Source organism: Aquarana catesbeiana, linkage group LG06 (assembly GCF_042186555.1).
Source record: "Aquarana catesbeiana isolate 2022-GZ linkage group LG06, ASM4218655v1, whole genome shotgun sequence".
Classification (NCBI taxonomy): Eukaryota; Metazoa; Chordata; class Amphibia; order Anura; family Ranidae; genus Aquarana; species Aquarana catesbeiana.
Window position 1 is genome coordinate 178,169,635 of NC_133329.1, and position 144,179 is coordinate 178,313,813.

Consider the following 144,179-nt stretch of genomic DNA (forward strand, 5'->3'; position numbering starts at 1 on the left):
CTCAGAACAAACACCAGGCAGGTTGTATGTAGGTTCAAACAGGAATATCACTTTTATTGGATGCACACAACACACTTTTTTTACACAGCAGTTTGATCACCCCGCCCCAACAACCACTTTCCTATTGGTCAATTGTAAAGTACATTTTTGTCCTCAATTAGGTCCTCTTGGCCATGCAAATGAGGACTTGAAACAGGGTCAGCAGGGATTGGTCCGATAGCTTGAATAGGAGGACTGATATGTGTAATGACACAGAGAAGCCCCGGGTGGTAATTAAAGTACATAAACAGTCAAACACAGAACAATGCATTCCTACCAGACCATGGAGCCGTCTGGAGGGGGTTAGCCTTAAAACAGGGCAGAAGACCCTCCCACTGTGTAATAGAATCAAAGGAGAAAAACTTCAGTATTCCAAGCTTCATGACAACTGAACATTCAATAAAAAAAAAAAAAATTCTTTGTTTCTGTTAAAATTTATTGCAGAGTATTGGCAGAGTATTGGTGAGTATTGGTGAGTATTGGTGAGTATTGGTGAGTATTGGCAGAGTATTGGTGAGTATTGGTGAGTATTGGTAGAGTATTGGTGAGTATTGGTGAGTATTGGTGAGTATTGGCAGAGTATTGGTGAGTATTGGCAGAGTATTGGTGAGTATTGGTGAGTATTGGTGAGTATTGGTAGAGTATTGGTGAGTATTGGTGAGTATTGGTAGAGTATTGGTGAGTATTGGCAGAGTATTGGTGAGTATTGGCAGAGTATTGGTGAGTATTGGCAGAGTATTGGCAGAGTATTGGTGAGTATTGGTGAGTATTGGCAGAGTATTGGTGAGTATTGGCAGAGTATTGGTGAGTATTGGCAGAGTATTGGTGAGTATTGCAGTGTTGCAGAGTATTGCACAATATTACAGAGCTTTGCACAGTGTTGCAGAGTATTGACACTGAGCAGCACTGTGGGCACTAAACATCCAGTCCACAGCGCTGCTGCAATCTCTCCCCCTCTCCCCTCACACTGTACCCATCAGTACAGAGAGGGGAGGAAGGAACCGGTGTCATGACGTGATGCCGTTTTTTTTACAAGTGATCGCTCCGTCATTTGACGAAACGATCACGTGGTAAACGGCCATGATCAGCGGCTATTTACCATGACCTGTGATGCGCCGGGTCCTCTGGACACGGATGTTCCCGGGTGCATGCTCCAGGGGGCGCACGGGAGCAACATTCTGGAATGACGTCCCACGGACGTGCACCCAGAATAAGCCGACCGTGCTGTAGCCGTCTTTCAGCTATGGCCCTGTCAGCAAGAGGTTAATAAAGGACTTGTCCAATCCTGTGTGTGTGTTTTTTTACAAATTTTGACACTTTTTTGTGAAATAGTAGGAGTACAATGTACCCATTACCATTTAACACGGGGGGCGGGATTTCGGGTCCCGTTGTTAAAGGGGGCTTCCAGATTCCGATAAGCCCCCCGCTCGCAGACCCCCACAACCAAGGGTTGTGGGGATGAGGCCCTTGTCCCCATCAACATGGGGTCATCCTCCCCATGTTGAGGGCTTGTGGCCTGGTACAGTTCAGGGGGGGCGCTCTCTCATCCCCCCCCTCTTTTCCTGTGGCCTGCCAGGTTGCATGCTTGGATAAGGGTATGGATTTTGAGGAGGACCCCAACGCCATTTTTTTTTAAATTGGTGCAGGGTTCCCCTTAATATCCATACCAGACCAGAAGGGCCTGGTATGGAATTTGGGGGGACCCCCACCCAATTTTTTTTTTTTTTAATTTTGGTTTGGGGTTCCCCTTAATATTCATACCAGACCCAAAGGGCCTGGTAATGGACTGTGGGGGAATCCCAGGCCGTTTTTATCAATGAACTTTTATGTATATTGTCGGGACCGTCAATTCATTAATAGCCGGTGTCTTGCCAAAAAAGTTCCCCCGGCGCATAAGGACCCCCCTGTACTGCGCATGCGCTGCTCTTGTGCAGTACAAACGACTACGGAGCCTCCAAAGTCTCCAAAGTTGAACAGCTGATCGTCAGCTCTACACGGCGCCTGTGCACTATATTCTGACTTGAGTCCAAGTTCAAGCCCCACCATCCAAGTGGACATAAAGTAAGAATAAAAATATGCCGAGCGAAGCGAGGCTGTGCCTGAAGCGCAGCGAGAGAAGCGCGAGGGGCCCTGTTACAGGCGCCTTGTACAGCTGACTCACAGGTGTTCAGCTTCAGCTATTTTTGGCGGCTCGTACTGCGCAAGCACTGCACCTGCGCAGTACAGGAGAGTCTTTATCCGCTGGGGGGGAACTTTCTTGGCAGAACACGGGCACTAGCACTTTTAAATAACTTTTTTCTTCCTTTAGAAATGTCATTTTGCTGTCAGACTGTTCTAAACACAGGAAACACGCGCCACTTTACAGGCATACTATAGACACCCCCCAGGTATGAAATTTAAAGGAATATTACACTTTTATTGTTTCACTTTAAGCATTATTAAAATCACTGCTCCCGAGAAAATAGCCATTTTTAAAACTTTTTTTGCATTGATACATGTCCCCTGGGGCAGGACCCGGGTCCCCAAACACTTTATGACAATAACTTGCATATTAACCTTTAAAATTAGCACTTTTGATTATTCATGTTCGTGTCCCATAGACTTTAACAGTGTTCACACAAATTTTTTGTCTGTTCGCATGTTCTGCTGCAAACCGAACAGTGGGGATGTTCGGCCCATCCCTAGTTATCATTGAGAATCATGAGGTACAACTTGTCAAGCAACTCGGAGGTCCAAAGTCGCCCAACTGTAAAACAAGTCATATATTTTAATAAAAAAGGAGCTCTCATTTATACTCGCATTTACATCAGCAAAACAAATGCAGGAAGTGATGTGTGCACATGGGCCAGAAGCAAATGTGTGGGGATGCCAAACAAACCAATGAACCCCACCCACACCAAATCTAACTACCACATCCACCCCACATTGATTAAGCACAAGTACATATCATACCCTTATCCGGAAAATGAGCAGCACCTCCTCTTTGCTAAAGAGGGACCTTGCCATGTCCACCTAGATGGAGATCCTGACCAGCACAGAAACTTCCGGGTCAGAAGGCGAAACCACACTCTTTTGATCGCAACCACAATTATAATTTTATTATTTTTGTTTATTTGCAGATATGCAATTTTGTATTTCTACTTATGATATTTAAAGGCGTTCGATAAGAAATGGTGTCCCTGGGTTAGCAGCAGATGAATGACAAAAATAAAGGGCCCAGTTTGAGCCCTCGTTCACACAGACAGAGGGAGGAAATAGTTCAGCTGAAATCACACGATTTCATTCCCGCATGTCAGTCCCGACTGTAGGGAGAATTTCAGAAACATTTGTGCAGGTTTCTGCACTGATATCAATACAAATTGCACCCCAAAGTCGCACCAATTAAAACAGTGCAATTGCTACCACTTTGACATGTCAAATCACACCAATGTGAACTAAAGCTGACACATACAACACTGCCTATCCACCAGCTGAATTAATTACCTGCAATTCTCCACAGCTGTTATATATAAAGATTCCACCTTTATCATTTACTTGCAGGTGTGCAGAAGCCTAGGTTTACATTGGAACGATTTGTCATGCGATTTGAGAGATCAAATCGCATGACTATTGGCAGCAATGGCACTGTTCCAATCAATGCAACACCGATTTTGTGGCGCCGCACCAATTTGCTAAAGTATTTCCTGCACTACTTTTGCCGATTTCAGGTGCAACTTCAATAGACATTTGTGTATGCCACACAGATGTTTATCAAGTAGCACCTGAAATCACGCTGACCTTGCTACTTTGAAATCGTGCTACTTCAGGGCGAAGAGATTTGTTTTTTGGTGCACAAATACATACTGAAATAAGATATAAGAGATATTGCACTTTCCCAAAACCACCACCACTCACAAAAACTAAAGAGAAAGAAAAGTAGAGAAAAAAAAAAAAAAAAAAAAAAATTTGGACAGGATATATGGTGCTACATTTAGCAATGGGATTTTAAGGGCCTGCTTATAGGAGCTTACAATCTAAAATTTGACAAATCCTTAGAGTTGACACAGCTTTAATTTCAGTGTATAATGGGCAACACTTCACATTTTTATCTGCAAGATTATAGAAATATACTTAACAGTCATTCTTACAAAGCATTCCACCATAATATTAAAAAAGACTTATTCAAAACACCCACCACCATCCCACAATCCACACATACATACATACATTGGTGACCATGTTCTGCTGGAAGCTGCATTGCGGTGTACACGATTAAATGAGATCCAAAAGTGTAGAAGGTCAGCAGATGCTTCCAAACGATGTTTACATGATCAGACAGGAACAATTCACACACAACATTGACAGCATGGCCACATAAACCCACTTTTGATTGAAAAAATGCACAAGAATTTCAGCAAATATCCCTAATTGGGCATTTGTCAATATGCGCAATAGCATTCCTTCTCCCCCACAAATCACAGCAAAAAACCTGACCTTCTCAGGCCAAGCAACCCCCCCTCCTGCAGGCTTTTATATAAGTCAGGTTGTATTGTTAGTACACTGACACACCCAATAGAAGTACACGCCCACCAGTATCTTTCAATCTATCTCTTCATGTGTGTCTAAAGTGATTGCACCTGATGAACAGGAACACATAATACTATTCACAACTGTGTTAGCTCTTGGCTATGTACATCAAATCTCCAACTACAGGCTAAAGATCGAAGTCCATTTGCATCCACATAAACAAAGCAACAGTTTTCTAAGCATATGTACCTGTGCAGTGTAAACCCTAAAATTTTAAATGTCCAAGTCCCTGGGCATGATTAGTGCTAATAAACATTAACATCAGTCCCTGGCTGCAATGGGCTTCCAATATAAAGTCCAAAATTAACTTTCTTACATTAGAACCTATTTCGACAGGAGACAAATCAAATGCCAGCATGTCTTTGGATTGTAGTGAGAACAAATAAACTTCAACACAAGCATTAGCATGTTGGGGAATTGATCAACATCCCAGGTGCTGCTAGAAAGAACTGCTACCCACTTAGCCACCAGGCAGCCTCACACATGTTCTCTGCATCTCTGTGGTGTGAACCAGCCCTAAGTCCATAGCCATGCTCAGTGTCACAAGCAATATACAATATTTTGGCCTAAGTATTGGGACGCCTGCCTTTAAATGTACATGAACTGTAATGGCATCCCAGTATTAGTATTGGGTTCAAAACTCATTTGGCCCACCCTTTGCAGCTATAACAGCTTCAACTTTTCTGGGAAGGCTGTCCACAAGGTTTAAAAGTGTGTCTATGGGAATGTTTGATCATTCTTCCAAGTGCATTTGTGAGGTCAGGCACTAATGTTGGATGAGAAGGCCGGACCTACAGTCTCCTCTCTAATTCATCCTCAAGGTTTTCTATTGTGTTGAGGTCAGGACTCTGTCCAGGCCAGTCAAGTTCCTCCACCCCAAAATCACTCATCCATGTCTTTATGGACCTTGCTTTGTGCACTGGTCCAGATGATTTGGTGGAGGGGGGATTATGATGCAAGGTTGTTTTTCAGGGGTTGGGCTTGGCCTCTTAGTTCCAGTTAAGGGAACTCTTAAGGCGTCGGCATACCAAGACATTTTGGACAATTTCATGCTCCCAACTTTGTAGGAACAGTTTGGGGAAAGCCCCTTCCTGTTCCAACATGACTGCACACTAGTGCACAAAGCAAGGTCCATAAAGACATAGATGAGCAAGTTTGGGGTGGATAAACTTGACTGGCCTGCACAGAGTCCTGGCCTCAACCCGACAGAACACCCTTTGGCTGAATTAGAGCAGAGACTGCGAGCCAGGCCTTCTCATCCAACATCAGTGCCTGGCCTCACAAACGTACTTCTGGAAGAATGATCAAACATTCCCATAGACACACTAAACCTTGTGGACAGCCTTCCCAGAAGCTGTTCTAGCTGCAAAGGATGGGCCAAATCAAATTTTAACCCTACAGACTAAGACTGGGCTGCCATTAAAGTTCATGTGTGTGTAAAGGCAAGGGTCCCAATGCTTTTGGCTAAATAGTGTATCTGGAAAAGATTTACAATGATGGTGGAACCCTCCTACACATAAATACTACATTTAGACATGGTTATAGGACCTGGGAGATGAGACAACTTCTCTACATGAAGTAGCATGTTGGGGATTTGAACCCAGATGCTCAGGGATACTAAGCAGAAGTACTAATCTCTAAGCCACAGAGCTACAGAGGAAATAGGGAGTCCGCGCTAATGGGTGTAATTAGAAGCCTAGGTGGGAAGTATATTCCTAAATTGATAGACTGCTGCCCTCACATACGCTGACTCCACAGGGGGTGGAATGAGCGGAAAAAGTGAAAAAAGAAAAGTGTGTGAGTGTGGCGCTGTCCCAAAGTTGCAGAAGAAATGTCTGCATATATACAGTTTTATCAAAAGTGTCACGTGTGTATTCCTTTAAGTGAAATATGTATGGCAGTTATTACCACTCCTGTGGGTTAAAGTGACTGGTGATTTAAACATGAGAAGCATAATGAGTGCAATAAATCGCATCCAAGGTGTCTAGTGCTATATTCCCTCAAAAGGAAAAAACAGTATTAACCACTGCTAAGAGCATGAAGCGGTCTGTGTCTAAACACTAGAAAACACAAAGTTGCAATAAATACATCACACGTGACATGCAAAAAATTCTAAAGTGTCTAGTGCTAAATAAATAAATATTAAAATGTTGTTCTACAAACGTTGCAAATAACAAAGTGACAAGTGCCCTATGAAGAGGTCACTCTGAAAAGTGCTAAACACACGTGCCATGCAAATGGTTCTATGATAGTAAACAGTTCATATGGGTAAGTCCCCGGTGCACTATAAGTGAAAAAAGGCGTCCTTTGTGGGATTCCTCAAAGCATACAACAGGTGTTAATCCAGTGCTGGTGTCTCGCGTTATGATTGTGCAGAGACTCACCAGCTGTATATCCCCTGCAGGGGTAACGAGTAGTCACAGTATGTGCCACTGTGCAGCAGTGCTTGGCAAGACCAGGACCAGGATGATATCATAAGGACATAAGAAGAAAGGATTCCATAGTGTGAAACCGTTTAAAACCACTATTTATTAGGTCAGATAAAAAGGGTACTCACATTGTAATGGAAAAAATGAGCGGTGTACAATGCTTACAAAGATGTTCCTAAGCGTCAGCTTTGCAGGGAGATGTCAGCAAGGCATTCAGTCAAAGGCCACGCCCAATTTTAGCGTGGCCTTTGACTGAATGCCTTGCTGACATCTCCCTGCAAAGCTGACGCTTAGGAACATCTTTGTAAGCATTGTACACCGCTCATTTTTTCCATTACAATGTGAGTACCCTTTTTATCTGACCTAATAAATAGTGGTTTTAAACGGTTTCACACTATGGAATCCTTTCTTCTTATGTCCTTATGATATCATCCTGGTCCTGGTCTTGCCAAGCACTGCTGCACAGTGGCACATACTGTGACTACTCGTTACCCCTGCAGGGGATATACAGCTGGTGAGTCTCTGCACAATCATAACGCGAGACACCAGCACTGGATTAACACCTGTTGTATGCTTTGAGGAATCCCACAAAGGACGCCTTTTTTCACTTATAGTGCACCGGGGACTTACCCATATGAACTGTTTACTATCATAGAACCATTTGCATGGCACGTGTGTTTAGCACTTTTCAGAGTGACCTCTTCATAGGGCACTTGTCACTTTGTTATTTGCAACGTTTGTAGAACAACATTTTAATATTTATTTATTTAGCACTAGACACTTTAGAATTTTTTGCATGTCACGTGTGATGTATTTATTGCAACTTTGTGTTTTCTAGTGTTTAGACACAGACCGCTTCATGCTCTTAGCAGTGGTTAATACTGTTTTTTCCTTTTGAGGGAATATAGCACTAGACACCTTGGATGCGATTTATTGCACTCATTATGCTTCTCATGTTTAAATCACCAGTCACTTTAACCCACAGGAGTGGTAATAACTGCCATACATATTTCACTTAAAGGAATACACACGTGACACTTTTGATAAAACTGTATATATGCAGACATTTCTTCTGCAACTTTGGGACAGCGCCACACTCACACACTTTTCTTTTTTCACTTAAGCCACAGAGCTGCCATGTGTGAGACCCTCCTACACATAACTACACATAAATACACATAAAAACACATAAATACTGCATTTTTTTTGGACATACAGATGATGGAATTACATTACTCAAGAGTTATTCTTCTTGATTTATTCTGTGATATTAGGTGTTTTTTGTGGGTGAGAGTAGAATATTACCCTCAAATTTTTGGGAATTACATTTTGATTTCTGATGTTGGTACACATATCACATTTTTGGGCTCAAATTATGAATATTTGGAAATAATAAAAATCATTTTAAATTTGCATCAGCAGTGGTATTTGTAACGAGCCCCTTGCTCGCTCAGTTCCACTCTCCCGACACTCCTCTGCAGCTATTGAATCAGATTGCAACGTCTGATGGTTTGGTCATCCAATGCTCTGGGATTAGAACTTCAGCTATGTGCCATTCTAACCCAGTTGTGTAGCTCAGAACAAACACCAGTCAGGCTGTATGTAAGTTCAACCAGGAATCTATCTTTATTGAAAAAATACAGGCTTTTATACACTCAACGTGGAGGTGCAGACCTCCTGCTCATATTACTCTAACATTACAGCTGTAACCTAATTAACCTAATTAACATGAGCTAATTAACTAATCCCTTTAGACAGTCTAGATGACTCAGACATGACCGTTAGGCCAGACTGGCCATCTTCAGAAAGTCCAATCAACATTATCACAATCAACATAGACTCTTCTTCACACATTAGCAGAGTTAATTAACACAAATAACAATGGGGATCTAATGACTCTTAGATCCCATAGTAGACTTATTTACAATATACATTTTAGCAGACAATAGACAGACAGGTGTTGGAATTTACATCAGCATCTCCTAACAGTATCTGTCCCAGCATTATGAATCAGCCACTATTCCAATATGGCAAACCCAGGGTCCCCAGACATACAGCTCACAAAGAGCACCGTTCCCCCAAATGCAAGGGCCCCTGATCGATCGGCAAGAGGCTAGCATACAGTCCCCTCCAAAAGTCTCTTTCCCGGCTAGGTCTGTCACATTTCTCCCCTTTCGGCAGGAGACTAACACAGGAGGAGACCCCAGACGGTTTGAACCCCGAGTTAGTCAGTAGTTCCAGTCCTCTAATGCCTGTACCCACACAGTACCCCAAACAAATTGTTCCAAACAAAGTATTACTCACCCAGCCAACCTCTGTCTCTCTCAGAGAACATATCTGCCGCTGGGGAGAGGCCTGGACTGGCTCTTCTCCCTGGAGTCCTTTCTGCCGCTGGAGAGAAGACAGGGTGTCTGGGCTCACTCCGTCATGCTGTTGTGGATCTGGGCCGACTGCCCAGCATCCCTGGGGTATACAGGTGGAGATTGAAGTCCCATCCACCTTCACAGGACATCTATCCTCTGTTAGTTGAGGGCAGAGTCCAGCAGTACTTGGCCCTGTTGCCAGCCCTTCTGCTGGAAACCCCACACCATCTGCTCCGGCTAACTGTTGGGGAGGGACGACGAACACCTCCTCTCCCTTCTCCCCCTGTATCCTGATCTGCTGCTGGGAAGTGACCACCTCCTTCTCACCCTGAGCCTCCGGAACCACCGCAGGTGTAGGGCAGAGATCTTTAACCCTCTGTCTGCTTGCCAGTGCTTCAGCTGGGGTAGTTCCTTGTGACTTCACAGATACTTCTGTTGGTGCTGGGCAGAGCATAGTGAAGTTTAGCCCTAATAACAGCTCCTCTTCCGCTGGAGGCTCACCAGGTTGTTCTTCCTCAGCAGAAAAGTCTATCAAATCCCCTGTCTCTGCAACAGGTGTCTGGGGATAAAGGTTCACCATCTCCTCTCCGTGGAACCCAGAAGATGCTATCAGTGCTGGGCAGAGCACAGTAAAGTTTGGCCCTAATAACAGCTCTTCTTCTGCTGCAGGCTCACCAGGTTGTTCTTCCTCAGCAGAAAAGTCTATCAAATCCCCTGTCTCTGCAACAGGTGTCTGGGGATAAAGGTTCACCATCTCCTCTCCGTGGAACCCAGAAGATGCTATCAGTGCTGGGCAGAGCACAGTAAAGTTTGGCCCTAATAACAGCTCTTCTTCTGCTGCAGGCTCACCAGGTTGTTCTTCCTCAGCAGAAAAGTCTATCAAATCCCCTGTCTCTGCAACAGGTGTCTGGGGATAAAGGTTCACCATCTCCTCTCCATGGAACCCAGAAGATGCTATCAGTGCTGGGCAGAGCACAGTAAAGTTTGGCCCTAATAACAGCTCTTCTTCTGCTGCAGGCTCACCAGGTTGTTCAGGTTATGAATCAGCCACTATTCCAATATGGCAAACCCAGGGTCCCCAGACATACAGCTCACAAAGAGCACCGTTCCCCCAAATGCAAGGGCCCCCGATCGATCGGCAAGAGGCTAGCATACAGTCCCCTCCAAAAGTCTCTTTCCTGGCTAGGTCTGTCACAGTATTGTTTGTGGATTGTAAAGACACCTGTGTGAGTTTGGGTAAAGATTGTTGTGAGATGGAGAGTAACAAGTGAAAGTGACAGAGAAAAATATATTTTACCAAAACATCAAAACATTCCACATTCTAGCATTCTTAAAAAACTAAATATTTTAAGTAGAAGCAACAATGTTGCAAAGGAAAATTTATTTCAGAGAAAGATACCTTTCATCTCAACATTAAGCCCGCGTTCACACTATACCGGGCTGTGGATCAAACAGGAGCGCTGTGTGTCCCTGTTCCCCATTTCAGGGATGAATCAGGACCGATTCTATGCCTGAATTCGGCTCTGAAACAGAGCCAAAGACACACAGCGTTTTTGTGCAGTGCGCTCCGCAGCTGCCCCGGAGATATGTGATCCGGCTCCATAGGGAGCCAGTCACATTCTCCTACTATGCGAATTAGATGTGGGGAAACGCACATCTAATTCGCATAAGTGTGAACTAGGGATGAGCTTCGAGTTCGAGTCTAACTCATGTTCGACTCGAACATTGGCTGTTCGCAAGTTCGCCGAACAAGGAACAATTTGGGGTGTTTGTGGCAAATTCGAATGCCGCAGAACACCCTTTAAAAGTCTATGGGAGAAATCAAAAGTGCTAATTTTAAAGGCTTATATGCAAGTTATTGTCATAAAAAGTGTTTGGGGACCTGGGTCCTGCCCCAGGGGACATGGATCAATGCAAAAAAAAGTTTTAAAAACGGCCGTTTTTTCAGGAGCAGTGATTTTAATAATGCTTATAGTCAAACAATAAAAGTGTAATATCCCTTTAAATTTCGTACCTGGGGGTGTCTATAGTATGCCTGTAAAGGGACGCATGTTTCCCGTGTTTAGAACAGTCTGACAGCAAAATGACATTTCGAAGGAAAAATTCCATTTAAAACTACCCGCGGCTATTGCATTGCCGACAATACACATAGAAGTTCATTGATAAAAACGGCATGGGAATTCAACACAGGGAAACCCCGAACCAAAATTAAAAAAAAAAAATGACGTGGGAGTCCCCCTAAATTCCATACCAGGCCCTTCAGGTCTGGTATGGATATTAAGGGGAACCCCGGCCAAAATTTAAAAAAAAAATGACGTGGAGTTCCCCCTAAATTCCATACCAGACCCTTCAGATCTGGTATGGATTTTAAGGTGAACCCCGCACCAAAAAAAAAAAAAAAAACGGTGTGGGGTCCCCCCGAAAATCCATACCAGACCCTTATCCGAGCACACAACCTGGCAGGCCGCAGGAAAAGAGGGGGGGACGAGAATGCGCCCCCCCCTCCTGAACCGTATCAGGCCACATGCCCTCAACATTGGGAGGGTGCTTTGGGGTAGCCCCCCAAAACACCTTGTCCCCATGTTGATGAGGACAAGGGCCTCATCCCCACAACCCGCGCCGGTGGTTGTGGGGGTCTGTGGGCAGGGGGCTTATCGGAATCTGGAAGCCCCCTTTAACAAGGGAACCCCCAGATCCCACCCCTCCCCTGTGTGAAATGGTAAGGGGGTACTTACCCCTACCATTTCACTAAAAAACTGTCAAAAATGTTAAAAATGACAAGAGACAGTTTTTGACAATTCCTTTATTTAAATGCTTCTTATTTCTTCTATCTTCCTTCATCTTCCTTCATCTTCTTCTGGCTCTTCTGGCTCTTCTGGTTCTTCCTCCGGCGTTCTCGTCCAGCATCTCCTCCGCGGCGTCTTCTATCTTCTTCTCCTCGGGCCGCTCCGCACCCATGGCATGGGGGGAGGATAAGGGTCTGGTATGGATTTTTGGGGGGACCCCACGCCGTTTTTTTTTTTTTTTTTGGCGCGGGGTTCCCCTTAAAATCCATACCAGACCTGAAGGGCCTGGTATGGAATTTAGGGGGAACTCCATGTCATTTTTCCCTGTGTTGAATTCCCATGCCGTTTTTATCAATGAACTTCTATGTGTATTGTCGGCAATGCAATAGCCGTGGGTAGTTATAATGGAATTTTTCCTTCGAAATGTCATTTTGCTGTCAGACTGTTCTAAACACGGGAAACATGCGCCCCTTTACAAGCATACTATAGACACCCCCCAGGTACGAAATTTAAAGGGATATTACACTTTTATTGTTTGACTTTCAGCATTATTAAAATCACTGCTCCTGAAAAAACGGACGTTTTTGAAACTTTTTTTGCATTGATCCATGTCCCCTGGGGCAGGACCCAGGTCCCCAAACACTTTTTATGGCAATAACTTGCATATAAGCCTTTAAAATTAGCACTTTTGATTATTCATGTTCGTGTCCTATAGACTTTAACAGTGTTCGCGTGTTCGAGCGAACTTTTTTCCTGTTCGCATTTTCTTGTGCGAACCGAACAGGGGGGTGTTCGGCTCATCCCTAGTGTGAACCCGGGCTAAAAGTTTTTTTTTGTGAAAGTTACAATTGTTCCCTTAGAATCAATGGCTGAAACTCGATTTGGACTAGAATAGAGCAGATTTTCTCTTCCAAAAAATGCTCTCTAATTAGCTCTCATTTTGGTATTTACTTTAGCGCCAGGTAAAAAAAGACACTTGAGTTAAAATGAGAGCTATTTTCAGGTCTGAGCATGCTCAGTTGTGTTGGCACCTAGTTGTCCAAAACTGGTAATTTTTCACTTCTCAGACTTTTAAAGATATTTTAGTTTAGAAATCACTTTTTTCACACAGTTTAAAAGCAGATTATCTTTAAATAATATACCACATATTTCAGTACCATTTAGGCAATTATATCATGCTCTAAACATTATTTCCATGTGTACTACTCCAGGTTTTAGCAGAATTAGGCCTCATACACATGGGCGTTTTAACAGCAGATTTTTTTATCTTTTTTGCTGCTCCATGTTATTCAATGGGCTCATACACACCATGGTGTTTTTGAGCTGTAACAGGTATGGTCATTTTTAAGTTCCAAAAAAAACCAAGGACCAGCACATTCTGAGGCTCCAGCGCTAGAGCTGTTTTGACGCTGACGCTGAAAAAAGCTCAAAAAAGCTCAAAAACGCGCATTAGCGCTATACCGATGTTTTTTAGCATCTGCGTTTTTAAGCTGTAAAAATGTTTATGTGGGTAATTTGGGGTGGAAAATAGCAGAGAGATGTTTTTTTTTAAAACGCACCTTAGCGTTAACGCTTACAAACAACATTAAACGCGTATCGACGCCAAATCAAAACACTAATAAAATCAAGTTTTTAACGCTGTTTTTTTTCCAGGTGTTGTTACTAGCTTTACAGCCCATTTTTTAAAACGTCCGTGTGCATGAGGCCTAAGGGTTTGGGCGCTATTTGGTTTCAGGGAACTATAGTAAATTCGATTTTGGGAGTATTTTCTCACCAGCGCTATAGTGAATAACGTTTCAGCTCTAATTACTGGTAACTACTGCCAATTAGCGCTAAATAGCGCTAATTAGTGAAAAATTGCAGCAAATTAGTGATAAATTGATACGAATTAGCGCTAATTAGCGGCAATTAGCGCTAATTAGGGCCACAGCTCTATAGTAAATGACCCCCACTGTGTGCATCTTTAAAATTTGGCTTTTAAAATGCATAAAACATTTGAAAAAAATGATCCCCAAAAATAGAAAATGGTGTAATTTTGTTGTTATTTAGATTCTTCCTAGTACATCAATCATGCTATGTCATTTGTTTTTTGCTTGATGATGTCTAAATCCTGACTACAAAATATTAAGTCCCGGATTAGCCTTTGTGCACTGTCACTCGTGAAATGAGGAGAAAAAATACACACCATGTATTATAAATATGCAGGCATACATCTATTACCTGAATCTGTGGTCTCCTCTGGTTGTGGTGTGCTGTTCCCCTTCTTCAGGAGAAGGGGGGTTCCTGGTGTCCTCAGACATCCGGAGTCTTTTCTCCCCTATGAGAATGAAACAAAAGGTATACTTAGCACACAGATATTTGAGGCCAGAAATAGGAATATGAAACATTGCTTGGAAGTGGGGTACAATTGTCTGTTTTGGCAGAGGTCCAAGCTGAAGACATGATTTTTTCCCTTACCACAGCTGGAATACTTACCTTTTTTGGACAAGTTTTACACATGGAGACACCCCACGTATCCACTGGAGTACCTGTGTGGGACACCCTAAAAAGTTTGTTCTTATGTCCCACACTAGTGCTCCTGAGTCCAGATGTGTAAACAGCTGCTGAGTGTCCTCTCCTTACATTACACTGAATCAAGTTTGCAATTCTTTCTAGTTTCAAACACACTTCTTTTAATACAAATTAGCATGACCAAATGTAGTTAACCCTGTATCTGCCCAAAAGATCGTATTTAGTTGGTAAACGAACACTGTTTCCTACGACCGATTACTGTACAAAAACTGTACAACAGTAAAGAAAAGCACATGGAGCAGCATGCAAGTAATAATAATAATAGGAACACATGACAAGTACTTACTTTTTAGAAGCACTTTCTTGATCTTCTGTAATGATCCTGCTCCCTTAATCTCAGGTCTGACCAACGTTTCCTCAATTACTCCTTTGATCGTCGTACCCCAAAATTCCTGTGTAGACTCTTCACAACTTTAGACATGATCTTGGCCTTTCTCACATTTGGGTTTAGGTAAGGTCCATACTTCCCATCATAGTCGGCCCTTTTCAAGATGTCCACCATCTCCACCATCTCTATAAAGGCCATATTTGAGGCCTTAAATCTTCTGCGGGATTGGGACGTTTCTGGCTTCGGGCTTTCCTCCTTGTTACTGCTATTATGCACCTGCTGTGTCTCCACCATGTTCCTCTCCCACTGCGACGAAAGAGAAGGGGTGGGAATATTCTAGAAAGAACGTCACGGGCAGGCAACGCGGTCGGTGTTTCACGCATGCGCAGTGTATATAAAGCTAACACGCATGTGTCGTACGTACGATCTGTGGGTGGATGAAGTCCCGATTGTGAGAACGAAGGTAACATTTGAACTTGGGACTTCAGTGGCCTATACTGATTTGAGATCGAGGCCTATATTGGGATAAGATTAAGGGAGTTTAGCCTGATATTAGTGTTTTTGTCTTGTGTTTTGTCTTGCAGAAAATATGAAATAATTCAAATACTCTGAATTCATGAGCCAGTTGATAGACAGATACAGGGATATGAGAAATTTGTGGGAGGTTAAAAACCCCTTATATCAAAATAAACCAGCTAGGAAGCCATCGCTAGAGAAACTGGTGCAATTTGTGAAGACACATGTCCCCAATGCAGACATCGAGTTTGTGGATAAGAAAATAGGTAGCTTGAGAAGAACGTATAGGAAGGAGCTTAATAAGGTCCAGGCTTCCATGAAATCATGAGCAGCAGCAAAGGATGTGTATGTACCCAGTCTGTGGTACTACGACAGGATGCAGTTTCTGGAAGACCAAATTGAAGCCAGGGAATCACTTTCTACATTTCCATCCACCCTTCCCTCAACCCCAGCTGAGGCTTCCGAGGACCAACCTGGGCCTTCCATCCTGGAAAAAGTTGAGGAGCCCAGCTGGAGCCAGGTATAGTATTTTTGAACATATTTATTGTCCGAAAATTATTGTTGTTAACTAGATGTTATTATTGATAACAAAAAAGTAGGGCATCCATGGGCGCTGAGAAAAGAATATAAAAACTATAAAGAAAGTGTACAGAAAAAGGCCTACAGTACACTACTCAGTGCCAAATTATCCCAACAGTCGTGAGTCCCCTGCTCAATATATACAGGTGGAGCAGTTTAAAACCAATGTACTACTGATGATAAGTAAATAGTTTGATCTATCAAAGATCAAATAGCAGCTGCTTGAAGTATAATAAAAGAAATTCTCTTAAAATACAGTGATAAAAACTTCCAGAAATAACATATATAATAGATAAACAGTCTAATTAATAAACAGTCCAAATGTTATAGCAACGCTGATGATGGATAAGTATCCAACTCCACAAACATGTGACATATACACTCTGATGATGTAGCAAACTGAGTCTGTAAAGGTGGGTGATCCTAGGCAGTGGATTATATGTGCAACCTACACCAACTCCCAGTTTTCACCACGTGAGGCACTCTTTCCCCCGATGGGTTTTAAACTCACCAAACAGATGAATAAAGATAGCCTTAATCAAGCATTTCTTTCAACCAGACTCCGATCATCATCATAGAAAGCAGGCAAATGTTGTGCTCCAAAATGGTTCATAAAAACACAGAAATGCAGACATAAGATGGTGAAGTGCACTCATGTGGGTATTAAGGTTTACTTGCATGTTGGACATATTTCTATGTAAGAGTATATGGTTGGTATTTTTATTATAGAATCTTGATGTTTACAATGAGCAGTATCAGCACAGATTTTCTCGCTCCCGTATGAACATGGAAAATCAGCGTGTGTTAACACTGCTCTGAGGTGCACCAATTGGAGTAAGAGTGACACACTGAGTTGCCCAATCAGTTGGGAGGTGTTACTTTAAATTCCCTGCTGACACGTCGTCTAGCCACGCCCCCTGTTGAAGTCAGGAAGTGACAAAACGCATCAGAGCGTGGCTACAACAATTTAAACAGAAGTGACGAGTGCGCTTCACTGTCAGCTGTTCCCAACTAGGAATTGATAGTGAACGCCGTGTATGCCACACGGGAGCTCTTGGGACCAGGAGATTTGGTGATTACACACTCTTTTTCAATGTTCTATTAACAGTGTTTAAATGTACGTAGATTTGAAGCTGGGTTGGCTGTATTTGGGTGATGTAACCTGTGCAATATTACACAATCTATTATAGCCTATATAACTATTGCATACATGTATTAATTGCCTATCCCTATAAATTAGATAGTCTTTAAGAGTCTGATAAGCACAATGATATAACAAACACATCTGCTTAGTAAACAAGTTACATTTATTTCCCTTGAAAACAGGAACATACTAAACAGCAGATATCTACAACATAAAACAACAATCAAACATACAATACAAGAATATACTTATCACTAGGGATGAGCTGAACACCCTCCAGTTTGGTTCGCACCAGAACCTGCGAACGGACTGAAAATTCGCACGAACGTTAGAACCCCATTGATGTCTATGGGACTCGAACGTTCGAAATCAAAAGTGCTCATTTTAAAAGCTAATTTGCATGGTATTGTCCTAAAAAGGGTTTGGGGACCTGGGTCCTGCCCCAGGGGAGCAGTGATTTTAATGATGCTTAAAGTAAAAAAAAGTGAAATATTCCTTTAAATATCGTACCTGGGGGGTGTCTATAGTATGCCTGTAAAGTGGCGCGTGTTTCCCGTGTTTAGAACAGTCCCTGCACAAAATGCCATTTTTAAAGGAATAAAAGTCATTTAAAACTGCTTGCGGCTTTAATGTAATATCGGGTCCTGGCAATATGTATGAAAATCAGTGAGAGAAACGGCATGGGTACCCCCCAGTCCATTACCAGGCCCTTTGGGTCTTGTATGGATATTAAGGGGAACCCCGCACCTAAATTAAAAAGGGAAAGGTGTGGGGCCCCCAGGCCCTATATACTCTGAACAGCAGTATACAGGCAGTGCAAACAAGACAGGGACTGTAGGTTTGTTGTTAAGTAGAATCTGTTTGTAATTTTAAACTGGTACATTTTTAACGTGTTTAGCTCCAGCCCAAAAATCTATTTTAAGCTTTTTGGAAAACATAGGGAAGGGTTATCACCCCTGTGACATTTGTTTTGCTGTCTTCTTCAGAAGATTTCACCTCACTTTTTTGTCCCAATGACAAATGTTTTTTGAAAATTTGGGTTTTTTAGTGAAACAAGGATTGGTGATAAATCATCAGTGTAAAGGAGAAAAGTTTTTCCCGTATTAACTCTTACAGGAGAGAATTTCCCTTCCTAGGGGTAGATTTCATCTCACTTCCTGTTGTCTACTTCCGTTTGCAAGTAGGAATCGTTTGTAAGTTGGATGTTTGAAAGAAGGGGCCTGCCCTATATACTCAGCAGAAATTTGAGCCTTAGGTGTGTAAGCTCTCACAGGGCCCTGCTGTGAAATATTAGATCAAGAATTGTAATATTAGAGCAGGGCCCTGCTGTGAAATATTAGATCAAGAATTGTAATTACATGCCCCTGTTGAAGAACAGGGGCTGAAAAATTGGGCCTTAGGCACTGGTGCTGGTGCCACAACACTGCAAGCCCTCACAGATACTCTAGTTGGAGCGCAGGAACGAGCCCTGCTGCAAAGAATTGCATCAAAAATTGTATTTACACGCCCCTGTTAAACAGGGGCTGAAAAATTGGGCCTTAGGCACTGGTGCTGGTGCCACAACACTGCAACCCCTCACAGATACTCCAGTTGGAGTGCAGTAACTAGCCCTGCTGCAAAGAATTGCATAAAAATTCTAATTACACGCCCCTGTTAAACAGGGGCTGAAAAATTGGGCCTTAGGCACTGGTGCTGGTGCCACAATACTACAACCCCTCACAGATACCCTAGTTGGAGTGCAGGAACTAGCCCTGCTGCAAAGAATTGCATCAAAAATTCTAATTACACGCCCCTGTTAAACAGGGGCTGAAAAATTGGGCCTTAGGCACTGGTGGCGGCGCCCAGAACCAAAAATGTTCTTACAAGCTATCAGCATTATCATTGAGGAGGAAGAGCATAACAGCATAACAGGATAGTCACTCAGCCTCGCATAAGTAGTCTTTGAAGGGATCTGACATTTCAAAAAAAATTATTCGGTTACATCAGCATCAGGTGCTTGGTAGCTGGTGATGATCCAAGACTGATTCATTTTTATGAAGGTCAGTCAATCGACCGAGTCGGTGGACAGATGCACCCTGTGATCGGTTACAAAGCCTCCAGCAGCACTGAATGTGTGTTCCGAAAGAACACTGGATGCAGGACAGGCCAGTAGCTCAATTGCATACCGTGCAAGCTCTGGCCACTGATCCATCCTCAAGACCCAGTAACCCAGAGGATTTTCGGTGGGAAATGTGTCCAAGTCAGATCTTGCCCCTAGGTATTCTTGCACCATGTAAAACAGACGCTGGCGATGGTTGCTGGAACCGATCATACCTTGGGGCTGCGGACTAAAAAATTGTCTGAACGCATCGGTCAGACGGCCACCTTCTCCACCGCTCCTTCTTTGACTGAAAGAAGCCTCAGCAACACTTTGTCAAGAAACAGGAGTTTGTAACCTCCCAGTCTCTGGGAACACATTGCACAGACCTTTCTGCAAGACCTCCCGAAGATGTTTCATCCTCTGCTCCCTTTGCGATGGCAAGATAAGGTCCGCAACCTTACCCTTGTAACGTGGATCAAGGAGGGTTGCCAGCCAGTTATTGTTCCTTCTCCTTGATACCACGAATACAAGGATCCTTCCGCAGGCTTTGCAGGTTTAGGGAGGCCATGCAGCGTAGGTTTGCTAAGGCATTCTGGGTCACTAAGGATGACATGATCTACAGCCACCTCCTCCCAGCCACGTACAAGTCTATGTGTTTCTTGGGACTGTAAATGATCCCTTAAAGATATCTGCTGATCCTGAGTGCCAGGCTCCACCTCCGTACTCACACAATGCTCCTCCTCCTCGTCCTCTTCCTGTGTGATCGGCAGGAATGCAGGAACACTGTCTGGATAAAGCGGGCCTTGAGAGCTAAGGAAGTCCTCCTCTTCCTGCCTCTGTTCTGCCTCAAGAGCTCTGTCCATTATTCCACACAGCGTGTGCTCCAACAGGTGGACAAGGGGGATAGTGTCACTGATGCATGCACTCTCACTACTCACCATCCTCGTGGCCTCCTCAAATGGTGACAGGACAGTGCATGCATCCCTGATCATGGCCCACTGGCGTGGGGAAAAAAAAAACAAGCTCCCCTGACCCTATCCTGCTGCCATAGTCACACAGGTACTCATTGATGGCCCTCTGCTGCATGTGCAGGCGCTGCAGCATGGCCAATGTTGAGTTCCACCTGGTGGGCATGTCACAGATTAGGCGGTTCTTGGGCAGGTTAAATTCCTTTTGGAGGTCTGCCAGCCGAGCACTGGCATTATATGACTGGCGGAAATGCACATAGACTTTTCTGGCCTGCCTCAGGACATCCTGTAAGCCCGGGTATCTGCCCAAGTTAAGGACGTGAGCCAAACAGGACACATGGGTCATTTGTCCCTGTCGGAGGGTGGAGAGGAGGTTGGTGCCATTGTCACAAACCACCATTCCTGCCTTAAGTTGGCGTGGCGTCAACCACCTCTGAACTTGCCCCTGCAGAACTGACAGAACCTCTGCCCCAGTGTGGCTTCTTTCACAATGCGCTGTGAAACTTAGGTAATGTCCCTGTCCATGCCTGCAGGACCATGAGTCAGCGGTAATATGCACCTTACCGCTGACCACCCTGTCCAGCGAGCCCAAGACATTGCCTTCCACATGCCGGTAGAGAGCCGGAATCGCCTTCCATTAGAAAAAGTGGCATTTGGGAACCTGCCACTGAGGAACCGCGCATTCCACAAACGCACGGAAGGGGGCAGAGTCTACCAACTGAAAAGGTAGCAGTTGAAGTGCTAGCAATTTTACCAAGCTAGCATTCAACCACTGGGCATGTGGATGGCTGGGAGCAAACTTCTTTTTGTGGTGCAAAAGCTGGGGCAGGGAAATTTGCCTGGTACAATCTGACGTCGGTGTACCGATAGCAGATTGCCCACAAGTACTTGGCTGTGACACACCTGATTCTACACCTTCATTCCTCTCAGTGCAGGTCTCAGAGAGGACTGAATTTATAGTGGGGATGGAGATCCCAGCTGATGAGGAGTAAGGAGAGGTCCTCTTTGTTTTTTGGTGTGGGTCTTTTAATTACGCTTGCCAACGAACTGCATGGCAGGTCAACATATGTCTGGTCAAGCATGTGGTACCCAAGCGGGAGATGTTTTGGCCACGCGAGATACGCTTGAGACATAAGTTGCAAATAGCAGCGGTGCCATCTGCTGCACTCGTCTCAAAAAAGGCCCACACCAAAGAACTTTTGGAAAAACGCGCAGAGACAGTAGTGCTCTGCACATGCGATGCTCTGAGGTGTGATGCAGTCAGTGTGCTGCCCTTAGGCTGGCCCCTGGAGGGCATCCTGCCTTGTTGGTGATGTGCCTCCTCCTCCTCCTCCTCTCTCCTATCAGGCACCCACGTTGAGTCAGTGACCTCATCATCCCCTCCCTCCTTATCACTGGAGCAAACCTGGTAGTATGCTGCTGCAGGGGGAACATGACTGCCAGATTGCTGTCCTTCTCGGGCACCCCCTCTGTCCGTGCTCACGTTACTGGCTTCATCTAGCTCTGTATCATCATCAGAGCCTTCTAAACGCTGGGCATCCTCCTAGAGCATGTACCCAACACTGTTGTAAAAAAGGTTCGAGGGACTCCTCAGGAGGACATGGTGGGGCTAGGGAAGGAGTCACTGATGCCATTGAGCCGAGGGAAGTGGCCATGTTGGCAGCTGCTTTGCCAGACAAAGTGCCCTGAGCATGGGTGAGAGAGGATGAGGAGGATGAGGATGGCTTGGTCATCCACTCGACCAAGTCTTCCACATGTTGCGGCTCAACACGGCCACATGCTAATGAGGATGCACCATGTCCACGACCAGAACTGTTGCCTCTAGACACAAAGCCTGCTTGCCCTCTTTTATTGGCTTGTGACTGTCTGCCTCTCCTTGTTGGCCTTCCAGACATACTAATGGCCTGCAGTGAGATGTAGCTGCACTAAGCTGGGATATATAGATATATATATATATATATATCTATATATATATATATCTATATATATATAGATATATATATATATAGATATATATATATATATATATATTGATACTGCAGATAGCAAAATCAACTGCCTGCCTGTAGTATTATTAGTATAACACCACCAATCTTCTACGGGTAGCTTTAGCTGAACACCATGCAGAAGTCGCACTACACTAACGTGTAAATAATGTGGCTGCCTGCGGTAGTGATAGGATCAGGAAAACAACACCAACCTTCTACAGGTAGCTTTAGCTGAACACTGTGCAGAGGTCGTACTACACTAACGTGTAAATAATGTAGCTGCCTGCGGTAGTGATATGATCAGGAAAACAACACCAACCTTCTACAGGTAGCTTTAGCTGAACACTGTGCAGAGGTCGCACTACACTAACTTGTAGCTTTAGCTGAACACTGTGCAGAGGTCGCAATACTTTAACTCGTAGCTTTAGCTGAACACTGTGCAGAGGTTCCACTACACTAACGTGTAAATAATGTAGCTGCCTGCGGTAGTGATAGGATCAGGAAAACAACACCAACCTTCTACAGGTAGCTTTAGCTGAACACTGTGCAGAGGTTGCACTACACTAACATGTAAATAATGTAGCTGCTTGTGGTAGTGATAGGATCAGGAAAACAACATCAACCTTCTACAGGTAGCTTTAGCTGAACACTGTGCAGAGGTCGCACTACACTAACGTGTAAATAATGTAGCTGCCTGCGGTAGTGATAGGATCAGGAAAACAACACCAACCTTCTACAGGTAGCTTTAGCTGAACACGGTGCAGAGGTCGAACTACACTAACGTGTAAATAATGTAGCTGCCTGCGGTAGTGATAGGATCAGGAAAACAACACCTACCTTCTACAGGTAGCTTTAGCTGAACACTGTGCAGAGGTCGCACTACACTAACTTGTAGCTTTAGCTGAACACTGTGCAGAGGTTGCACTACACTAACTTGTAGCTTTAGCTGAAGACTGTGCAGAGGTCGCACTACACTAACTTGTAGCTTTAGCTGAACACTATGCAGAGATCGCACTACACTAGCTTGTAGCTTTAGCTGAACACTGTGCAGAGGTCGCACTACACTAACTTGTAGCTTTAGCTGAACACTGTGCAGAGGTCGCACTACACTAACTTGTAGCTTTAGCTGAACACTGTGCAGAGGTCGCACTACACTAACTTGTAGCTTTAGCTGAACACTATGCAGAGTCGTACTACACTAATGTGTAAATAATGTAGCTGCCTGCGATAGTAATAGGATCAGGAAAACACCACCAACCTTCTACAGGTAGCTTTAGCTGAACACTGTGCAGTGGTCGCACTACACTAACTTGTAGCTTTAGCTGAACACTGTGCAGAGATCGCACTACACTAACTTGTAGCTTTAGCTGAACACTGTGCAGAGGTCGCACTACACTAACTTGTAACTTTAGCTGAACACTGTGCAGAGGTCACACTACACTAACTTGTAGCTTTAGCTGAACACTGTGCAGAGTCGCACTACACTAATGTGTAAATAATGTAGCTGCCTGCGGTAGTGATAGGATCAGGAAAACACCACCAACCTTCTACAGGTAGCTTTAGCTAAACACTGTGCAGGGGTCGCACTACACCAATGTGTAAATAATGTAACTGCCTGCAGTAGTGATAGGATCAGGAAAACAACACCAACCTTCTACAGGTAGCTTTAGCTGAACACTGTGCAGAGGTCGCACTACACTAATGTGTAAATAATGTACCTGCCTGCGGTAGTGATAAGAGCAGGAAAACAACACCAACCTTCTACAGGTAGCTTTAGCTGAACACTGTGCAGAGGTCGCACTACACTAATGTGTAAATAATGTAGCTGCCTGCAGTAGTAATAGGATCAGGAAAACAACACCAACCTTCTACAGGTAACTTTAGCTGAACACTGAGCAGAGGTCGCACTACACTAACTTGTAAATAATGTAGCTGCCTGCGGTAGTGATAGGATCAGAAAAACAACACCTACCTTCTACAGGTAGCTTTAGCTGAACACTGTGCAGAGGTCGCACTACACTAACTTGTAGCTTTAGCTTAAAACTGTGCAGAGGTTGCACTACACTAACTTGTAGCTTTAGCTGAACACTGTGCAGAGGTCGCACTACACTAACGTGTAGCTTTAGCTGAACACTGTGCAGAGATCGCACTATACTAACTTGTAGCTTTAGCTGAACACTTTGCAGAAGTCGCACTACACTAACTTGTAGCTTTAGCTGAACACTGTGCAGAGGTCGCATTACACCAACGTGTAAATAATGTAGCTGCATGCGGTAGTGATAGGATCAGGAAAACAACACCAACCTTCTACAGTTAGCTTTAGCTGAACACTGTGCAGAGGTTGCACCACAGTAACTTGTAGCTTTAGCGGAACACTATGCAGAGGTCGCACTAAACTAACTTGTAGCTTTAGCTGAACCTTGTGCAGAGGTCGCACTACACTAACTTGTTGCTTTAGCTGAACACTGTTCAGAGGTCGCACTACACTAACTTGTAGCTTTACCTTAACACTGTGCAGAGGTCGCACTACACTAACTTGTAGCTTTAGCTGAATACTGTGCAAAGGTCGCACTACACTAACTTGTAGCTTTAGCTGAACACTGTGCAGAGGTCGCACTACACTAACTTGTAGCTTTAGCTGAACACTGTGCAGAGGTCGCACTACACTAACTTGTAGCTTTAGCTGAATACTGTGCAGAGGTCGCACTACACTAACTTGTAGCTTTAGCTGAACACTGTGCAGAGGTCGCACTACACTAACTTGTAGCTTTAGCTGAACACTGTGCAAAGGTCACAAGACACTAACTTGTAGCTTTAGCTGAACACTGTGCAGAGTCGCACAACACTAATGTGTAAATAATTGTAGCTGCCTGCGGTAGTGATAGGATCAGGAAAACACCACCAACCTTCTACAGGTAGCTTTAGCTAAACACTGTGCAGGGGTTGCATCACAGTAACTTGTAGCTTTAGCTAAACACTGTGCAGAGGTCGCACTACAATAACGTGTAAATAATGAAGCTGCCTGCGGTAGTGATAGGATCATGAAAACAACACCAACCATCTACAGGTAGCTTTAGCTGAACAATGTGCAGAGGTAACACTACACTAACGTGTAAATAATGTAGCTGCCTGCGGTAGTGATAGGATCAGGAAAACAACACCTACCTTCTACAGGTAGCTTTAGCTGAACACTGTGCAGAGGTCGCACTACACTAACTTGTAGCTTTAGCTGAAAACTGTGAAGAGGTTGCACTACACTAACTTGTAGCTTTAGCTGAACACTGTGCAGAGGTTGCACTACACTAACTTGTAGCTTTAGCTGAAAACTGTGCAGAGATCGCACTACACTAACTTGTAGCTTTAGCTGAACACTGTGCAGAAGTCGCACTACACTAACTTGTAGCTTTAGCTGAACACTGTGCAGAGGTCGCATTACACCAACGTGTAAATAATGTAGCTGCATGCGGTAGTGATAGGATCAGGAAAACAACACCAACCTTCTACAGTTAGCTTTAGCTGAACACTGTGCAGAGGTTGCACCACAGTAACTTGTAGCTTTAGCGGAACACTATGCAGAGGTTGCACTACACTAACTTGTAGCTTTAGCTGAACCTTGTGCAGAGGTCGCACTACACTAACTTGTTGCTTTAGCTGAACACTGTGCAGAGGTCGCACTACACTAACTTGTAGCTTTAGCTGAATACTGTGCAGAGGTCGCACTACACTAACTTGTAGCTTTAGCTGAACACTGTGCAGAGGTCGCACTACACTAACTTGTAGCTTTAGCTGAATACTGTGCAGAGGTCGCACTACACTAACTTGTAGCTTTAGCTGAACACTGTGCAGAGGTCGCACTACACTAACTTGTAGCTTTAGCTGAACACTGTGCAGAGGTCACAAGACACTAACTTGTAGCTTTAGCTGAACACTGTGCAGAGGTCGCATTACACTAACTTGTAGCTTTAGCTGAACATTGTGCAGAGGTTGCACTACACTAACTTGTTGCTTTAGCTGAACACTGTGCAGAGGTCGCACTACACTAACTTGTAGCTTTAGCTGAATACTGTGCAGAGGTCGCACTACACTAACTTGTAGCTTTAGCTGAACACTGTGCAGAGGTCGCACTACACTGACTTGTAGCTTTAGCTGAACACTGTGCAGAGGTCACAAGACACTAACTTGTAGCTTTAGCTGAACACTGTGCAGAGGTCGCATTACACTAACTTGTAGCTTTAGCTGAACATTGTGCAGAGGTTGCACTACACTAACGTGTAAATAAAGTAGCTGCCTGCGGTAGTGATAGGATCAAGAAAACACCACCAACATTCTACAGGTAGCTTTAGCTGAACACTGTGCAGAGGTCGCACTACACTAACGTGTAAATAATGTAGCTGCCTGCGGTAGTGATAGGATCAAGAAAACACCACCAACATTCTACAGGTAGCTTTAACTGAACACTGTGCAGAGGTCGCATTACACCAACGTGTAAATAATGTAGTTGCCTGCGGTAGTGATAGGATCAGGAAAACAACACCAACCTTCTACAGGTAGCTTTAGCTGAACACTGTGCAGATGTCGCACTACACTAACTTGTAGCTTTAGCTGAACACTGTGCACAGGACGCACTACACTAACTTGTAGCTTTAGCTGAACACTGTGCAGAGGTCGCACTACACTAACTTGTAGCTTTAGCGAACGCTGTGCAGAGGTCGCACTACACTAACATGTAGCTTTAGCTGAACACTGTGCAGAGGTCGCACTGCACTAACTTTTAGCTTTAGCTGAACACTGTGCAGAGTCGGACTACACTAATGTGTAAATAATGTATCTGCCTGCGATAGTGATAGGATCAGGAAAACAACACCAACCTTCTACAGTTAGCTTTAGCTGAACACTGTGCAGAGGTTACACCACAGTAACTTGTAGCTTTAGCTGAACACTGTGCAGAGGTCGCACTACACTAACTTGTAGCTTTAGCTGAACACCATATAGAGGTCGCACTACACTAACTTGTAGCTTTAGCTGAACACTGTGCAGAGGTCGCATTACACTAACGTGTAAATAATGTAGCTGCATGCGGTAGTGATAGGATCAGGAAAAGAACACCAACCTTCTACAGGTAGCTTTAGCTGAACACTGTGCAGAGGTTGCACCACAGTAACTTGTAGCTTTAGCGGAACACTATGCAGAGGTCGCACTAAACTAACTTGTAGCTTTATCTGAACCTTGTGCAGAGGTCGCACTACACTAACTTGTTGCTTTAGCTGAACACTGTTCAGAGGTCGCACTACACTAACTTGTAGCTTTAGCTTAACACTGTGCAGAGGTCGCACTACACTAACTTTGTAGCTTTAGCTGAATACTGTGCAAAGGTCGCACTACACTAACTTGTAGCTTTAGCTGAACACTGTGCAGAGGTCGCACTACACTAACTTGTAGCTTTAGCTGAACACTGTGCAGAGGTCGCACTACACTAACTTGTAGCTTTAGCTGAATACTGTGCAGAGGTCGCACTACACTAACTTGTAGCTTTAGCTGAACACTGTGCAGAGGTCGCACTACACTAACTTGTAGCTTTAGCTGAACACTGTGCAAAGGTCACAAGACACTAACTTGTAGCTTTAGCTGAACACTGTGCAGAGTCGCACAACACTAATGTGTAAATAATTGTAGCTGCCTGCGGTAGTGATAGGATCAGGAAAACACCACCAACCTTCTACAGGTAGCTTTAGCTAAACACTGTGCAGGGGTTGCATCACAGTAACTTGTAGCTTTAGCTAAACACTGTGCAGAGGTCGCACTACAATAACGTGTAAATAATGAAGCTGCCTGCGGTAGTGATAGGATCATGAAAACAACACCAACCATCTACAGGTAGCTTTAGCTGAACAATGTGCAGAGGTCACACTACACTAACGTGTAAATAATGTAGCTGCCTGCGGTAGTGATAGGATCAGGAAAACAACACCTACCTTCTACAGGTAGCTTTAGCTGAACACTGTGCAGAGGTCGCACTACACTAACTTGTAGCTTTAGCTGAAAACTGTGAAGAGGTTGCACTACACTAACTTGTAGCTTTAGCTGAACACTGTGCAGAGGTTGCACTACACTAACTTGTAGCTTTAGCTGAACACCGTACAGAGGTCGCACTACACTAACTTGTAGCTTTAGCTGAACACTGTGCAGAGGTCGCATAACACTAATGTGTAAATAATGTAGCTGCCTGCGATAGTGATAGGATCAGGAAAACAACACCAACCTTCTACAGTTAGCTTTAGCTGAACACTGTGCAGAGGTTACACCACAGTAACTTGTAGCTTTAGCTGAACACTGTGCAGAGGTCGCACTACACTAACTTGTAGCTTTAGCTGAACACCGTACAGAGGTCGCACTACACTAACTTGTAGCTTTAGCTGAACACTGTGCAGAGGTCGCATAACACTAATGTGTAAATAATGTAGCTGCATGCGGTAGTGATAGGATCAGGAAAAGAACACCAACCTTCTACAGGTAGCTTTAGCTGAACACTGTGCAGATGTCGCACTACACTAACTTGTAGCTTTAGCTGAACACTGTGCAGAGGTCACACTACACTAACATGTAGCTTTAGCTGAACACTGTGCAGAGGTCACACTACTCTAACTCGTAGCTTTAGCTGAACACTGTGCAGAGGTTCCACTACACTAACATGTAAATAATGTAACTGCCTGTGGTAGTGATAGGATCAGGAAATCAACACCAACCTTCTACAGGTAGCTTTAGCTGAACACTGTGCAGATGTCGCAGTACACTAACTTGTTGCTTTAGCTGAACACTGTGCACAGGTCGCACTACACTAACATGTAGCTTTAGCTGAACACTGTGCAGAGGTCGCACTACACTAACTTTTAGCTTTAGCTGAACACTGTGCAGAGTCGCACTACACTAATGTGTAAATAATGTAGCTGCCTGCGGTAGTGATAGGATCAGGAAAACAACACCAACCTTCTACAGGTAGCTTTAGCTGAACACCGTGCAGAGGTCGCACTACACTAACTTGTAGCTTTAGCTGAACACTGTGCAGAGGTCGCATTACACCAACGTGTAAATAATGTAGTTGCCTGCGGTAGTGATAGGATCAGGAAAACAACACCAACCTTCTACAGGTAGCTTTAGCTGAACACTGTGCACAGGTCACACTACACTAACTTGTAGCTTTAGCTGAACACTGTGCAGAGGTCACACTACACTAACATGTAGCTTTAGCTGAACACTGTGCAGAGGTCGCACTACACTAACTTTTAGCTTTAGCTGAACACTGTGCAGAGTCGCACTACACTAATGTGTAAATAATGTAGCTGCCTGCGGTAGTGATATGATCAGAAAAACAACACCAACCTTCTACAGGTAGCTTTAGCTGAATAATTTGCAGAGGTTGCACCATAGTAACTTGTAGCTTTAGATGAACACTGTGCAGAGGTTGCACTACACTAACGTGTAAATAATGTAGTTGCCTGGGGTAGTGATAGGATCAGGAAAACAAAACAAACCTTCTACAGGTAGCTTTAGCTGAACACTGTACAGATGTCGCACTACACTAACTTGTTGCTTTAGCTGAACACTGTGCACAAGTCGCACTACACTAACTTGTAGCTTTAGCTGAACACTGTGCAGACGTCGCACTACACTAACTTGTAGCTTTAGCTGAACACTGTGCTGAGGTCGCACTACACTAACATGTAGCTTTAGCTGATCACTGTGCAGAGGTCGCACTGCACTAACTTTTAGCTTTAGCTGAACACTGTGCAGAGTCTCACTACACTAATGTGTAAATAATGTAGCTGCCTGCGGTAGTGATAGGATCAGGAAAACAACACCAACCTTCTACAGGTAGCTTTAGCTGAACACTGTGCAGAGGTTGCACCACAGTAACTTGTAGCTTTAGCTGAACACTGTGCAGAGGTCGCACTACACTAACTTGTAACTTTAGCTGAACACCGTGCAGAGGTCGCATTACACTAACGTGTAAATAATGTAGCTGCATGCGGTAGTGATAGGATCAGGAAAACAACACCATCCTTCTACAGGTAGCTTTAGGTGAACACTGTGCAGATGTCACACTACACTAACTTGTAGCTTTAGCTGAACACTGTGCAGAGGTCGCACTACACTAACTTGTAACTTTAGCTGAACACCGTGCAGAGGTCGCATTACACTAACGTGTAAACAATGTAGCTGCATGCGGTAGTGATAGGATCAGAAAAACAACACCAACCTTCTACAGGTAGCTTTAGCTGAATAATGTGCAGAGGTTGCACCACAGTAACTTGTAGCTTTAGCTGAACACTGTGCAGAGGTCGCACTACACTAACTTGTAGCTTTAGCTGAACACCGTGCAAAGGTCGCACTACACTAACTTGTAGCTTTAGCTGAAAACTGTGCAGAGGTCGCATTACACTAACGTGTAAATAATGTAGCTGCATGTGGTAGTGATAGGATCAGGAAAACAACACCAACCTTCTATAGGTAGCTTTAGCTGAACACCGTGCAGAGGTCGCACTACACTAACTTGTAGCTTTAGCTGAAAACTGTGCAGAGGTTGCATTACTCTAACGTGTAAATAATGTAACTGCCTTTGGTAGTGAAAGGATCAGGAAACCAACACCAACCTTCTACAGTTAGCTTTAGCGGAACACTGTGCAGAGGTCGCACTATACTAACTTGTAGCTTTAGCTGAACCTTGTGCAGAGGTCGCACTACACTAACTTGTTGCTTTAGCTGAACACTGTTCAGAGGTTGCACTACACTAACTTGTAGCTTTAGCTGAACACTGTGCAGAGGTCGCACTACACTAACTTGTAGCTTTAGCTGAATACTGTGCAGAGGTCGCACTACACTAACTTGTAGCTTTAGCTGAACACTGTGCAGAGGTCGCACTACACTAACTTGTAGCTTTAGCTGAACACTGTGTAGAGGTCACAAGACACTAACTTGTAGCTTTAGCTGAATACTGTGCAGAGGTTGCATTACACTAACTTGTAGCTTTAGCTGAACATTGTGCAGAGGTTGCACTACACTAACGTGTAAATAAAGTAGCTGCCTGCGGTAGTGATGGGATCAAGAAAACACCACCAACATTCTACTATACGCTGTGTAGAGGTCACAAGACAGTAACTTGTAGCTTTAGCTGAACACTGTGCAGAGTTCGCATTACACTAACTTGTATCTTTAGCTGAACATTGTGCAGAGGTTCCACTACACTAACGTGTAAACAATGTAGCTGCATGCGGTAGTGATAGGATCAGAAAAACAACACCAACCTTCTACAGGTAGCTTTAGCTGAATAATGTGCAGAGGTTGCACCACAGTAACTTGTAGCTTTAGCTGAACACTGTGCAGAGGTCGCACTACACTAACTTGTAGCTTTAGCTGAACACCGTGCAAAGGTCGCACTACACTAACTTGTAGCTTTAGCTGAAAACTGTGCAGAGGTCGCATTACACTAACGTGTAAATAATGTAGCTGCATGTGGTAGTGATAGGATCAGGAAAACAACACCAACCTTCTATAGGTAGCTTTAGCTGAACACCGTGCAGAGGTCGCACTACACTAACTTGTAGCTTTAGCTGAAAACTGTGCAGAGGTTGCATTACTCTAACGTGTAAATAATGTAACTGCCTTTGGTAGTGAAAGGATCAGGAAACCAACACCAACCTTCTACAGTTAGCTTTAGCGGAACACTGTGCAGAGGTCGCACTATACTAACTTGTAGCTTTAGCTGAACCTTGTGCAGAGGTCGCACTACACTAACTTGTTGCTTTAGCTGAACACTGTTCAGAGGTTGCACTACACTAACTTGTAGCTTTAGCTGAACACTGTGCAGAGGTCGCACTACACTAACTTGTAGCTTTAGCTGAATACTGTGCAGAGGTCGCACTACACTAACTTGTAGCTTTAGCTGAACACTGTGCAGAGGTCGCACTACACTAACTTGTAGCTTTAGCTGAACACTGTGTAGAGGTCACAAGACACTAACTTGTAGCTTTAGCTGAATACTGTGCAGAGGTTGCATTACACTAACTTGTAGCTTTAGCTGAACATTGTGCAGAGGTTGCACTACACTAACGTGTAAATAAAGTAGCTGCCTGCGGTAGTGATAGGATCAAGAAAACACCACCAACATTCTACAGATAGCTTTAGCTGAACACTTTGCAGAGGTTGCACTACACTAACGTGTAAATAATGTAGCTGCCTGCGGTAGTGATGGGATCAAGAAAACACCACCAACATTCTACTATACGCTGTGTAGAGGTCACAAGACAGTAACTTGTAGCTTTAGCTGAACACTGTGCAGAGTTCGCATTACACTAACTTGTATCTTTAGCTGAACATTGTGCAGAGGTTCCACTACACTAACGTGTAAATAATGTAGTTGCCTGGGGTAGTGATAGGATCAGGAAAACAAAACAAACCTTCTACAGGTAGCTTTAGCTGAACACTGTGCAGATGTAGCACTACACTAACTTGTGGCTTTAGCTGAACACTGTGCACAAGTCGCACTACACTAACTTGTAGCTTTAGCTGAACACTGTGCAGACGTCGCACTACACTAACTTGAAGCTTTAGCTGAACACTGTGCTGAGGTCGCACTACACTAACATGTAGCTTTAGCTGAACACTGTGCAGAGGTCGCACTACACTAACTTTTAGCTTTAGCTGAACACTGTGCAGAGTCTCACTACACTAATGTGTAAATAATGTAGCTGCCTGCGGTAATGATAGGATCAGGAAAACAACACCAACCTTCTACAGGTAGCTTTAGCTGAACACCGTGCAGAGGTCGCACTACACTAACTTGTAGCTTTAGCTGAACACTGTGCAGAGGTCACATTACACCAACGTGTAAATAATGTAGTTGCCTGCGGTAGTGATAGGATCAGGAAAACAACACCAACCTTCTACAGGTAGCTTTAGCTGAACACTGTGCACAGGTCACACTACACTAACTTTTAGCTTTAGCTGAACACTTTGCAGAGGTCGCACTACACTAACTTGTAGCTTTAGCTGAACACTGTGCAGAGGTCACACTACACTAACATGTAGCTTTAGCTGAACACTGTGCAGAGGTCGCACTACACTAACTTTTAGCTTTAGCTGAACACTGTGCGGAGTCGCACTACACTAATGTGTAAATAATGTAGCTGCCTGCGGTAGTGATATGATCAGAAAAACAACACCAACCTTCTACAGGTATCTTTAGCTGAATAATTTGCAGAGGTTGCACCATAGTAACTTGTAGCTTTAGCTGAACACTGTGCAGAGGTTGCACTACACTAACGTGTAAATAATGTAGTTGCCTGGGGTAGAGATAGGATCAGGAAAACAAAACAAACCTTCTACAGGTAGCTTTAGCTGAACACTGTGCAGATGTCGCACTACACTAACTTGTTGCTTTAGCTGAACACTGTGCACAAGTCGCACTACACTAACTTGTAGCTTTAGCTGAACACTGTGCAGACGTCGCACTACACTAACTTGTAGCTTTAGCTGAACACTGTGCTGAGGTCGCACTACACTAACATGTAGCTTTAGCTGATCACTGTGCAGAGGTCGCACTACACTAACTTTTAGCTTTAGCTGAACACTGTGCAGAGTCGCACTACACTAATGTGTAAATAATGTAGCTGCCTGCGGTAGTGATAGGATCAGGAAAACAACACCAACCTTCTACAGGTAGCTTTAGCTGAACACTGTGCAGAGGTTGCACCACAGTAACTTGTAGCTTTAGCTGAACACTGTGCAGAGGTCGCACTACACTAACTTGTAGCTTTAGCTGAACACTGTGCAGAGGTCGCATTACACTAACGTGTAAATAATGTAGCTGCATGCGGTAGTGATAGGATCATGAAAACAACACCAACCTTCTACAGGTAGCTTTAGGTGAACACTGTGCAGATGTTACACTACACTAACTTGTAGCTTTAGCGGAACACTGTGCAGAGGTCGCACTACACTAACTTGTAGCTTTAGCTGAACCTTGTGCAGAGGTCACACTACACTAACTTGTTGCTTTAGCTGAACACTGTTCAGAGGTCACACTATACTAACTTGTAGTTTTAGCTGAACACTGTGCAGAGGTCGCACTACACTAACTTGTAGCTTTAGCTGAATACTGTGCAGAGGTCGCACTACACTAACTTGTAGCTTTAGCTGAACACTGTGCAGAGGTCACACTACACTAACTTGTACCTTTAGCTTAACACTGTGCAGAGGTCGCACTACACTAACTTGCAGCTTTGGCTGAACACTGTGCAGAGGTCGCACTACACTAACATGTAAATAATGTAACTGCATGCGGTAGTGATAGGATCAGGAAAACACCACCAACCTTCTACATGTAGATTTACTGAACACTGTGCTGTGGTCGCACTACACTAACTTGTAGGTTTAGCTGAACATTGTGCAAAGGTCGCACTACACTAACTTCTAGCTTTAGCTGAACACTGTGCAGAGGTCGCACTACACTAACTTGTAGCTTTAGCTGAACCTTGTGCAGAGGTCGCACTACACTAACTTGTTGCTTTAGCTGAACACTGTTCAGAGGTCGCACTATACTAACTTGTAGTTTTAGCTGAACACTGTGCAGAGGTCGCAATACACTAACTTGTAGCTTTAGCTGAATACTGTGCAGAGGTCGCACTACACTAACTTGTAGCTTTAGCTGAACACTGTGCAGAGGTCGCACTACACTAACTTGTAGCTTTAGCTGAACACTGTGTAGAGGTCACAAGACACTAACTTGTAGCTTTAGCTGAATACTGTGCAGAGGTCTCATTACACTAACTTGTAGCTTTAGCTGAACATTGTGCAGAGGTTGCACTACACTAACGTGTAAATAAAGTAGCTGCCTGCGGTAGTGATAAGATCAAGAAAACACCACCAACATTCTACAGATAGCTTTAGCTGAACACTGTGCAGAGGTTGCACTACACAAACGTGTAAATAATGTAGCTGCCTGCGCTAGTGATGGGATCAAGAAAACAACATCAACATTCTACTGAACACTGTGTAGAGGTCACAAGACAGTAACTTGTAGCTTTAGCTGAACACTGTGCAGAGTTCGCATTACACTAACTTGTAGCTTTAGCTGAACATTGTGCAGAGGTTGCACTACACTAACGTGTAAATAATGTAGTTGCCTGGGGTAGTGATAGGATCAGGAAAACAAAACAAACCTTCTGCAGGTAGCTTTAGCTGAACACTGTGCAGATGTCGCACTACACTAACTTGTGGCTTTAGCTGAACACTGTGCACAAGTCGCACTACACTAACTTGTAGCTTTAGCTGAACACTGTGCAGACGTCGCACTACACTAACTTGTAGCTTTAGCTGAACACGGTGCTGAGGTCGCACTACACTAACATGTAGCTTTAGCTGAACACTGTGCAGAGGTCGCACTACACTAACTTTTAGCTTTAGCTGAACACTGTGCAGAGTCTCACTACACTAATGTGTAAATAATGTAGCTGCCTGCGGTAGTGATAGGATCAGGAAAACAACACCAACCTTCTACAGGTAGCTTTAGCTGAAAACTGTGCAGAGGTTGCACCACAGTAACTTGTAGCTTTAGCTGAACACTGTGCAGAGGTCGCACTACACTAACTTGTAACTTTAGCTGAACACCGTGCAGAGGTCGCATTACACTAACGTGTAAATAATGTAGCTGTATGCGGTAGTGATAGGATCAGGAAAACAACACCAACCTTCTACAGGTAGCTTTAGGTGAACAATGTGCAGATGTCACACTACACTAACTTGTAGCTTTAGCTGAACACTGTGCAGAGGTCACACTACACTAACTTGTAGCTTTAGCTGAACACTGTGCAGAGGTCGCACTACACTAACATGTAGCTTTAGCTGAACACTGTGCAGAGGTCGCACTACACTAACATGTATCTTTAGCTGAACACTGTGCAGAGGTCGCACTACACTAACTTGTAGCTTTAGCTGAACACTGTGCAGAGGTTGCACTACATTAACATGTAGCTTTAGCTGAACACTGTGCAGAAGTCGCACTACACTAACTTGTAGCTTTAGCTGAACACTGTGCAGAGGTCGCACTATACTAACTTGTAGCTTTAGCTGAACACTGTGCAGAGGTCACACCACAATAACATGTAAATAATGCAGCTGCCAGCAGTAGTGATAGGATCAGGAAAACAACACCAACCTTCTACAGGTAGCTTTAGCTGAACACTGTGCAGAGGTTGCATTACAGTAACTTGTAGCTTTAGCTGAACACTGTGCAGAGGTCGCATTACAGTAACTTGTAGCTTTAGCTGAACACTGTGCAGGGGTCGCACTACACTAACTTGTAGCTTTAGCTGAACACTGTGCAGAGGTCGCACTACACTAACGTGTAAATAATGTAGCTGCCTGCGGTAGTGATAGGATCAGGAAAACACCACCATCCATTTAAATGTAGATTTACTGAATACTGTGCAGAGGTCGCACTACACTAACTTGTAGCTTTAGCTGAACAATGTGCAAAGGTCACACTACACTAACTTGTAGCTTTAGCTGAACACTGTGCAGAGGTCACACTACACTAATTTGTAGCATTAGCTGAACACTGTGCAGAGGTCACACTACACAAACTTGTAGCTTTAGCTGAACACTGTTCAGAGGTCGCACTACATTAACTCTTAGCTTTAGCTGAAAACTGTGCAGAGGTCGCACTACACTAACTTGTAGCTTTAGCTGAATACTGTGCAGAGTTCGCACTACACTAACGTGTAAATAATGTAGTTGCCTGCGGTAGTGATAGGATTAGGAAAACAACACCAAGCTTCTACAGGTAGCTTTAGCTGAACACTGTGCAGAGGTCGCACTACACTAATGTGTAAATAATGTAGTTGCCTGCGGTAGTGATAGGATCAGGAAAATAACACCAACCTTCTACAGGTAGCTTTAGCTGAACACTGTGCAGAGGTCGCACTACACTAACTTGTAGCTTTAGCTGAACACTGTGCAGAGGTCGCACTAAACTAAATTGTAACTTTAGCTGAACACTGTGTAGATGTAGCTCTACAGTAACTTGTAGCTTTAACTGAACACTGTGCAGAGGTCGCACTACACTAGCGTGTAAATAATGTAGTTGCCTGCGGTAGAGATAGGATCAGGAAAATAACACCAACCTTCTACAGTTAGCTTTACTTTAATACTGTGCAGAGGTCACACTACACTAACTTGTAGATTTAGCTGAACACTGTGCAGAGATCGCACAACACTAACCTGTAGCTTTAGCTGAACACTGAACAGAGATCGCACTACACTAACTTGTAGCTTTAGCTGAACACTGTGCAGAGGTCGCACTACACTAACTTGTAGCTTTAGCTGAACACTGTGCAGAGTTCGCACTACACTAACTTGTAGCTTTAACTGAACACTGTACAGAGGTCGCACTACATTAACTTGTAGCTTTAGCTGAACACTGTGCAGAGGTCGCACTACACTAACATGTAAATAATGTAGCTGCCTACGGTAGTGATAGGATCAGGAAAACACCACCAACCTTCTACAGGTAGCTTTACCTGAACACTGTGCTGAGGTCGTACTACACTAACGTGTAAATAATGTAGCTGCCTGCGGTAGTGATAGGATCAGGAAAACACCACCAACCTTCTACAGGTAGCTTTACTACACTAACGTGTAAATAATGTAGCTGCCTGCGGTAGTGATAGGATCAGGAAAACAAAACCAACCTTCTACAGGTAGCTTTACCTGAACACTGTGCAGAGATCGCACTACACTAACCTGTAGCTTTAGCTGAACACTGTGCAGAGATTGCACCATTCTAACTTGTAGCTTTAGCTGAACACTGTGCAGAGGTCGCACTACACTAACTTGTAGCTTTAGCTGAACACTGTGCAGAGGTCTCACTACACTAACTTGTAGCTTTAGCTGAACACTGTGCAGAGTTCACACTACACTAACTTGTAGCTTTAGCTGAACACTGTGCAGAGGTCGCACTACACTAACGTGTAAATAATGTAGCTGCCTGCGGTAGTGATAGGATCAGGAAAACACCACCAACCTTCTACAGGTAGCTTTAGCTGAACACTGTGCAGAGGTCGCACTACACTAATGTGTAAATTATGTAGCTGTCTGCGGTTGTGTTAGGTTCAGGAAATCAACACCAACCTTCTACTTTTAGCTTTACCTGAACACAGTGCAGAGGTCGCACTACACTAACTTGTAGCTTTAGCTGAACACTGTGCAGAGGTCACACTACACTAACTTGAAGCTTTCAGTGAACACTGTGCAGAGGTCACACTACACTAACTTGTAGCTTTAGCTGAACACTGTGCAGAGGTCGCACTACACTAACGTTTAAATAATGTAGCTGCCTTCGGTAATGATATGATCAGGAAAACACCACCAACCTTCTACAGGTAGCTTTACCTGAACACTGTGCTGAGGTCCTACTACACTTATGTGTAAATATGAACACTGTGCAGAGGTCTCACTACTCTAACTTGTAGCTTTAGCTGAACACTGTGTAAAGGTCGCTATACACTGACTTGTAGCTTTAGCTGAACACTATGCAGAGATCGCACTACACTAACTTGTACCTTTAGCTTAACACTGTGCAGAGGTCGCACTACACTAACTTGTAGCTTTAGCTGAACACTGTGCAGAGGTTGCACTACACTAACGTGTAAATATTGTAGCTGCCTGCGGTAGTGATAGGATCAGGAAAATAACACACAACCTTCTACAGGTAGCTTTACCTGAACACTGTGCAGAGATCGCACTGCTCTAACTTTTAGCTTTCGCTGAACACTGTGCAGAGATCGCACTACACTAACTTGTAGCTTTAGCTGAACACTGTGCAGAGGTCGCACTACACTAACATGTAAATAATGTAGCTGCCTTGCGGTAGTGATAGGATCAGGAAAACAACAACAACATTCTACATGTAGCTTTACCTGAACACTGTGCAGAGGTCGTACTAAACTAACTTTTAGCTTTAGCTAATCACTGTGCAGAGATTGCACTACACTAACTTGTAGCTTTAGCTGAACACTGTGCAGAGGTTGTACACTAACTTGTAGCTTTAGCTGAACACTGTGCAGAGGTCGCACTACACTAACTTCTAGCTTTAGCTGAACACTATGCAGGGGTTGCACTACACTAACTTGTACCTTTAGCTGAACACTGTGCAGCAGTCACACTACACTAACTTGTACCTTTAGCTGAACACTGTGCAGAGGAAGCACTACACTAACATGTAAATAATGTAGCTGCATGCGGTAGTGATAGGATCAGGAAAACAACACCAACCTTCTACAGGTAGCTTTAGGTGAACACTGTGCAGATGTCACACTACACTAACTTGTAGCTTTAGCTGAACACTGTGCAGAGGTCACACTACACTAACTTGTAGCTTTAGCTGAACACTGTGCAGAGGTCGCACTACACTAATATGTAGCTTTAGCTGAACACTGTGCAGAGTTCGCACTACTCTAACTCATAGCTTTAGCTGAACACTGTGCAGAGGTCGCACTACACTAACATGTAGCTTTAGCTGAACACTGTGCAGAGGTCGCACTACACTAACTTGTAGCTTTAGCTGAACACTGTGCAGAGGTTGCACTACATTAACATGTAGCTTTAGCTGAACACTGTGCAGAGGTCGCAGTACACTAACTTGTAGCTTTAGCTGAACACTGTGCAGAGGTCGCACTATACTAACTTGTAGCTTTAGCTGAACACTGTGCAGAGGTCGCACCACAATAACATGTAAATAATGCAGCTGCCAGCAGTAGTGATAGGATCAGGAAAACAACACCAACCTTCTACAGGTAGCTTTAGGTGAACACTGTGCAGATGTCACACTACACTAACTTGTAGCTTTAGCTGAACACTGTGCAGAGGTCACACTACACTAACTTGTAGCTTTAGCTGAACACTGTGCAGAGGTCGCACTACACTAACATGTAGCTTTAGCTGAACACTGGTCAGAGTTCGCACTACTCTAACTCATAGCTTTAGCTGAACACTGTGCAGAGGTCGCACTACACTAACATGTAGCTTTAGCTGAACACTGTGCAGAGGTCGCACTACACTAACTTGTAGCTTTAGCTGAACACTGTGCAGAGGTTTCACTACATTAACATGTAGCTTTAGCTGAACACTGTGCAGAGGTCGCAGTACACTAACTTGTAGCTTTAGCTGAACACTGTGCAGAGGTCGCACTATACTAACTTGTAGCTTTACCTGAACACTGTGCAGAGGTCGCACCACAATAACATGTAAATAATGCAGCTGCCAGCAGTAGTGATAGGATCAGGAAAACAACACCAACCTTCTACAGGTAGCTTTAGCTGAACACTGTGCAGTGGTTGCATTACTGTAACTTGTAGCTTTAGCTGAACACTGTGCAGAGGTCGCACTACAGTAACTTGTAGCTTTAGCTGAACACTGTGCAGGGGTCGCACTACACTAACTTGTAGCTTTAGCTGAACACTGTGCAGAGGTCGCACTACACTAACGTGTAAATAATGTAGCTGCCTGCGGTAGTGATAGGATCAGGAAAACACCACCATTCTTCTAAATGTAGATTTACTGAATACTGTGCAGAGGTCGCACTACACTAACTTGTAGCTTTAGCTGAACAATGTGCAAAGGTCACACTACACTAACTTGTAGCTTTAGCTGAACACTGTGCAGAGGTCACACTACACTAATTTGTAGCTTTAGCTGAACACTGTGCAGAGGTCACACTACACCAACTTGTAGCTTTAGCTGAACACTGTTCAGAGGTCGCACTACATTAACTCTTAGCTTTACCTGAAAACTGTGCAGAGGTCGCACTACACTAACTTGTAGCTTTAGCTGAATACTGTGCAGAGTTCGCACTACACTAACGTGTAAATAATGTAGTTGCCTGCGGTAGTGATAGGATCAGGAAAATAACACCAACCTTCTACAGGTAGCTTTAGCTGAACACTGTGCAGAGGTCGCACTACACTAACTTGTAGCTTTAGCTGAACACTGTGTAGATGTAGCTCTTCAGTAACTTGTAGCTTTAACTGAACACTGTGCAGAGGTCGCACTAAACTAACTTGTAACTTTAGCTGAACACTGTGCAGAGGTCGCACTATACAAACTTGTAGCTTTACCTGAAAACTGTGCAGAGGTCGCACTACACTAACTTGTAGCTTTAGCTGAATACTGTGCAGAGTTCGCACTACACTAACGTGTAAATAATGTAGTTGCCTGCGGTAGTGATAGGATCAGGAAAACAACACCAAGCTTCTACAGGTAGCTTTAGCTGAACACTGTGCAGAGGTCACACTACACTAATGTGTAAATAATGTAGTTGCCTGCGGTAGTGATAGGATCAGGAAAATAACACCAACCTTCTACAGGTAGCTTTAGCTGAACACTGTGCAGAGGTCGCACTACACTAACTTGTAGCTTTAGCTGAACACTGTGCAGAGGTCGCACTAAACTAACTTGTAACTTTAGCTGAACACTGTGTAGATGTAGCTCTTCAGTAACTTGTAGCTTTAACTGAACACTGTGCAGAGGTCGCACTACACTAGTGTGTAAATAATGTAGTTGCCTGCGGTAGAGATAGGATCAGGAAAATAACACCAACCTTCTACAGGTAGCTTTACTTTAACACTGTGCAGAGGTCACACTACACTAACTTGTAGATTTAGCTGAACACTGTGCAGAGATCGCACAACACTAACCTGTAGCTTTAACTGAACACTGAACAGAGATCGCACTACACTAACTTGTAGCTTTAGCTGAACACTGTGCAGAGGTCGCAATACACTAACTTGTAGCTTTAGCTGAACACTGTGCAGAGTTCGCACTACACTAACTTGTAGCTTTAACTGAACAATGTACAGAGGTTGCACTACATTAACTTGTAGCTTTAGCTGAACACTGTGCAGAGGTCGCACTACACTAACATGTAAATAATGTAGCTGCCTTCGGTAGTGATAGGATCAGGAAAACACCACCAACCTTCTACAGGTAGCTTTACCTGAACACTGTGCTGAGGTTGTACTACACTAACGTGTAAATAATGTAGCTGCCTGCGGTAGTGATAGGATCAGGAAAACACCACCAACCTTCTACAGGTAGCTTTACCTGAACACTGTGCTGAGGTCGTACTACACTAACGTGTAAAAAATGTAGCTGCCTGCGGTAGTGATAGGATCAGGAAAACAACACCAACCTTCTACAGGTAGCTTTACCTGAACACTGTGCAGAGATCGCACTACACTAACCTGTAGCTTTAGCTGAACACTGTGCAGAGATTGCACTATTCTAACTTGTAGCTTTAGCTGAACACTGTGCAGAGGTCGCACTACACTAACTTGTAGCTTTAGCTGAAAACTGTGCAGAGGTCTCACTACACTAACTTGTAGCTTTAGCTGAACACTGTGCAGAGTTCACACTACACTAACTTGTAGCTTTAGCTGAACACTGTGCAGAGGTCGCACTACACTAACGTGTAAATAATGTAGCTGCCTGCGGTAGTGATAGGATCAGGAAAACACCACCAACCTTCTACAGATAGCTTTAGCTGAACACTGTGCAGAGGTCGCACTACACTAATGTGTAAATTATGTAGCTGTCTGCGGTTGTTTTAGGTTCAGGAAATCAACACCAACCTTCTACTTTTAGCTTTACCTGAACACAGTGCAGAGGTCGCACTACACTAACTTGTAGCTTTAGCTGAACACTGTGCAGAGGTCACACTACACTAACTTGTAGCTTTAGCTGAACACTGTGCAGAGGTCGCACTACACTAACGTTTAAATAATGTAGCTGCCTTTAGTAATGATATGATCAGGAAAACACCACCAACCTTCTACAGGTAGCTTTACCTGAACACTGTGCTGAGGTCCTACTACACTTACGTGTAAATATGAAAACTGTGCAGAGGTCTCACTACTCTAACTTGTAGCTTTAGCTGAACACTGTGTAGAGGTCGCATTACACTGACTTGTAGCTTTAGCTGAACACTATGCAGAGATCGCACTACACTAACTTGTACTTTTAGCTTAACACTGTGCAGAGGTCGCACTACACTAACTTGTAGCTTTAGCTGAACACTGTGCAGAGGTTGCACTACACTAACGTGTAAATATTGTAGCTGCCTGCGGTAGTGATAGGATCAGGAAAACCCCACCAACCTTCTACAGGTAGCTTTAGCTGAACACTGTGCAGAGGTCACACTACACTAACGTGTAAATAATGTAGCTGCCTGTGGTAATGATAGGATCAGGAAAATAACACACAACCTTCTACAGGTAGCTTTACCTGAACACTGTGCAGAGATCGCACTGCTCTAACTTTTAGCTTTCGCTGAACACTGTGCAGAGGTCGCACTACACTAACATGTAAATAATGTAGCTGCCTTGCGGTAGTGATAGGATCAGGAAAACAACAACAACATTCTACATGTAGCTTTACCTGAACACTCTGCAGAGGTCGTACTAAACTAACTTTTAGCTTTAGCTAATCACTGTGCAGAGATTGCACTACACTAACTTGTAGCTTTAGCTGAACACTGTGCAGAGGTTGTACACTAACTTGTAGCTTTAGCTGAACACTGTGCAGAGGTCGCACTACACTAACTTCTAGCTTTAGCTGAACACTATGCAGGGGTTGCACTACACTAACTTGTACCTTTAGCTGAACACTGTGCAGCAGTCACACTACACTAACTTGTACCTTTAGCTGAACACTGTGCAGAGGAAGCACTACACTAACGTGTAAAGAATGTAGCTGCCTGCAGTAGTGATAAGATCAGGAAAACAGCACCAACCTTCAACCGGTAGCTTTAGATGAACACTGTGCAGAAGTTGCACTACACTAATGTGTAAATAATGTAGCTGGCTGCAGTAGTGATAGGATCAGAAAAACAACACCAACCTTCTACAGGTAGCTTTACCTGAACATTGTGCAGAGGTCACACTACACTAACTTGTAGCTTTAGCTGAACACTGTGCAGAGATCGCACTACACTAACTTGTAGCTTTAGCTGAACACTGTGCAGAGGTCGCACTACACTAACTTGTTAGATTTAGCTGAACACTGTGCAGAGGTCGCACTACACTAACTTGTAGCTTTAGATTAACACTGTGCAGTGTTCACACTACACTAGCTTGTAGCTGAACACTCTGCAGAGGTCGCACTACACTAACGTGTAAATAATGTAGCTGCCTGCGGTAGTGATAGGATCAGGAAAACACCACCAACCTTCTACAGGTAGCTTTAGCTGAACACTGTGCAGAGGTCGCTCTACACTAATGCGTAAATTATGTAGCTGCCGGCGGTTGTGTTAGGTTCAGGAAAACAACACCAACCTTCTACTTTTAGCTTTTCCTGAACACTGTGCATAGGCTGCACTACACTAGCTTGTAGCTTTAACTGAACACTGTGCAGAGGTCGCACTACACTAACTTGTAGCTTTAGCTGAACAATGTGCAGAGGTCGCACTACACTAATGTGTAAATAATGTAGCTGCCTTCGGTAATGATAGGGTCAGGAAAACACCACCAACCTTCTACAGGTAGCTTTACCTGAACACTGTGCAGAGGTTGCAGTACACTAATGTGTAAATAATGTAGCTGCCTGCGGTAGTGATAGGATCAGAAAAACAACACCAACCTTCTACAGGTAGCCCTTACCTGAACACTGTGCAGAGGTCGCACTGCACTAACTTGTAGCTTTAGCTGAACACTGTGCAGAGATTGCACTACACTAACTTGTAGCTTTAGCTGAACGCTGTGCAGAGGTCGCACTACACTAACTTGTAGCTTTAGCTGAACACTGTGCAGAGGTCGCACAACACTAACTTGTAGCTTTAGCTGAACACTATGCAGAGGTTGCAATGCACTAACGTGTAAATAATGTAGCTGCCTGCGGTAGTGATAGGATCAGGAAAACACCACCAACCTTCTACAGGTAGCTTTACCTGAACACTGTGCAGAGGTCGTACTACACTAACGTGTAAATAATGTAGCTGCCTGTGGTAGTGATAGGATCAGGAAAACAACACCAACCTTCTACAGATAGCTTTAGCTGAACACTGTGCAGAGGTCGCACTACACTAACTTGTAGCTTTAGCTGAACACTGTGCAGTGGTTGCACTACACTAACTTGTAGCTTTAGCTGAACACTGTGCAGAGGTCGCACTACACTAACTTGTAGCTTTAGCTGAACACTATGCAGAGATCGCACTACACTAGCTTGTAGCTTTAGCTGAACACTGTGCAGAGGTCACACTACACTAACTTGTAGCTTTAGCTGAACACTGTGCAGAGGTCACACTACTCTACCTTGTAGCTTTAGCTGAACACTGTGAAGAGGTCGCACTACACTAATGTGTAAATAATGTAGCTGCCTGTGGTAGTGATAGGATCAGGAAAACAACACCAACCTTCTACAGGTAGTTTTACCTGAACACTGTGCAGAGGTCGCACTACACTAACTTGTAGCTTTATCTGAACACTGTGCAGAGGTCGCACTACACTAATGTGTAAATAATGTAGCTGCCTGTGGTAGTGATAGGATCAGGAAAACAACACCAACCTTCTACAGGTAGCTTTACCTGAACACTGTGCAGAGGTCACACTACACTAACTTGTAGCTTTAGCTGAACACTGTGCAGAGATCGCACAACACTAACCTGTAGCTTTAGCTGAACACTGAACAGAGGTCACACTACACTAACTTGTAGCTTTAGCTGAACACTGTGCAGAGATCGCACTACACTAACTTGTAGCTTTAGCTGAACACTGTGCAGAGGTCGCACTACACTAACTTGAAGCTTTAGCTGAACACTGTGAAGAGGTCGCATTACACTAACTTGTAGCTTTAGCTGAACACTATGCTGAGGTCGCACTACACTAACTTGTAACTTTAGCTGAACACTGTGCAGGGTCGCAGTACACTAATGTGTAAATAATGTAGCTGCCTGCGGTAGTGATAGGATCAGGAAAACACCACCAACCTTCTACAGGCAGCTTTCACTGAACACTGTGCAAATGTCGCACTACACTAACATGTAAATAATGTAACTGCCTGCGGTAGTGATAGGATCAGGAAAACACCACCAACCTTCTACATGTAGATTTACTGAACACTGTGCTGTGGTCGCACTACACTAACTTGTAGGTTTAGCTGAACATTGTGCAAAGGTCGCACTACACTAACTTCTAGCTTTAGCTGAACACTGTGCAGAGGTCACACTACACTAACTTGTAGCTTTAGCCGAACACTGTGCAGAGGTCTCACTACACTAACTTGTAGCTTTAGCTGAACACTGTGCAGAGGTCGCACTACACTAACATTTAACTTTAGCTGAACACTGTGCAGAGGTCGCACTACACTAACGTGTAAATAATGTAGCTGCCTTTGATAGTGATAGGATCAGGAAAACACCACCAACCTTCTACAGGTAGCTTTTCCTGAACACTGTGCAGAGGTCACACTACACTAACTTGTAGCTTTAGCTGAACACTGTGCAGAGATCGCACTACACTAATGTTATGGAAATTTGGTTGTACGCAAAGCACACAGCCAAATCTCCTGTTTCTAATCATAATAATAATTTCATCTAATGAAATAAGTGCATCTCACCTTTTGATTATATGTCTCTCCTTCTGATGTAGCCCCTCCTTTGGTGTGTGTGCCCCATGCTCACAAATAGAAACAACCTCACGCTTCCTGTTCCAAGATCACATGGCCTCCTCAGCCGTGTGCTCACTCTTTATTAGCATAACAGGAAGTCCCAAAGCTTGAGGGTTTGGCCTCCAACAGCCAAGCACCTCTTACAAAGCTTGTGACCTCACAGGATGTGAATGACCTTATAAGGAAAATGCAACAACCAATGAACAATGACTACAGGAGTCTTATGGGTGTGTCTGAGCAGAAACAGGGTGCATGCAAGCTTTTAGAAGCCACATGGCTTTCAAACATTAACTCTGTCTCCAACCAGAACAACCCAAAAGACTCCCGTATTTCCATTGATAGAAATCCCTATTATACATTGTTCCAGAGAACAATGTATACCTGGATTATTCTACTGTCTTTGTGGACGAGAGATTATCGGCAGGCGTACACTCATCGGGCCACAAATGTGTTGATCCGGCACACAGGGGCAACATGAGAGCACACTCGTTAAACCGATAATGTCTTTGCAGAGCGAACACACCCCCACTAGACGATCGTTCTGTGCATCGCACAGGGGCCCTTAGCTGGCGGACACGTCCCCACTCCGCAAACATTTCTCTACATCCCCAACAAGCTTTTCACTACCAAATGGATCTCAACCAGTGTCAGTCTACCCCAGTCAGCTCTTTAGAGCGGGCTGCAAGAGGACAGACACTGGGAGACTCTTATGACAATACATTAATATAAAATTTTCCACAACAGTTCCCACCTCTTGTCATATGATCCCATGTGTCCCTCGATGAATCCTGATCTTACATAGTTACATAGTTACATAGTAGGTGAGGTTGAAAAAAGACACAAGTCCATCAAGTCCAACCTATTTACAAAAGCGATAAACTTTCCTTCCTCCACTATGGTCACTTCACAGAGCCTGGATATGGACAGGTGGGACAGACGGCTCCTCTATTGCAGAATTCTTCATTTTAGTCTGATTAACTTGGGCTTGAGGTTTTCAATTTCCAAGTATGAGATCTCCTCTATGGGAAAGCGGACTGGAAAGGAGAGAGGATTTCCGGTATATAAAAAGTAAAACACGGCTTGACATGTAGACTCTGTTGGAGATGACGTGGTGAGCTGTAGTAGTCGCCGGTCGGTCTGGGATCCTCTGTGTCTTGTACGTGGGTCGGGCTTCGGGGCATCTCATCAGGGAAGATGTAGTCATCTGCTTAGGCTCTGGTCACGCGTCCAATCAGGCAACAGGAGCACCTCATCATGGCATATAGAAGGAATAGAAACAAAAACAACATGAGTATATATACCCCTACTTCCTTCACTATGATCCGCTGCAAGATAAAAATTAAATCCCCAATGATTCCCAAACCCTTAAAAAGTATTCAAACCTTCACTAGCTATAGCTCTGGCTTTGCCTTGTAGGGACCTAAACCTTATCCATATGGGCCTGAACTTTGTCACTACTATCCCCGATCCAGATATAACAATCTTTACTTATGAATTCCCAGAAACCCCCTTGGACTGTGGCAACATCCTTGTAGCTTCAACAGTTACATGAAAACATCTCATCCTCTATGGATGAGAAATTGTTCAAGCGTTTCATAAGCTCAAGCCCCCACCGTGTACAGGCAATTCCCTTCCAGCTGTCCCTGCTATTCTTACCTTCTCTCGCGCCATCAGATCCTCACGATCGGCCGTGACATAAGATGCTGGGACGAGTTTCATCAGCACACATGAGCCTCTTGCCTTACGGGAAATTACCTTATAAGCTGTAGATCCGCATTAATACCAAACTACAGTTGAGGCACACTTGTGGACTACCTAGTTATCCCGATACCAAAGCTGTCAAGAACCAGAGCTATTGTTAAAATTATAATTAATTTTACCCTCTAGAAATGTTTTGATGTTAAGTTCTATTGACAGGTGTCTGTTTGGATTTTACTAGTCTGTCAAAACTCCTCACACCAATATGAACGTCACATATAGCATGTACCGCCGTCATCGCTGGGGCACTAATACCTGACCATGTGTCCTGTTCTCTTTCTTAGCTAGTTGGGATGCTTTTCATCGTTACCCTTGCCAAAATTTATTAAACAAAAAAATATAAATTAACGAAGATACTCCTCTACTCTTTGTGGTTGATCAGCTTCTTGCGGTGGCTGGCATGGTCTCATCCCTCAAGCTTCTTTACAATGACCCAGTTACCTGTTGAAAGAATGTAAACTGGTTATTGTGTCAGGGTCCAGGATGGACTCGTGAACCCTGTGGTGGACCTTTTGAAGTTCATGTTACAGTGATTGCACCCACCCCATCAACTGAGAATGTACGTGACAGCTAATGAGGAAAGTACAACTCTGTTTTTGGTTGACCTCCAAACAAACCTCATATGACAATAACCCAGACATCGGGACTGTGGTCACTGCATAACCTGTGCGTGGCTTACCATCTGGGGTGTAATACCTGGAACCAGTGACAAAAAGGTTCTTAGCATCTGGGATGGGAGCCTCTTTCACCAGAATGCTGTTTGCTGATTCAAATTCCATCAAAGAAAGACAGTCTTGGCACAAACTTGGTTAGAATTAGAGCGGTTAGTATTGTTAGTTTTAAAATGTGTCATTCTCACCACTCATCCCCCCTTTTCTTCCCTCTTCATTACAAACTGGAGGAAGACATGTAGTGTTTAGAATGGTGCAGAATAAAACAGTGAAATAGCCTATGATACTTTTACCTTCTTACTTTCAAAAATCTTTTATTGGTTTTGTACAAAAACAAAAGAATATAATAAAAGAAAACACAAGTACAGGGTTGGACATCGCATGTCATGTAAAATCCGCTGATACATAAGAAACGCCTGCTGGGACTAGAGCATTAGCATTTATAAGGCACATTAAATATAATTGACTATGGCGTATAGGAACCTATGTCTGGAACCTTGTGGCTTGTGTAAACATAGAAAAAGATCCCTAAGGGGATTGTCTGACGACTAGAGAGGCATTAGGGGATCATGCCGGCACCCCTAACGGGCTCATGCTGTGCACAGCGCGAGCCCCCCTCCTAACCTGGGATTGATTTTGGACCCTAGGGTCTCGTGGATCTATACAATATAATTACTGGGGAATACAACATGTCAGATAGATACATGCTATGAAAAGGGTAATGTTTGACTCAAACTGAAGGAATTCTGGTGAGATAAACCCAATACAGCCATTACTCGCTGTTCTGTCCTAGTTTCCCCCAGCAGAGGGACATGATCAACAAAAAAAAAAAAAAAAAAACAAAACAACTATAAAAGCAGAAAGGGGAAAGAGGAGAAAGGATAAGAGATAAAGGGTGGTTAGCTGACCGTCTGGAGGGGCCCCCGCCTCGTAAGTTGGTCCCTTGTAGTTTTGCGGTGGGGCTCCCGGAAGGAGAGAAATGCCGACGAGCCTTGCCCAAGGCTCCCATATGGCTTCAAATTGCTTAGTTTTATCGTCTAAGATGCTGGCCAGTTTCTCTTGGGCCATGATCCAAGAGATTTTGTGGATTGTCGCTTTCACCGAGACTTTGGGCTGTTTCCATGCCTTAGCAATGGTGAGTTTTGCACCTAAGAGAATGAAGTGTGTCAGTTTACGTGAGTTCTTCGGCATCCTGGGGAAGTTATTAAGAAGAGCTATAGTCGGGGATTTCGGGATTTGGGTCTGTGTCGTTTTCCTTATCAGGGAGAATATTTTATTCCAGTAGGGCCTTAGTCTGGGGCATTCCCACCAGATATGGGCCATTGTGCCCACCAGCTGGCACCCTCGAAAGCACTTGGGGTCAGCTGATGGGAACATTCTGGAGAGCTTTACAGGCGTGAGGTACCACCTTGTCATAACCTTAACACCTCCTTCAATTAAGGAAATGTTTTTGATGCCTTTAAAGGCTCTGTCAAAGGAGCTTCTCCATTTGGAGATCTCCCATTCAAAAGCTAGATCCCTCTCCCAGTCAAGCATGTAGGGGGTTTTTTGGGGGTGCAAGGCTAGTGACTGATAGATGACGGAAATCCCCCCCCTCTGTTCAAAGGAGCGACCACACCATAATTCGTATGGCGTAAAGACGTTGTGTGAGGGGACACCTCCTCTCCAACGTTGACAGAGGAAATGTCTTATTTGGTGGAATCTGAAGTGTTCAGAGTTCGGGATTTCCAGTTGCCTTACACCTTGCTCCAAGGAGATAGGGCCCTCATTTGTGAAAAAATGTCCGATCCGATACAGTCCCCTGTCCAACCACCAACGAAAAGCCTTAATATCCAACCCAGGGGCAAAGTCAGGGTTGTTGAAGATGTGCGCTAGGGGAAGACAACTTGAGATTAAGGCTGAATTTTTCCTTAGATTATCCCATATGTGAAATGATTGGGATAAGGATGGGGAAAGAATTGGGGGTCTCTGTTTGTGAGGAGTCCAGAGGAGATAGTCCAGGGTGTATGTGGGAACAGCCTGTCTCTCTATCTGAATCCAATCTGGCTTCTCTGCCTTGGAGTATACCGTGGACAGCTGGGCCAGCCTGGCCGCTTGAAAGTACCAGTGAAGCTGAGGAGCCCCCATGCCACCCTGGTCTCTCGGAAGGAATAGGGTTTTTTGCTGAAATCTATGTCCTCTGCCCCCCCAGATAAATTTGGTGATCTTTTTTTGAAAATTGGAGAGGTGTTCTTTGTTTATATTTATCGGGATGGCCCTGAAAAGGTATAATAGTCTGGGCAGGAGAGTCATCTTCACTGCATGAATTCTGCCCAGCCAGGAAATCTCACCCTTGGACCAAGTTCCCAGATCCGCTGTAAGTTTCCAGTACATTGGCGGAAAGTTTAGAGGGTACAGTTGTTCTGTTCTAGCTGGAAGTTTGATTCCTAAATAATCTATCCATTGGTCATTCCATTTAAAATCAAAGGAGCTTTGTAGAGCGGATACCGTATCCGACTGCAGGGAGATATTTAAAGCTGAAGACTTAGAATAGTTCACCTTGAGGCCTGAGGTGCTAGAGAAGTCTTTCAATAATTTACATAGGTTAGGGAGTGAAGTGATAGGGGACGTTATGAAAAGGAGCATATCATCGGCGAAGAGCCCACACTTGTGGACTTGTTCCCCACAGGAAATGCCGTGAATATTGGGGTTTGCTCTAATCGCAATTGCTAGTGTTTCGATGGCCATAGCGAAAATGAGAGGGGAGAGAGGGCAGCCCTGTCTCGTCCCCCTCGCTATTTGAAGGGGTTTGGAGTATTGTCCCTGCAGTCGGATTATTGCTGCCGGGTTTGAGTAGAGGGATCGTAGTACCCCTAGGAAGCTAGCCCCGAACCCCCATCTCTCCAGGAGGGAGAAGAGATAAGGCCATTCGATCGTGTCGAAGGCCTTATGTAAATCTAGTGACAGCAACATACCTGCTTGTTTAGGGCCCCCTTCCCAATTTGATTGGAGAATGGAGACAATGTCCACCGCTCTCCTAATTTGATCTGGACCCTGCCTCCCTGGGATGAAGCCTACCTGGTCTTTGTCTACGTACTGCTTGATAAAAGAGGCTAGTCGATTGGCTAAAATTTTAGTGAGTATTTTGAGGTCGTTATTGATGAGGGAAATGGGCCTATAGTTCTCTACTTCTTCGTGGTTTTTATTAGGTTTGGGGATTACTGTTATGAAAGCCGTATTCAGGTGGGGGTCCAATGGGGAACCCGTTCTCTTTGAGTTGAAAAATTTAGCCATGTGTGGGGCCAGTATTTCCCCGAACTTTTTGTAGTAAGGGACTGACAAGCCGTCCGGCCCTGGGGCTGAGCCTGTCTTGAGGTTTTTGATAACTTCCTTTATCTCGTCTGAGGAGAAGGGTTCCTCCATCAGGTCTCTGTGGTCTTTAGAAAGAGATGGCAGTGTAATATTCTCGAGGAAGGAGATGGTCGAACTGTCGCTCTGTGTTTGCGTGGCTTTGTATAAGCCTGAGTAAAATTCATGGAAAGCTGACATGATTTTGGATGGATTGGCCGTGGGAGGTTGACCCGCAATGCGCACTTTAGGGAAAGTGTGCGATTGGAACTTGGGGGAGAGTTTCGCGGCTAGCATTGTCCCGACTCTGTCTTTGTGGCAGTAAAATTTAGCACCGCTCCATCTAATATGTTTTTCAGCTTTTGCCGTTAAAGCTAGGTTGAGTTCCAATCTAACCGTGTCTAATTGATCATTAAGGTCTTTAGACGGGGATTTTTTGTGTTCTATTTTTAAAGCTATAAATTTTTGTTCCAGTCTAAGAATGTCTATCAGCCTTTCCTTTTTAACTTTAGTGGCTAGTCTGATGAGCTCGCCACGGACCGAGGCCTTGTGGGCTGCCCACAGTGTTTCAGGGGAGATGTTACCGACATCATTTAACCGGAAATATTCCTTAATCGCATCTGCTACTAGTTTGGCATGAACTGGATCCCCCAGCAGAGACTCGTTCAGTCTCTAGTAAGAGCTCCTACTACGCGATAGCACATTTTTCAAAGTCAGGAGGACCAATGAGTGGTCCGACCAGACTATGTCTAAGATTTTGGCTTTGGAGGAAAGAGGGATGAGATTAGTCTGAATAAGTATGTGATCTATCCTTGCGTAGGTCTGGTGGGGAGAGGAGAAGTGAGTAATGTCCCTGGACGTGGGATTCAGCTCCCTCCAAATATCTGCTAGCCCCTGGGAGTGAATCATTTTAGCTATTCTGGTGCTTAATTTGGTGGGGCGTGTTAGTTTTCCTTTGAGAGGGTTGGTTTTGTCCAGACCCTGGTCAAATGCTACATTTGAATCCCCACCCCATATGACTTTCCCCTCCAAGAGGGGGCTAAGAGTTGTGAAGAGGTTCTGGAAGAAAGATGCTTGACCCTTATTAGGGGCGTAATAAGAAATTATGGAGTATAGTACTCCTTCCAGAGTGCCCTTCACAAGGATGAACCTACCCTCTGGGTCTTTAAGATCAGAGATATGGTTAAATTTACTATTTTTAGAAAAAAGTACTGCTACGCCTTTGGTTTTGTTTGGTGCGTAGGCCATGAAGAAAGATGGGTAGAAGGGGTGTAAGAACTTGGGACTGTATCGAATCGGGAAATGCATCTCCTGTAGGAGTACTACATCCAGTTTGAGGGATTTATAATGGTCTAAGGCAACCCTTCTTTTCTTAGGTGAGTTGAGCCCCTGAACGTTGTGGGAGGCGACCCTGAGGTCGAGACCCTTGGAGACTTGATCAGTCATGAGAACAGAGAGGGGAGTGATCACCGGCACTGCAGCCGCCTACCTTGTGTTGGAGAGTTTTCCTTGAGTACGCAAGGGTGGACGGGTCCATGCTATAATAGCGAGCTGGAGGAACCGGGGGGTCTCCAGACGGCCAGCTAGGAGAAAAAGAAGAGGTGAGAGGAAGAGGGGGGAAGAAGGAGAGACACGTAGACAAAAAAACCAACAACAGTAATAACAAAAAGGTTAGCGAGAAGGGTCTTCTAAAAGGACCCGTGGAGGGTAGCGGTGTGTGTGACCGCTTAAACTCCATTTTAAGTCTTCCCTCATCCATATTGGGCGAGAGAAGTCTCACTCTACTGGGGGCACAGTAGTTGCCCTTGAGGTGAGAGGAGGCGCATGGGTACCACCCCGGACCCATGCTTCTAAGGTATCGTAACTAAAAACTATTTGCATAACGTGGTGTAAGAACTTCGTCTCAATAAGTGCTATTTGTTACTGCTATCTCAGTACAGTATAAACTTTCACGGAGACTATAAAAAGGATTCAAGCAGAGCTATGAACCCATGAAAAATGCTAATAAAAAGGAAACAACAGTGAGAATCTTATTAAATGACATGGAAGAAGTGTGACCATCTGCTTTGGGTGACCGGTGACCTTATGCCTGGATCTGGAAAGAAAATTGGTTACTGAGGTTTCAGTGTTCTAAAAATCAGATTAGGATGGAAAGCGATCCCTTTTCCGCTTCGAAAAGGCAAAGTGATCACTGGAACTGTTCTCCATAGGATAGTCACTTCAGGGGATTTCAGCCGTAAACGTTGTCCCAACAGTGAAAAACAAATTCGTTAACTTGTGTCCAAGGCCCCGTTGGAGTCTTGGGGTTGGAAAGAGGAGCTTTAGCTCATTCGAAGGAGGGGGGACGTCCCCCGCATGAAAGACCGTGGGAGGTCTAGGTGCGTAAGAAGGGGGCCTTCAAGCTCCGTTAAGGGGGTTTGCCGTCTTTGCTCCTCTTAGAGGGGCCCTTGTTCCAGAGAGGGGAGACTGGGCTGCCTGGGGGGGGCGTTTGGATGAGCCCGTGGCAGATGAGGAGAGTTCCATGGGGGCCTCCTGGGAGATCAGCTTGAGGAAGAGGAGAAGTTTTTCACCTTCCGGTAGATTGGAGAAAGTGTGGGTCTTGCCTTGTATAGAAAACTTTACTGCAAAGGGAATGTCCAGCGGTATTTGATGTCTCGTTCCATCAACACTGACAGGAGGGGTTTGAGGGTGCGTCTTCTTTGGATGGTGGATTGAGCGAGGTCCGCAAAGACCTGGATTTGATGGCCCTGATGTTGGAGCTTGGGCTTCAGGCGAGATTGTCTCATTACCTCCTCTTTGACCGCGTAGAAGTGCGGTTTTACTATTACGTCCCTCGGGGACCCGTCCTTCCTCCGGGGACCCAGGGCTCTGTGCGCCCTATCCAGCTCCAGCCTGTGCGGCGGGATGTTGGGGATGAGGTCCGAGATAAAGTCCTGCACCGTGAGGGGGATATCCGTGAAGGATTCAGGGAGGCCTCTGATTCGGAAGTTGTACCTCCTAGACCTGTTCTCAAGTTCATCAATTCTTGATAGGGCCGTTTCCAGTTGTTCTTGGACTGACTGAAGGTGTGCGGCATTCTGGTTGGTTCTGGCGACTGTATGGTCAATTTTGTCTTCCATCGCCTCTATCCTAGAGCCCAGGTTAGAGAGGTCTGATTTGATAGCATTTGTGATCTGGGAGGCTGTGTTGGCCAGGCCCTTTTCTAAGAGGGTGGAGAATTTGGTGAAAAGCTCTTCTTGCATGATAGATATGTCCTTAAATGTGTATCCAGGTGGGGTGCCTGCATAGGATAAGAAGTGAGGGGATATGCCTGAGGGAGAGGCGCCATCTTCCCCCTGTTCACTACTGTGAGTCTCTCTGTGAGCACCCTATGGGGCTAGGTGCATGCCCTGCTGCGCATTCTGGAGCGTGTTGTGGCCTCCCTGTGTTGCTTGGGCATAGGTCAGGGTCGGTGGGGTAAGGATGGGACGTTGCTCAGTCCCCTTATGAAGTGAGGCTGGGTTAGGCCTAGCGGTTTCCCCGTCGGCGGCCATCTTGGAGCTCCCGTCCGCCGCCACCGCTGCAAATTGCGGGCCCAAGTCTCGGCGGGCTTGTGTGCCGGCCATCTCACCGTGATCCCCCGCTGTTCCGCTAGCGGGGGGAGTGCTTGAGAGAGTCCTCCGCCTGCTGGGGCCTGTGTTATGCCGCTCGTCGGACCGGGGTGGTGCGGAGCTCCAGGCTTAAGCGGCCATTACGGAGCTCTCGCGCATGCGCACTGGTACTTTTACCTTCTTATACACCTGTACACACACTTCCAGAAACTCTTTGGACCTGAAAAGATACTTATAATCAAAAGTTATTACTCTATCCTTCAAAGAATGCTAAACAATACAACATTCATGTACATTGGTAAATTGTCACTGACATTCCACAAAACCGATAATAACTAAACCCTCTGTAAATCTTACTTTCACGTTTGTTTTTTTTACTAAAATACAACAGCCACGACACGCAAGAGGGCTGTCGCGGTAGGTTCAAACATCTTGTTACCACATACAAACAATGAAACAAAGACTAACATTTAGATACAAATGTGGGGGAGATATTTCATAGTTCCCAAAAACGAAAAATGAAAAAAAAAAAAAAAAACGACCAGATGGAATGCTGCCTCCACTCTTTTAGCGATAGAAAAAGAATACAATTTAAAAAGCACGAGAGCATTTCAAAATCTTTGCATGGACCAGCCACACAAAGTTCAAAAACAGGCCTGTGTATTTTTAAATCACACAAACGCGTACTACGCATCCATCAACTCACTCAACATTACAGATTTCTGAAGCCACAGTCACGCTACATCAACTCCAGAGGGATACCCAAAATAGTATCCTTGGACCACCTATGTCAATCTTTCTGGGATTTAATGGCCTTTTTCCTCAGAACTAGACTCCATTCTCTTGTGCATCCGTTTGACTGTGGGAAGCCTCGCATTCCTTCCCTTGAACGGACTGCCATTGTCCATGGCGATTCAAATTGGCTTATCGTCTTATCCCTGCGTCCAGGGAAAACCCTTGCACCCATTTCGGAGACCACCACCCGGTGTCTTCTTACACGGTGGATTGACAGACTACAAATTAGTCACTCAACTAGAAACACTAAAACGAGGCATCAGCTCTATGACTTGTTGTCCCAACACCTTTGGCACAGAACTACAGAGTACCACTCTTTTAACAACCAACTATTAAATATGCCAGATGATTCACCAACAACCACAGATCAACCCCCGAATTATGTCTCAACCCCTCACAGTGTATGCATACACAAGCGCATTGCACTGTACGGCCATACACTGCGTCGCCAGACGAATATACACAGAGCACTTTTGCCTGTTTTTTTTTTACAAAACACTGCAGCTTCTCTATGTACCTCGATATTACAACAATAACATGGATGCCTCCTGTTTGCTCTCTACCCAAAACTGTATTACAGTATAAAACCTAATATAATTTAAAAATAAAATTGGAATTAAACACTTTCAAACGCCAGTATTTTCCCATTGTCCTTCCGAGCACAAATCTCATTTGCTTGTGTGATACTCCAAGCTCCCCCCCCATCAACTTCCTGTTGATACATAAAATGCTGTGTGCCCAGCTCTAAAATGCCTCAAACTGGTTTATTTACATATCAATGTACAGGAAAAGGGAGGGGAGGGATACTGCAGGCTAGCAAACCTTAGCTAAAGCGATACAAGCCTCAAAACCATGAATTGTCCTCTGAGAAACTCCCAAACATTAAAAAATTAAAATAACACACACCACTCTGTACAAAAATTCAGTTAAAGCTAGTTTTGTTATCCATTGAAATTCAGTGCAAAGTAGAGATTTCACTCAAAACCAATATTCAATACAGAAAACGCAATAGTTTCCTTGAAAAGTATGTAAACAGTACAAAAATAGAATTCACAAAATGGTGCCTAGAAGCCAGATTGTAGCCTAAAGCACGTGGCTTTGCACACACAAAGCAATACACAATGGAGCAGCTCCCCCTGTAGGAAGGCTCACAGGTCTTCAAAATGGCCGCCAATGCACCTGGTGACCACAACAAAAGCCAGATCACAAGAAAATGGCGCATTTTCCCACCAAAACTGAAATTCAATACCAAGATGGATAAATATTTCAAAGTTCACACACAAAGGAATAAAAAATGGCTGACCATAGTCACATGGCAGACAACAAAAGAACAAAAGGAAGTAGCAGACAAAAAACATTTTCCTGCCAAAACCAAAAATTTCTCCCCAAAAAATTACACATTTGAGATACTAAATGAACACTTAGACAAACATTTAAAAGTGTTAAAGTTATGAAAAAGAACAACTTAGGAACACATTGTAGTTGAAATCTGGACCACAGCAAGATGGCCGATGACAAAAAGACCACATTAAAAAGCACACGACTACCACAAACCCTCTCCTCTCAAACTCAGTTCACATCAGCTTTCAAAGGAACAAGACATTGAGAGATATAGAGAGTGAATGCTTGTATGTCTGTTCGGAACATTATAGTTCCCTTCCCCCAGAGCGTAGCCCCTTTCAACACAAAAACAACAATGCCTGCCCCTTCACTAAACTCATGGCATCTTTACAAACAGGTTCAGCTACTTACAAAACTACTCAGCCACACACACACATTGCAGGCTGCAAATAATCCCAATTCATACATTTCTATTTCTCATATGCATTTCAAACTTGTTACACAGCATCAGTCACACGCACACACACGCAGGCACACACCAGACATACGATCAAACTTCCAGCATTATTTCAAAAGACGAAAAATGTGTTCTTTTGCAGAGCAGAGGCTCCCCAACACATCGGAAAGAAATGTCCTAAACTGGGATCCGTTCTCTCCCCTTTTCTCACCGATGTGGAGGGGGGTTTTGTATGCTCCATAAAGTACCTGGCCCGCCATTTTGTTATGGAAATGTGGTTGTACGCAAAACACACAGCAAAATCTCCTGTTTCTAATCATAATAATAATTTTGTCTAATGATATAAATGCATCTCACCTTTTGATCATATGTCTCTCCTTCTGATGTAGCCCCTCCTCTGGTGTGTGTGCCCCATGTTCACAAATAGAAACAACCTCACGCTTCTAGTTCCAAGATCACACTGCCTCCTCAGCCGTGTGCTCACTCTTTATTAGCATAACAGGAAGTCCCAAAGCTCGAGGGTTGGGCCTCCAACAGCCAAACACCTCTTACAAAGCTTGTGACCTCACAGGATGTGAATGACCATATAAGAATTTAACACAGGAAAATGCAACAACCAATGAACAATGACTACAGGAGACTTATGGGTGTGTCTGAGCAGAGACAGGGTGCATGCAAGCTTTTAGAAGCCACATGGCTTTCAAACATTAACTCTGTCTCCAACCAGAACAACCCAAAAGACTCCCATATTTCCGTTGATAGAAATCCCTATTATACATTGTTCCAGAGAATAATGTATACCTGGATTATTCTACTGTCTTTGTGGACAAGAGATTATCTGCAGGCGTACACTCATCGGGCCAAAAATGTGTTGATCAGGCACACAGGGGCAACATGAGAGCACACTCGTTAAACCGATAATGTCTTTGCAGAGCGAACACACCCCCACCAGACAATCGTTCTGTGCATTGCACAGGGGCCCTTGGCTGGCGGAAACGTCCCCACTCCGCAAACATTTCTCTACATCCCCAAAGAGCTTTTCACTACCAAACGGATCTCAACCAGCGTCAGTCTACCCCAGTCAGCTCTTTAGAGCGGGCTGCAAGAGGACAGACACTGGGAGACTCTTAAGACAATACATTAATATAACATTTTCCACAACACTATCTTGTAGCTTTTGCTGAACACTGTGCAGAGGTCGCACTACACTAACTTGTAGCTTTAGCTGAACACTGTCAAGAGGTCGCACTACACTAACTTGTAGCTTTAGCTGAACACTATGCAGAAGTCGCACTACACTAACTTGTAGCTTTAGCTAAACACTGTGCAGAGATCGCACTACACTAACGTGTAAATAATGTAGCTGCCTGCGGTAGTGATAGGATCAGGATAACACCACCAACCTTCTACAGGAAGCTTTAGCTGAACACTGTGCAGAGGTCGCACTACACTAACGTGTAAGTTATGTAGCTGTCTGCGGTAATGATAGGATCAGGAAAACAACACCAACCTTCTACATGTAGCTTTACCTGAACACTGTGCAGAGGTTGCACTACACTAACTTGTAGCTTTAGCTGAACACAGTGCAGAGGTCGCACTACATTAACTTGTAGCTTTAACTGAACACTGTGCAGAGGTCGCACTACACTAACTTGTAGCTTTAGCTGAACACTGTGCAGAGGTTGCACTACACTAACGTGTAAATAATGTAGCTGCCTTCGGTAGTGATAGGATCAGGAAAACACCACCAACCTTCTACAGGTAGCTTTAGCTGAACACTGCAGAGGTCGAACTGCACTAACGTGTAAATAATGTAGCTACCTGCGGTAGTGATAGGATCAGGAAAACAACACCAACCTTCTACAGGTAGCTTTAGCTGAACACTGTGCAGAGGTCGCACTACAATAACTTGTAGTTTTAGCTGAACACTGTGAAGAGTTCGCACTACACTAACTTGTAGCTTTAGCTGAACACTATGCAGAGGTCGCACTACACTAAATTGTACCCTTAGCTGAACACTGTGCAGAGGTCGCACTACACTAACTTGCAGCTTTGGCTGAACACTGTGCAGAGGTCACACTACACTAACGTGTAAATAATATAGCTGCCTGCGGTAGTAATAGGATCAGGAAAACACCACCAACCTTCTACAGGTAGCTTTACCTGAACACTGTGCTGAGGTCATACTATATTAATGTGTAAATATTGTAGCTGCCTGCAGTAGTGATAGGATCAGGAAAACAACACCAACCTTCTACAGGTAGCTTTAGCTGAACACAATGCACAGGTTGCACTACAATAACTTGTAGCTTTAGCTGAACACTGTGCAGAGGTCACACTACACTAACTTGTAGCTTTGCTAAATACTGTGCAGAGGTTGCACTACACTAACTTGAGGCTTTAGCTGAACACAATGCAGAGGTCGCACTACACTAACGTGTAAATAATGTAGCTGCCTGCGGTAGTGATAGGATCAGGAAAACAACACCAACCTTCTACAGGTAGCTTTGCCTGAACAGGGTGCAGAGGTCGCACTACACTAACTTGTAGCTTTAGCTAAACACTGTGCAGAGATCACACTACACTAACTTGTAGATTTAGCTGAACACTGTGCAGAGGTCGCACTACACTAACTTGTAGCTTTAGCTGAACACTAAGCAGAGGTCACACTACACTAACATGTAAATAATATAGCTGCCTGCGGTAGTGATAGGATCAGGATAACACAACCAACCTTCTACAGGAAGCTTTAGCTGAACACTGTGCAGAGGTCGCACTACACTAACGTGTAAATTATGTAGCTGTCTGCAGTAGTGATAGGATCAGGAAAACAACACCAACCTTCTACATGTAGCTTTACCTGAACACTGTGCAGTGGTTGCACTACACTAACTTGTAGCTTTAGCTGAACACTGTGCAGAGGTCGCACTACAGTAACTTGTAGCTTTAACTGAACACTGTGCAGAGGACGCACTACACTAACTTGTAGCTTTAGCTGAACACTGTGCAGAGGTCGCACTACACTAACGTGTAAATAATGTAGCTGCCTTCGGTAGTGATAGGTTCAGGAAAACACCACCAACCTTCTACAAGTAGCTTTAGCTGAACACTGTGCAGAGGTCGAACTGCACTAACGTGTAAATAATGTAGCTACCTGCGGTAGTGATAGGATCAGGAAAACAACACCAACCTTCTACAAGTAGCTTTAGCTGAACACTGTGCAGAGGTCACACAACACTAACTTGTAGCTTTAGCTGAACACTGTGCAGAGGTCGCACTACACTAACTTGTAGCTTTAGCTGAAAACTGTGCAGAGGTCACACTGCAACGTACTTGTAGCTTTAGCTGAACAATGTGCAGAGGTCGCACTGCACTAACTTGCAGCTTTGGCTGAACACTGTGCAGAGGTCGCACCACACTAACGTGCAAATAATGTAGCTGCCTACAGTAGCAATAGGATCAGGAAAACACCACCAACCTTCTAGAGGTAGCTTTACCTGAACACTGTGCTGAGGAGATACTACACTACTGAACACTCTGCAGAGATCGCACAACACTAACTTGTAGCTTTAGCTGAACACTGTGCAGAGGTCGCACTACACTAACTTGTAGCTTTAGCTGAACACTGTGCAGAGGTCACACTGCAACGTACTTGTAGCTTTAGCTGAACAATGTGCAGAGGTCGCACTGCACTAACTTGCAGCTTTGGCTGAACACTGTGCAGAGGTCGCACTACACTAACGTGCAAATATTGTAGCTGCCTACAGTAGCAATAGGATCAGGAAAACACCACCAACCTTCTAGAGGTAGCTTTACCTGAACACTGTGCTGAGGAGATACTACACTAACGTGTAAATATTGTAGCTGCCTGCAGTAGTGATAGGATCAGGAAAACAACACCAATCTTCTACAGGTAGGTTTACCTAAACACTGTGCAGAGGTCGCACTACACTAACTTGTAGCTTTAGCTGAACACTGTGCAGCAGTCGCACTACACTAACTTGTAGCTTTAGCTGAACACTGTGCAGAGGTCACACTGCAACATACTTGTAGCTTTAGCTGAACAATGTGCAGAGGTGGAACTACACAAACTTGTAGCTTTAGCTGAACACTGTGCAGAGGTCGCAGTTCACTAACATGTAGATAATGTAGCTGCCTGTGGTAGTGATAGGATCAGGAAAACCCCATCAACCTTCTACAGGTAGGTTTAGCTGAACACTGTTCAGAGGTCACACTACACTAACGTGTAAATAATGTAGCTGCTTGTGGTAGTGATAGGATCAGGAAAACAACACCAACCTTCTACAGGTAGCTTTAGCTGAACACTATGCACAGGTTGCACTACAGTAACTTGTAGCTTTAGCTGAACACTGTGCAGAGGTCACACTACACTAACTTGTAGCTTTAGCTGAACACTGTGCAGAGATAGCACTACACTAACTTGTAGCTTTAGCTGAACACTGTGCAGAGGTCGCACTACATCAATTTGTAGCTTTAGCTGAACACTGTGCAGAGATCACACTACACTAACTTGTAGCTTTAGCTGAGCACTATGCAGAGGTCGAACTACACTAACTTGTACCCTTAGCTGAACACTGTGCAGAGGTCGCACTACACTAACTTGCAGCTTTGGCTGAACACTGTGCAGAGGTCGCACTAAACTAACGTGTAAATAATGTAGCTGCCTGCGGTAGTATAAAGATCAGGAAAACACCACCAACCTTCTACAGGTAGCTTTACCTGAACACTGTGCTGAGGTCATACTACATTAACGTGTAAATATTGTAGCTGCCTGCAGTAGTGATAGGATCAGGAAAATAACACCAACCTTCTACAGGTAGCTTTACCTAAACACTATGCAGAGGTCTCACTACACTAACTTGTAGCTTTAGCTGAACACTGTGCAGAGATCGCACTACACTAACTTGTAGCTTTAGCTGAACACTGTGTAGAGGTCACACTGCAACATACTTGTAGCTTTAGCTGAACAATGTGCAGAGGTCGCACTGCACTAACTTGTAGCTTTAGCTGAACACTGTGCAGAGGTCACACTACACTAACTTGTAGCTTTCGCTGAACACTGTGCAGAGGTCGCAGTACACTAACGTGTTAATAATGTAGCTGCCTGCGGTAGTGATAGGATCAGGAAAACCCCATCAACCTTCTACAGGTAGGTTTAGCTGAACACTGTTCAGAGGTCACACTACACTAAGGTGTAAATAATGTAGCTGCTTGCGGTAGTGATAGGATCAGGAAAACAACAATAACCTTCTACAGGTAGCTTTAGCTGAACACAATGCACAGGTTGCACTACAGTAACTTGTAGCTTTAGCTGAAAACTGTGCAGAGGTCACACTACACTAACTTGTAGCTTTGCTAAATACTGTGCAGAGGTCGCACTACACTAACTTGTAGCTTTAGCTGAACACTGTGCAGAGATAACACTACACTAACTTGTAGCTTTAGCTGAACACTGTGCAGAGGTCCCACTACACTAACATGTAAATAATATAGCTGCCTGCGGTAGTGATAGGATCAGGATAACACCACCAACCTTCTACAGGAAGCTATAGCTGAACACTGTGCAGAGGTCGCACTACACTAACGTGTAAATTATGTAGCTGCCTGCGGTAGTGAAAGGATCAGGAAAACAACACCAACCTTCTATAGGTAGCTTTACCTGAACACTTTGCAGAGGCCGCACTACACTAACTTGTAGCTTTAGCTGAACACTGTGCAGAGATCACACTACACTAACTTGTAGCTTTAGCTGAACACTATGCAGAGGTCGCACTACACTAACTTGCAGCTTTGGCTGAACACTGTGTAGAGGTCGCACTACACTAACGTGTAAATTATGTAGCTGTCTGCGGTTGTGATAGGATCAGGAAAACAACACCAACTTTCTACATGTAGCTTTACCTGAACACTGTGCAGAGGTTGCACTACACTAACTTGTAGCTTTAGCTGAACACTGTGCAGAGGTCGCACTACAGTAACTTGTAGCTTTAACTGAACACTGTGCAGAGGTCGCGCTACATTAACTTGTAGCTTTAGCTGAACACTGTGCAGAGGTTGCACTACACTAATGTGTAAATAATGTAGCTGCCTTCGGTAGTGATAGGATCGGGAAAACACCACCAACCTTCTACAGGTAGCTTTAGCTGAACACTGTGCAGAGGTCGAACTGCACTAAAGTGTAAATAATGTAGCTACCTGCGGTAGTGATAGGATCAGGAAAACAACACAAACCTTCTACAGGTAGCTTTAGCTGAACACTGTGCAGAGGTCGCACTACACTAACTTGTAGTTTTAGCTGAACACTGTGCAGAGGTCGCACTACACTAACTTGTAGTTTTAGCTGAACACTGTGCACAGGTCGCACTACACTAACTTGTAGCTTTAGCTGAACACTGTGCAGAGGTCGCACTACACTAACTTGTACCTTTAGCTGAACACTGTGCAGAGGTCGCACTGCACTAACTTGCAGCTTTGGCTGAACACTGTGCAGAGGTCGCACTACACTAACTTGTAGCTTTAGCTGAACACTATGCAGAGTTCGCACTACACTAACTTGTAGCTTTAGCTGAACACTGTGCAGAGATCGCACTACACTAACTTGTAGCTTTAGTTGAACACTGTGAAGAGGTCACACTACACTAACTTGTAGCTTTAGCTGAAGACTATGCAGAGGTCGCACTACACTAACTTGTACCTTTAGCTGAACACTGTGCAGATGTAGCACTACACTAACTTTTAGCTTTAGCTGAACACTGTGCTGAGATCACACTACACTAACTTGTAGCTTTAGCTGAACACTGTGCAGAGGTCACACTACACTAACTTGTAGCTTTAACTGAGCACTGTGCAGAGGTCACACTACACTAACTTGCAGCTTTGGCTGAACACTATGCAGAGGTCGCACTACACTAACTTGCAGCTTTGGCTGAACACTGTGTAGAGGTCGCACTACACTAACGTGTAAATTATGTAGCTGTCTACGGTTGTGATAGGATCAGGAAAACAACACCAACCTTCTACATGTAGCTTTACCTGAACACTGTGCAGAGGTTGCACTACACTAACTTGTAGCTTTAGCTGAACACTGTGCAGAGGTCGCACTACAGTAACTTGTAGCTTTAACTGAACACTGTGCAGAGGTCGCGCTACATTAACTTGTAGCTTTAGCTGAACACTGTGCAGAGGTTGCACTACACTAATGTGTAAATAATGTAGCTGCCTTCGGTAGTGATAGGATCGGGAAAACACCACCAACCTTCTACAGGTAGCTTTAGCTGAACACTGTGCAGAGGTCGAACTGCACTAAAGTGTAAATAATGTAGCTACCTGCGGTAGTGATAGGATCAGGAAAACAACACAAACCTTCTACAGGTAGCTTTAGCTGAACACTGTGCAGAGGTCGCACTACACTAACTTGTAGTTTTAGCTGAACACTGTGCAGAGGTCGCACTACACTAACTTGTAGTTTTAGCTGAACACTGTGCAGAGGTCGCACTACACTAACTTGTAGCTTTAGCTGAACACTGTGAAGAGGTCGCACTACACTAACTTGTAGCTTTAGCTGAACACTATGCAGAGGTCGCACTACACTAACTTGTACCTTTAGCTGAACACTGTGCAGAGGTCGCACTGCACTAACTTGCAGCTTTGGCTGAACACTGTGCAGAGGTCGCACTACACTAACTTGTAGCTTTAGCTGAACACTATGCAGAGTTCGCACTACACTAACTTGTAGCTTTAGCTGAACACTGTGCAGAGATCGCACTACACTAACTTGTAGCTTTAGTTGAACACTGTGAAGAGGTCACACTACACTAACTTGTAGCTTTAGCTGAAGACTATGCAGAGGTCGCACTACACTAACTTGTACCTTTAGCTGAACACTGTGCAGATGTCGCACTACACTAACTTTTAGCTTTAGCTGAACACTGTGCTGAGATCACACTACACTAACTTGTAGCTTTAGCTGAACACTGTGCAGAGGTCACACTACACTAACTTGTAGCTTTAACTGAGCACTGTGCAGAGGTCACACTACACTAACATGTAAATAATATAGCTGCCTGCGGTAGTGATAGGATCAGGAAAACACCACCAACCTTCTACAAGTAGCTTTACCTGAACACTGTGCTGAGGTCATACTACACTAACGCGTAAATATTTTAGCTGCCTGCAGTAGTGATAGGATCAGGAAAACAACACCAACCTTCTACAGGTAGCTTTACCTAAACACTGTGCAGAGGTCGCACTACACTAACTTGTAGCTTTAGCTGAACAATGTGCAGAGATCGCACACCACTAACTTGTAGCTTTAGCTGAACACTGTGCAGAGGTCGCACTACACTAACTTGTAGCTTTAGCTGAACACTGTGCAGAGGTCACACTACAACGTACTTGTAGCTTTAGCTGAACAATGTGCAGAGGTTGCACTGCACTAACTTGTAGCTTTAGCTGAACACTGTGCAGAGGTCGCACTACACTAACTTGTAGCTTTAGCTGAACACTGTGCAGAGATCGCACTACACTAACTTGTAGCTTTAGCTGAAAACTATGCAGAGGTCACACTACACTAACTTGTACCTTTAGCTTAACACTGTGCAGAGGTCGCACTACACTAACTTGCAGCTTTGGCTGAACACTGTGCAGAGGTCAAACTACACTAACGTGTAAATAATGTAGCTGCCTGCGGTAGTAATAGGATCAGGAAAACATCACCAACCTTCTACAAGTAGCTTTACCTGAACACTGTGCTGAGGTCATACTACACTAACGTGTAAATATTTTAGCTGCCTGCAGTAGTGATAGGATCAGGAAAACAACACCAACCTTCTACAGGTAGCTTTACCTAAACACTGTGCAGAGGTCGCACTACACTAACTTGTAGCTTTAGCTGAACACTGTGCAGAGATCGCACACCACTAACTTGTAGCTTTAGCTGAACACTGTGCAGAGGTCGCACTACACTAACTTGTAGCTTTAGCTGAACACTGTGCAGAGGTCACACTGCAACGTACTTGTAGCTTTAGCTGAACAATGTGCAGAGGTTGCACTGCACTAACTTGTAGCTTTAGCTTAACACTGTGCAGAGGTTGCACTACACTAACTTGTAGCTTTAGCTGAACACTGTGCAGAGGTCGCAGTACACTAACATGTAAACAATGTAGCTGCCTGCGGTAGTGATAGGATCAGGAAAACCCCATCAACCTTCTACAGATAGGTTTAGCTGAACACTGTTCAGAGGTCACACTACACTAATGTGTAAATAATGTAGCTGCTTGCGGTAGTGACAGTATCAGGAAAACAACACCAACCTTCTACAGGTAGCTTTAGCTGAGCACTATGCACAGGTTGCACTACAGTAACTTGTAGCTTTAGCTGAACACTGTGCAGAGGTCGCACTACACTAACTTGTAGCTTTAACTGAACACTGTGCAGAGGTCGCACTACACTAACGTGTAAATAATGTAGCTGCCTTCGGTAGTGATAGGATCAGGAAAACAACACCAACCTTCTACAGGTAGCTTTACCTAAACACTGTGCAGAGGTCGCACTACACTAACTTGTAGCTTTAGCTGAACACTGTGCTGAGATCACACTACACTAACTTGTAGCTTTAGCTGAACACTGTGCAGAGGTCACACTACACTAACTTGTAGCTTTAACTGAGCACTGTGCAGAGGTCACACTACACTAACATGTAAATAATATAGCTGCCTGCGGTAGTGATAGGATCAGGAAAACACCACCAACCTTCGACAGGTAGCTTTAGCTGAACACTATGCAGAAGTCACACTGCACCAACTTGTAGCTTTAGCTGAACACTGTGCAGAGATTGCACTACACTAACTTGTAGCTTTAGCTGAACACTGTGCAGAGGTCACACTACACTAACTTGTAAATAATGTAGCTGCCTGCGGTAGTGATAGGATCAGGAAAACAACAACAACCTTCTACATGTAGCTTTACCTAAACACTGTGCAGAGGTTGCACTACACTAACGTGTAAATAATGTAGCTGCCTGCGGTAGTAATAGGATCGGGAAAACAACACCAACCTTCTACAGGTAGCTTTACCTGAACACTGTGCTGAGGTCAAACTACACTAACGTGTAAATAATGTAGCTGCCTGCGGAAGTAATAGGATCAGGAAAACACCACCAACCTTCTACAAGTAGCTTTACCTGAACACTGTGCTGAGGTCATACTACACTAACGTGTAAATATTTTAGCTGCCTGCAGTAGTGATAGGATCAGGAAAACAACACCAACCTTCTACAGGTAGCTTTACCTAAACACTGTGCAGAGGTCGCACTACACTAACTTGTAGCTTTAGCTGAACACTGCGCAGAGATCGCACACCACTAACTTGTAGCTTTAGCTGAACACTGTGCAGAGGTCGCACTACACTAACTTGTAGCTTTAGCTGAACACTGTGCAGAGGTCACACTGCAACGTACTTGTAGCTTTAGCTGAACAATGTGCAGAGGTTGCACTACACTAACTTGTAGCTTTAGCTGAACACTGTGCAGAGGTCGCACTACACTAACTTATAGCTTTAGCTGAACACTGTGCAGAGGTCACAGTACACTAGCATGTAAACAATGTAGCTGCCTGCGGTAGTGATAGGATCAGGAAAACCCCATCAACCTTCTACAGATATGTTTAGCTGAACACTGTTCAGAGGTCACACTACACTAATGTGTAAATAATGTAGCTGCTTGCGGTAGTGATAGTATCAGGAAAACAACACCAACCTTCTACAGGTAGCTTTAGCTGAACACTATGCACAGGTTGCACTACAGTAACTTGTAGCTTTAGCTGAACACTGTGCAGAGGTCGCACTACACTAACTTGTAGCTTTAGCTGAACACTGTGCAGAGGTCGCACTACACTAACGTGTAAATAATGTAGCTGCCTTCGGTAGTGATAGGATCAGGAAAACACCACCAACCTTCTACAGGTAGCTTTACCTAAACACTGTGCAGAGGTCGCACTACACTAACTTGTAGCTTTAGCTGAAAACTGTGCTGAGATCACACTACACTAACTTGTAGCTTTAGCTGAACACTGTGCAGAGGTCACACTACACTAACTTGTAGCCTTAACTGAGCACTGTGCAGAGGTCACACTACACTAACATGTAAATAATATAGCTGCCTGCGGTAGTGATAGGATCAGGAAAACACCACCAACCTTCGACAGGTAGCTTTAGCTGAACACTATGCAGAAGTCACACTGCACCAACTTGTAGCTTTAGCTGAACACTGTGCAGAGATTGCACTACACTAAGTTGTAGCTTTAGCTGAACACTGTGCAGAGGTCACACTACACTAACTTGTAAATAATGTAGCTGCCTGCGGTAGTGATAGGATCAGGAAAACAACAACAACCTTCTACATGTAGCTTTACCTAAACACTGTGCAGAAGTTGCACTACACTAACGTGTAAATAATGTAGCTGCCTGCGGTAGTAATAGGATCGGGAAAACAACACCAACCTTCTACAGGTAGCTTTACCTGAACACTGTGCTGAGGTCATACTACACTAACGTGTAAATATTGTAGCTGCCTGCAGTAGTGATATTATCAGGAAAACAACAACAACCTTCTACAGGTAGCTTTACCTAAACACTGTGCAGAGGTCGCACTACACTAACTTGTAGCTTTAGCTGAACACTGTGCAGAGATCGCACTACACTAACTGTATCTTTAGCTGAACACTGTGCAGAGATCGCACTACACTAACTTGTAGCTTTAGCTGAACACTGTGAAGAGGTCGTACTACACTAACTTGTAGCTTTAGCTGAACACTATGCAGAGGTCGCACTACACTAACTTGTACCTTTAGCTGAACACTGTGCAGAGGTCGCACTACACTAACTTGCAGCTTTGGCTGAACACTGTGCAGAGGTCAAACTACACTAACGTGTAAATAATGTAGCTGCCTGCGGTAGTAATAGGATCAGGAAAACACCACCAACCTTCTACAGGTAGCTTTACCTGAACACTGTGCTGAGGTCATACTACACTAACGTGTAAATATTGTAGCTGCCTGCAGTAGTGATAGGATCAGGAAAACAACACCAACCTTCTACAGGTAGCTTTACCTAAACACTGTGCAGAGGTCGCACTACACTAACTTGTAGGTTTAGCTGAACCCTGTGCAGAGATCGCACTACAGTAACTTGTAGCTTTAGCTGAATACTGTGCAGAGGTCATACTGCACTAACTTGTAGCTTTAGCTGAACACTGTGCAGAGGTCGCACTACACTAACTTGTAGCTTTAGCTGAACACTGTGCAGAGGTCGCAGTACACTAACGTGTAAATAATGTAGCTGCCTGCGGTAGTGATAGGATAAGGAAAACCCCACCAACCTTCTACAGGTAGGTTTAGCTGAACACTGTTCAAAGGTCACACTACACTAACGTGTAAATAATGTAGCTGCTTGCGGTAGTGATAGGATCAGGAAAACAACACCAACCTTCTACAGGTAGCTTTATCTGAACACAATGCACAGGTTACACTACAGTAACTTGTAGCTTTAGCTGAACACTGTGCAGAGGTAACACTACACTAACTTGTAGCTTTGCTAAATACTGTGCAGAGGTCGCACTACACTAACTTTGTAGCTTTAGCTGAACACTGTGCAGAGGTCGCACTACACTAACTTGTATCTTTAGCTGAACACTGTGCAGAGGTCACACTACACTAACGTGTAAATAATGTAGCTGCCTGCGGTAGTGATAGGATCAGGAAAACAACACCAACCTTCTACAGGAAGCTTTAGCTTAACACTGTGCAGAGGTCGCACTACACTAACTTGTAAATTATGTAGCTGTCTGCGGTAGTGATAGGATCAGGAAAACAACACCAACCTACTACATGTAGCTTTACCTGAACACTTTGCAGAGGTCGCACTACACTAACTTGTAGCTTTAGCTGAACTCTGTGCAGAGATCGCACTACGCTAACTTGTAGCTTTAGCTGAACACTGTGAAGAGGTCACACTACACTAACTTGTAGCTTTAGCTGAACACTATGCAGAGGTCGCACTACACTAACTTGTACCTTTAGCTGAACACTGTGCAGAGGTCGCACTACACTAACTTTCAGCTTTGGCTGAACACTGTGCAGAGGTCGCACTACACTAACGTGTAAATATTGTAGGTGCCTGCGGTAGTAATAGGATCAGGAAAACACCACCAACCTTCTACAGGTAGCTTTACCTGAACACTGTGCTGAGGTCATACTACACTAACGTGTAAATATTGTAGCTGCCTGCAGTAGTGATAGGATCAGGAAAACAACACCAACCTTCTACAGGTAGCTTTACCTAAACACTGTGCAGAGGTCGCACTACACTAACTTGTAGTTTTAGCTGAACACTGTGCAGAGGTCGCACTACACTAACTTGTAGTTTTAGCTGAACACTGAGCAGAGGTCGCACTACACTAACTTGTAGCTTTAGCTGAACACTGTGAAGAGGTCGCACTACACTAACTTGTAGCTTTAGCTGAACACTATGCAGAGGTCGCACTACACTAACTTGTACCTTTAGCTGAACACTGTGCAGAGGTCGCACTGCACTAACTTGCAGCTTTGGCTGAACACTGTGCAGAGGTCGCACTACACTAACTTGTAGCTTTAGCTGAACACTATGCAGAGTTCGCACTACACTAACTTGTAGCTTTAGCTGAACACTGTGCAGAGATCGCACTACACTAACTTGTAGCTTTAGTTGAACACTGTGAAGAGGTCACACTACACTAACTTGTAGCTTTAGCTGAAGACTATGCAGAGGTCGCACTACACTAACTTGTACCTTTAGCTGAACACTGTGCAGATGTCGCACTACACTAACTTTTAGCTTTAGCTGAACACTGTGCTGAGATCACACTACACTAACTTGCAGCTTTGGCTGAACACTATGCAGAGGTCGCACTACACTAACTTGCAGCTTTGGCTGAACACTGTGTAGAGGTCGCACTACACTAACGTGTAAATTATGTAGCTGTCTGCGGTTGTGATAGGATCAGGAAAACAACACCAACCTTCTACATGTAGCTTTACCTGAACACTGTGCAGAGGTTGCACTACACTAACTTGTAGCTTTAGCTGAACACTGTGCAGAGGTCGCACTACAGTAACTTGTAGCTTTAACTGAACACTGTGCAGAGGTCGCGCTACATTAACTTGTAGCTTTAGCTGAACACTGTGCAGAGGTTGCACTACACTAATGTGTAAATAATGTAGCTGCCTTCGGTAGTGATAGGATCGGGAAAACACCACCAACCTTCTACAGGTAGCTTTAGCTGAACACTGTGCAGAGGTCGAACTGCACTAAAGTGTAAATAATGTAGCTACCTGCGGTAGTGATAGGATCAGGAAAACAACACAAACCTTCTACAGGTAGCTTTAGCTGAACACTGTGCAGAGGTCGCACTACACTAACTTGTAGTTTTAGCTGAACACTGTGCAGAGGTCGCACTACACTAACTTGTAGTTTTAGCTGAACACTGTGCAGAGGTCGCACTACACTAACTTGTAGCTTTAGCTGAACACTGTGAAGAGGTCACACTACTCTAACTTGTAGCTTTAGCTGAACACTGTGCTGAGATCACACTACACTAACTTGTAGCTTTAGCTGAACACTGTGCAGAGGTCACACTACACTAACTTGTAGCTTTAACTGAGCACTGTGCAGAGGTCACACTACACTAACATGTAAATAATATAGCTGCCTGCGGTAGTGATAGGATCAGGAAAACACCACCAACCTTCTACAAGTAGCTTTACCTGAACACTGTGCTGAGGTCATACTACACTAACGCGTAAATATTTTAGCTGCCTGCAGTAGTGATAGGATCAGGAAAACAACACCAACCTTCTACAGGTAGCTTTACCTAAACACTGTGCAGAGGTCGCACTACACTAACTTGTAGCTTTAGCTGAACACTGTGCAGAGATCGCACACCACTAACTTGTAGCTTTAGCTGAACACTGTGCAGAGGTCACACTGCAACGTACTTGTAGCTTTAGCTGAACAATGTGCAGAGGTTGCACTACACTAACTTGTAGCTTTAGCTGAACACTGTGCAGAGGTCGCATTACACTAACTTGTAGCTTTAGCTGAACACTGTGCAGAGGTCGCAGTACACTAACATGTAAACAATGTAGCTGCCTGCGGTAGTGATAGGATCAGGAAAACCCCATCAACCTTCTACAGATATGTTTAGCTGAACACTGTTCAGAGGTCACACTACACTAATGTGTAAATAATGTAGCTGCTTGCGGTAGTGATAGTATCAGGAAAACAACACCAACCTTCTACAGGTAGCTTTAGCTGAACACTATGCACAGGTTGCACTACAGTAACTTGTAGCTTTAGCTGAACACTGTGCTGAGATCACACTACACTAACTTGTAGCTTTAGCTGAACACTGTGCAGAGGTCACACTACACTAACTTGTAGCTTTAACTGAGCACTGTGCAGAGGTCACACTACACTAACATGTAAATAATATAGCTGCCTGCGGTAGTGATAGGATCAGGAAAACACCACCAACCTTCTACAAGTAGCTTTACCTGAACACTGTGCTGAGGTCATACTACACTAACGCGTAAATATTTTAGCTGCCTGCAGTAGTGATAGGATCAGGAAAACAACACCAACCTTCTACAGGTAGCTTTACCTAAACACTGTGCAGAGGTCGCACTACACTAACTTGTAGCTTTAGCTGAACACTGTGCAGAGATCGCACACCACTAACTTGTAGCTTTAGCTGAACACTGTGCAGAGGTCACACTGCAACGTACTTGTAGCTTTAGCTGAACAATGTGCAGAGGTTGCACTACACTAACTTGTAGCTTTAGCTGAACACTGTGCAGAGGTCGCACTACACTAACTTGTAGCTTTAGCTGAACACTGTGCAGAGGTCGCAGTACACTAACATGTAAACAATGTAGCTGCCTGCGGTAGTGATAGGATCAGGAAAACCCCATCAACCTTCTACAGATATGTTTAGCTGAACACTGTTCAGAGGTCACACTACACTAATGTGTAAATAATGTAGCTGCTTGCGGTAGTGATAGTATCAGGAAAACAACACCAACCTTCTACAGGTAGCTTTAGCTGAACACTATGCACAGGTTGCACTACAGTAACTTGTAGCTTTAGCTGAACACTGTGCAGAGGTCGCACTACACTAACTTGTAGCTTTAGCTGAACACTGTGCAGAGGTCGCACTACACTAATGTGTAAATAATGTAGCTGCCTTCGGTAGTGATAGGATCAGGAAAACACCACCAACCTTCTACAGGTAGCTTTAGCTTAACACTGTGCAGAGGTCGCACTACACTAACTTGTAGCTTTAGCTGAACACTGTGCAGAGGTCGCAGTACACTAACATGTAAACAATGTAGCTGCCTGCGGTAGTGATAGGATCAGGAAAACCCCATCAACCTTCTACAGATAGGTTTAGCTGAACACTGTTCAGAGGTCACACTACACTAATGTGTAAATAATGTAGCTGCTTGCGGTAGTGACAGTATCAGGAAAACAACACCAACCTTCTACAGGTAGCTTTAGCTGAACACTATGCACAGGTTGCACTACAGTAACTTGTAGCTTTAGCTGAACACTGTGCAGAGGTCGCACTACACTAACTTGTAGCTTTAACTGAACACTGTGCAGAGGTCGCACTACACTAACCTGTAAATAATGTAGCTGCCTTCGGTAGTGATAGGATCAGGAAAACAACACCAACCTTCTACAGGTAGCTTTACCTAAACACTGTGCAGAGGTCGCACTACACTAACTTGTAGCTTTAGCTGAACACTGTGCTGAGATCACACTACACTAACTTGTAGCTTTAGCTGAACACTGTGCAGAGGTCACACTACACTAACTTGTAGCTTTAACTGAGCACTGTGCAGAGGTCACACTACACTAACATGTAAATAATATAGCTGCCTGCGGTAGTGATAGGATCAGGAAAACACCACCAACCTTCGACAGGTAGCTTTAACTGAACACTATGCAGAAGTCACACTGCACCAACTTGTAGCTTTAGCTGAACACTGTGCAGAGATTGCACTACACTAACTTGTAGCTTTAGCTGAACACTGTGCAGAGGTCACACTACACTAACTTGTAAATAATGTAGCTGCCTGCGGTAGTGATAGGATCAGGAAAACAATAACAACCTTCTACATGTAGCTTTACCTAAACACTGTGCAGAGGTTGCACTACACTAACGTGTAAATAATGTAGCTGCCTGCGGTAGTAATAGGATCGGGAAAACAACACCAACCTTCTACAGGTAGCTTTACCTGAACACTGTGCTGAGGTCAAACTACACTAACGTGTAAATAATGTAGCTGCCTGCGGAAGTAATAGGATCAGGAAAACACCACCAACCTTCTACAAGTAGCTTTACCTGAACACTGTGCTGAGGTCATACTACACTAACGTGTAAATATTTTAGCTGCCTGCAGTAGTGATAGGATCAGGAAAACAACACCAACCTTCTACAGGTAGCTTTACCTAAACACTGTGCAGAGGTCGCACTACACTAACTTGTAGCTTTAGCTGAACACTGTGCAGAGATCGCACACCACTAACTTGTAGCTTTAGCTGAACACTGTGCAGAGGTCGCACTACACTAACTTGTAGCTTTAGCTGAACACTGTGCAGAGGTCACACTGCAACGTACTTGTAGCTTTAGCTGAACAATGTGCAGAGGTTGCACTACACTAACTTGTAGCTTTAGCTGAACACTGTGCAGAGGTCGCACTACACTAACTTGTAGCTTTAGCTGAACACTGTGCAGAGGTCGCAGTACACTAACATGTAAACAATGTAGCTGCCTGCGGTAGTGATAGGATCAGGAAAACCCCATCAACCTTCTACAGATATGTTTAGCTGAACACTGTTCAGAGGTCACACTACACTAATGTGTAAATAATGTAGCTGCTTGCGGTAGTGATAGTATCAGGAAAACAACACCAACCTTCTACAGGTAGCTTTAGCTGAACACTATGCACAGGTTGCACTACAGTAACTTGTAGCTTTAGCTGAACACTGTGCAGAGGTCGCACTACACTAACTTGTAGCTTTAGCTGAACACTGTGCAGAGGTCGCACTACACTAACGTGTAAATAATGTAGCTGCCTTCGGTAGTGATAGGATCAGGAAAACACCACCAACCTTCTACAGGTAGCTTTACCTAAACACTGTGCAGAGGTCGCACTACACTAACTTGTAGCTTTAGCTGAACACTGTGCTGAGATCACACTACACTAACTTGTAGCTTTAGCTGAACACTGTGCAGAGGTCACACTACACTAACTTGTAGCCTTAACTGAGCACTGTGCAGAGGTCACACTACACTAACATGTAAATAATATAGCTGCCTGCGGTAGTGATAGGATCAGGAAAACACCACCAACCTTCGACAGGTAGATTTAGCTGAACACTATGCAGAAGTCACACTGCACCAACTTGTAGCTTTAGCTGAACACTGTGCAGAGATTGCACTACACTAAGTTGTAGCTTTAGCTGAACACTGTGCAGAGGTCACACTACACTAACTTGTAAATAATGTAGCTGCCTGCGGTAGTGATAGGATCAGGAAAACAACAACAACCTTCTACATGTAGCTTTACCTAAACACTGTGCAGAAGTTGCACTACACTAACGTGTAAATAATGTAGCTGCCTGCGGTAGTAATAGGATCGGGAAAACAACACCAACCTTCTACAGGTAGCTTTACCTGAACACTGTGCTGAGGTCATACTACACTAACGTGTAAATATTGTAGCTGCCTGCAGTAGTGATATTATCAGGAAAACAACACCAACCTTCTACAGGTAGCTTTACCTAAACACTGTGCAGAGGTCGCACTACACTAACTTGTAGCTTTAGCTGAACACTGTGCAGAGATCGCACTACACTAACTGTATCTTTAGCTGAACACTGTGCAGAGATCGCACTACACTAACTTGTAGCTTTAGCTGAACACTGTGAAGAGGTCGTACTACACTAACTTGTAGCTTTAGCTGAACACTATGCAGAGGTCGCACTACACTAACTTGTACCTTTAGCTGAACACTGTGCAGAGGTCGCACTACACTAACTTGCAGCTTTGGCTGAACACTGTGCAGAGGTCAAACTACACTAACGTGTAAATAATGTAGCTGCCTGCGGTAGTAATAGGATCAGGAAAACACCACCAACCTTCTACAGGTAGCTTTACCTGAACACTGTGCTGAGGTCATACTACACTAACGTGTAAATATTGTAGCTGCCTGCAGTAGTGATAGGATCAGGAAAACAACACCAACCTTCTACAGGTAGCTTTACCTAAACACTGTGCAGAGGTCGCACTACACTAACTTGTAGGTTTAGCTGAACCCTGTGCAGAGATCGCACTACAGTAACTTGTAGCTTTAGCTGAATACTGTGCAGAGGTCGTACTGCACTAACTTGTAGCTTTAGCTGAACACTGTGCAGAGGTCGCACTACACTAACTTGTAGCTTTAGCTGAACACTGTGCAGAGGTCGCAGTACACTAACGTGTAAATAATGTAGCTGCCTGCGGTAGTGATAGGATAAGGAAAACCCCACCAACCTTCTACAGGTAGGTTTAGCTGAACACTATTCAAAGGTCACACTACACTAACGTGTAAATAATGTAGCTGCTTGCGGTAGTGATAGGATCAGGAAAACAACACCAACCTTCTACAGGTAGCTTTAGCTGAACACAATGCACAGGTTACACTACAGTAACTTGTAGCTTTAGCTGAACACTGTGCAGAGGTAACACTACACTAACTTGTAGCTTTGCTAAATACTGTGCAGAGGTCGCACTACACTAACTTTGTAGCTTTAGCTGAACACTGTGCAGAGGTCGCACTACACTAACTTGTATCTTTAGCTGAACACTGTGCAGAGGTCGCACTACACTAACTTGTAAATTATGTAGCTGTCTGCGGTAGTGATAGGATCAGGAAAACAACACCAACCTACTACATGTAGCTTTACCTGAACACTTTGCAGAGGTCGCACTACACTAACTTGTAGCTTTAGCTGAACTCTGTGTAGAGATCGCACTACGCTAACTTGTAGCTTTAGCTGAACACTGTGAAGAGGTCACACTACACTAACTTGTAGCTTTAGCTGAACACTATGCAGAGGTCGCACTACACTAACTTGTACCTTTAGCTGAACACTGTGCAGAGGTCGCACTACACTAACTTTCAGCTTTGGCTGAACACTGTGCAGAGGTCGCACTACACTAACATGTAAATATTGTAGGTGCCTGCGGTAGTAATAGGATCAGGAAAACACCACCAACCTTCTACAGGTAGCTTTACCTGAACACTGTGCTGAGGTCATACTACACTAACGTGTAAATATTGTAGCTGCCTGCAGTAGTGATAGGATCAGGAAAACAACACCAACCTTCTACAGGTAGCTTTACCTAAACACTGTGCAGAGATCGCACTACACTAACTTGTAGCTTTAGCTGAACACTGTGCAGAGATCGCACTACACTAACTTGTAGCTTTAGCTGAACACTGTGTAGAGGTCACACTGCAACATACTTGTAGCTTTAGCTGAACAATGTGCAGAGGTCGCACTGCACTAACTTGTAGTTTTAGCTGAACACTGTGCAGAGGTCACACTGCACTAACTTGTAGCTTTAGCTGAACACTGTGCAGAGGTCGCACTACATTAACTTGTAGATTTAGCTGAACACTGTGCAGAGGTCGCAGTACACTAATGTGTAAATAATGTAGCTGCCTGCGGTAGTGATAGGATCAGGAAAACCCCATTGTCACGGAATGTCCCACACTCCGCTTGAGTGCTTCCGTCATATACCACTTCCTCCCAGTCTGTATACAGATATCAGATATCCTAACCTCTCTGAGCACAAAACAGGGCAACACTTGCTTGTTGCTAACATGATTAACTCTTTATTTGAGATCTCAAACACATTTATACAGCAGGCTGACCCAAAGCTAACCTAATTAACATGAGCTAATTTACTACAAAATTTACCCAGACCAGATGACAGACTTGTGGGCACCGAGCTTCACAAAGTAGTATAAACACAATAGCTGGAGCTAATTACAATTAACATTACAAACAACAATCTCCCCCCCTCCTCAGCCTATTCATCAACAGTTCGGTTCCTAGCCAGTCCTGGAGGCTAATGTGATCAGCTCACTCAATTAACAGGTTGAGTTCAGAATCAACCAAACCAATAATAGTCTCTACATACATCCTGGGAGATATTGTGGACAAATATTACTGTCCCATGTTAAGTAGTCCAAAATATATTTTCTTACTCACCCTGTGCCAGGATGGCACAGGGTGACTTAGACATAAGATGTATTCTGAGTTCCACGGGCCCTCCCGTCACATCTCTCCCCTTTCCGCAGAAGACTAACACAGGAGGAGACCCCAGACGGATTGACTCAGAAGTTAGTAAGTAGCTCCTGTCCTCTAATGCCTGTACCCACACAGTACCCCAAATAAATTGTTCCAAACAAAGCATTACTCACCCAGCCAACCTCTGCCTCTCTCAGAGAACATATCTGCCGCTGGGGAGAGGCCTGGACTGGCCCTTCTCCCTGGAGTCCTTTCTGCCGCTGGAGAGAAGACAGGGTGACTGGGCTCACTCTGTCATGCTTTTGGGGATCTGGGCCCACTGCCCAGCATCCCTGGGGTATACAGGTGGAGACTGAAGTCCCATCCACCTTCACAGGAAATCCATCCTCTGTTAGTTGAGGGCAGAGTCCAGCAGTCCTCGGCACTGTTGCCAGCCCTTCTGCTGGAAACCCCACACCATCTGTTCCGGCTAACTGTTGGGGAGGGAGGCCGACTGCCCCGCCTCCCTGGAACTCTGTAGTTGTTGCCGGTGCTGGGCAGAGGTTGGTAACACTCTGCCCTGTTGCCAGCACTTCTGCTGGGGACTCCGCATCCTCCGCTTTGGCTAACCGTTGGGGCAGGAGGCTGGCTTCCTCCACTCCCAAACTGTGTAGCTGCCATTGGGGAGCTTGGACGACATGTCTATGGTACTGTCTCCCAGGTGCACTGATCTTTGCTGGGGAGGGAAGGCCGCTTCCTCCACCCTGGCCAACTGTTGGGGAGGGACAACACACACCTCCTCTCCCTTCTCCCCCTGTATCTGCTGCTGGTAAGTGATTGCCACCTTCTCACCCTGAGCCTCCGAAACTGCCACAGGTGTGGGGCAGAGGTCTTGGACCCTCTGTCCTGTTGCCAGCACTTCTGCTGGGAGTTTGCTAGGTGGTTCCTCCTCTACAGAAACATCTATTAAATCCCCAGTCTCTGGAATTGGTAAAAGTGTGGGACAGAGGTCTTGGACCCTCTGTTCAGTTACCAGATCTTCAGCTGGAGAAGTTTGTTTTAACTCCATAGATGCTGCTGGCAGAAAATCACATGTCCCTGTCAGTGTTGTGGGAGAAAGGCCGATTACCTCTTCTCTCAAGAAGGCCGAAGCCACTGTTGGTGCTGGGCAGAACACAGTCAACTTTGGCCCTGATAGCAGCTCTTCTGCTGGAGGCTCATCAGGTTGTTCTTCCTCAGCAGAAAAGTCTATCAAATCCCATGTCTCTGAAACTGATGTCTGGGGATAGAGGTTCACCATCTCCTGTCCATGGAACCCAGAAGATGCTATCATTTCTGGGCAGAGGTTAGCAGAGCTCTGCACTGTTGTCAGCACTTCAGTTTTGGGGATGGCAATCTCCGGATTTTCCACTGCCGATTCTCTGGCATGCTGCTGAACTTGTTCTAACAGTTTCCTGTATGCCCTTTCCAGATGCTGTTCCTTCCTTAGCAAATGGTCCAGATAAGGTTTGAGCTCTGAGACCCCTGCAAAACCGAGCATAGACTCTCTATGTTCTCTCAGGTCCTTAAGGTCAGGTTCACCTTCAACGCCAAACATAAAATGATCTGTAAGGCTCTCCCACAACAATCCAGGGACGCCAAAGTCATATCCCTCCGGAGAGCATTCTGTTGTCTCCCCTAAATATCCCTCCTCTGCGTGCCATTGTAGAGCCTGATACTGATTGTCCAGCTCTATCTCCTGCTGGACCAGCCTGTCCAACTCAGTCACCCATTGCTCCTGGGGCCGCTCTCCCAGGAATGCCATCCACAATGCCCGTTGGTCACTGGCCCGTTGCTCTTGGGTTGGAAAGCACTTGCCCTGTTTTATACCAGCGAGCTGGAGAGCTCCGATCCAGAGCCCCACCCGAATCTGCTGCCTGAGCTCCAGGTATTCATCCTTAGACACAGTCCTGATGTATGTTGAAAGGATGATCCGCAGCAGCCCCGGGAACTCTGATGCCAGGTCCATATTTCCGTTGGGGTGACCGAAGTCTGCTATGCTGATCTTGGATCCAGTTGGAGGTTTGGATGTCCCAGACTGCAGGAAGCTTTCCCGCTGCTTGCCACCAATGTCACAGAATGTCCCACACTCGGCTTGAGTGCTTCCGTCATATACCACTTCCTCCCAGTCTGTATACAGATATCAGATATCCCAAACTCTCTGAGCACAAAACAAGGGGACACTTGCTTGTTGCTAACATGAACTAACTCTTTATTTGAGATCTCACACACATTTATACAGCAGGCTGACCCAAAGCTAACCTAATTAACATGAGCTAATTTACTACAAAATTTACCCAGACCAGATGACAGACTTGTGGGCACCGAGCTTCACACAGCAGTATAAACACAATAGCTGGAGCTAATTACAATTAACAATACAAACAACAATCTCCCCCCACTCCTCAGCCTATTCATCAACAGTTCGGCTCCTAGCAAGTCCTAGAGGCTAATGTGATCAGCTCACTCAATTAACAGGTTGAGTTCAGAATCAACCAAACCAATAATAGTCTCTACATACATCCTAGGAGATATTGTGGACAAATATTATTGTCCCATTTTAAGTAGTCCAAGATATATTTTCTTACTCACCCTGTGCCAGACATAAGATGTATTCTGAGTTCCACAGGCCCTCCCGTCACACCCATCAACCTTCTACAGGTAGGTTTAGCTGAACACTGTTCAGAGGTCACACTACACTAACGTGTAAATAATGTAGCTGCTTGCGGTAGTGATAGGATCAGGAAAACAACACCAACCTTCTACAGGTAGCTTTAACTGAATACTATGCACAGGTTGCACTACAGTAACTTGTAGCTTTAGCTGAACACTGTGCAGAGGTCGCACTACACTAACTTGTAGCTTTGCTAAATACTGTGCAGAGGTCGCACTACACTAACTTGTAGCTTTAGCTGAACACTGTGCAGAGGTTACACTACACTAACTTGTAGCTTTAGCTGAACACTGTGCAGAGATCGCACTACACTAACGTGTAAATAATGTAGCTTCCTGCGGAAGTGATAGGATCAGGAAAACAACACAAACCTTCTACAGGTAGCTTTACCTGAACACTGTGCAGAGGTCGCACTACACTAACTTGTAGCTTTAGCTGAACACTGTGCAGAGATCACACTACACTAACTTGTAGCTTTAGCTGAACACTGTGCAGAGGTCGCACTACACTAACTTGTAGCTTTAGCTGAACACTGTGCAGAGGTCACGCTACACTAACATGTAAATAATATAACTGCCTGCGGTAGTGATAGGATCAGGAAAACACTACCAACCTTTGACAGGTAGCTTTAGCTGAACACTATGCAGAAGTCACACTGCACCAACTTGTAGCTTTAGCTGAACACTGTGCAGAGATTGCACTACACTAACTTGTAGCTTTAGCTGAACACTGTGCAGATGTCACACTACACTAACGTGTAAATAATGTAGCTGCCTGCGGTAGTGATAGGATCAGCAAAACAACCCCAACCTTCTACATGTAGCTTTACCTAAACACTGTGCAGAGGTCGCACTACACTAACTTGTAGCTTTAGCTAAACACTGTGCAGAGATCGCACTACACTAACTTGTAGCTTTAGCTGAACACTATGCAGAGGTCGCACTACACTAACTTGTACCTTTATCTGAACATTGTGCAGAGGTCGCACTACACTAACTTGCAGCTTTGGCTGAACACTGTGCAGAGGTCGCACTAAACTAACATGTAAATAATGTAGCTGCCTGCGGTAGTAATAGGATCAGGAAAACACCACCAACCTTCTTCAGGTAGCTTTACCTGAACACTGTGCTGAGGTCATACTACACTAACGTGTAAATATTGTAGCTGCCTGCAGTAGTGATAGTATCAGGAAAACAACACCAACCTTCTACAGGTAGCTTTACCTAAACACTGTGCAGAGGTCACACTACACTAACTTGTAGCTTTAGCTGAACACTGTGCAGAGATCGCACTACACTAACTTGTAACTTTAGCTGAACACTATGCAGAGGTCGCACTACACTAACTTGTACCTTTATCTGAACACTGTGCAGAGGTCGCACTACACTAACTTGCAGCTTTGGCTGAAAACTGTGCAGAGGCAAACTACACTAACGTGTAAATAATGTAGCTGCCTGTGGTAGTAATAGGATCAGGAAAACACCACTAACCTTCTACAGGTAGCTTTACCTGAACACTGTGCTGAGGTCATACTACACTAACGTGTAAATATTGTAGCTGCCTGCAGTAGTGATAGAATCAGGAAAACAACACCAACCTTCTACAGGTAGCTTTACCTAAACACTGTGCAGAGGTCGCACTACACTAACTTGTAGCTTTAGCTGAACACTGTGCAGAGGTCACACTGCAAAGTACTTGTAGCTTTAGCTGAACAATGTGCAGAGGTCGCACTGCACTAACTTGTAGCTTTAGCTGAACACTGTGAAGAGGTCGCACTACACTAACTTGTAGCTTTAGCTGAACACTGTGCAGAGGTCGCAGTACACTAACGTGTAAATAATGTAGCTGCCTGCGGTAGTGATAGGATCAGGAAAACAGCACCAACCTTCTACAGGTAGGTTTAGCTGAACACTGTTTAGAGGTCACACTAAACTAACGTGTAAATAATGTAGCTGCTTGTGGTAGTGATAGGATCAGGAAAAAAACACCAACCTTCAACAGGTAGCTTTAGCTGAACACTATGCAGAGGTTGCACTACAGTAACTTGTAGCTTTAGCTGAACACTGTGCAGAGGTCGCACTACACTAACTTCTAGCTTTTGCTGAACACTGTGCAGAGGTCACACTACACTAACTTGTAGCTTTAGCTGAACACTGTGCAGAGCTCACGCTACACTAACTTGTAGCTTTAGCTGAAGACTGTGCAGAGGTCGCACTACACTAACTTCTAGCTTTAGCTGAACACTGTGCAGAGATCGCACTACACTAAGTTGTAGCTTTAGCTGAACACTGTACAGAGGTTGCATTGCACTAACTTGTAGCTTTAGCTGAACACTGTGCAGAGGTCGCACTACACTAACTTGTAGCTTTTGCTGAACACTGTGCAGAGGTCACACTACACTAACTTGTAGCTTTAGCTGAACACTGTGCAGAGCTCAAGCTACACTAACTTGTAGCTTTAGCTGAACACTGTGCAGAGGTCACACTACACTAAGTTGTAGCTTTAGCTGAACACTGTACAGAGGTCGCATTGCACTAACTTGTAGCTTTAGCTGAACACTGCGCAGAGGTCGCACTACACTAACTTGTAGCTTTAGCTTAACACTGTGCAGAGGTCGCACTACACTAACGTGTAAATTATGTAGCTGTCTGCGGTAGAGATAAGATCAGGAAAACAACACCAATCTTCTACATGTAGCTTTACCTGAACACTGTGCAGAGGTCGCACTTCACCAGCTTGAAGCTTTAGCTGAACACAGTGCAGAGGTCGCACTACACTAACTTGTAGCTTTAGCTGAACACTATGCAGAAGTCACACTACACTAACTTGTAGCGTTAGCTAAACACTGTGCAGAGGTCGCACTACATTAACTTGTAGCTTTAGTTGAACACTGTGCAGAGTTCGCACTACACTAACTTTTAGCTTTAGCTGAACACTGTGCAGAGTCACACTACACTAACTTGTAGCTTTAGCTGAACACTGTGCATAGGTAGCACTACACTAACTTGTAGCTTTAGCTGAACACTGTGCAGAGGTCGCACTAAACTAACGTGTAAATAATGTAGCTGCCTGCGGTAGTGATAGGATCAGGAAAACACCACCAACCTTCGACAGGTAGCTTTAGCTGAACACTGTGCAGAGGTCGCACTACACTAACGTGTAAATTATGTAGCTGTCTGCGGTAGTGATAGGATCAGGAAAACAACACCAACCTTCTACATGTAGCTTTAGCTGAACACTGTGCAGAGGTCGCACTACACTAACTTGTAGCTTTAGCTGAACACTGTGCAGAGGTCGCACTACACTAACGTGTAAATAATGTAGCTGGCTGCGGTAGTGATAGGATCAGGAAAACACCACCAACCTTCTACAGGTAGCTTTAGCTGAACACTGTGCAGAGTTCGAACTACACTAACTTGTAGCTTTAGCTGAACACTGTGCAGAGGTCACACTACACTAACTTGTAGCTTTAGCGGAACACTGTGCAGAGGTTGCACTACACTAACTTGTAGATTTAGCTGAACACTGTGCAGAGGTCGCACTGCACTAACTTTTAGCTTTAGCTGAACACTGTGCAGAGGAAGCACTACACTAACTTGTGGCTTTAGCTGAACACGGTGCAGAGTCACACTGCACTAACTTGTAGCTTTAGATGAACACTGTGCAGAGGTCGCACTACACTAACTTGTAGCTTTAGCTGAACACTGTGCAGAGGTTGCACTACACTAACGTGTAAATAATGTAGCTGCCTGCGGTAGTGATAGGATCAGGAAAACAACACCATCCTTCTACATGTAGCTTTACCTGAGCACTGTGCAGAGGTTGCATTTCACCAGCTTGTAGCTTTAGTTGAACACAATGCAGAGGTCGCACTACACTAACTTGTAGCTTTAGCTGAATACTGTGCAGAGTTTGCACTACACTAACTTGTAGCTTTAGCTGAACACTGTGCAGAGGTAGCACTACACTAACGTGTAAATAATGTAGCTGCCTGCGGTAGTGATAGGATCAGGAAAACACCACCAACCTTCTACAGGTAGCTTTAGCTGAACATTGTGCAGAGTTCGCACTACACTAACGTGTAAATAATGTAGCTGCCTGCAGTAGTGATAGGATCAGGAAAACAACACCAACCTTCTACATGTAGCTTTACCTGAACACTGTGCAGAGGTCACACTACACTAACATGTAGCTTTAGCTGAACACTATGCAGAGGTTGCACTTCACTAAATTGTACCTATAGCTGAACACTGTGCAGAGTTCGCACTACACTAAGTTGTAGCTTTAGCTAAACACTGTGCCGAGGTGGCATTGCACTAACTTGTAGCTTTAGCTAAACAGTGTGCAGAGTTCGCACTACACTAACGTGTAAATAATGTAGCTGCCTGCAGTAGTGATAGGATCAGGAAAACAACACCAACCTTCTACATGTAGCTTTACCTGAACACTGTGCAGAGGTCGCACTACACTAACATGTAGCTTTAGCTGAACACTATGCAGAGGTTGCACTTCACTAAATTGTACCTTTAGCTGAACACTGTGCAGAGTCACACTACACTAACTTGTACCTTTAGCTGAACACTGTGCAGAGGTAGCACTACACTAACGTATAAATAATGTAGCTGCCTGCGGTAGTGATAAGATCAGTAAAACACCACCAACCTTCTACAGGTAGCTGTAGATGAACACTGTGCAGAGTTTGCACTACACTAATGTGTAAATAATGTAGGTGCCGGCGGTAGTGATAGGATCAGGAAAACAACACCAACCTTCTACAGGTAGCTTTACCTGAACACTGTGCAGAGGTTGCACTACACTACCTTGTAGGTTTAGCTGAACACTGTGCAGAGGTCTCACTACACTAACTTGTAGCTTTAGCTGAACACTGTGCAGAGGTCGCATTACACTGACTTTTAGCTTTAGCTGAACACTATGCAGAGGACGCACTACACTAATTTGTACCTTTAGCTGAACACTGTGCAGAGGTCGCACTACACTAACTTGTAGCATTAGCTGAACCCTGCGCAGAGGTCACACTACACTAACTTGTAGCTTTAGCTGAACAATGCGCAGAGGTCACACTACACTAACATGTAAATAATGTAGCTGCCTGCGGTAGTGATAGGTTCAGGAAAACACCACCAACCTTCTACAGGTAGCTTTAGCTGAACACTGTGCAGAGTTCGATCTGCACTAACGTGTAAATAATGTAGCTACCTGCGGTAGTGATAGGATCAGGAAAACAACACCAACCTTCTACAGGTAGCTTTACCTGAACACTGTGCAGAAATCGCACTACACTAACTTGTAGCTTTAGCAGAACACTGTGCAGAGGTCGCACTACACTAACTTGTAGCTTTAACTGAACACTGTACAGAGGTCGCACTACACTAACTTGTAGCTTTAGCTGAACACTGTGCAGAGGTCGCACTACACTAACATGTAAATAATGTTACTGCCTTCGGTAATGATAGGATCAGGAAAACACCACCAACCTTCTATAGGTAGCTTTACCTGAACACTGTGCAGAGGTCATACTACACTAACTTGTAGCTTTAGCTGAACACTGTGCAGAGATCGCACTACACTAACTTGTAGCTTTAGCTGAACACTGTGTAGAGGTCCCACTACACTAACTTGTAGCTTTAACTGAACACTGTACAGAGGTCGCACTACACAAACTTGTAGCTTTAGCTGAACACTGTGCAGAGGTCGCACTACACTAACGTGTAAATAATGTAGCTGCCTTCGGTAGTGATAGGATCAGGAAAACACCACCAAACTTCTACAGGTAGCTTTACCTGAACACTGTGCAGAGATCGCACTACTCTAACTTTTAGCTTTAGCTGAACACTGTGCAGAGATCGCACTACACTAACTTGTAGCTTTAGCTGAACACTGTGCAGAGGTCGCACTACATTAACGTGTAAATAATGTAGCTGTCTGCAGTAGTGATAGGAAAAGGAAAACAACACCAACCTTCTACATGTAGCTTTACCTGAACACTGTGCAGAGGTCGTACTACACTAACTTGTAGCTTTAGCTAAACACTGTGCAGAGATCGCAGTACACTAACTTGTAGCTTTAGCTGAACACTGTGCAGAGGTCGTACACTAACTTGTAGCTTTAGCTGAACACTGTGCAGAGGTCGCACTACACTAACTTCTAGCTTTAGCTGAACACTGTGCAGAGGTCACACTACTCTAACTTGTAGCTTTAGCATAACACTGTGCAGAGGTCGCACTACACTAACGTGTAAATAATGTAGCTGCCTGCAGTAGTGATAGGATCAGGAAAACAACACCAACCTTCTACATGTAGCTTTACCTGAACACTGTGCAGAGGTCGTACTACACTAACTTGTAGCTTTACATAAACACTGTGCAGAGATCGCACTACACTAACTTGTAGCTTTAGCTGAACACTGTGCAGAGGTCGTACACTAACTTGTAGCTTTAGCTGAACACTATGCAGGGATTGCACTACAATAACTTGTACCTTTAGCATAACACTGTGCAGAGGTCACACTACACTAACTTGTAGCTTTAGCTGCAAACTATGCAGGGTTTGCACTACACTAACTTGAACCTTTAGCTTAACACTGTGCAGCTGTCACACTACACTAACTTGTAGCTTTAGCTGAACACTGTGCAGAGGTCGCACTACACTAACGTGTAAATAATGTAGCTGCCTGTGTTAGTGATAGGATCAGGAAAACAACACCAACCTTCTGCATGTAGCTTTACCTAAACACTGTGCAGAGGTCACACTACACTAACTTGTAAATAATGTAGCTGCCTGTGGTAGTGATAGGATCAGAAAAACAACACCACCCTTCTACAGGTAGCTTTACCTGAACACTGTGCAGATGTCGCACTACACTAACTTGTAGCTTTAGCTGAACACTGTGCAGAGATCGCACTACACTAACTTGTAGCTTTAGCTGAACACTGTGCAGAGGTCGCACTACATTAACGTGTAAATAATGTAGCTGTCTGCAGTAGTGATAGGAAATGGAAAACAACACCAACCTTCTACATGTAGCTTTACCTGAACACTGTGCAGAGGTCGTACTACACTAACTTGTAGCTTTAGCTAAACACTGTGCAGAGATCGCAGTACACTAACTTGTAGCTTTAGCTGAACACTGTGCAGAGGTCGTACACTAACTTGTAGCTTTAGCTGAACACTGTGCAGAGGTCGCACTACACTAACTTCTAGCTTTAGCTGAACACTGTGCAGAGGTCACACTACTCTAACTTGTAGCTTTAGCATAACACTGTGCAGAGGTCGCACTACACTAACGTGTAAATAATGTAGCTGCCTGCAGTAGTGATAGGATCAGGAAAACAACACCAACCTTCTACATGTAGCTTTACCTGAACACTGTGCAGAGGTCGTACTACACTAACTTGTAGCTTTAGATAAACACTGTGCAGAGATCGCACTACACTAACTTGTAGCTTTAGCTGAACACTGTGCAGAGGTCGTACACTAACTTGTAGCTTTAGCTGAACACTATGCAGGGATTGCACTACAATAACTTGTACCTTTAGCATAACACTGTGCAGAGGTCACACTACACTAACTTGTAGCTTTAGCTGCAAACTATGCAGGGTTTGCACTACACTAACTTGAACCTTTAGCTTAACACTGTGCAGCTGTCACACTACACTAACTTGTAGCTTTAGCTGAACACTGTGCAGAGGTCGCACTACACTAACGTGTAAATAATGTAGCTGCCTGTGTTAGTGATAGGATCAGGAAAACAACACCAACCTTCTGCATGTAGCTTTACCTAAACACTGTGCAGAGGTCACACTACACTAACTTGTAAATAATGTAGCTGCCTGTGGTAGTGATAGGATCAGAAAAACAACACCACCCTTCTACAGGTAGCTTTACCTGAACACTGTGCAGATGTCGCACTACACTAACTTGTAGCTTTAGCTGAACACTGTGCAGAGATCGCACTACACTAACTTGTAGCTTTAGCTGAACACTGTGATGAGGTCGCACTACACTAACTTGTAGCTTTAGCTGAACACTGTGCAGAGGTCACACTACACTAACGTGTAAATAATGTAGCTGCCTGCAGTAGTGATAGGATCAGGAAAACACCACCAACCTTCGACAGGTAGCTTTACCTGAACACTATGCAGAGGTCGTACTTCACCAGGTTGTAACTTTAGCTGAACACAGTGCAGAGGTCGCACTACACTAACTTGTAGCTTTAGCTGAACACCAAGCAGAAGTCACGCTACACTAACATGTAGCTTTAGCTGAACACTGTGCAGAGATCGCACGACACTAACTTAAAGCTTTAACTGAACACTGTGCAGATGTCGCACTACACTAACTTGTAGCTTTAGCTGAACACTGTGCAGAGGTCGCACTACACTAACTTGTAGCTTTTGCTGAACACTGTGCAGAGATCATACTACACTAACTTGTAGCTTTAGCTGAACACTGTACAGAGGTCACACTACACTAACATGTAAATAAGTTAGCTACCTGCGGTAGTGATAGGATCAGGAAAACACCACCAACCTTCTACAGGTAGCTTTAGCTGAACACTGTGCAGAGGTCGAACTGCATTAACATGTAAAAATTGTAGCTACCTGCGGTAGTGATAGGATCAGGAAAACAACACCAACCTTCTACAGGTAGCTTTACCTGAACACTGTGCAGAGATCGCACTACACTAACTTGTAGCTTTAGCTGAACACTGTGCAGAGATTGCACTCAACTAACTTATAGCTTTAGCTGAACACTGTGCAGAGGTCGCACTATACTAACTTGTAGCTTTAACTGAACACTGTGCAGAGGTCGCACTATACTAACTTTTAGCTTTAACTGAACACTGTGTAGAGGTCGCACTACACTAACTTGAAGCTTTAGCTGAACACTGTGAAAAGGTCGCATTACACTAACTTGTAGCTCTAGCTGAACACTATGCAGAGGTTGCACTACACTAACTTGTACCTTTAGCTGAACACTGTGCAGAGGTCGCACTACACTAACTTGTAGCTTTAGCTGAATACTGTGCAGAGGTTCCACTACACTAACTTGTAGCTTTAGCTGAACACTGTGCAAAGGTCGCACTACACTAACGTGTAAATAATGTAGCTGCCTGCGGTAGTGATAGGATCAGGAAAACACCACCAACCTTCTACAGGTAGCTTTAGCTGAACATTGTGCAGAGGTCACAATACACTAACATATAAATAATGTAGCTGCCTGCGGTTGTGATAGGATCAGGAAAACACCTCCAACCTTCTACAGGTAGCTTTAGCTGAACATTGTGCAGAGGTCACACTACACTAACGTGTAAATAATGTAGCTGCCTGTAGTAGTGATAGGATCAGGAAAACAACACCAACCTTCTACATGTAGCTTTACCTGAACACTGTGCAGAGGTCGCACTACGCTAACATGTAGCTTTAGCTGAACACTATGCAGAGGTCAAACTTCACTAACTTGAAGCTTTAACTGAACACTGTGCAGATGTCGCACTACACTAACTTGTAGCTTTAGCTGAACACTGTGCAGAGATCGCACTACACTAACTTGTAGCTTTAGCTGAACACTGTGCAGAGGTCGCACTACACTAACCTGTAGCTTTAGCATAACACTGTGCAGAGGTCGCACTACACAAACTTGTAGCTTTATCTGAACACTGTGCAGAGTTCGCACTACACTAACTTGTAGCTTTAGCTGAACACTGTGCAGAGGTCGCACTACACTAACATGTAGCTTTTGCTGAACACTGTGCAGAGGTCATACTACACTAACTTGTAGCTTTAGCTGAACACTGTGCAGAGGTCACACTACACTAACATGTAAATAAGTTAGCTGCCTGCGGTAGTGATAGGATCAGGAAAACATCACCAACCTTCTACAGGTAGCTTTAGCTGAACACTGTGCAGAGGTCGAACTGCACTAACATGTAAAAATTGTAGCTACCTGCGGTAGTGATAGGATCAGGAAAACAACACCAACCTTCTACAGGTAGCTTTACCTGAACACTGTGCAGAGATCGCACTACACTAACTTGTAGCTTTAGCTGAACACTGTGCAGAGATCGCACTCCACTAACTTGTAGCTTTAGCTGAACACTGTGCAGAGGTCGCACTATACTAACTTGTAGCTTTAACTGAACACTGGGCAGAGGTCGCACTATACTAACTTGTAGCTTTAACTGAACACTGTGCAGAGGTCGCACTACACTAACTTGAAGCTTTAGCTGAACACTGTGAAGAGGTCGCATTACACTAACTTGTAGCTTTAGCTGAACACTATGCAGAGGTTGCACTACACTAACTTGTACCTTTAGCTGAACACTGTGCAGAGGTCGCACTACACTAACTTGTAGCTTTAGCTGAATACTGTGCAGAGGTTCCACTACACTAACTTGTAGCTTTAGCTGAACACTGTGCAGAGGTCGCACTACACTAACGTGTATATAATGTAGCTGCCTGCGGTAGTGATAGGATCAGGAAAGCACCACCAACCTTCTACAGGTAGCTTTAGCTGAACATTGTGCAGAGGTCACACTACACTAACATATAAATAATGTAGCTGCCTGCGGTAGTGATAGGATCAGGAAAACACCTCCAACCTTCTACAGGTAGCTTTAGCTGAACATTGTGCAGAGGTCACACTACACTAACGTGTAAATAATGTAGCTGCCTGCAGTAGTGATGGGATCAGGAAAACAACACCAACCTTCTACATGTAGCTTTACCTGAACACTGTGCAGAGGTCGTACTACGCTAACATGTAGCTTTAGCTGAACACTATGCAGAGGTCAAACTTCACTAAATTGTACCTATAGCTGAACACTGTGCAGAGATCGCACTACATTAAGTTGTAGCTTTAGCTTAACACTGTGCAGAGGTCGCATTGCACTAACTTGTAGCTTTAGCTGAACACTGTGCAGAGTCACACTACACTAACTTGTAGCTTTAGCTGAACACTGTGCAGAGGTCGCACAACACTAACTTGTAGCTTTAGCTGAACACTGTGCAGAGGTCGCACTACACTAACGTGTAAATTATGTAGCTGTCTGCGGTAGTGATAGGATCAGGAAAACAACACCAACCTTCTACATGAAGCTTTACCTGAACACTGTGCAGAGGTCGCACTTCACCAGCTTGTAGCTTTAGCTGAACACAGTGCAGAGTTTACACTACACTAACTTGTAGCTTAACTGAACACTGTGCAGAGGTCGCACTACACTAACTTGTAGCTTTAGCTGAACACTATGCAGAAGTCACACTACACTAACTTGCAGCTTTAGCTGAACACTGTGCAGAGGTCGCAGTACACTAACTTGTAGCTTTAGATGAACACTGTGCAGAGGTCGCACTACACTTCCTTGTAGCTTTAGCTGAACACTGTACAGAAGTCGCACTACACTGACTTGGAGCTTTAGCTGAACACTGTGCAGAGGTCGCACTGCACTAACTTGTAGCTTTAGCTGAACACTGTGCAGAGTCACAATTAACTAACTTGTAGCTTTAGCTGAACACTGTGCAGAGGTCGCACTACACTAACTTGTAGCTTTAGCTGAACACTGTGCAGAGGTCGCAGTACACTAACTTGTAGCTTTAGATTAACTCTGTGCAGAGGTCGCACTACACTTCCTTGTAGCTATACCTGAACACTGTGCAGAGGTCATACTACACTAACTTGTAGCTTTAGCTGAACACTGTGCAGAGGTCGCACTACACTAACGTGTAAATAATGTAGCTGCCTGTGTTAGTGATAGGATCAGGAAAACAACACCAACCTTCTGCATGTATCTTTACCTAAACACTGTGCAGAGGTCACACTGCACTAACTTGTAAATAATGTAGCTGCCTGTGGTAGTGATAGGATCAGAAAAACAACACCACCCTTCTACAGGTAGCTTTAGCTGAACACTGTGCAGATGTCGCACTACACTAACTTGTAGCTTTAGCTGAACACTGTGCAGAGATCGCACTACACTAACTTGTAGCTTTAGCTGAACACTGTGATGAGGTCACACTACACTAACTTGTAGCTTTAGCTGAACACTGTGCAGAGGTCGCACTACACTAACTTGTAGCTTTAGCTGAACACTGTGCAGAGGTCACACTACACTAACGTGTAAATAATGTAGCTGCCTGCAGTAGTGATAGGAACAGGAAAACACCACCAACCTTCGACATGTAGCTTTACCTGAACACTATGCAGAGGTCGTACTTCACCAGGTTGTAGCTTTAGCTGAACACAGTGCAAAGGTCGCACTACACTAACTTGTAGCTTTAGCTGAACACCAAGCAGAAGTCACACTACACTAACTTGTAACTTTAGCTGAACCCTGTGCAGAGCTCACGCTACACTAACTTGTAGCTTTAGCTGAACACTGTGCAGAGATCGCACGACACTAACTTGAAGCTTTAACTGAACACTGTGCAGATCTCGCACTACACTAACTTGTAGCTTTAGCTGAACACTGTGCAGAGGTCGCACTACACTAACTTGTAGCTTTTGCTGAACACTGTGCAGAGGTCATACTACACTAACTTGTAGCTTTAGCTGAACACTGTGCAGAGGTCACACTACACTAACATGTAAATAAGTTAGCTGCCTGCGGTAGTGATAGGATCAGGAAAACATCACCAACCTTCTACAGGTAGCTTTAGCTGAACACTGTGCAGAGGTCGAACTGCACTAACATGTAAAAATTGTAGCTACCTGCGGTAGTGATAGGATCAGGAAAACAACACCAACCTTCTACAGGTAGCTTTACCTGAACACTGTGCAGAGATCGCACTACACTAACGTGTAAATAATGTAGCTGCCTGTGGTAGTGATAGGATCAGAAAAACAACACCACCCTTCTACAGGTAGCTTTACCTGAACACTGTGCAGATGTCGCACTACACTAACTTGTAGCTTTAGCTGAACACTGTGCAGAGATCGCACTACACTAACTTGTAGCTTTAGCTGAACACTGTGATGAGGTCACACTACACTAACTTGTAGCTTTAGCTGAACACTGTGCAGAGGTCGCACTACACTAACTTGTAGCTTTAGCTGAACACTGTGCAGAGGTCACACTACACTAACGTGTAAATAATGTAGCTGCCTGCAGTAGTGATAGGAACAGGAAAACACCACCAACCTTCGACAGGTAGCTTTACCTGAACACTATGCAGAGGTCGTACTTCACCAGGTTGTAGCTTTAGCTGAACACAGTGCAAAGGTCGCACTACACTAACTTGTAGCTTTAGCTGAACACCAAGCAGAAGTCACACTACACTAACTTGTAACTTTAGCTGAACCCTGTGCAGAGCTCACGCTACACTAACTTGTAGCTTTAGCTGAACACTGTGCAGAGATCGCACGACACTAACTTGAAGCTTTAACTGAACACTGTGCAGATGTCGCACTACACTAACTTGTAGCTTTAGCTGAACACTGTGCAGAGGTCGCACTACACTAACTTGTAGCTTTTGCTGAACACTGTGCAGAGGTCATACTACACTAACTTGTAGCTTTAGCTGTACACTGTGCAGAGGTCACACTACACTAACATGTAAATAAGTTAGCTGCCTGCGGTAGTGATAGGATCAGGAAAACACCACCAACCTTCTACAGGTAGCTTTAGCTGAACACTGTGCAGAGGTCGAACTGCACTAACATGTAAAAATTGTAGCTACCTGCGGTAGTGATAGGATCAGGAAAACAACACCAACCTTCTACAGGTAGCTTTACCTGAACACTGTGCAGAGATCGCACTACACTAACTTGTAGCTTTAGCTGAACACTGTGCAGAGATCGCACTCCACTAACTTGTAGCTTTAGCTGAACACTGTGCAGAGGTCGCACTATACTAACTTGTAGCTTTAACTGAACACTGTGCAGAGGTCGCACTATACTAACTTGTAGCTTTAACTGAACACTGTGCAGAGGTCGCACTACACTAACTTGAAGCTTTAGCTGAACACTGTGAAGAGGTCGCATTACACTAACTTGTAGCTTTAGCTGAACACTATGCAGAGGTTGCACTACACTAACTTGTACCTTTAGCTGAACACTGTGCAGAGGTCGCACTACACTAACGTGTAAATAATGTAGCTGCCTGCGGTAGTGATAGGATCAGGAAAACACCACCAACCTTCTACAGGTAGCTTTAGCTGAACATTGTGCAGAGGTCACACTACACTAACATATAAATAATGTAGCTGCCTGCGGTTGTGATAGGATCAGGAAAACACCTCCAACCTTCTACAGGTAGCTTTAGCTGAACATTGTGCAGAGGTCACACTACACTAACGTGTAAATAATGTAGCTGCCTGCAGTAGTGATAGGATCAGGAAAACAACACCAACCTTCTACATGTAGCTTTACCTGAACACTGTGCAGAGGTCGCACTATGCTAACATGTAGCTTTAGCTGAACACTATGCAGAGGTCAAACTTCACTAACTTGAAGCTTTAACTGAACACTGTGCAGATGTCGCACTACACTAACTTGTAGCTTTAGCTAAACACTGTGCAGAGATCGCACTACACTAACTTGTAGCTTTAGCTGAACACTGTGCAGAGGTCGCACTACACTAACTTGTAGCTTTTGCTGAACACTGTGCAGAGGTCATACTACACTAACTTGTAGCTTTAGCTGAACACTGTGCAGAGGTCACACTACACTAACATGTAAATAAGTTAGCTGCCTGCGGTAGTGATAGGATCAGGAAAACAACACCAACCTTCTACAGGTAGCTTTACCTGAACACTGTGCAGAGATCGCACTACACTAACTTGTAGCTTTAGCTGAACACTGTGCAGAGATCGCACTCCACTAACTTGTAGCTTTAGCTGAACACTGTGCTGAGGTCGCACTATACTAACTTGTAGCTTTAACTGAACACTGTGCAGAGGTCGCACTACACTAACTTGAAGCTTTAGCTGAACACTGTGAAGAGGTCGCATTACACTAACTTGTAGCTTTAGCTGAACACTATGCAGAGGTTGCACTACACTAACTTGTACCTTTAGCTGAACACTGTGCAGAGGTCGCACTACACTAACTTGTAGCTTTAGCTGAATACTGTGCAGAGGTTCCACTACACTAACTTGTAGCTTTAGCTGAACACTGTGCAGAGGTCACACTACACTAACGTGTATATAATGTAGCTGCCTGCGGTAGTGATAGGATCAGGAAAGCACCACCAACCTTCTACAGGTAGCTTTAGCTGAACATTGTGCAGAGGTCACACTACACTAACGTGTAAATAATGTAGCTGCCTGCAGTAGTGATAGGATCAGGAAAACAACACCAACCTTCTACATGTAGCTTTACCTGAACACTGTGCAGAGGTCGTACTACGCTAACATGTAGCTTTAGCTGAACACTATGCAGAGGTCAAACTTCACTAAATTGTACCTATAGCTGAACACTGTGCAGAGATCGCACTACATTAAGTTGTAGCTTTAGCTTAACACTGTGCAGAGATCGCATTGCACTAACTTGTAGCTTTAGCTGAACACTGTGCAGAGTCACACTACACTAACTTGTAGCTTTAGCTGAACACTGTGCAGAGGTCGCACAACACTAACTTGTAGCTTTAGCTGAACACTGTGCAGAGGTCGCACTACACTAACGTGTATATAATGTAGCTGCCTGCGGTAGTGATAGGATCAGGAAAGCACCACCAACCTTCTACAGGTAGCTTTAGCTGAACATTGTGCAGAGGTCACACTACACTAACATATAAATAATGTAGCTGCCTGCGGTAGTGATAGGATCAGGAAAACACCTCCAACCTTCTACAGGTAGCTTTAGCTGAACATTGTGCAGAGGTCACACTACACTAACGTGTAAATAATGTAGCTGCCTGCAGTAGTGATAGGATCAGGAAAACAACACCAACCTTCTACATGTAGCTTTACCTGAACACTGTGCAGAGGTCGCACTACGCTAACATGTAGCTTTAGCTGAACACTATGCAGAGGTCAAACTTCACTAAATTGTACCTATAGCTGAACACTGTGCAGAGATCGCACTACATTAAGTTGTAGCTTTAGCTTAACACTGTGCAGAGGTCGCATTGCACTAACTTGTAACTTTAGCTGAACACTGTGCAGAGTCACACTACACTAACTTGTAGCTTTAGCTGAACACTGTGCAGAGGTCGCACAACACTAACTTGTAGCTTTAGCTGAACACTGTGCAGAGGTCGCACTACACTAACGTGTAAATTATGTAGCTGTCTGCGGTAGTGATAGGATCAGGAAAACAACACCAACCTTCTACATGAAGCTTTACCTGAACACTGTGCAGAGGTTCCACTACACTAACTTGTAGCTTTAGCTGAACACTGTGCAGAGGTCACACTACACTAACGTGTATATAATGTAGCTGCCTGCGGTAGTGATAGGATCAGGAAAGCACCACCAACCTTCTACAGGTAGCTTTAGCTGAACATTGTGCAGAGGTCACACTACACTAACGTGTAAATAATGTAGCTGCCTGCAGTAGTGATAGGATCAGGAAAACAACACCAACCTTCTACATGTAGCTTTACCTGAACACTGTGCAGAGGTCGTACTACGCTAACATGTAGCTTTAGCTGAACACTATGCAGAGGTCAAACTTCACTAAATTGTACCTATAGCTGAACACTGTGCAGAGATCGCACTACATTAAGTTGTAGCTTTAGCTTAACACTGTGCAGAGATCGCATTGCACTAACTTGTAGCTTTAGCTGAACACTGTGCAGAGTCACACTACACTAACTTGTAGCTTTAGCTGAACACTGTGCAGAGGTCGCACAACACTAACTTGTAGCTTTAGCTGAACACTGTGCAGAGGTCGCACTACACTAACGTGTATATAATGTAGCTGCCTGCGGTAGTGATAGGATCAGGAAAGCACCACCAACCTTCTACAGGTAGCTTTAGCTGAACATTGTGCAGAGGTCACACTACACTAACATATAAATAATGTAGCTGCCTGCGGTAGTGATAGGATCAGGAAAACACCTCCAACCTTCTACAGGTAGCTTTAGCTGAACATTGTGCAGAGGTCACACTACACTAACGTGTAAATAATGTAGCTGCCTGCAGTAGTGATAGGATCAGGAAAACAACACCAACCTTCTACATGTAGCTTTACCTGAACACTGTGCAGAGGTCGCACTACGCTAACATGTAGCTTTAGCTGAACACTATGCAGAGGTCAAACTTCACTAAATTGTACCTATAGCTGAACACTGTGCAGAGATCGCACTACATTAAGTTGTAGCTTTAGCTTAACACTGTGCAGAGGTCGCATTGCACTAACTTGTAACTTTAGCTGAACACTGTGCAGAGTCACACTACACTAACTTGTAGCTTTAGCTGAACACTGTGCAGAGGTCGCACAACACTAACTTGTAGCTTTAGCTGAACACTGTGCAGAGGTCGCACTACACTAACGTGTAAATTATGTAGCTGTCTGCGGTAGTGATAGGATCAGGAAAACAACACCAACCTTCTACATGAAGCTTTACCTGAACACTGTGCAGAGGTCGCACTTCACCAGCTTGTAGCTTTAGCTGAACACAGTGCAGAGGTTACACTACACTAACTTGTAGCTTAACTGAACACTGTGCAGAGGTCGCACTACACTAACTTGTAGCTTTAGCTGAACACTATGCAGAAGTCACACTACACTAACTTGCAGCTTTAGCTGAACACTGTGCAGAGGTCGCAGTACACTAACTTGTAGCTTTAGATGAACACTGTGCAGAGGTCGCACTACACTTCCTTGTAGCTTTAGCTGAACACTGTGCAGAAGTTGCACTACACTGACTTGTAGCTTTAGCTGAACACTGTGCAGAGGTCGCACTACACTAACTTGTAGCTTTAGCTGAACACTGTGCAGAGTTCGCACTACACTAACTTGTAGCTTTACCTGAACACTGTGCAGAGGTCACACTACACTAATGTGTAAATAATGTAGCTGCCTTCGGTAGTGATAGGATCAGGAAAACACCACCAACCTTCTACAGGTAGCTTTAGCTGAACACTGTGCAGAGGTTGCACTACACTAATGTGTAAATTATGTAGCTGCCTGCGGTAGTGATAGGTTCAGGAAAACAACACCTACCTTCTACATGTAGCTTTACCTGAACACTGTGCAGAAATCACACTACACTAACTTGTAGCTTTAGTAGAACACTGTGCAGAGGTCGCACTACACTAACTTGTAGCTTTAACTGAACACTGTACAGAGGTCGCACTACACTAACTTGTAGCTTTAGCTGAACACTGTGCAGAGGTCGCACTACACTAACATGTAAATAATGTTACTGCCTTCGGTAATTATAGGATCAGGAAAACACCACCAACCTTCTATAGGTAGCTTTACCTGAACACTGTGCAGAGGTCATACTACACTAACTTGTAGCTTTAGCTGAACACTGTGCAGAGATCGCACTACACTAACTTGTAGCTTTAGCTGAACACTGTGTAGAGGTCGCACTACACTAACTTGTAGCTTTAACTGAACACTGTGCCGAGGTCGCACTACACTAACGTGTAATGTAGCTACCTTCGTTAGTGATAGGATCAGGAAAACACCACCAACCTTCTACAGGTAGCTTTACCTGAACACTGTGCTGAGGTCGTACTACACTAACGTGTAAATAATGTAGCTGCCTGCGGTAGTGATAGGATCAGGAAAACAACACCAACCTTCTACAGGTAGCTTTACCTAAACACTGTGCAGAGATCGCACTACACTAACTTGTAGCTTTAGCTGAACACTGTGCAGAGATCGCACTATTCTAACTTGTAGCTTTAGCTGAACACTGTGCAGAGGTCGCACTACACTAACTTGTAGCTTTAGGTGAGCACTGTGCAGAGGTCGCACTACACTAACTTGTAGCTTTAGCTGAACACTGTGCAGAGTTCACATTACACTAACTTGTAGCTTTAGCTGAACACTGTGCAGAGGTCGCACTTCACTAGGGATGAGCCGAACACCCCCCTGTTCGGTTCGCACCAGAACATGCGAACAGGAAAAAAGTTCGTTCGAACATGCGAACACCGTTAAAGTCTATGGGACACGAACATAAATAATCAAAAGTGCTAATTTTCAAGGCTTATATGCAAGTTATTGTCATAAAAAGTGTTTGGGGACCTGGGTCCTGCCCCAGGGGACATGGATCAATGCAAAAAAAAGTTTTAAAAACGGCCGTTTTTTCAGGAGCAGTGATTTTAATAATGCTTAAAGTCAAACAATAAAAGTGTAATATCCCTTTAAATTTCGTACCTGGGGGGTGTCTATAGTGTGCCTGTAAAGGGGCGCATGTTTCCTGTGTTTAGAACAGTCTGACAGCAAAATGACATTTTGAAGGAAAAAACTCATTTAAAACTACCCGCGGCTATTGCATTGCCGACAATACACATAGAAGTTCATTGATAAAAACGGCATGGGAATTCCCCAAAGGGGAACCCCGAACCAAAATTAAAAAAAAAAAATGACGTGGGGGTCCCCCTAAATTCCATACCAGGCCCTTCAGGTCTGGTATGGATATTAAGGGGAACCCCGGCCAAAATTTAAAAAAAAAAATGACGTGGGGTTCCCCCTAAATTCCATACCAGACCCTTCAGGTCTGGTATGGATTTTAAGGGGAACCCCGCGCCAAAAAAAAAAAAAAAAAACGGCGTGGGGTCCCCCCAAAAATCCATACCAGACCCTTATCCGAGCACGCAACCTGGCAGGCCGCAGGAAAAGAGGGGGGGACGAGAGTGCGGCCCCCCCTCCCTCCTGAACCGTACCAGGCCACATGCCCTCAACATTGGGAGGGTGCTTTGGGGTAGCCCCCCAAAACACCTTGTCCCCATGTTGATGAGGACAAGGGCCTCATCCCCACAACCCTGGCCGGTGGTTGTGGGGGTCTGCGGGCGGGGGGCTTATCGGAATCTGGAAGCCCCCTTTAACAAGGTGACCCCCAGATCCCGGCCCCCCCCTGTGTGAAATGGTAAGGGGGTACATAAGTACCCCTACCATTTCACGAAAAAAGTGTCAAAAATGTTAAAAATGACAAGAGACAGTTTTTGACAATTCCTTTATTTAAATGCTTCTTCTTTCTTCTATCTTCCTTCATCTTCTGGTTTTTCTGGCTCTTCTGGTTCTTCTGGTTCTTCCTCCGGCGTTCTCGTCCAGCATCTCCTCCGCGGCGTCTTCTGTCTTCTTCTCCTCGGGCCGCTCCGCACCCATGGCATGGGGGGGAGGCTCCCGCTCTTCTCTTCTTCTCTTCTTCTTTTCTTCTTTTCTTCTTTTCTTCTCTTCTTCTCTTCTTCTTCATTTTCTTCTCCGGGCCGCTCCGCAATCCATGCTGGCATGGAGGGAGGCTCCCGCTGTGTGACGGCGCTCCTCGTCTGACAGTTCTTAAATAACGGGGGGGCGGGGCCACCCGGTGACCCCGCCCCCCTCTGACACACGGTGACTTGATGGGACTTCCCTGTGACGTCACGGGGAATGCCACAGGGAAGTCCCGTCAAGTCACCGTGCGTCAGAGGGGGGCGGGGTCACCGGGTGGCCCCGCCCCCCCCGTTATTTAAGAACTGTCAGACGAGGAGCGCCGTCACACAGCGGGAGCCTCCCTCCATGCCAGCATGGATTGCGGAGCGGCCCGGAGAAGAAAATGAAGAAGAAGAGAAGAAGAGAAGAAAAGAAGAAAAGAAGAAAAGAAGAAGAGAAGAGCGGGAGCCTCCCCCCCATGCCATGGGTGCGGAGCGGCCCGAGGAGAAGAAGACAGAAGACGCCGCGGAGGAGATGCTGGACGAGAACGCCGGAGGAAGAACCAGAAGAACCAGAAGAGCCAGAAGAACCAGAAGATGAAGGAAGATAGAAGAAAGAAGAAGCATTTAAATAAAGGAATTGTCAAAAACTGTCTCTTGTCATTTTTAACATTTTTGACACTTTTTTCGTGAAATGGTAAGGGTACTTATGTACCCCCTTACCATTTCACACAGGGGGGGGCCGGGATCTGGGGGTCACCTTGTTAAAGGGGGCTTCCAGATTCCAATAAGCCCCCCGCCCGCAGACCCCCACAACCACCGGCCAGGGTTGTGGGGATGAGGCCCTTGTCCTCATCAACATGGGGACAAGGTGTTTTTGGGGGGCTACCCCAAAGCACCCTCCCAATGTTGAGGGCATGTGGCCTGGTACGGTTCAGGAGGGAGGGGGGGCCGCACTCTTGTCCCCCCCTCTTTTCCTGCGGCCTGCCAGGTTGCGTGCTCGGATAAGGGTCTGGTATGGATTTTTGGGGGGACCCCACGCCGTTTTTTTTTTTTTTTTTTTTTTAGCGCGGGGTTCCTCTTAAAATCCATACCAGACCTGAAGGGTCTGGTATGGAATTTAGGGGGAACCCCACGTCATTTTTTTTTTAAATTTTGGCCGGGGTTCCCCTTAATATCCATACCAGACCTGAAGGGCCTGGTATGGAATTTAGGGGGACCCCCACGTCATTTTTTTTTTTTAATTTTGGTTCAGGGTTCCCCTTTGGGGAATTCCCATGCCGTTTTTATCAATGAACTTCTATGTGTATTGTCGGCAATGCAATAGCCGCGGGTAGTTTTAAATGAGTTTTTTCCTTCAAAATGTCATTTTGCTGTCAGACTGTTCTAAACACAGGAAACATGCGCCCCTTTACAGGCACACTATAGACACCCCCCAGGTACGAAATTTAAAGGGATATTACACTTTTATTGATTGACTTTAAGTATTATTAAAATCACTGCTCCTGAAAAAACGGCCGTTTTTAAAACTTTTTTTTGCATTGATCCATGTCCCCTGGGGCAGGACCCAGGTCCCCAAACACTTTTTATGACAATAACTTGCATATTAGCCTTTAAAATTAGCACTTTTGATTTCTCCCATAGACTTTTAAAGGGTGTTCCGCGGCATTCGAATTTGCCGCGAACACCCCAAATTGTTCGCTGTTCGGTGAACTTGCGAACAGCCAATGTTCGAGTCGAACATGAGTTCGACTCGAACTCGAAGCTCATCCCTACACTTCACTAACATGTAAATAATGTAGCTGCCTGCGGTAGTGATAGGATCAGGAAAACACCACCAACCTTCTACAGGTAGCTTTAGCTGAACACTGTGCAGAGGTCGCACTACACTAATGTGTAAATTATGTAGCTGTCTGCGGTTGTGTTAGGTTCAGGAAATCAACACCAACCTTCTACTTTTAGCTTTACCTGAACACAGTGCAGAGGTCGCACTATATTAAATTGTAGCTTTAGCTGAACACTGTGCAGAGGTCGCAATACACTAACTTGAAGCTTTAAGTGAACACTGTGCAGAGGTCACACTACACTAACTTGTAGCTTTAGCTGAACACTGTGCAGAGGTTGCACTACACTAACGTTTAAATAATGTAGCTGCCTTCGGTAATGATAGGATCAGGAAAACACCACCAACCTTCTACAGGTAGCTTTACCTGAACACTGTGCTGAGGTCCTACTACACAAACGTGTAAATATGAACACTGTGCAGAGGTCTCACTACTCTAACTTGTAGCTTTAGCTGAACACTGTGTAGAGGTCGCATTACACTGACTTTAGCTTTAGCTGAACACTATGCAGAGATTGCACTACACTAATTTGTACCTTTAGCTGAACACAGTGCAGAGGTCGCACTACACTAACTTGTAGCTTTAGCTGAACACTGTGCAGAGGTTGCACTACACTAACGTGTAAATATTGTAGCTGCCTGCGGTAGTGATAGGATCAGGAAAACCCCACCAACCTTCTACAGGTAGCTTTAGCTGAAAGCTGTGCAGAGGTCACACTACACTAACGTGTAAATAATGTAGCTGCCTGCGGTAGTGATAGGATCAGGAAAATAACACACAACCTTCTACAGGTAGCTTTACCTGAACACTGTGCAGAGATCGCACTACTCTAACTTTTAGCTTTCGCTGAACACTGTGCAGAGATCGCACTACACTAACTTGTAGCTTTAGCTGAACACTGTGCAGAGGTCGCACTACACTAACATGTAAATAATATAGCTGCCTTGCGGTAGTGATAGGATCAGGAAAACAACAGCATTCTACATGTAGCTTTACCTGAACACTGTGCAGAGGTCTTACTACACTAACTTTTAGCTTTAGCTAAACACTGTGCAGAGATTGCACTACACTAACTTGTAGCTTTAGCTGAACACTGTGCAGAGGTTGTACACTAACTTGTAGCTTTAGCTGAACACTGTGCAGAGGTCGCACTACACTAACTTCTAGCTTTAGCTGAACACTGTGCAGAGGTCACATTACACTATTTGTAGCTTTAGCATAACACTGTGCAGAGGTCACACTACACTAACTTGTAGCTTTAGCTGAACACTATGCGGGGGTTGCTCTACACTAACTTGTAGCTTTAGCATAACACTATGCAGAGGTCACACTACACTAACTTGTAGCTTTAGCTGAATACTATGCAGGGGTTGCACTACACTAACTTGTATCTTTAGGTGAACACTGTGCAGTGTTCACACTACACTAACTTGTAGCTTTAGCTGAACACTGTGCAGAGGTCGCAATACACTAACTTGTAAATAATGTAGCTGCCTGCGGTAGTGATAGGATCAGGAAAACACCACCAACCTTCTACAGGTAGCTTTAGCTGAACACTGTGCAGAGGTCTCACTATTCTAATGTGTAAATTATGTAGCTGCCTGCGGTTGTGTTAGGTTCAAGAAAACAACACCAACCTTCTACTTTTAGCTTTACCTGAACACTGTGCCGAGGTCGCACTACACTAACTTGTAGCTTTAGCTGAACACTGTGCAGAGGTCGTACTACACTAACTTGTACCTTTAGCTGAACACTGTGCAGAGGTCGCACTACACTAACTTGTAGCTTTAGCTGAATACTGTGCAGAGGTCGCATTACACTAACTTGTAGCTTTAGCTGAACACTATGCAGAGGTCACACTACACTAACTTGTACCTTTAGCTGAACACCGTGCAGAGGTCTCACTATTCTAATGTGTAAATTATGTAGCTGCCTGCGGTTGTGTTAGGTTCAAGAAAACAACACCAACCTTCTACTTTTAGCTTTACCTGAACACTGTGCCGAGGTCGCACTACACTAACTTGTAGCTTTAGCTGAACACTGTGCAGAGGTCGCACTACACTAACTTCAAGCTTTAACTGAACACTGTGCAGAGGTCGTACTACACTAACTTGTACCTTTAGCTGAACACTGTGCAGAGGTCGCACTACACTAACTTGTAGCTTTAGCTGAATACTGTGCAGAGGTTGCATTACACTAACTTGTAGCTTTAGCTGAACACTATGCAGAGGTCACACTACACTAACTTGTAGCTTTAGCTGAACACTGTGCAGAGGTCGCACTACACTAACTTGTAGCTTTAGCTGAACACTGTGCAGAGGTTGCACTACACTAACTTTTAGCTTTAGCTGAACAATGTGCTGAGGTTGCACTACACTAACTTGTAGCTATAGCTTAACACTGTGCAGAGGTCGCACTACACTACCATATAAATAATGTAGCTGCCTGCAGTAGTGATAAGATCAGGAAAACAACACCAACCTTCTACATTTAGCTTTAACTGAACACTGTGCATAGGTCGCACTACACAAACTTGTAGCTTTAGCTGAAAACTGTGCAGAGGTCGCACTACACTAACTTGTAGCTTTAGCAAATGCAAATGTAAAATAATGCATTTGGGTGGCAAAAATATGAATGCAATCTATACACTGGGGGGAGAACCTCTGGGGGAATCTAGGATGGAAAAGGACTTGGGGGTCCTAGTGGATGATAGGCTCAGCAATGGCATGCAATGCCAAGCTGCTGCTAATAAAGCAAACAGAATATTGGCATGTTTTAAAAGGGGGATCAACTGCAGAGATAAAACGATAATTCTCCCGCTCTACAAGACTCTGGTCCGGCCGCACCTGGAGTATGCTGTCCAGTTCTGGGCACCAGTCCTCAGGACTGACGTACTGGAAATGGAGCGAGTACAAAGAAGGGCAACAAAGCTAATAAAGGGTCTGGAGGATCTTAGTTATGAGGAAAGGTTGCGAGCACTGAACTTATTCTCTCTGGAGAAGAGACGCTTGAGAGGGGATATGATTTCAATTTACAAATACTGTACTGGTGACCCCACAATAGGGATAAAACTTTTTCGCAGAAGAGAGTTTAATAAGACTCGTGGCCACTCATTACAATTAGAAGAAAAGAGGTTTAACCTTAAACTACGTAGAGGGTTCTTTACTGTAAGAGCGGCAAGGATGTGGAATTCCCTTCCACAGGCGGTGGTCTCAGCGGGGAGCATTGATAGCTTCAAGAAACTATTAGATAATCACCTGAATGACCGCAATATACAGGGATATGTAATGTAATACTGACACATAATCACACACATAGGTTGGACTTGATGGACTTGTGTCTTTTTTCAACCTCCCCTACTATGTAACTATGTAACTATGTAACTATAGGTCGCACTATACTAACTTGTAGCTTTAGCTGAACACTGTGCAGAGGTCGCACTACACTAACTTGTAGCTTTAACTGAACACTGTGCATAGGTCGCACTACACTAACTTGTAGCTTTAGCTGAACACTGTGCAGAGGTCGCACTACACTAACTTGTAGCTTTAGCTGAACACTGTGCAGAGGTCGCACTACACTAACTTGTAGCTTTAGCTGATCACTGTGCAGAGGTCGCACTACACTAACTTGTAGCTTTAGCTGAACACTGTGCAGAGGTCGCACTACACTAACTTGTAGCTTTAGCTGAACACTGTGTAGAGGTCGCATTACACTAACTTGTAGCTTTAGCTGAACACTATGCAGAGGTCACACTACACTATCTTGTACCTTTAGTTGAACACTGTGCAGAGGTCGCACTACACTAACTTGTAGCTCTAGCTGAACACTGTGCAGAGGTCGCACTACACTAACTTGTAGCTTTAGCTGAACACTGTGCAGAGGTTGCACTACACTAACTTTTAGCTTTAGCTGAACAATGTGCTGAGGTTGCACTACACTAACTTGTAGCTATAGCTTAACACTGTGCAGAGGTCGCACTACACTACCATATAAATAATGTAGCTGCCTGCGGTAGTGATAGGATCAGGAAAACACCACCAACCTTCTACAGGTAGCTTTAGCTGAACATTGTGCAGAGGTTGCACTACACTAACGTGTAAATAATGTAGCTGCCTGCAGTAGTGATAGGATCAGGAAAACAACACCAACCTTCTACATGTAGCTTTACCTGAACACTGTGCAGAGGTCGCACTACACTAACTTGTAGCTTTAGCTGAACACTATGCAGAGGTCGCACTTCACTAAATTGTACCTTTAGCTGAACACTGTGCAGAGGTCGAACTACACTAACTTGTAGCTTTAGCTGAACACTGTGCAAAGGTCGCACTACACTAACTTGTAGCTTGTAGTGGTACCCAAGGGCTCTGTCCTGGGACCAATTCTGTTTAATTTACTTATAAATGATATAGAGAATGGAATAAATAGCTCAATCTGAGTTTGCTGACAACACAAAAATTAGTAGGGCAATAATATCACAGCAAGATGTAGAAACCTTACAAGAAGGTGTCAATGAATTAATGGAGTGGGCAACTAGATGGCAAATTAGGTTTAACTTTGAAAAATGTAAATGAATGCACTTCCGGGTTAAAAATATAAACACAGGTTACTTACTAGGGGGAGAAGCTCTGGGGGATTCCAGGATGGAGAAGGATCTGGGGGGTCCTAGTAGATGACAGACTTAGCAATAGAAAGCATTGTCAAGCTGCAGCAAGCAAAGCCAGCAGAATATTAGCATGCATTAAAAAGGGGATTTACTCTAGAGATAAAATGATAATTCTACCACTTTATAAAACTCTGGTTCGGCCACATCTGGTGTATTCTGTTCAGTTTTGGTCACTATTTCTCATCAAGGATGTGCTGGTGCTGGATAGAGTTTAGAGAAGGGCAACAAAATTAATAAGGACCTCAAATACGAGGAACGACTACAAAAGCTAGATATATTCTCCCTGGAGAAGAAACGCTCGAGAGGAGACATGATAGCGATATGCAAATATCTCAACGATAATCCCTGTGTAGGTAGGAAACTATTCAGTCTGAAGGAGTGTAAGAGGACACAGGGACACACAATGAGATTGGAAGAGAAGCCGTTTAACCTTAAGCTGCCTAGGGATTTTTTTCACTTTCAGGGCAGTAAGGATGTGGAACTCTTCCACAATCAATAGTGTCAACAGGAAGTATTGATAGTTTCAAAAGACTCTTGGATGTGCTTATATCTTATATCTTATAGAACACAAAATAGAGGGATATGGGAAATATTTATCTACACAAACACACACCAATACAGGCTGAACTGGATGGACTATTGTCTTTATTTGACCTTACCAACTATATAACTATGTACTGTATGTAAGAACAAAGGGGACTAGTTGGTGGAATATGAAAAGGTGGGGACTTATGAATTTGGAAAATTCAATACTCCCCGCCTGGCACAACTGGCACAGACCCAGTGAAAGGGTGGGGGAGTGAAAGAGGAATGATATAAGGTGAAGAGGAAAGGAGATAGATGTCAACTCAGTAGTGAAGAGAAAGAATTGTAGGGAGTCTAATACGGTAAGAACACCCAAAAAATCCCTGAACTGTGCCACAGCACAGGGGTCTGGAGCCCCAGCATCACTAGAGCTGCAAGATCACTGCCAATTAAACTGAGCAACTATATGCAAATGACTGTCACCCCAATTTGGATACCAGTAAATAACAATACAACAGTCCTGATAATCCAGCAACATAGTTAATAACATATATGTGACAGACCTAGCCAGGAGAGAGACTTTTGGAGGGGACTGTATGCTAGCCTCTTGCCGATCGATCGTGGGCCCTTGCATTTGGGGGAACGATGCTCTTTGTGAGCTGTATGCCTGGGGACCCTTGAGGTGGTATTACTGTGGATTCGGGTCCTGGTCCCCCAGGACACACAGACTCTGGGGACCCTGGATTTGCCATATTGGAATAGTGACTGATTCATACCGTTGGGACTCCTACGGTTAAATGCTAATGTCATCAATTCCAGCTACCTGTCTGTTGTCTGCTAAAATGTGTATTGTAAATAAGTCTCTAGTATGGGATCTAAGAGTCATTAGATCCCCATTGTTGTTTGTGTTTAATTAACTCTGCTATTGTGATAATGTTGATTGGATTTTCTGAACTACAAGACGGCCAGTCTGGCCTAAAGGTCATGTCTGAGTCATCTAGGCTGTCTAAAGGGATTAGTTAATTAGCTCATGTTAATTAGGTTAATTAGGTTACAGCTGTATTGTTAGAGTAATATGAGAAGGAGGTCTGCACCTCCACTTTTATTGTATAAATAAGACTGTATTCCTATCAATAAAGAGAGATTCCTGTTTGAACTTACATACAGCCTGCATGGTGTTTGTTCTGAGCTATCACAACTGGACTAGAACGGCACAGAGCATCGGATGACCGAACAATCAGATGTTGTGATCTGCAATCTAATTCTATAGCTGCAGAGGAGTGTCGGGAGAGTGGAACCGAGCGAGCAATGGGCTCGTTACATTGGTTGGCAGACGTGGGATTTGCTCTCCAGTTACTGGGACACTCCAAACCAGCCTGCAGGAGAGCCACGCTGAAAGACTTACTTGAGAGCCGTGGAGGGAATGGTGGGATCGTGCTTCCTTGCCGTGAACACATCCAAACCATCACCTGGATCCAACGTCCAGATAGCAGGAGAGGAGAGATACCAGCCACCACGAATGAGGAATTCAGAAGGAGGTTGCGAGAGATGCAGATACAGCACAGAGGACCAGTATCAGAGCAGGTCCTGCTAGGATGGTTTGATTCTATCCACTGTGAACTCTGGAAGGAAGCGCTAGCTCGTGAGCAGCGACACCAGGGAGAAGTTCTCCCCTCCATCCATGTAAGGTACAGTAAGGTACAGTATGAAGTGCGAATGCTGTTTTTGGGGGAACAGCCGAACCAGGAGTGGACAGCCGAGTTAAGCAGGCTGATCCGGGCAGAAATGCAGTTGGACGAGAGCTACAGAGCCCTCCAGTGGTATGTAGCCCAAGTGTGCCCGTGGACAGTGGATGACAGCCCCATGGAAGGCTTTGACTACGATGGCCTGGAAATGATGTACTGGAGGCTGTCCAGGGACCCTGACTTTGGGAGTGATGGGGAGTGGAGTTTGGAGGAAATAATGGAGCACAGAGAGCGGAGACTGAATGTCTCAGAAGTCCACTGGGCACAGGAAGATTTGGAGTTTCTAGCCATTCAGGAATGGGAGCTGGAGATCGCCTACAAACAGCTGTTAGACTCTGCTCAGCAGCAGGGTGGTGCTCCCTTTGCCTGGGACTATCAGGGAATACCAGTTGACAACTCTGAAATCCTGGCTGAAGAGTTGACAATGTGGCAGAGTAAAAGTGTGCTTTGCCAACCTGCCCCCGCAGCTATGGAGGCGGAGGTCTTATGGCGGATGCAGCAAGTGCTGACTGACCTGGATGATCCTGTTTCTGCATTGGATTATCTTGGATGGAGGAATGTGCCTGTCCAGCAGAATGGCAGAGAATCGGCAGTGGAAAATCTGAAGATTGCCGTCCCCAAACCTGAAGTGCTGACAACAGGGCAGAGCTCTGCTAACCTCTGCCCAGCACTGATAGCATCTTCTGGGTTCCACGGAGAGGAGATGGTGAACCTTTATCCCCAGACACCAGTTGCAGAGACAGGGGATTTGATAGACTTTTCTGCTGAGGAAGAACAACCTGGTGAGCCTCCAGCAGAAGAGGAGCTATTATTAGGGCCAAACTTCACTGTGCTCTGCCCAGCACCAACAGAAGTATCTGTGAAGTTACAAGGAACTTCCACAGCTGAAGTGCTGGCAACCAGACAGAGGGTCCAAGACCACACCTGTGGCAGTTTCGGAGGCTTAGGGTGAGAAGGTGGCAATCACTTCCCAGCAGCAGATACAGGGGGAGAAGGGAGAGGAGGTGTGTGTTGTCCCTCCCCAACAGTTAGCCGGAGCAGATGGTGTGGGGTTTCCAGCAGAAGGGCTGGCAACAGGGCCGAGTACTGCTGGACTCTGCCCTCAACTAACAGAGGATGGATTTCCTGTGAAGGTGGATGGGACTTCAGTCTCCACGTATATACCCCAGGGATGCTGGGCAGTCGGCCCAGATCCTAAACAGCATGACGGAGTGAGCCCAGACACCCTGTCTTCTCTCCAGCGGCAGAAAGGACTCCAGGGAGAAGGGCCAGTCCAGGCCTCTCACCAGTGGCAGATATGTTCTCTGAGAGAGGCAGAGGTTGGCTGGGTGAGTAATGCTTTGTTTGGAACAATTTGTTTGGGGTACTGTGTGGGTACAGGCATTAGAGGACTGGAACTACTGACTAACTTCGGATTCAACCCGTCTGGGGTCTCCTCCTGTGTTAGTCTTCTGCCGAAAGGGGAGACATGTGACGGGAGGGCCCGTGGAACTCAGATTTCCTTGGAAAGTAGGAGATGTCCTTGTTTCAGCTCCCCATATACCTCTTATGTCTAAGTCACCCTGTGCTATCCTGGCACAGGGTGAGTGAGAAAATATATCTTGGACTACTTACAATGGGACAGTAATATTTGTCCACAATATCTCCCAGGATGTATGTAGAGACTATTATTGGTTTGTTTGGTTCTGAACTCGACCTGTTGATTGAGTGAGCTGATCGCATTGGCCTCCAGGACTGGCTAGGAGACAAAATGTTGATGACTAGGCTGAGGAGGGGGGTAGATTGTTGTTTGTATTGTTAATTGTAATTAGCTCCTGCTATTGTGTTTATACTACTGTGTGAAGCTCGGTGCCCACAAGTCTGTGTCCTACAGGTCATGTCTCTGAGTCATTTGGAACTTAGAAAGTGGTATACTGACAGAAGCACTCAAGCGGAGTGTGGGACGTTCCGTGACACGGGCCATAAAGGAGAAAAGGAACTAAGAATCATTGTGGGAGAAGCAGCAACGAAGCGGAAGGAAACTGGGCAATCGATCGTTTATGAGTGGCACAGGGACTATTGATCACGTGAGTGAAAGCCCAAGGGAAGAATACTACCAGAGGCTGAGGGATGTTGGTACGAAAGTCAGTGAGATGGGCAGTGTTGGCCTGTGACTTTGGGTTCAGCAATGCCCCGGGATTCCAATCAGTCGGGCGGGAGAAGTTATTCAGAGTGACTCTTTCTTGGCTCAACTTAGAAGTACCATGCAGATGGGAAGTAGTGGTAAAAAGGTAGCGGTAAAGCTGCAAGCACACATAGAGATACGGACTGTTCTTGAAAAGTCATGCAGATGAAGAAGTTATTCAGAGTGACTCTTTATCAATTATTCTCTATCAAATCTACTTCCATCTTCCCTGATTGAGGAAATTCCTCAATTATGATTTCCCAATTATCCGCAAGTGATTCTAGTTTTCCTGTAAGAGACAGTGAAAGATGATAATGTAACAAAAGAGCATCTCAAAAAAAGTCCTTCTCCCATCCTAGTTCATGTTAATCAATAAACCAAGAGAAAAAGCATTAAGGACTGTGTTTTATGAATCTATGGGCTGCGAGGGTTGGGTGGTAAACGTGAATTACGGATATAACAATTATTTAGCAGCTCCTTCGGGGGTAAGCGCTATATAGATATATGCTGTACAATAAATGCCATTTCTATAGTTCTGTGGAGAAGCTCTGATGTCACTCATGGGTTTCACATTTAGTGTACATCCTTATAGCTTCATAGTTTCTTAACATCCCTTGAGGTAATTTCTTTCACTCAGTATTGGCATTGGAATTGGTGAATCACTACATTTGATTCCAGTGCCACCACTGAAAGAAATATAACCCTTAGATGTGGCTTGTACAGAGATTCAAAGAGAGAATAAGAAAGAGTATTACAGCCAATAAATGTATTCAGGTAGAAAAAATAATTGAATATGAAGATCCATACAGATCAATAAACACTTTTCCTGGAGGTCTGTTTGAATTATAATAAGAGTAAAGTAACCCTCATAAATACATAATGGGTAAAGCACGGGATTTGAAATGCACCTTGGGGAACTACATGGGCAACAATGACCATGGGATAAAAACAATTTTCATTGTGTATAATCATTAAAAGTGCAGAGTGTAACACATAATTATAAAATAGTCATCCAGAGTTACAGTGGGAATGGAAAGTATTCAGACCCCCTTAAATTTTTCACTCTTTGTTATATTGCAGCCATTTGCTAAAATCATTTAAGTTAATTTTTTTCCTCATTAATGTACCCCCAGCACCCCATATTGACAGAAAAACACAGAATTGTTGACATTTTTGAAGATTTATTAAAAAAGAAAAACTGAAATATCACATGGTCCTAATTATTCAGACTCTTTGCTCAGTATTTAGTAGAAGCACCCTTTTGATCTAATACAGCCATTAGTCTTTTTGGGAAGGATGCAACAAGGAAGGATGCAACAAGTGAGCACATGTAGAATTTCAGCTGGGCTGCCTAAAATGGAAGCAGTCCTTCGGGCTGGGAACTTCTCCTTCTGGACAAAAGCAGGGCAGTTTCAGGCATCAAATTATTTATGCACTCCCCCTCCACCTTCTGGGCACCCTCCCCAGGGAATGGCTGAAACAGCATAAATATTCAGGTTGCTAGTTGCCAGCCCACTACATTCTATGATCCTCCAAAAGGCAGGGGAAACAATCAAACCTGTAACCAGTGGAGCCCAGAACAGCCCAAGCAATCACAAGCTGTTCCGCTGATTACAGAGGAGCCAAAAACTAAACCTACCTAACCAGTTTAACAACCTGTCTGAGAAGGTGCTACAAATTATCAATGCTTTTTTATGATAATCACTTCTTTAGGATTAATGCTGCTTTGTAAGAATAGGTGTCATCCAGTAAGAATTTGCAACTGTAAAATAAGCTAAATAAAAAATTGCAATTAAATGCATTGTAAAACAAAACAAAACAGACACAGAACACACACAACACACCTTCACCATTGCGGCAACTATCACCAAAGTAGTAAAAGCGTAGTTTGAGGTTTAGAGGTTGCATAGGGCCAAATACAGATGGAAAGAGTACTAGCTTCAAATTAAGATATATAGAGAGTAACCAAATCAAAATACACGCCAAGCAACTAAATACGTAGTAGGTAAATACCTGCTAAAGAAGCTAAAAAGCGTACTCACTCCAAAGTCTTAGGAAATGTGTAAGGTCTTATGTACTGTGGCACCAATCCAGGAAAGACCCAGCAGAAAAAAGCACAAATGTCCAAAATTATGGTTTAAATTAAGAAAATGGGGATTGCATGAGGCTGCCCAAAAAGGTATTATATAATAAACTTACCAATGGCGGGCAAAAGATAGGAAACTGGGTATAGCATCTAAGTGAAGTATAAGTTATAGTGTACCTGTATATCTCATATATAAGGATGGAGCCCCCCCCCCCCCCCACACGGGCTCACCCATAGTCCTGTTGGACTATTTTTTACAATACTATTAATTGTAATTATTATTTACAGATTTATTGCTGTAAATTCTTACTGGGTGACACCTACTATATTTATAAGCATCATTCATCCTGAAGAAGTGACTATTGCTAAATGCATTATACTCCATTTTTAACGTTTATATACAGTAAATATTAGTTTTTATATTAAGGTCATTGTTGTCCAGGTAGTTCCCTGAGGTGCTTTTTAAATCCCATGCTTTACCCATCATGTGATTATGAGGGTTTCTTTACTCAACTACATGAATTTGAAATGGTACCTCATGGGCAGCTCAATTAGGCATTTTTTTACTCCACCACATTTGACTCCCTGTTTATATAAATAATGCTCTGTACACACGGTCGGATTTTCCGACGGAAAATGTGCGATTGGAGCTTGTTATCGGAAATTCCGACCATGTGGGCTCCATCGGACTTTTTCCATCGGATTTTCCAACACACAAAGTTTGAGAGCAGGCTATAAAATTTTGCGACAACAAAATCCGATCGCGTCAATTCTGACCGTGTGTGGACAATTCTGACGCACAAAGTGCCACGCATGCTCAGAACAAATTCTGAGATGGAACAGCTTGGTCTGGTAAAATTAGCGTTCAGAATGGATATAGCACTTCGTCAGGCTGCAATGTTTTAAATTGTTTAACCACTTCAGCCCCGAACCATTATGCTGCCTAAGGACCAGAGGACTTTTTCCAATTTGGCACTGCGTCGCTTTAACTGCTAATTGCGCGGTCATGCAATGCTGTACCCAAACGAAATTTGCGTCCTTTTCTTCCCACAAATAGAGCTTTCTTTTGATGGTATTTGATCACCTCTGCCGTTTTTATTTTTTGCGCTATAAACGGAAAAAGACCGAATAGTTTGAAAAAAAAAAGATATTTTCTACTGTTTGTTATAAAAAAATCCAATAAACTCAATTTTAGTCATACATTTAGGCCAAAATGTATTCGGCCACATGTCTTTGGTAAAAAAAAAGTCAATAAGCGTATATTTATTGGTTTGCGCAAAAGTTATAGCGTCTACAAACTAGGGTACATTTTCTGGAATTTACACAGCTTTTAGTTTATGACTGCCTATGTCATTTCTTGAGGTACTAAAATGGCAAGGCAGTACAAACCCCCCCCAAATGACCCCATTTTGGAAAGTAGACACCCCAAGGAAAATGCTGAGAGGCATGTTGAACCTATTGAATATTTATTTTTTTTGTCCCAAGTGATTGAATAATGACAAAAAAAAAAAAATATTTACAAAAAGTTGTCACTAAATGATATATTGCTCACACAGGCCATGGGCCTATGTGGAATTGCACCCCAAAATACATTCAGTTGCTTCTCCTGAGTACGGGGATACCACATGTGTGGGACTTTTTGGGAGCCTAGCCGCGTACGGGGCCCCGAAAACCAATCGCCGCCTTCAGGATTTCTAAGGGCGTAAATTTTTTATTTCACTCCTCACTACCTATTACAGTTTTGAAGGCCATAAAATGCCCAGATGGCACAAACCCCCCCAAATGACCCCATTTTGGAAAGTAGACACCCCAAGCTATTTGCTGAGAGGCATGTTAAGTCCATGGAATATTTTATATTTTGACACAAGTTGCGGGAAAGTGACATTTTTTTTTTTTTTTTTTGCACAAAGTTGTCACTAAATGATATATTGCTCACACAGGCCATGGGCATATGTGGAATTGCACCCCAAAATACATTTAGCTGCTTCTCCTGAGTATGGGGATACCATATGTGTGGGACTTTTTGGGAGCCTAGCCGTGTACGGGGCCCCGAAATCCAATCACCGCTTTCAGGATTTCTAAGGGTGTAAATTTTTGATTTCACTCTTCACTGCCTATCACAGTTTCGGAGGCCATGGAATGCCCAGGTGGCACAACCCCCACCCCCCCAATGACCCCATTTTGGAAAGTAGACACCCCAAGCTATTTGCTGAGAGGCATGGTGAGTATTTTGCAGCTCTCATTTGTTTTTGAAAATGAAGAAAGACAAGAAAAAATTTTTTTTTTTTCTTTTTTCAATTTTCAAAACTTTGTGACAAAAAGTGAGGTCTGCAAAATACTCACTATACATCTCAGCAAATAGCTTGGGGTGTCTACTTTCCAAAATGGGGTCATTTGGGGGTGGGTTTGTGCCATCTGGGCATTTTATGGCCTTCAAAACTGTGATAGGTAGTGAGGAGTGAAATAAAAAATGTACGCCCTTAGAAATCCTGAAGGCGGCGATTAGTTTTCGGGGCCCCGTACGCGGCTAGGCTCCCAAAAAGTCACACACATGTGGTATCCCCAGACTCAGGAGAAGCAACAGAATGTATTTTGGGGTGTAATTTCACATATTTCCATGGCATGTTTGAGCAATATATCATTTAGTGACAACTTTGTGCAAAAAAAAAAAAAAAAAATTGTCTCTTTCCCGCAACTTGTGTCACAATATAAAATATTCCATGGACTCGACATGACTCTCAGCAAATAACTTGGGGTGTCTACTTTCCAAAATGGGGTCATTTGGGGGGGTTTGAACTGTCCTGGCATTTTATGCACAACATTTAGAAGCTTATGTCACACATCACCCACTCTTCTAACCACTTGAAGACAAAGCCCTTTCTGACACTTTTTGTTTACATGAAAAAATTATTTTTTTTTGCAAGAAAATTACTTTGAACCCCCAAACATTATATATTTTTTTAAAGCAAATGCCCTACAGATTAAAATGGTGGGTGTTTCATTTTTTTTTCACACAGTATTTGCGCAGCGATTTTTCAAACGCATTTTTTGGGGAAAAAACACACTTTTTTAAATTTTAATGCACTAAAACACACTATATTGCCCAAATGTTTGATGAAATAAAAAAGATGATCTTAGGCCGAGTAAATAGATACCAAACATGACATGCTTTAAAATTGCGCACAAACGTGCAGTGGCGACAAACTAAATACATTTTTAAAAGCCTTTAAAAGCCTTTACAGGTTACCACTTTAGATTTACAGAGGAGGTCTACTGCTAAAATTACTGCCCTCGATCTGACGTTCGCGGTGACACCTCACATGCATGGTGCAATTGCGGTTTACATTTGACGCCAGACCGATGCTTGCGTTTGCCTTTGCGCGAGAGCAGGGGGGGACAGGGGTTCTTTTTTTTTTTTTTTTTTTTGCTTTATTTTTTTTGCTTTTTTATCTTATTTTTAAACTGTTCCTTTCATCTTTTTTTTAATCATTTTTATTGTTATCTCAGGGAATGTAAATATCCCATATGATAGCAATAGGTAGAGACAGGTACTCTTTTTTGAAAAAAATGGGGTCTATTAGACCCTAGATCTCTCCTCTGCCCTCAAAGCATCTGACCACACCAAGATTGGTGTGATAAAATGCTTTCCCAATTTCCCAATGGCGCTGTTTACATCCGGCGAAATCTAAGTCATGAAATGCTTTCTTAGGCCATAGAGATGTTTGGAGCCACTCTGGTCTCTGATCAGCTCTATGGTCAGCTGGCTGAATCACCGGCTGCATTTTTAGGTTCCCTGTTGAGACAGGAGAGCCACAGAAAAACACAGAAGACGGTGGGGGGGCATTCCCTCCCACTGCTTGTAAAAGCAGTCTAGAGGCTAATTAGCCAGTAGGATTGCTTTTACATGAAAGCCGACCACTGGCTGAAAAGAATGATACCAAGATGATACCTAAACCTGCAGGCATCATTCTGGTATAACCACTCAAAGTCATGAATGGCGTACCTGAAGACAAAAAAAGGTTAACAATAAAGCACAGTAAACGGTAAAGTACAAAAAATTGCATACCTGAAAAGCAAACATGATAAAACATAATAACAATAAAACATTGCAGAATAGAATACAGTAAAAAAGAGCAGAACAATAGAGAGAGAGAGAGAACAATAAAACAACAACTTTTTTTCTATTATATATATATATATATATATATATATATATATATATATATATATATATTTTTACACTTTTTTTGTAACTAACTTTTATAACTGTAACCGGTTCCAGGTTCGGGTCTCTCAAAATGCGATGGCATCTTGGGAGACCCTGTGAAAGTGCGCCTAGTCTGTGCAATGCTGTACCCTACGCAAATACTCAACTAGTGATTGGTAGCGTTCAAAACATTCACCAATGCAAAGACCAGGATTGTCAGGACAGGAGGGACAATGATAGCGGGTGTCACGCCTATATCCGCGCTTGCTGCAGACACGACATCTTTTTTGGGGGGTTCGTTGGGTAGGGGTACTCAGGAGGACATAAAGAAAATGCCTCTCATGCAGCCGACTGCATTTGGTTGGGGATGTGAATGGGGGAAGTACGGGCGCTGCAGAAATGGTGGGTTCCCAATTATTAGGATTGGCGAATGCAGCAGGAAGGGCACTATGGGCACGACGGGCCTGTGTTTGTCTTCTTCTTGGTGGCAGCGGGACACTACTTGTACTTGCCACCTCACCAGCTTGAACTGCACTTATGGGACTCGCCACGTCACCAAGTGTTACTGCAGTGCTGGTTTGACTATGACCGGGGTGTACTAGGCCGCTGGTGCTTGCCAGTTTACCAAAACGCTACCAAAAAAACTGTTAGCGATCGCAGGGATCAGGCCTGACTCTGCGAACGCTGCAGTTATGCGTTTAGTGTTTTGTAAGTGACAGTGATCGATCGATACTGCACTTGGGTGGGCTGGGCTGGGCCGGGTGGAGGGGCAAAACGCAGGTGCTAGCAGGTATCTGGGCTGATCCCGCTAACACTGCGTTTTTGGGAACCCTAAACTGCTGGGGACGCTAGTATAGATCTGATTGGATCAGATATTCATCCGATCAGATACTATACCACTAAGGGAGGTGTACGCTGCGTGCGTGGGTGTTAATGCTACTGGCGCTAACCTGACGCTACCTGGGGCTGGTGCTTGCCAGTTCACCAAAACGCTACCAAAAAAACTGTTAGCGATCGCAGGGATCAGGCCTGACTCTGCGAATGCTGCAGTTATGCGTTTAGTGTTTTGTAAGTGACTGTGATCGATCGATACTGCACTTGGGTGGGCTGGGCTTGGCCGGGCGGAGGGGCAAAACGCAGGTGCTAGCAGGTATCTGGGCTGATTCTGCTAACACTGCATTTTTGGGAACCCTAAACTGCTGGGGACGCTAGTATAGATCTGATCGGATCAGATATTGATCCGATCAGATACTATACCACTAAGGGAGGTGTACGGTGCGTGCGTGGGTGTTAGCGGTACTGGTGCTAACCTGACGCTGCCTGGGGCTGGTGCTTGCCAGTTCACCAAAATGCTACCAAAAAAAACTGTTAGCGATCGCAGGGATCAGGCCTGACTCTGCGAATGCTGCAGTTATGCGTTTAGTGTTTTGTAAGTGACAGTGATCGATCGATACTGCACTTGGGTGGGCTGGGCTGGGCGGAGGGGCAAAACGCAGGTGCTAGCAGGTATCTGGGCTGATCCCGCTAACACTGTGTTTTTGGGAACCCTAAACTGCTGGGGACGCTAGTATAGATCTGATCGGATCAGATATTGATCCGTTCAGATACTATACCACTAAGGGAGGCATATGCTGCATGCGTGGGTGTTAGCGGTACTGGCGCTAATCTGACACTGCCTGGGGCGACGCATATCACTGCCGGGCGATCAGGGGGCTAAACCTTTATTCGGTAATAAACGGCGGGTGCCCTGACACTATAAAAAATAAACGAACTAACCAGCATCACCCGTAACAGTTATACGGTGATCAGTGGTGAAAGGGTTAACTAGGGGGCAATCAAGGGGTTAAAACATTTATTAGATAGTATATGGGGGTCCCGGATGCTATAAAATGCTGACGGCGAACCTAAATATTTACGTCCCTAACTAGCGTCACCAGCAACACTAATACAGCGATCAGAAAAATGATCGCTTAGTGACACTGGCGACGGGGGGTGATCAAGGGGTTAAAACTTTATTAGGGGGGGTTAGGGGGGTACCCTAGACCTAAAGGGGCTAATACTAACTGCCCTAACACAGTAACTGTCACAAACTGACACCAGGTGTCAGTATGACGGGGGGGGGTGATTGGGGGTGATCGGGGGGGTCGGGGGTGTAAAGTGTGCCTGGCATGTTCTACTGTGTGTGTGTGTTTGGTGCACTCACAGTGAAGTCTTCTCTCCTCAGCGCCGGAACGGAAACTGCCGAGCCGAGGAGAGATGACATCACATCCCCTGCCTGTGTGTACTACACACAGGCAGGGGAGGGTTCTCATTGGCTGGGAGCGATCGCGAGGGGGGGCCACGATCGGATGGCCTCCCCCTCATCACTGAACGCTCCCAGACCAAAGGCGACCGCAGCTGGCAACGGGGGGGTCCGATCGGACCCCCCACTCGCAGGAAGGCAAGGACGTACATGTATGTCCTTTTGCCTGCCCGTGCCGCTCTGAGGACGTATATCCTCGTGCGGCGTTCGTCAAGTGGTTAATACAGCGCACTCTTTTCTTCTTTATAATGCTAGAAGAATGAAGTAGTTTTGCTGCTCATATTCACACAGACTTCTCACAAACTTCTTTCTTCATTAATTATTGTGATTTCATCAATATAATATTTTTATTGGTCACATCTACCAAAAAAATATTTTTTTGGGATGTTTTTAGATTAATTTTATTTTTTTTTTATTTTTTTAAAGCCTGAACTTGTGTTTTATTTGTCCTTTTTTTATAACTCCAGAATAGTTTTGGGTGTGTTTTGTGTGTCAAGTTACCACAACACCATTATTATCTTGTATTATTTAATCTCAAGGAGATTGATTGGTGTTGGTGTCTCTTGTTAATTTCACATTGTATTTTTGAAATGTACCTGCCTCCTCACAAACAAACTGTCCTTTTTGAAGGAAAACACACATAGGCGAGTATTATAAAACAAACCAAAAATGTATTAAGGGCTCATAACCAAACAAAGAGGAAGGCAAAGCTGGAGAAACAGCAGAAATTGGCAAAGCCTTTGGCCCCCAGGGCACACATCAACTATTTTACTGCAAAATTGGTGGCCTGAGGAGTCCATATATAAGGGAGTACAATCTGGTCCAGAAGTCCAAGAGATCATGAACAGCAGCAGATGACATGTATGTCCCCAGGCTGTGGTCATACAAGAGCCTGCATCTTTTATCAGACCAGACTGAACCCAGGCCATCACTCTCTTGTCTTCCTTCCACGCTTCCTTCCATGCTGTGTCTGCGGTGGTAGCGTTGTGGCAGGAGGAGGAGGATGCAACTCACTCAGGTGGGTATTGGGTGTGATTTCACCCCTCAACCCCCTATTTAATGTTTGATAAATGATTTCCTCACACATAAGGCGTTGCCCCTCCTGCATGTCCTGCAGTTTTGTGGCAGCCATGGAGGCAAAGGCCTCTTCACGAGTGGGGGTGGCTCTGAGGGATGCAGAAGCCTCCTGAATCAGCCTGAGTGCTGAATCCTCCCCGTTACTCCCCTTCCTGGGTCTTTTATTTGGAAAGAGGAGGGAAGGGACCTGTGATTCTGTCAGGCTCCTACCCGGCCTTCTCCTGGCTGCCACTTACCCCCGCCTCCTCCTGGCTGCCACATTCCACAGCCTCCTCCTGTGTGCCACATTCCACAGCCTCCTCCTGGCTGAGGTCTTCCTGTGTATGAAAAAGGGACATCGTTTTAGTTTTTTCTTCATCGATCACACACAATTTTCACCTCATGAATGACCCATGACAAATTGAATGTTAACAAATATAACAGACTATCATTCTGAGCTCAGCATTTTTCATTCTTGTCCCAATTATTTTTGCCCATTACTGTCTATTGATGTGTAAAACACTTTAATAAATCAGCAATTAGTGATCAATAATAACATCTAGTAAACATCATTTATTTATTGACCAGAAATCTGTAGAACAATGCTATACCTGACTCCAGCTGGGCTCCTCCGCTTCTTCCTGGCTGGAAGTCCCAGGTTGGACATCGGAAGCCTCAGCTGGGGTGGAAGATAGGGTGGAAGGAAAAGTGGAAGGAAGGGTTGGGAGGGATTCCCTGACTTCAGTCTGGTCTGACAGAAAATGCAGTCTCTCATAGTACCACAGCCTGGGGACATAAACGTCATCTGCTGCAGCTCTGGATCTCTGGGAATTCTGGACCTTCTTGCGCTCCCTAAGATAAGTGCTCCTCAGGCCACCAATTTTGGCTTTTAAATAGGGGATGGTTGCTGTGGGGACCACCGGCTTCACCAACTCCAGCAGTTTCTCCAGTGCTGCCTGCCTCTTTTGTTTATGATTATAATGCGGGTGTTTGACCTGCCACAGACAGGGCAGCTCCCTGTACTTGTCTATGAACAGGGGGAGGAAGTTGTGGTCATTGAAGCCATCCATTTTATCTGCAATACACAAACAAACCCTAATGTCAGGCTAAAGTCTCCTAATCTTGTCCCAATATAGGCTTCAATCTAGAAGCAGTATAGGCCCAAGTTTAAATGTTACCTTCGTTATCACGATCGGTGCTTCCGATACTCCTTCCTCCGTTCACAGATCGTACGTACTACGTATGTGTGTTACGCTTTACATACACTGCGCATGCGTGAAACTCCACCCGCCCCTGACGTTCTTTCTAGTCTATTCCCTGCCCCTTCTCATTCGGTGCAGTGGGGAAGAGCACATGACGGAGACACAACTGGTGCATGCTAATTACAGCAATAAGGAGTAGGAAAGCCCGGAACCAGAAACGTCATGATCCCGGAGGAGACCATTTAAGGCATCAAATATGGCCTTTGTAGAGATGGTGGAGATGGTGGATGTCACGGAACGTTCCACACTCCGCTTGAGTGCTTCCGTCAGTATACCGCTTCCTAAGTTCTTGAACACGAGTCCAATGGATCTGGCTATAGGAACCCCCAAGAACTAGACAACACCAGTCTTGGACTACATCAGGACTAACTCTTTATTTGAGATATCACACACATTTATACAGCAGGCTGACTCAAAGCTAACCTAATTAACATGAGCTAATTTACTAAAATATTTACCCAGACCAGATGACAGCTTCACACAGTAGTATAAACACAATAGCTGGAGCTAATTACAATTAACAATACAAACAACAATCTCCCCCCTCCTCAGCCTATTCATCAACAGTTCGTCTCCTAGCCAGTGCTGGTGGCTAATGTGATCAGCTCACTCAATTAACATAAACACAGGTAGTTGGAGTTGATGACACCAGCATCTCCTCACATGGTGTGTCCCAACAGTATAATTCAGTCTTATCATTCTAATATGGCATATAAAGGGTTCCCAGAGTCTGTGTGTTTTGGGGGGACATGGAGATGAATCCAAAGTAACACCAACCCCAGGGTCCCCAGGCATACAGCTCACAGAGAGCACCATTCCCCCAAATGCTAGGGCCCATAATCGGTGGGCAAGAGGCTTGCGTTCAGTCCCCTCCAATAGCCTCTGTCCCGGGTGAGTCTGTCACAGTTGACATACTGAAGAGGGCCGACTATGACGGGAAGTATGGACCTTACCCCAACCCCAATGTCAGAAAGGCCAAGATCATGGCGAAAGTTGTGAAGAGTCTACACAGAAATTTTGGGGTACGGCAATCCAATGATCAACTGAGGAAACGGTGGTTTAAGTGGTGGTTCAAGTTAAGGGAGCACGATCAGTATAGAAGGATCAGGAGAGTGCTTCAAAAAAGTAAGTAGTTGTTATGTGTTCCTATTCATTATTTTTATAACGTTTGCACTGCTCCATGTGCTTTTCTTTAGTGTTGTACAGTTTAAAATGACAACTTTCATGTTCATGGACCCATTATTTGTTTGTAGGAAACATCGTTTGTTCGGCCAATAAAACACCATGTTTTGTCCAGATGCATTTCAATACATTTTTTTATGGCCTACTTCTCTTAAAATAATTTTGGTGTCTAGATGGGTTTGCAACTAGAATGAGATGCAAACTCTATTCTGTGTAAGGAGAGGACACTCAGCAGCTGTTTACACATCTGGACGCTGGAGCACTAGTGTGGGACACAAGAACACCCTTTTTATTATGGGGTCCCACACAGGTGCTCCAGTGCATACTATAGGGGTGTCTCCATCTGTGAAGCTTGTACAAAACAGGTAAGTATTAAAGCTTGACAAAGGAAAACAATATTTCTTCATCTTGGAACTCTGCCAAAACAGACAATTGTACCCCACTTCCAAGCAATGTTTCATATTCCTATTTCTGTCATAAAATATCTGTGTGCTAAGTATACCTATTTTTTTTACATAGGGGAGAAAAGACTCGGAGGACACCACTCATCAGATGAGACCACAGACCCCCCACCTCAGGAAGAAGGAGAAATCCCCCAAAGCCAAGCAGAGGAGGAGGAGGGAGACGTGGTAGAAATTGTCACCACAACAGGTGAGTATCTGCGACCACAGGCTCAGGTAAGAGATGGATGCCTGCATATTTATAATACATGGTGTGTTTTTTTTTCTATATTTTTAGGTGATCGTGATGTTGTGGATGAAGGTCATTTCACAAGTGAAAGTGCCCAGATCTTGATCGGGGAGATCATGGGGTGTAATAGGGACTTGGAAAACATCAAGCAAAACATCAATGATGTTCAAAACAAAATAAAGAACATCATTGATGTTTTAGGGAGAGTTTAAAACCCCTCAAAATCCCTTACTTATTTATGCTTTGTTTTTCAGAAAAATTTTTGCACATTTTTTGAAATATTCTAGAAAAGCCAAATTTTGAAGATGCACAGTGTGTCAACAAGTGCTATCTGCCATCATGGGAGATCAATGTATGCGTTTTGGGGGTGCAACCCCTTCCTCAATAATAAAGTAGCTTAGAGGAAGGGGTTGTACCCACAAAACATGTCCATTGATCCCCCATGATGGCAGCTAGCACATGTTGACATTCGGCAATTTGTGTGCATCTTCAAAATTTTGGTTTTCCAGGGGTGACTTCACCCCATCTGCTGAACGCAATATCAAACACAGTTTATAAATACTCATGTCTGATATTGCCTTCAAATTCTACAAAAGTTGAACTTTGTAAGTTCCAGATTTGTGTATTTCTTGTTGGTTTTAAACATGCCTGTTTTACCTTAAAAGGACATTTCTACTTTTAATGTCACCTAAAAAATTGTTATACAGCACACATGTTGGTTTGTTTTCAAAACCTTTGATAAATGCACATGTGATTGTGCTTTGATTAAAAAGATTGAGAATCAACAATGCGTGGCTTCTTCTTTCAATGCTCAAAAGCATTTTTGGGTTGTAAAGTTGGTGTTTTCAGTGACAATGGGGGTTATTTACTAAAGACAAATCCACTTTGCACTACAAGTGCAGTTTCTGTGCAGTCTCAAGTGCACTTGTAGTGCAAAGTGTCTTTGCCTTTAGTAAATAACACGCAACAGTGCTTTCTAATTTTACACAATCACGCCATTTTCAGGACTCCCCAAATTTCAGTCAGGGTCAGCTAAAAGAAAGACAAGCGGTAAATCTAAGCAAATATTTGTTCAGTTTAAATTTTTTTTTCATTTAAAAAATTTCTCAGACATTGTCTGGCATATTGATGGCCCCCCTACCCGCAAAGTATTCCATGTATCTTAGACGGACCTCGCGGGCACTCTGGGGGGGCAAGCCAGAACAGCCAGCTTCAAGCGCCGTCAGGGTTGGTTTATTGAGATTAATTCCGGCTTCAGGCCCAACTGAGCCAGCATAGTTCACAGAATTTCTCCTTAAAAAGTTGTGGAGAACACAGCAAGCCAGGATGATGTGATTCAGTTTATATTCCGCCATGTGTATGGGTGTAAGGAATAGGCGGTAATTAAAAACCCTCTGGTCCGGGGGGAGGGTCCTCATAGGGAATGGCTGCATAAGATGGTCCCCCAGCGCAAAGGCTTCATCCGCAACGAAGACGAATGGGAGTCCTTCCGCATTTTCTTCTGGAGGTGGCAAGTCCAAGCTGCCATTCTGGAGATGCCTGTAGAACTCCGTGTGGGTGATGACTCCACCATTTGACATCCGGCCATTCTTCCCTACGTCCACATACAGGAACTCGTAAGTAGCCGACACCACTGTCAACATCACAATACTATTGAACCCCTTGTAGTTGTAATAGTATGACCCCGAGTTGGGTGGTGGGACGATGTGGACATGTTTCCCATCAATTGCTCCACCGCAGGTAGGAAAGTCCCACCGATGGGCAAAGTGGGAGGCCACAGTCTGCCATTACTGTGGGTTGGAAGGAAACTGTGGAGTCAAACAAGAAAAATAAATTAATCATTTTGCACATAAACATGGAAAGCAGATTAGACACAAACATTCTTGGCCAACATCAGTATAACATTTACTTTAGGGAGTATTTAAAGACAAAGGTATAAGGTCCACCTATCAGATTCCCCCCCCTCTCATGGGCCATTTTAGAAATTTTATGAGGGGGGAGATGTTTTAGACAGGTGACCCTCTCCACTTCATTGAGAGATGAATGCCTAAATAATGTGGATTACTTTGGCCAGCCCCTCCTTACTTACACTATTGGCAGCCCACTGGACAGGTAAGAAGTGTCATAATACAAAGATAGAAATACACACTGTACACATTTTAGCACATTTTTACATTCTGATATTACCTATCAAGATAATAATAGGATACAAAAACTTTGAACATTACCATTTGAAAGTATTCAGGCAGGCCCTTGCACTACATGCTTTGGGGAATTCATCCATAAATCTGACCACAAAAGAGGTGGGTATAGTGTGTATGGGTTTGGCAAAGTCAGCAGAAAGAGGATTGAGGATAGATAGAGGATTGGTGTCAGCTGATTAGCAGTTAGGGGGGAGGGTTCCAAATGATTTTGGGACCCAAAAAAAACCTCTGGCACCCTGCCAGAATTTAAAGCACAAATCACATTTTTACACATTTTAGGGGGTGCATGGGGTAAAGCACTACTATGGAGCTGACAAAATACATTGTTAATTGAGTAGACGATGCGGAGGTAGGCCCAGGAGAGCATGCTGGGGAGGTAAGTGAAGGCAAATATGTATGAAGGAAAAAAAAATTCCAGCATGCATGAGGACAAAGGGGACATTCACAGCATATTACAATCATGGTAATTAGGGAATGAAGAAAGAAATACAATACATTAGCAAACATTAAATACAATAAAATGTGATGTTAAAGGATAAAAATCTTACCTTAATATACTCCTTCTGCAGGACCTGGATGATGGCAGATCAGGTCTCCAGGATAATGATACCCAGAGCCTGGGGGTAGATGCCTGTCGAGAACTTAAGGTCCTGCAGGCTTCTCCAAATACCGCAGGGTGGTGATTAGCCTCTGCTCCGAAGTGATGGCTTGCCTCATGCAGGTATCCTGCCTGCTAATAAAAGGGGTCAGCAAAGCCAACAAATGGTGAAATACAGGGTCTGTCATCCGGAGAAAGTTCCTGAAATCATCAGGATTATTCTCACGGACCTCACAGAAAAAAGGCATGTGACAGAACTGGTCACGCTGGAGCAACCAATTCTTGGTCCATGAACTCCTCCCCGCCCTGTTCATGGACTGGGCTTGTTTCAAAGTACGGATCCCAATACCAAGCCCCCGCACAGCACAAATTCTACGATGAGTACATACACGCAACATGGCTAGAAAATGGTCGGCTGCTCAGAACGAAGTAACAGAACGCACTGAAGAACAGCAAGGCCTGTGAAGAGCGACCTGAAAATCAGTAACAAATGAACAAGAACACAATGAAAAGTCAATGGTAACTCACTGCACACACTGAAGAACAGATACAAACCCACAAGCACAAATTGAACTGCAGAAATACAAACTGAAAACCACGAGTCTGAAAAAGCGTGAATCGTCTCTCACCAAACTTTTACTAACACGAGATTATCAAAAGGAGCCCAAAGGGTGCCACGCTTGGTACTGAACTGCCCTTTTATAGTCTCATCGTACGTGGTGTACGTCACCGCGTTCTTGGCGTTCGGAAATTCCGACAACTTTGTGCGACCGTGTGTATGCAAAACAAGTTTGAGTCAACATCCGTCGGAAAAAATACATGGATTTTGATGTCGGAATGTCCGATCAATGTCCGACCGTGTGTACGGGGCATTAGAATAAACAGTATGCATTGAGAAAAAAAAACAGTATGCAAAACACATTTTGCAATCTTTGTTCAATTGTTTTTATTGAAATTTGCACAGGCTAGTACAGAGTACAATTTAAGCATTGTATGTCGTGCAACGACGTTATTGAACATTGGGAACACAATAACATCTAACAGTTTGCGTGCATGTCAAGTAGAAGGTAGATATGGGTGTTATCAATCCTCTCACCTGTTGCGACACCACACATGGGAGCACTTTTGTGCCACAGGAGGAGAGAGGACCCAATGTGTACATGCTTGAGTTCCCTCCATCTTGTATGCATAAGTCTATATACAGTGGGGACGGAAAGTATTCAGACCCCCTTAAATTTGTCACTCTTTGTTATATTGCAAACTTTTGCTAAAATCATTTAAGTTCTTTTTTTTCCTCATTAATGTACATACATCACCCGATATTGACAGAAAAACAGAATTGTTGACATTTTGCCAGATTTATTAAAAAGAAAAACTGAAATATACTGAAGTATTCAGACCCTTTGCTCAGTATTTAGTAGAAACACCCTTTTGATCTAATACAGCCATGAGTCTTTCTGGGAAAGATGAAACAAGTTTTTCACACCTAGATTTGGGGATCCTCTGCCATTCCTCCTTGCAGATCCTCTCAAGTTCTGTCATTTTGGATGGTAAATGTTGGTGGACAGCCATTTTTAGGTCTCTCCAGAGATGCTCAATTGGGTTTAAGTCAGAGCTCTGACTGGGCCATTCAAGAACAGTCACAGAGTTGTTGTGAAGCCACTCTTTCATTATTTTAGCTGTGTGCTTAGAGTCATTGTCTTGTTGGAAGGTAAACCTTCGGCCCAGTCTGAGGTACTGAGCACTCTGGAGAAGGTTTTCATCCAGGATATCCCTGTACTTGGCCACATTCATCTTTCCCTTGATTGCAATAAGTTGTCCTGTCCCTGCAGCTGAAAAACACCCCCACAGCATGATGCTGCCACCACCATGCTTCACTGTTGGGACTGTATTGGACAGGTGATGAGCAGTGCCTGGTTTTCTCCACACATACCGCTTAGAATTAAGGCCAAAAAGTTCTATCTGGGTCTCTTCAGACCAGATAATCTTATTTCTCACCATCTTGGAGTCCTTCGGGTATTTTTTAGCAAACTCCATGTGGGCTTTCATGTGTCTTGCACTGAGGAAAAGCTTCTGTCAGGCCACTCTGCCATAAAGCCCCAACTGGTGGAGGGCTACAGTGATAATTTACTTTCTACAACTTTTTCCCATCTCCCGACTGCATCTCTGGAGCTCAGCCACAGTGATCTTTGGGTTCTTCTTTACCTCTCTCACCAAGGCTCTTATCCCCCGATAGCTCAGTTTGGCTGGACGGCCAGCTCTAGGAAGGGTTCTGGTCATCCCAAACGTCTTCCATTTAAGGATTATGGAGGCCACTGTGCTCTTAAGAATAGAGATGAGCTGAACACCCCCCCAGTTCGGTTCGCACCAGAACCAGCGAACTGACCGAAAGTTTGAGCAAACTTTAGAACCCTGTTAAAGTCTATGGGACTCGAATGTTCCAAATCAAAAGTGCTAATTTTAAAGGCTAATATGCAAGCTATTGTCCTAAAAAGGGTTTGGGGACCCAGGTCCTGCCCCAGGGGACATGTTTCAATGCAAAAAGTTTTAAAAACGGACATTTTTTCGGGAGCAGTGATTTTAATGATGCTTAAAGTGAAAAAAAAGTGAAATATTCCTTTAAATATTGTACCTGATGGGTGTCTATAGTATGCCTGTAAAGTGGCATGTGTTTCCCGTGCTTGGAGCAGTCCCTGCACAAAATGACATTTGTAAAGGTAAACTGCTTGCGGCTTTAATGTAATGTTGGGTCCCGGCAATATGGATGAAAATCAGTGAGACAAACGGCATGGGTGCCCACCCCAGTCCATTACCAGTCCTTAGGGTCTTGTATGGATATTAAGGGGAACCCCGCACCCAAACTAAAAAAAGGAAAGGCGTGGGGCCACCAGGCCCTATATACTCTGAACAGCAGTATACAGGCGGTGCAAACAAGACAGGGACTGTATGTTTGTTGTTAAGTAGAATCTGTTTGTAATTTTGAACTGGTACATTTTTAAAGTGTAGCTCCAGCCAAAAAATCTATTTTTAAGCTTTCTGGAAAACATAGAGAAGGGTTATCACCCCTGTAACATTTGTTTTGCTGTCTGTGCACCTCTTCAGAAGATTTCACCTCACTTTCTGTCCCAATGACAAATGTTTTTTGAAAATTTGGGGTTTTTTTTGAAACAAGGATTGGTGATAAAGCATCAGTGGAGAGGAGACACGTTTTTCCCGTATTAACTCTTACAGGAGAGAATTTCCCTTGTTAGGGGTAGATTTCATCTTACTTCATGTTGTCTCCTTCCGTTTGCAAGTAGGAGTCGTTTGTAAGTCGGATGTTCGAAAGTAGGGGCCTGCCCTATATACTCTGCAGAAATTGGGGCCTTAGGTGTTGGTGTTGCCACAACACTGTAAGCCCTCACAGTTACTCTTGGTGGGCGCAGGAATGGGCCCTGATGTGAAATATTAGATCAAAAATTGTAATTACGTGCCATTGTTGAACAGTGGTAGAAAAAATGGGCTTTTGGTGGTGGTGGTGGTGCTGTTGCCATAACACTGTAAGTCCTCACAGTTACTCTTGGTGGGCGCTGGAACGGGCCCTGCTGTGAAATATTATATCAAGAATTGTAATTGCATGCACCTGTTGAACAGGGGCAGAAAAATTGGGCCTTTGGTGGTGGTGGTGTTGCCACAACACTGTAAACCCTCACAGTTACTCTTGGTGGGTGCAAGAATGAGCCCTGCTACAAAGTATTGCATCAAAAATTGTAATTACATGACCCTGTTGAACAGGGGCAGAAAAATTGGGCCTTGGGCACTGGTGCTGGTGCCACAACACTGCAACCCTTCACAGATACTCTAGTTGGATTGCAGGAATGAGCCCTGCCGCAAAGTATTGCATCAAAAATTGTAATTACACACCCCTGTTAAACAGGAGCAGAAAAATTGGGCCTTAGCCACTGCTGCCACTACACTGCAACCCCTCACAGTTACTGTAGTTGGAGCGCAGGAACGAGTCCTGGCAAAGTATTGCATCAAAAATTGTAATTTTTTTTTTTCAAAAAGATTTTATTGAATTTTATGGTTGAACAAACGGTATAGAACATACATCTCAATAAACAAGGTTACAGATGGATAATATGCAGTTACAATGCAGTAGTACAAGCTGTCCACCCATGAAAAAGGCATTGATCACCTTAAGTGAGTCGAGGAAATATACAAACATTAACATATGTAAACTTGCAAGATTCCTAAGTCATTTTCAGTGTATGTGATACGTCCAAGGGTCAGTAGCTAGCCCGTGGGAACTAGTGAGAAGCACAATGGAACTGTCAATTATCAGACAATCTCTGCTTTATTTTCTGCAGAGATAGGAAGCAGTCAGTATTGAGACCGGGATAAGCCTGTGGGTAGTGTACACACCACTGGGCGACAATCCCGGTACCATTCACCCCTAAAGGGAACTTCACTGTGAATGGACCGGGATTTTCGAGAGGTGAGTGGATGGGTGGAAGAATCAGTGGTGTGGTTGGAGGTGTGCTAAGTTCCCGGTAGGTACTCTGGAGGACGGGATGGGACTAGTAACTGGAGTTTTCATAGCAGTGCAAGCATGAGCCCTTGCCTGCGGGATAAGCAGGAAAAGAGATATTCTGGTATTAGTATAAAGCATGTTTAAATGAAAGACAGTGCGGGGAAAACACTGTAGGGGAGGACTCAGATGTGAAATGGGGGGCGAGAAATGGCAGTTGTGTTATAAGGGGTGACCTACACGGAAGGTAATGGATGGCCTTCAAGAAGATTATTGAGGAGTTTGGGGCAACTATGTCCACGTTTGGGTTTGTCTGTAGTGTAGCCAACTTGCCCAGGTGGTATAGAATTTGGTAGGGTAGTCAATGGATTGGCATATAAGATTTTCCATGTCAGCTATTCTGTCCACCCTACGGATCCAGTCTCGGACTGTGGGGGGGCAGTATTCCTCCAGAAGGCAGGGATGCATAGGTTGGCTGCATTGATGAGATGTAAAGTGAGGGATTTTTTGTAGGAACTTAGGGAGACGGGAGTGTGGTGGAGCAAGTAGTGTGCTGGAGAGAGTGTTAATTGGAACGTAGTGATTTGTGAGATCAACTAATTTATTTCATTCCAAAATGGTTGTATCCAGCTGCATTCCCACCAAACGTGTAGTAGAGTGCCCCTGGATGCACCACATCTCCAGCAGGTTGGGGGGATGGTGGGGTGGAAGTGGTGAACCTTCTCAGGCATCCTATACCATTTAGAGAACACTTTGTACCTGTTTTCCTGAGTAGAGACGTTAATGGAGCCTTTGTGCATGAGGTTGAATATTTGATCCCATTAATTGGCTGGGAGATCTATGGACAGATCATTTTCCCAATGGCGTATCAGTTTGTCCTTTTTAACCTCGTGGTGCGAGAAAAGGAGGGAGTAAAGCGTGGAGATTAAGTGACTCTGGGGTTCTGTACTCAGGCAAAGAAGTTCAAACGGTGTGTGATCTCTATGCCAATGGGACGTGTGTTGGGTGGCCTGAAGGAAGTGTCTCAGTTGTAGGTATTTATAGAAGGGTATATCGTGGTTGGGTAAAGTTGCAGAGAGTAACGGTTGGGTGAGGAGCGATCCATTCTGAAAAAATTGGTGTGCCCTAGCCTGCGTGGTATGTGTAGCAAGAGTCTTATCTTTCAATGTCAGGCCTGGGGAAAGTCTGGGTTGTTGTCGAGTGGCATCATGGGGCCAGGTGAGGGTGTAGTATTGAATAGTTTGCAGGCCATTTTGAAAATGGATAGTGTGGCGCCAATGAGGGGGTGGGAGGAGAAATCTTGAGGAATGAGTCTATGATTAATCCAGGGTGAGTTGGCAATCGGGAGACTCGTGAAGGAATCTTCCAGTGCAATCCAGTCTTTGGAAAGATGGTGTATATGCCAGTCAACCACTCTGGTTAAATGGCAGGCCCAATGGTACTTTTGAAGGCCTGGGAGGCCTAAGCCTCCAAGTCGTTTGGGAAGAGCCAGCCTATCCCAACTAAGTCATGGGGCTTTAGTTGCCCAAATGAAGGTCCTGCAAATACGCTTGTAGGAAAGGAAAAAAGAAGTCGGGAGTTTAATCGGTATAGCTTGGAGGAGGTAAAGGAATCTGGGTAGGATATTCATCTTCAATATGGCGATCCTGCCCAACCAAGAGAAGGAGCCCAGGTGCCACTTCCGGAGATCCGTTTGGATGGATAGGATCAATGGTAGAAGATTTTTGGCGTAGAGGTCAGATAAATTTGATTTCTCAAAGTTGATTTGAAGGTTTGAGAGGTTTTTAAAGAGTGTAAAGTCTGCTAATAAGTTTGGTATAGTTGTAATGGGATCTGTCAAGAAAAGTAAGACATCGTCAGCATAGGCTGCCAGTTTATACTGAGTGTGTAGAACGTCCACTCCCCGAATGGCCGGGTTGTCCCTCAGTCTGTGAAGCATAGGTTCCATGGTTAATATGAATATTAGCAGCGACAAGGGGCAACCCTGGCGGGTTCCATTGGATACAGAGAAGGCGTCCGACAATTCCCCGTTTACCCTGATTCTGGCCCTCGGGGAGGAGTATAGGGCCAAAACCATCTGCAGCATACGTGGTGGAAGGCCCACGGCCCTTAAGGAGGCTTCCATGTAGTCCCAAGCGACTCTGTCGAACGCCTTCTCTGCATCCAAGGAAAGGAAAAAAACAGGTGTAGACGTTCTTTTGAGCCAGTGGTGAATGTTCAGTGCTTTGGTGGTGTTGTCCCTAGCCTCGCGGCCAGGGACAAAGCCCACTTGGTCCAGTGAGATCAAGGTAGGGATGAAGGATAGTATGCGATTAGCCAATGCTTTTGCATTAAGTTTTAGATCTACATTTAGTAGGGAGATGGGGCGATAATTGGTTACCAGTGTGGGGTCTTTACATTGTTTGGGAAGCAGTGTAATGTGGGCTTCAAGCAGGTCATTATTTGCCACAGAGTCAGGGGTAAGGTTATTAAGAGCTTTGGTTAAATGTGGGAGGAGGATGTTAGCAAAGGACGTGTAATAGCTGACCGAAAGACCATCCGGTCCAGGGCTTTTACCCGTCTTCATCTGTTTTAAGGCCGTGTGTAATTCGGTTGCTGAGAGAGGAAGGTCTAAGGATTGCACATCTTCAGGAGAAAGAGGGGTTGGGCCATATTGCACTAAAAAATCTTTGATGGCTGTTGGATGGTCTATTTAAGTGCCGGTGGCGGGAGTGGATGTAGGAAGATTGTATAGTTTGGAGAAGTATTGGATAAATTGTGCTGTTATGTCTTCATTGGTAACCAAGGCCTCCCCTGCAGGACTGTTAATCTTGTGAATAGTGTTAGCCTTCCTTGCTTGGAGAGCCCTTGCCAGTAATTTACCAGCCTTGTTGCCAAATTCATAGTATAGCTTTTGCGTCAATGCGAATTTGCGTTTCAACGTAACGTTTAGCGTTTCTAAAAGTTCCTCTCTTGCCTGAGTAAGTTCAGTTAAAGTAGCAGCTGCAAGGGAAGCCTTGTGTGTTTGTCCGAGTCTGCGTATACGCGTAGTGAGTTCGTTAATACGTGCATACCTAAGTTTGTTGCATTGTGCCGCTTTAGACAGTAGTTCTCCACGAATGACACATTTGTGGGAAGCCCACGTAATAGCGGAAGTGACATCAGTTCAGGAATTGTTTGAGAAAAAGTCAGAGAGGCACGTAGACAGTCTGAGGACATTGACCTCGTCAGTCAGCAATGAGCTATCAAGGCGCCAAATACGTGTCCGTTTGCGTAATGCGGAGAATTGTAGAGTCATGGAGATAGGGCTATGGTCTGATAGTAAGGATGGTTCAATGGTTGCGCTGGTAAGGTATGTCAGGTCTTTTTGGGAGAGAAAAAAGTGATCTAATCTAGAGTACTTGTTGTGTGGGGACGAAAAGAAGGTGAAATCCTTTTCTTTAGGGTGGAGGGTACGCCAAGTGTCATGGAGTAAAAGGTTGCTTAGTTGATGTTTGATGGATCGTAGGGCTCGGTACGTGAGGGAGGATGTCCCAGTGGAAGTGTCAATAGACGGGATGAGTGGGACATTAGAATCACCGCCGACAATAAGGGTGCTGAAGTAGAAGCTGGAGAGTAGTTGTAGTGTATTATGAAAAAAGGTGACTTTGCCAGAATTTGGAGCATAGATATTGGCGATTGTAAATGTCCTCTGGTGTAGATTTCCCTTTATGAAAAGGAATCTGCCGAGCGGATCCCTTTGAACGTCAGTCACCTGGAGGGGGCAGTTTTTGGAAATGAGGATGGATACCCCTTTCGATTTTGCCTTGGAATTGGAGGCATGAAAGACCGTGGGGAAGTGACTGTTGTGTAGTTTAGGGATGGAATCTGTCCGAAAATGCGTTTCTTGTATCAGTGCTATTTGCGCTTTAGATTGTTTGAGTGAGTGAAGGAGTTGGGATCGTTTTTCAGGAGCGTTCAGACCCCTAATGTTAACAGAGAGTAATTTGAGAGCATGCAGTTGAGAATGTGGCATCTTTCCGTGTGGGTGAGTGCTTGAGGTAGCCGCCATTAGAAGGGAGCAGGGGGAAGGATAAAGGGTAAAAGGAGAGCGGTGTGATCCGCTTTACAAGGATTAAGCTCGAGTGAAGCGTCTATGTAGCTAGGGGGGTACCGAAGAGGCGTGGAGTTATACGTCCACAAGCCTCTAATATAGGAGGTCGGTGTGGTACGGAGCGCACCCGGATCCGTATGGGGGTTGACCCAAATCTAGGCGATGGAGAGGTGAAGATAGTATGGGGATAAGGTACAAGTGGTGGAGTGTGATCCGCCGCCACAGGACAAAGAGAGGTATTGGTGGAGGTAAATAGCTATCAGAGCAGTCTTCTGGGACTTGTAGTGAGAGCTTCGGTTAGTGTGTGGAAGTACGTATTGCGCCCCAGGGGCTGAAAAAATATCAGGACATTCGGGATGCCTAGTAATGTATGGCGAGCCATGGAGCCGTCCCCCGCCTTGATCTGTGAGAGGTGACAGTTCCGGAACCATGTCATCTCCCCCAGGTCGGCCATGTCCATTGCCCCCCATGGGGTTGTTGGCGTAAGCAGGGGAGAGGAGCCACGACCCATAAACAAATTGCACCATAAAACGAAAATAATAAATAAATGAAAAATATAAGCATCTAATTTGGTGTGTTTCTTGGAGAGGCCCTCAAGCTCCAGGACTGCCCTGTGAAACCTAGGAAGCTAGAGAGGCCATAAACAATAAACAGCAGATGCATGTTGAATTCAACGTTATACAACAACAATGATAGTCGTGATGGAAGACTATATAACACAGGAACATAGTGTTAAAATCATATTACCAGGACAGTCTAGCAATGTAGAGTATGTGAAACGATCAGCGCGCTGGTAACAGCAGGTGCTGCACACTGAGAGGCATCAAGTGCGAAAGTCTAAGTGCAGAGTCTTACATACAGTAGAGGATTCAACGGAGATGCTGACTTATGGGTTCGGGAGTGCAGGAGTGAAGCAGGGGTAGAGGTGAGAGGATGTGGGTGTGGAGCCATCGTTGCCGGAAGCGTCACACAAGGAGTACTTCAGAGAGCATCTCGGGGACGACAGGAAGTCAGTTCAGAAAGGCGGAACTTCACGGTGTATCCAGGCGGAGTTTACACCTGCTAAGCAGTATGGGGAATGTAGTTCCATGCTGGTTAGGTCAATGGAGTTCAGTTGTTTACTCGTGGAGCCTACTAATACAGTAGGGTGGTGTGGCTGGCAAAGCAGATGCTAAGGTCTGTCTGAGGGACAAGGTGCAGTCAGTCGGGCGTTGTGGAGGCAGCAAGAGAGAGGCATGGTGTGTAGGAAGGAGGTGCGGCTGACAATGCTGGGTTCCTGTCAATTTAAAATCCAAAACGAATAAAAAGAAAACAAAGTTCGAAACACAAAACTGATTAAAAAAAAACAAATGACCGTCAGAGGGTCGAACTAGGTGATCAGACATGGGCGGCAGAGCGGCAACAGCCCATAATTAATGATCCCTACAGGCTCTTCTTGACCGTGGAGAGACAGTGGGATTAACCTCCTGTGTCCCAGAGTGGTAGATGATGTGGCTCCTTAGGGTAGAGGGAGAACGTCGCCTGCGGTGCCTGGAACTTTGTGTTTCCATGGGTTCGTCCCGGAGCATGTCCCGATGGGATGGCCTGGGGCGGAAAGCCGCGCACCAAAGAGGTACAGAGATCAGGGGCAGGCCAAGTGTGGAGCAAAAGTGTGGTAGGTCTTCAGGGACCTTGAGGACAGCTGAACGGCCATTAAAGGAAGCCATGAGGCAGAATGGAAACTTCCATTTATACACAATGTTTTTTTCTCTGAAGGCATCCAGCAGGGGTTTGAGATCGTGCCTGTGTTACAGGGTAATGCCCGAGAGATCCTGGTATATTTGGACATGGCAGCCCTCGTGAAGAATTTGCTGTATGCCCCTGGCTTGTTTGATGATTTCCTCCTTCAATTTAAAATCAACGATGCAGCAAATAACGTCACGAGGTGGATCGTTCTCCCTTCCTTTAGGTCGCAGAGCCCGGTGGATTCTCTCCATAGCGATGGGGGTTTGAGGGGGGTGCTGCAGGAGGTTATTGAAAATGCTTACCACAGATCGTGAGACGTGCTCCCCCTCTATCGACTCTGGAAGACCTCTGATTCTCAAGTTATGCCTTCTCCCTTGGTTATCGAGGTCTTCCAGGTGTCGTTGCATGCCTCGCATTTGTAGGGTATGTGAGTCAATGCAGGCAGTGACAGTGTGCAGTGTCTCTTCTTGTCTCTCCGTTGCGCATTCAACTACTTGCACCCTGTCATTGAGCTCATGCAGATCCAGCCTGAGTTCTGAGATGGCCGCGGAGAGAGTCTCCTTAATGTCATCAGCAACCGAGCGGAGATCTTGGAGATTAAGGGGAGGATGGGGTCTGAGCTCGATTCCAGCGTCCCCGCTATGAGATTGCGGGGGTTGTTGAAGCGGAGCGTTCGAGGCATTCGGCGGCGTCGATAGCTGAGGAGAGTGAGGGAGCCGTGGCGGGAAGGCGCCATGTTATTTCTGCTGGCTCTGAACATCTCCGGGATGTTCTGTCCTTGCGATCCAGCTAAGTCTCTAGGGGACCAAGAGCGTGAGGCTGAGGAGGTTCGGGAAGCCGTTCCCATAGTTTAGATGGAAAGCAGAGATAAAATACCTCAGTATTTCAAATGCTATCTCCTGTGGCGGGCAGAGCTCAGGGACAAAAATTGTAATTACATGCCCCTGTTAAACAGGGGCAGAAAAATTGGGCCTTAGCCACTGGTGGCGGTGCCCAGAACCAAAAATGTTCTTACAAGCTATCAGCATGGAAATTGAGGAGGAAGAGGATTGTCACTCAGCATAACAGGATAGTCACTCAGCATCAGCATAGGCAGTCTTGAAGGGATCTCACATTAAAAAAAAAAATATTTGGCTACATCAGCATCAGGTGCTTGGTAGCTGGTGATCCAAGACTGATTCATTTTTATTAAGGTCAGCCGATCAACCGATTCGGTGGACAGGCACACCCTGTGATCAGTTACAAAGCCTCCAGCAGCACTGAATGTGTGTTCCGAAAGAACGCTGGATGCAGGACAGACCAGTAGCTCAATTGCATACTGTGCAAGCTCTGGCCAGTGATCCATCCTCAAGACCCAGTAACCCAGAGGATTTTCGGTGGGAAAGGTGTCCAAGTCTGATCTTACCCCTAGGTAATCCTGCACCATGTGAATCAGATGCTGGTGATAGTTGCTGGAACCGATCAGACCTTGGGGCTGCGGACTAAAAAATTGTCTGAACGCATCGGTCAGATGGCCACCTTCTCTACCGCTCCTTCTGTGACTGCCCGAAGCCTCAGCAACACGTTGTCTAGGAGGACCAGGAAATTGTAACCTCCCAGGCTCTGGAAATGCATTGCACAAACCTTTCTTCAAGGCCTCCCGAAGATGTTTCATCCTCTGCTCCCTCTGCGACGGCAAGATAAGGTCCGCAACCTTACCCTTGTAACGTGGATCAAGGAGGGTTGCCAGCCAGTAATGATCCCTCCCCTTGATACCACAAATATGAGGATCCTTCCGCAGGCTTTGCAGGATCAGGGAGGCCATGCAGTGTAGGTTTGCTGAGGCATTCGGTCCAGAGTCCTCTGGGTCACTAAGGACGAAATGATCCGCAGCCACCTTCTCCTAGCCATGTACAAGTCCATGGGTTTCTTTGGACTGTAAATGATTCCTTGAAGACTGCTGCTGATGCTGAGTGCCAGGCTCCACCTCCATGCTGACACAATCCTCCTCCTCCTCTCCCTGTGTGATCGGCGGGCATGCAGGAACACTGTCTGGATAAAGGGGGCCTTGAGAGGTAAGGAAGTCCTCCTCTTCCTCCCTCTGTTTTGCCACAAGTACCCTGTCCATTATTCCACGCAGCGTGTGCTCCAACAGGTAGACAAGAGGGACAGTGTCACTGATGCATGTGCTGTCACTGCTCACCATCCTCATGGCCTCCTCAAATGGTGACAGGACAGTGCATGCATCACTGATCATAGCCCACTGGCGTGGGGAAAAAAACAAGCTCCCCTGACCCTGTCCTGGTGGACACATAGGTACTCATTGATGGCCCTCTGCTGCGTGTGCAGCCGCTGCAGCATGGCCAACATTGAGTTCCACCTGGTGGGCATGTCACAGATTAGGCGGTTCTTGTGCAGGTTAAATTCTTTTTGGAAGTCTGCCAGCCGAGCACTGGCATTATATGACCTGCAGAAATGCAGACTTTCCTGGCCTGCATCAGGACATCCTGTAAGCCCGGGTACCTGCCCAAGAACTGCTGCACCACCAAATTAAGGACGTGAGCCAAACAGGGCACATGGGTCAGTTGTCCCTGTCGGAGGGCAGAGAGGAGGTTGGTGCCATTGTCGTAAACCACCATTACTGGCTTAAGTTGGCATGGAATCAACCACCTCTGAACCTGCCCCTGCAGAGCTGACAGAACCTCTGCCCCAGTGTGGCTCCTGTCCCCCAAGCACACCAGCTCAAGCACCGCATGGCATCTTTTTGCCTGCATGCTTGCGTAGCCCCTTAAATGCCTATGGAGCACCGCTGTTTCCCAGATTTTCACAAATTAGCACAGGAAGAGGCCATGGCGGAAGAAGAAGAGGAGGGGTGGAGGAGAGAGGTGTGGCAGAATCACCACTAGTAGAATTTTGGAGGCGTGGTGGCGGAACAACCTCCAACACTACTGCACTCTGTCCTGCATCCTTCCCAGCTGCCAGACGAGTCACCCAGTGCGCAGGGAAAGATAGGTAATGTCCCTGTCCATGCTTGCCGGACCATGAGTCAGTGGTAATATGCACCTTACTGCTGACCGCCCTGTCCAGCGAGGCCAAGACATTGCCTTCCACATGCCGGTAGAGAGCCGGAATCGCCTTCCATGAGAAAAAGTGTTGTTTGGGAACCTGCCACTGAGGAACCACACATTCCACAAACTCACGGAAGGGGGCAGAGTCTACCAACTGAAAAGGTAGCAGTTGAAGTGCTAGCAATTTAGCCAAGCTAGCATTCAACCGCTGGGCATGTGGATGGCTGGGAGCGAACTTTTTTGGCGGTGCAGCAGCTGGGGCAGGGAAATTTGCGAGTATTATCGATAGCAGATTGCCTGCAAGAACTTGGCTGTGACACACCTAATTCTACACCTTCATTCCTCTCAGTGCAGGTTTAAGAGAGGACTGAAGGTATAGTGGGGTTGGAGATCCCAGCTGATGAGGAGCAAGGAGAGGTCCACTTTGTTCTTTGGTGTGGGTCTTTCAGGTGCGCTTGCCAATGAACTGCATGGCAGGTCGACATATGTTTGGTCAAGCATGTGGTGCCCAAGCGGGTAATGTTTTGTCCACGCGAGATATGCTTGAGACATATGTTGCAAATAGCAGTTGTGCGATCTGATGCACTTGTCTCAAAAAAGGCCCACACCAAAGAAATTTTGGAATAACGTGCAGAGACAGCAGTGCCCTGCACATGCGAAGCTCTGTGGTGTGATACAGTCATTTTGCTGCCCTTAAGCTGGCCCCTGGAGGGCATCCTGCCTCATTGGAGATGTGCCTCCTCCTCCTCCTCTCTCCTATCAGGCACCCAGGTGGAGTCAGTGACTTCCTCATCATCCCATCCCTCCTCTTCACTGGAGCAAAGCTGGCAGTATGCTGTAGCTGGGGGAACATGACTGCCAGATTGCTGTCCTTCTTGGGCACCCCCTCTCTCTGGGTTCACATTTCTGCCTTC